Source organism: Helianthus annuus, chromosome 13 (genome assembly GCF_002127325.2).
Source record: "Helianthus annuus cultivar XRQ/B chromosome 13, HanXRQr2.0-SUNRISE, whole genome shotgun sequence".
NCBI lineage: Eukaryota > Viridiplantae > Streptophyta > Magnoliopsida > Asterales > Asteraceae > Helianthus > Helianthus annuus.
The window spans coordinates 139,603,894-139,748,072 of NC_035445.2; the positions used below are offsets into that span (position 1 = coordinate 139,603,894).

A 144,179-nucleotide genomic window follows, 5' to 3' on the forward strand; every position below is an offset into this window, starting at 1 on the left:
TGCACTCCTTCTCACCATCGGCAGTTGCAGCAACCTCCAGATTATCTTCATCTGCGTCCACATCTCCTTCATATGAAGATTTGAGATTTCATTTTATGAAAACCCTAATATGAAGGAGAAGAAATGCAGTACAGTGAGTTATTTGAAAAAGATGATAATAATTTGACTTTATAAATAATAATAATAATAATAATAATAATAATAAATATAGAGTAAGATTACCAAAATACCCTGCCTATAATAGTCAAATAACTGTTGACTGACGGCAGGGGGTAAGGTTGCAACATAACAGCAAACAGTGGGGGGTAAAATTGCAATTATTTCCTTAAGGGGGTAGACATGCCAACGACCACTAACCTCAGGGGGTAAAATTGCAGTTTACTCTAATTTTTAATTTGATAAAAGAGTAAATAAAACAAATACCTAAAATCTCATACATGCTTCTTCGTCGAAAATCCAGCCGGGTGAACATCATCGTTTCCAGGTCTATATTTTTCTACGAAACTTATAACAAGACGCGATAAGCGAGCTTTATTAGGAAAGCTAAACACAAAAGTTCATGGGTAGATGACCAAATCCAGATGTGTTTGGAACTTATATGTGTAGGGCTTTGGTGTGTGTCTATTTTTGTATGTGGTATAAAAGGAACGGAGATAGTTAGCATTGTTACTAACATGGGATGATAAGATGTATGAACATTGATAGAAACATTATTGTTTGAAGTATTATGTATAAATGCGGGCAAACGCTCCGCTTGCGGTATGCGCATATAATGTATATGTGTGGGTCATCCGGGGGGGGGGGGGGCAAAAGTGAAAGTGCACCTATTTTAACGTTATTTTACTAATTTCGTGAAAAAAACGTTAAAAGCTGAGGACGGTTAATCATGCATCATGTGGTGGGGTTGATAGCTGAAAGACAAAAGGGTACATGCACTAATCGGTCTTTTTCCCGATTGTTGAGTGTTATGTGCCTTAAGTCCAAGGCTTGATGCAAAACTACTATCGAGCCAGGGGTCTCACTGGAAGCAGCCTCTCTATTCCTACGGGGTAGAATCAGACCCTACCTTTGCTTTGCTATTGATAGAATTTACTGAGTATGATGATGATGTATAAATGCGGACACGTTCTCTGGGACCACCATAAATGTATGAGCATTGGTGATTTGTAATGTTTGTTAATACATATATGAATTCGACAAGGATGGAACTCTGGGAGAACACTATATGGGTTTTCATTGCCTATAGTACGAGAACAGTCTATAGGAATATGACATGAATGACACTAGTTTGCTGAACAACAAACAAATTCATTATTTCTTGTAAATAATAACCTTTAAAAGTACATTTAAAAACAATGTTACCTAGTAAGATAACCTAGTGCCCCTATTATAGTATACAACAATTTATTTATATTTGAAGTTAAAGAGTAGCATGTGTTTTGTGTTTATAAGACAAAAGAAGCATATGTACAACACCTCATTATGTAATTATCATGGCCTTCCGCTAATAAGGACTGGTTTCACCTTCTCATACTTTGATTCAATTTCGTATCAGAATATTATTATTAAGAATATAAATCTCTAGAGAGTATAAGAAAAAGAAAATAGTAACAATTTACGCAACTAAATGTGTTTTTGTTCAAAACAAAAACTGCAGGCAGTTATGGAAAACTGTAAATACGCTCTCTCAAACGTTTTTCCAAACCCTAGACAAATTTACAGTTTGTCAGAATCCCTCAAAATTCTCTCAACCAAATTCTCATACAGAAATCTAGAATCAAATATGATTTTATCCGATTAAAGATTGGTAGCCATTCCAATTGTTTGATCTGAAAGTGAAAGTGATTACACGACTTCAGATTTATCCAAGCAATTTCGAATTTTTCCAACACTTCGTAGTTAAGTTTAGTATGATAAAAGAGATCGATGTTCACGATTTTGAGACTTGAAGCACAAATCACACATAAAGTAGCTAATTACTTCCTAAATAAATAATTGGATATAGTTTGTTAGGATTTTAATTATTGAATTATCCTATTGTATAGCAATCCTAATTGTATGCTAACGTGTCTAGGTTGCTAGTCTATATAAACCGTGCTAGGGTTAACGTTTGTAATCAAATTTTAGTGTCAGATTTCTTGGCATCAATAAACGTTTTTGGGTGTTAGCCAATTAACGCGTTTTATCAATTTATAGCTTGATACGCCAGTATAGATTTATTAATACACAACGTATACTCATGGAACATATGTTTTTGTACTATCATAGAATATAAACGATTATATGCAAGTAAAAGTTGATATGCGGTTGTGTTGTTACTATAGATGTGAAATAGTTCTTACAATAACGTATATGGCATAAGACATCCAGAAAAATAGATAATTATGTGATTTACTCTTTGGTTTATTTGCTTTAAAGATTACTATTACCCGATATCTTCTAGTAATAATTTTTCGTTTCAAATAAACAAGAAATATATTAAATTTTATCCGATCCTTTTCAAGTTTTTGAGGATACATTTATCAACCTGACACCTGCATATATGAGTACCAGTACATACCTCCATTTATTCACGGTTCTAGCGTGGATGAAACAATCAAAAAGAGAGGGGCTTATGTTTAAAGTAGACATACATAAAGCGTATGATTCCCTTAGCTGGAATTTCCTTGAATCAATTTTAGTGCAAATGGGATTCCCCGTTAAATGGTGTGAATGGGTCATGGCAATTATTAGATCGGCCCGAGCGTCGGTGTTGGTTAATGGGTCTCCGACAATGGAGTTTGAATGCACAAGGGGGCTTCGTCAAGGCGATCCTCTATCTCCGTTCTTGTTTCTTATAGCTATGGAAGCTCTTTCGGGCATGATGAAGAAGGCCTCGGAAGTTGGTTTATTTCGCGGTATCCGTATTAACGATAATGGGATTAAGCTCTCTCATTTTTTGTATGCGGATGATGCGATTTTTTTGGGTGAATGGTCAAATTCTAATATATTTAATTTACATCGGATTCTCAGATGTTTTCATTTGGCCTCTGGTCTTAAGGTAAACCTCTCCAAATGTAGTCTGTATGGTATAGGTGTGGCGGATGATGAGGTTGGTAGAATGGCGAATATCCTAAACTGTAAAGTCGGTTCCTTTCCGTTCAAATACCTTGGGTTGTACGTGGGAGCAAATATGAATTTAGTGCGGAACTGGAAGCCTATTATAGACCTATTTAAAAGTAGGCTGTCTATATGGAAGGCTAAGACACTATCGTATGGAGGGAGGATTACCTTAATAAAGTCGGTATTGTCCGCTTTACCGACTTATTTTTTCTCCATTTATAGAGCTCCGTCACAGGTTTTGAAGCAACTTGAAAGTCTTCGTAGAGTATTTTTCTGGGGTGGGACCGAGGAGGTATCTAAGATGTCTTGGATGGCGTGGGAAAACGTAGTTGCTCCGATTGAATATGGGGGGTTGGGCTTCGGGTCTTTAAGGGACACAAACTTGGCAATGCTAGCGAAGTGGTGGTGGAGATTTAAGACTGAAAAAGACTGCTTATGGAGGAAAGTAATTTGGGCCATCCACTTTAATTCTAGATCATGGAATCCAATTCCGGCTAAACTATCAATTTCGGGTCCTTGGAAACAAATAGCTTCTATTTCATCTAGATTGTCACCGATGGGGATTGATTTGACGAGTGCTATAAAAGGTTCACTTCGAGGAGGGAAGGAGATAGCTTTCTGGCTGGACGTTTGGGCAGTGCCGCAAACATTTCAGGTGATGTTTCCAACTATTTTTTTGCTAGAAAAGAACAAACGGTCAAATGTTGCTGATAGAATACGGATTGATACTACTGGTGCTAACTGGGTATGGTCTTGGAAACGGGAGTTGTCGAGCGTGTCCGAAGTCAGCGAATTTTCTCAGCTGAACAATATTCTGCAGTCCGTCTCGGTCTCTGACGGGAAGGATTTGTGGTCTTGGAGCTTGGATCCTACCGGTCAGTTTAATATTAGCAGTATTCGGAAATTATTGGCTTCTTCCAATCGTATTCAGCCTGATTATGTGGTCGAGTGGAATAGCTGGTTACCTAAAAAGATTGGGTTGGTAGCATGGAGAGCTTATAAAGAACGGCTGCCGACCAGAGAGGCCCTATATGCGAGAGGTATTTCGGTTCAAAACTTGGAATGCGTCTTGTGTCGAGAATATACTGAAACGTCGGACCATCTGCTTGTCTCGTGCGGCTTCGCTCAAACAGTTTGGCAAGTGGTATTTCAGTGGTGTAAATTGCAGCCGGTGATCGCTTTTAGCATACAGGATATACTCGATGCGCATAAGTTTTTTGGAGGTTCGGTAAAAAAGAAGAAAGCCTTTCATGCGGTGTGCTTAGTCACACTATGGGCCATTTGGACGCATAGAAACGGACTAATGTTTGAAGGAAAAGCAAAGTCTATCTCTAATTTAGTTGAAGAAATTAAGGTGAAAAGTTACGCGTGGGTGAAGCATCGATCGAAGGAACTGGCGATGTCATGGGAGCAATGGAGGGGGTTTGATGTCTTTTGAAGGTCTGTTTCTTTATGTTTGTTTGCGTAGATTCGGTTAATTAGGTATCTCGGTGTATGTAAACTTTGGTGTTAGCTGCTGGCTAAATATTAATAAAGGTTTTTTGTTGGCCGTTCAAAAAAAAAAAAGTTTAATATTTAGTAAAGTTAAAATCATCGTAAATTTTGATATTTATTGTGAGTAGTTTAATATTTAGTAAAGTTAAAATCATCATAAATTTTTGTGAAAGAACATGTTGAATGGTCCCAAGAGAGCAAAGACCTTTTTCTTTGTAGTTGTTCTATTTATTTATTTAAAAAATCAACTGAAGAATGAAATTAAATAAAAAACATAGAAAAATGGTCATGGAGTCATAATGTTACATGAAGAAAGAGTTTTTGCCGTTTGAAAAATTATTTACCAAAATAGTATTCCTTGTTTATTTTTTATTTATCTTCTCCTTTTAATCAACATATCAAACTTTTTTTATATTTCTTTTATTTGTTAATTCTTTATATTTTTCAATCAATCTAATATTTTAAATTTCTAGGTGGTCAAAAAGAATAAAACGACGTAAATTAAAAATGAGTTACAAATGTGTGACTTTAAATCACTTGTAGTTTTTGTGCAACATTCAACCAGATTTTTAAGTCGTGATGGTTTTATTAAAACCCCTAAATAATATTGGTGTAACATATATGAAGTAAAGAATGATGTGTAAACAGCATTTATATTTTCTTGAAGATACACATAAATACAGTTCATATTCACTAGATAGTATATTTATAAAATAAATGATGAAATTTTACTGTCTTGATGTAACGTGAACAGCGTCCAAACCGTGCTCCACAACTGCTAACCGAACAATCACAAGCTCTAGCCATTCTCCCACTCGCGAAAATAAAGAAGATACCTATCGGATGCCATGCTTCTTACCTTAATCATAGAAGTATACTTCTTATAGAAGTTGCAAGGTGGAGCCTAACATGCATATACTTAAAAGATAAACATAACAATTAAGGACATAAATCATTTTATTTTGAAGAGGATTCTGTTCCATAATCAATAACTTTAATAACTTTACAACATTTGTAATCATTAAAGAATAAAAAAATTGGGTTGCTTGAAAAAATATAAATAATTAAAGAATAAAAAATAGATGCTTGATCAATTTAATGGAAATATAAAAAAAAAGGTTAATATGTTGTTTGAAAAAGAAAAGACAAATACAAAATAAATAAGGAACACTACTTTGGTAAATAGTTTTCAAGAAACACTATTTTGGTAAATAGTTTTTCCACCAACAATAGTTTGAATAAAAATTCCAGAAAGAATTAGGGTAAAGTTCTTGTACAAATAATCTTAACATACTAAACATACAAATTGAAGGAAAACTCAAAAAGACAAGGAGGCATTTTTGTAATTATCAATAACTATCAAAGTTACTCTACAAATATACCTAAAAAAACCTAACCACTCCCCCCACCCCCAAAAAAAACCTAAACCCCCCACCTCCCAAAAACCTAAAAAAACCTAACACCCCCCCCCCCCAAAAAAAAACCTAAAAAAAAACCTAACCCCCCCCCCCAACCCCCAAAAACCTAAAAAAACCTAACCCCCCCCCCCCACACCCCCCAAAAAACTAAAAAAAACCTAACCCCCCCCCCCACCCCACCCCCAAAAACCTAAAAAAAAACCTAACCCCCCACCCCCCCCCCCACCCACCCAAGCTAAAATGCTAAAAACTAAACCCCCCCAAAAAACCTAAAAAAATCTAAAAAAATAAAAAAAAAAAAACACACAAATTATTTTATTTTATTTTTTTAACATTTTTTATTAAAAAATCGCTACTTTTAGTAGCAACCAAAAAAGATTTTTTTTTTTTTTCTAGGTGGTCAAAAAGAATAAAACGACGTAAATTAAAAATGAGTTACAAATGTGTGACTTTAAATCACTTGTAGTTTTTGTGCAACATTCAACCAGATTTTTAAGTCGTGATGGTTTTATTAAAACCCCTAAATAATATTGGTGTAACATATATGAAGTAAAGAATGATGTGTAAACAGCATTTATATTTTCTTGAAGATACACATAAATACAGTTCATATTCACTAGATAGTATATTTATAAAATAAATGATGAAATTTTACTGTCTTGATGTAACGTGAACAGCGTCCAAACCGTGCTCCACAACTGCTAACCGAACAATCACAAGCTCTAGCCATTCTCCCACTCGCGAAAATAAAGAAGATACCTATCGGATGCCATGCTTCTTACCTTAATCATAGAAGTATACTTCTTATAGAAGTTGCAAGGTGGAGCCTAACATGCATATACATAAAAGATAAACATAACAATTAAGGACATAAATCATTTTATTTTGAAGAGGATTCTGTTCCATAATCAATAACTTTAATAACTTTACAACATTTGTAATCATTAAAGAATAAAAAAAATTGGGTTGCTTGAAAAAATATAAATAATTAAAGAATAAAAAATAGATGCTTGATCAATTTAATGGAAATATAAAAAAAAAGGTTAATATGTTGTTTGAAAAAGAAAAGACAAATACAAAATAAATAAGGAACACTACTTTGGTAAATAGTTTTCAAGAAACACTATTTTGGTAAATAGTTTTTCCACCAACAATAGTTTGAATAAAAATTCCAGAAAGAATTAGGGTAAAGTTCTTGTACAAATAATCTTAACATACTAAACATACAAATTGAAGGAAAACTCAAAAAGACAAGGAGGCATTTTTGTAATTATCAATAACTATCAAAGTTACTCTACAAATATACCTAAAAAAACCTAACCACTCCCCCCACCCCCAAAAAAAAACCTAAAAAAAAACCTAACCCCCCCCCCCACACCCCCAAAAAACTAAAAAAAACCTAACCCCCCCCCCCACCCCACCCCCAAAAACCTAAAAAAAAACCTAACCCCCCACCCCCCCCCCCCACCCACCCAAGCTAAAATGCTAAAAACTAAACCCCCCCAAAAAACCTAAAAAAATCTAAAAAAATAAAAAAAAAACACACAAATTATTTTATTTTATTTTTTTAACATTTTTTATTAAAAAATCGCTACTTTTAGTAGCAACCAAAAAAGATTTTTTTTTTTTTTTTTTTTTTTTTTTGCTAACGAAATGTAACGATTTTTTAATAAAAATGTTAAAAAAAAAAGTTTGTGTTTTTTTAGGTATTTTTGGTTGTAACTTTGATAGTTGGTGGTAATTACAAAAATGCCACCTTGTCTTTTTGGGTTTTCCTTCAATTTGTATGTTTAGTATGTTAAAATTATTTGTATTTGATCTTTTGCCGAAAGAATTAAAGGCGTAACTCCTTACTTCCAACAAAAATAATCAATATGTTTAATTTAATCACTCTAAAAATACTTCTGAAATGGATATTAATACGCATGATAAATAAGTACAAAATTACTTAAACATTTATCAATGATCGAGTATTAAACGTGTGCATTTGTGTTAGTCTTTTTTTAATTAAAAAAGAAGTTTTATTTACAACTTCTGTGATAAACTTTAGATGTCTTTCCCAATCAGAATATCATTAGAGGTACATTTAAATCTATTTTTTATGATGTGAGATTTTTTGTTTGGTTATCTTTTAGTCTATCACCACAAAGTTTTCAGAACCGGGCCAATCAGACAGAGAATTGCATACACCAGAGGCGGTTCTGAGGATTTACGTGTCTCGGCCGAGCCAAAAAAAAATATGTCCGTTACCCTAAGGCCTTAACAAATTAAATAATTTAAACTAAATTTTTTAAATGACCATTAAAGTTATAGCAATAAATATAGAAATTTGCAAAATCATGGTATTAGAATGAGTGTATGATATATTGTAATAGGCTAATAGGTAACCGAGAATCAACCTATAATATATATCATTGTAAATCAAGAATCAACTTATCATATTTTTATATTTCTTTTTCACTTTGAACACGTTAGATACCAAAGAAAATCATCTAAGTTTTACCAAACGATATTTCGCATCTATATATAACAAGGAATTTTTAAAATTTTTGTGCCCCTTAAAGAAAACGTGCCCCGGCCGAGCGCCCACATTGCCCCTCCTTAGAGCCTCCCCTGGCATACACGATTGTCCGGTTTAGTGCTCACTCTTAAGCCGCTTACATTTGGGTCGATCATACTAATTAGTGAATCGACAAACCGAATCGACTGTTGAGCTAAAGTTCCAAAAGAAAAAGGGATGCTTTGTCAGCCTTTAAAATCTCATTTGATAATTCATTTACTGCTTCAAATTACGTATTTTATTAACATTCTAAATCTACATAAAAATATAAACTGTTTCATATTTTGTTTCAAAGTATCTTTCATGTCATCTGCGGCTATTAAAACAAGTCCAACCATCTTTCTCAATCAAAATATCATTAAAGGTACATTTAAATCCCTAATTTATGAAATGAGATTTTTTGTTTGGTTATCATTTTATTCTATCAACAAAAGAAAAAAGTTGGGTTATATAAGATCTGATGACGATGATGAAAGTCAAAACCCAATAGAAACATCTTCCCTATTTGATGGAATAAGTTGAAGTGTTTTAGAAGTTCCCCCCGGGCTTCCAAACAACTGCCAAAACTACTGGTACATGAACCGCTGTCTTAAAGAATGAAGACAAAGTACAAAGTGCTGGGTCAACCAATCAACAAAGTCAAAGTTGAAGACCAGAAGGCCAAGTCAATAGGTCAAACAAGACCAGAAGTACTAAATTCCAAAAGTGCTAGAATCTTTCCAGCAGTTTTTAGAATCCAGCTATTTTGTCCTTTGTTAGCAATTGTTTCAATGTAACAGTACCTGTTAACTGCTGGCAATTACACTATTAAATGAGTTGTTATGAATCGCTTTATGGTGTCATCACCAACAGTTCTCTCCTCCTATGTATAGTTCTTATATGATATTGTGAAAATGAACACTTAGAGCCAAAAGACATAAGAACTAAGTGAGAGAATACGCACTAGGGAGAATATTTATATACTTTTGATTATATCGTAAACATTATGAGTTCAATGAAATCATTATGCAATCATTCTCAAATCCATCTGTGTTGATGATGATGTATTTATTCTAACTAATTGATTGAAATCTTATTTAATATTTCATATACCTCTTCAAATTTCATATTTTATTAACACTGAAAATCTTTTGTCATCTAGTCATTAAAACACGTCCGACCAGTACGCTAGTAACACATTTAATTCAATAACTGATCCGGCTATAGAAACATTGCTCAAAACCCTCATGTTGTAGAGCAACTTTGAACTCTTTACCAATTTAGATCTTCTGCCCAACAACTTTGAACTAGTTGTGACCAAACATGGTAACATTTCTAACGATTAAAGATGAGCAAAATGTGTAAGAATCTTGTTTTGCTAAAAAGTAAACAAAGAGTACCTATATAAACAGTCCACTATCAATTATTACTGCTGCATTCATCACATCATTGAATACTGACCCTCAAAACTGACCCCCATAGGTCACAATGACTATGCACCGTTAAATAAAAAGGGTCAAAAATCCTTTTTAGTCCCATTATCAGAAGTTCATGTACTATTTAATACATTAAAGGACTCATTCTGGACCTCTGGCTTCACAGCTTGTAAATTAACATACTTTTGGGAAAGATACAACTGCGGTAAGTCACATGCGGTCAACGGTCAATAATCAATGGTGAACTAGGCTTTTCATGTTAAGTTTTATTTTATTTTTTACTAATTTTATTTACATATCAAAACGGCCAAAGATCACCCCAAAGCGATCTTCGGGCTTGATGATGGAGTGTCGGGTTTTTGCTTTTAGTAACAATGACCCTCTCGAAACGGCCCTCGGTTCCGTCTTGATTTGTTGCCCGACAAACGTCCATTTCGACACGTTTGCCTCTTTTTATTGGAGAGAATATGATTCTTCCCCAACCACTTCCGAGATCTGCACGCGTGGTCTCTTGTGATGTTTCTTCCTCGGAATCAGTTTCTGACGTGGCGTATGGTTCGTCGATATCGGATTCATACTTGACCAACTTTTTCTCTTCGACGTTATCCTCGGGTTCTGAATCAGTTTGGTCATCTGTCACACAGATCATAATTAAAGATAGAAAAATGAACCGTAAGGATCAAAACTATAGAATAATTTCGATATCATATATTATGTGCGTCTAATATAACAAATTGTATGGTTTTGTTCTCTAAGGTCTACATATCTAAATTCGAATAATAATTATATAACTGAATTATTGATATCCATATTCCCCACACCTCTAAAGGTTACTTAAGTGGGGTTTCATACTTTCATATAACCAATGATCTCAACTGAATGTATCGAAGTGAATGGGCCAGGTTACACGTTAAAATGAGTTCGGATTATAACCAGACAGTTTTTCAATTTGGGCCAAAAAAGGTTCGGGCCTTGGAAACACTTCTTTTATGGTATCTTTTAACTTCATAATGATTAATGTATTAACTACAGTTACATAACAATGATAATAACTTCACTATCGGCCCCGTTTGATTTGTTTCCTTTACCTAGTGATTTTTTTTACTCGTTCGCCTATAAATGGGTCAAATTTAGTTATATGTTATCTCTAATGAAAAAAATAAGTAAAAGAAATAAGTCAAAAGACAATATCATTCCACACGAAAAAGGGCAATTACAAAGCAATGGCAGGTAGTCGGGCAACAAGTTGCGCCGCCACCCCCTTTTCAAATAAGCCAAAAGTTTGTGTAGTTATAATAGACTTAAAAATATAAACTAAAAAAAGCTTCCAGTACCGGTGCGTTTTGGCCCGAACCACAGTTGTTAATAGCGAATAGCGAACAATAACGACAAGCTACCTATACGTTATGTGGCGATAGCGATGAAATAGCAGGCGCTATTTTATGTTTAGCGATACCCTAGAAGATAATTTTAGAAATATTTTATGTGTATTTTATCGAAATATGCTGTTTTCATATGTATATTTAAAGAAACGAAAATTCTACTATTTTACAGGCATATATTATCGTTATTTATATTAAAAAACAAAAAAAAAAACCTATAATCCCGCTATTTCCACGCTATGGAGGCGCCAAAATCAGACTACGACCTATAACCGCATCGCCACGCTAAATGCTACACTCGCTATTAACAACACTGCCCGAACTAAAAAAAAATATTGCTGGTTATGACCCGAACCCATTTAACCAGTCATTTTACCACCAATAGTTGAGATCATTGGTTAAAAAGAAACCCAACTAAAGTAACCTTAAACGTTGAAGTGCGTGGGGAGGACCGGAAGGGAGGGATGTAAAGGGTATTCAGCTCAATTATAAACTCTTTCTATCATGTTGTTTCTGCCCCCTAGCATGATTGTTCACTTTTTTCTTTTCTTTACTGTAGTACAATAATTTATCTGAATAATAATAAAAAATAACGGCCACGAGGTACGCACCATAGTCACTCTCAAAATCCTCTGGTGTCATTTTAGCCCGTTGCTCTTTAAGCGTATCAAATTTCATACCATCTAGGGGCCACGTTTCACTGTACACATAAAACAATCATACACCAAAAAGGTTAAAGTGTCATGAAATAAAAGATATGAAGATCTGTTATGGTGAGTTTGTGACCCCCCCCCCCCAAACCCAAGTGAAAAAGATTTTCTAGTACGACTTGCATGTGAGACTACATTTTGTTGTATAAAAAAGCACAACATGTACCAATTTATGCACTCAACCACATACCAAAAGTCTCAATCAGTCACTCAAAACTATAAACAGTTTTCCGGTCATGTTTACGGTTTACTTGTTTGCCATGTCATATCATAAACCATGTCTAAGCAGTTAATGCGGTAGAATATCGGAAATCGGTCAAGGACCGGTATTTGAGATATCGGTTATCGCGGTGGGATATCGGTAATTTTAACATCATGCAGAATATTTATATATAGCAATTTAAGACTTAAAAACACCAACATTTAACACTAACAATTAAGACTTAAAACCAGTGTTGTAAAAATCGCGATTAATCGCTAGTCGACCAGTAACTGAGTAATTTATCGTTAATCAGTTCATTAATCGCTAGTCGGCTAGTCGGGCCTAGTCGGCCAGCCAAAAATCGGCGATTCTGGCCAGATTCCGGCAAAAAACATGTATATTCCAGCCAAAACCTCTAAATTCCGGCCAGTTTCTAACCAAACCATGTGAATTCCAACAATTAATCTTGTATACTCAAAAAAAATGAGTAGAATAGTAGTTAAAACCTAGCTACTTAAAATATTTACCTATAAAAATGTGTATATGTATACATAAAACTGAAAATTACATATAAAAAACCCGATCCAATTAATCCCGAGTAGTCGCTAGTCCCCACCTCACCGGCCGACTAGCGACTAGCGAGTTCTCCAACCTTGCTTAAAGCAATAATAGCAGCAATAAGAAGAAAGACAAATGGTAGAACTATGAAGAAAGGTAAGGTACTGGTATCGGAAATATCGGTGATATATCAGCTATGCAGTCAACAGCGGTGCTATAGCGGTTAGCGGACCTCAGGGTGTGTAGCGGTTCCGCTATTAGCGGCGCTAAATACCGCTATTTGGCCGCTATTTGTAAACCTATATAGCAGTTAAAGCATCGATTTTAGCGGTATGTTCATCATCAGCCCAATAATAAGGAAAAGCCCACATAAATCATACTTTTGTTAAATAAACCCATAACAGTAAAGGCCCAAATGCAAAATAAAACCTAAATCTATTATGTACGACCAATTAAAACCTAAATTTATTATGTACGACCAATGTCGCTCGACGCACACTGCTTCTTCTGAATTCGCTGGAAGCTGTTCATCATCTGGAAGACATTACTACTAATATTGGGAATGATATTACTATGAATTTTGATATTACTATTAATATTTTTCAAAGATATATTTATATATATATAAAAATACATAAATTATGCATGGTATAAAAATTACTGCTATAACCTATATATCATATAGCGGACCTTGACCGCTATTCGATTTTGGACCGCTATAACTGCATAGTATATCAGTCAAATATGGGTCTAATATCGGAAATATCGGTCAAATATCGCCGATAATATAGGTATCAATATTCTGACCGATAGCTGACACCGATATTCTACATGGGGACCAATAACCGATACATCACCAATATTAACTGCATAGAACTATGTATCTAATTAAATATGCAATTTTCAAGGAACGAGTTTGCACTTTGAACAATTATGATATGCGTTTTAGAATGTTTAATACTAGTTAAAGAAACATAGCAAGTGCTTGCCTGGGTCGAGGGCCTCGTCTGAACACAACATAAGAAAATTTCTCATCTTCAAAGCCACGTAGTGGTATACCATTGGATTGCTAGAGAAAAAAAAAACATGCAACCATAATAAATAGTAATTGTATTTTCTTAACAACGTAAAAGAAATTGTATATAATTAAGAAAAATAACTAGTATTATAGTTAATTCCTTGAAGCAAATTGGGCTACTTCAACTGCTAAAGGGTTATAAAATAATAACAAACTTAAGGTAAAATATGTTCATCAATGGCTTTTCATTTTTCTTAAGACTGACATTTTTGTCCAACTATGCCAGTCCAGGCCGATTTTCAAATTTGTACCATTTCCGTCCCTGACGTTCTTGAAATGTGTCAGCTCCGTCCAAAAAGTTAACGGTTGTTAACTTTGACGGTTAAATGAGGGAACTTTGACGGTTAAATGAGGGACCCCTCATTTAACCGTCAAAGTTAACGACCGTTAACTTTTTGGACGGAGCAGACACATTTCAAGAATGTCAGGGACGGAAATGGTACAAATTTGAAATTCGGTCTGGACAGGCATAATTGGACAAATCACAGGGATGAAAATGGCAGTTAACTCTTTTTCTTATGAATAGCAACAATGAAATTAGTCTAATATACAAACTTAAGTGTTTGTATGCTATGCATAATTATATATAACAGAAAATAACTATACGTCTATATCTGATGAACACGATTTTGAAATAAACCTTGTATGCAAGCTGTGATGTAGTCCTCTGCAATCTCTGAACAAAATGACAATATTTACCACTATTGTCCAATGGACAGGCTCCATCATGAGGACACTAAAACAACAAACGATCGCAAAATTAAATAAAAATTAATCACAATACAAACAGAAAAATAAATAATAAATATTTAAATAGTGTTGGCTTCTAACTCACTGGCGCTACTATATGTGCACCACATTTTTGCGTCATCAAATCCTTCGAGGTTTGATCAGATGCCTTTTCTAATTTGCGGCTTTTCTGTAAAGTCAAAAACAAAATTAAGTATACAAATCAGCAAAAAAAGAAAACAAGAAGAAAAAAGCTTATGCAGAATACGGCAATATGTCCACTTAAGTTTAAAAAGTAAACTCACGTACTCTTTTCTCCATCCATAGAATGTGAGACCGTACTTGAGATATGATATCTGATCCATGTGGCGTTCCAGGTTCCATTAAAATCTGTTGTACGTTAAAAGTAATTGCGTAAAACCCAAATTGAACTTGTACCATGTATTGTGTTTAATTCATATAGAAATAATAACACATAAGTTGGAAAGTACAGCAAGACTATTAATTGCAGTCATGATGGAGATAAATAAAGATTTCATATACGAATATATGTACGCGATGTGATAAATTATAGACTATAATCAACCTGACTCGTTTCCGATCTAAATTCACGATGAAACGTAGAGTAATCCGAATTCATACCATTGAATGAAAATGTATTATATTTGACCCGACTTGTTTCCAAACAAAATTTATGTCGAAACATAGACAAACTCAAAACGTACATAAAATAAACACATGCACAGTGGCGTCGTACGCGGCGTGATAAATATAGACTACAATCAACCCAACCCAACCCAACCCGACTCGTTTCCGAACTAAATTTATGTCGAAAAAACGTATAGTAAGTAGTAACTCAAATTTATACCGTCGACTGAAAACGTATTATCTTTAACCCGATTTGTTCGGAACAAAATTTATGTCAAAACGTACATAAAAATAAAACATTTTATAATTGACCCGACTCGTTTTCAAACAGAAATTACATTAAAGCGTAGACGAACTCGAATTTATACGAACGCATACATAAAAATAAAAACGGAAGAAATTAGTTTTAGGGTAAACTCGAAACTTTAGAAACTTAAGGGGGTCAAAGTGACATTTACAAAGTTAGAGGGTTACTTTTGACATTATACATAGTTAAAGAGTTACTTTAGAAACTTGGGGTGGAATTTACCAAAACATCTTGTGTAAGATCCCACAGCTGACGGACAATGGTTATTCGGTCCTTGAATGATGGTATTTCTCCAAGTACATAAGACTACAATAGAGTTGATCAAAGTAAATCAATTTACAAATACCGGAAATCACATTAATTAGAGATATTATATTGGCCATATATAAATAATATAGAAATTAAGTACGGTGGAACTAAAAGATGCTTACGGCGATGACAAGGTCATGCTTTCTAGCGTCCTTTCTATCAGGCTTGCTAAAAGTTTGATTTAGTGCCTGAAGGCTACCGTAACTCTGTATGTGTGGCAAATTCTTCAAATCTAAAACACAGAAAAAAAGTAATTCAGCCAAACACCACCTTAAAATAAGAAAATTGTTGCTTTCCTAGTCTTAGATTATGTGTATATGTCTGATCAGTGTACCTAACGAATTTAGTATTATAACCGTAGTTTTAAAAAACAGCTGAGGCGTGCGCCTCAAGGGGCGCCTCGAGGCGAAACGCCCAAAAAATGATTCTGAGGCGCGCCTCAGGGGGTTTATGTTGTACATGCGCCTCAGAGGGGCTAAGGCGCTAAAAAGGCTGCGCCTCAGGTGCGCCTCAGGGGTTTTTGATACTTGTTTTTGATGTTTTTGAATTTTTGTGTCAATTTCAAGCAATTTATGTCTTTTTTATGTGTGTTTTTGATCATTTTGATGAATTTAGTTGGTATTATTATTTTTATAAGATATATAATTTTTATATTTATTTTTTAATTCCGCCTCGGTTCGCCTCGAGGCTTATGCCTCGTGAGGCGAAGGGAAAACGCCTCAAAACTCGTTTCCGTTCTTTTAAACCTTTTATAACTAAAGTAACTCGAACTTATACCGTCAAATATCTAACCAAACTCGTTTTCGAACAAAATTTACGTCAAAACGTATACCAACTGAAAATGCACATGAAAATAAGCACGAAAACGTATTATATTTGACCTGACTCATTACCGAGAAAATTTACGTCGACACATAAACCAACTTGGATTTATAACGAAACGTACTTAAAAATAAGCATGTAAGAAAAAAGTGTTTTTTTACGTTAAAGAATGGTACCACGCGTTGCGTATAGTAACTCGAATTTATACCGCCTAGTGAAAACATATTATATTTAACCCGACTCGTTTCCGAACAAAACGTACATAAAAATAAGCACGAAAAGTATTATATTTGACCCACGTACATAAAAATAAGCACGTAAAAGTATTATATTTGACCCATGTGCGTAAAACTCGAGGGGGTAAAAATGACATTTTACAAAGTTTTAGAAAGCTAAGGGGTGTGAGTGGCAATGTTAAAAGTTGACGGGTTGAATAGACAAAAAGAAAAAAACTATGGGTAGGATACTTGGATGGCATTGTTGTAAATTTGGCAAACAAAAACAATTAAAAATAGAGGTTGTGTCTTAGGTACTATTCCTAAGACACCCTCTTTTGTTACATTAATTAATAATAATTAATAATTAACTAGTGGGATTCCCCGCGCTTCGCGGCGGGCTTTCGATCAGCATCGGTTCAATTAATTGCAGCACCAACATGATACCGAGTTACCGACACGCAGTATAGCAATCGACATGTGTGTTACATCTACTGAAAACCATAAAAATAAATATCTATACCGGTACCGGTGTTGTTCGGTTGGTATTAATTCGGTTCGTTACACTACCGGTATGGTACCTCCACTCGATATATAGATTACGATACCAAAAAGATATTTTATTGCAAATACAACTTTGTGTTCAACGAATTTTATACTGTCACGTCGAGAAAAACTATAAAAACGAATACGGTACTGGTACCAATGTTGACCACCACATTGCGAACATGAGGGTCGTAAAACCGTGCTAAGTAGTAAGCAAATGACGACCAAAACCAGGAAAATGGTACAAAAACGTAAATTTATACCACCATCTAACGTAAAACGTAGACAAAAGCACATGAAAACTTTTACCGCAAGCTGGCTTAAAACGAATTTAAACTCACTACATGACACAAAAGAACGAAAGACAAAAAACACTATTAGACAAAACCATAAAAGAAAAAAAACACTATTCATAAGACTCTAAACTCTTCAAGATTTGTTGTATATATAAATATAAATAATATATTAATATGTTGATTAGCGTGTAAAAACGTTTGGCGATGAATCCAAATCCATACCTTTTATAAGGCTTTGACCTGCACGTTGCATGGACTGGGATGGCTCGATCAAATTAACTACTTTCACAGAATTTGGCCATACTTCACGCAAAGCCCTGAATGATATCATCATGCAAACAACCAAACGACCATTAGTGTCCTGTTTCAAATGATCATATGCAAATATATTGTTCAAAAAAATTATACTTCTTAAGTTACTTCTATATAGATAATAAAGATGAAATGAAGTTTTTAAAACACCTTTGTATAACAGGTCAATTAAAGATAAACATAAATGATCATAAAGCGAATTCATACCAAAAGGCAGAGCCAGTACCAGCCCCAAAATCCAACACTTTAGTTGGTGTAAACTCAGGTAGCCTTCTTTTGACCTAAAATAAGGTTCAATAAGAGAGGGCGTTCAGAGTCTTTGATGATTTAATCATTAACATGAAAAACATTAAGTGTGCTATATGATATATCACATGCGATAACACAAGAGGAAAAATACTACTAGAAATTAATTTTATTTACTTCCATTCTATGTATGTGTTTACTGGAATCTTGAAAACAAGTGTCAGGTCATGATAAGTTGGGGTGTGAATTTCTAACACGGCCCGAAAACACGACACAATCCTAACACAAAATTCGCAGGTTTGAGTTTAGTCTAAACGGGTTCCGGTCAACCGTTGAACCCGCAAACCCGTTTAGCTAAACGGGTTGGGTTCGGATCAATCCAGTCAGATTGGGGGGTTGACCTGTTTAACCCATTTATATTATATTATATTATACTTTTTTACAAAATGTTTTATGTCGTAGATTAAATTGGGTGTGTAATTTATGCCATAATTAACTTTAAAAGAGAAATTGACATAAGATATTATGATTTAAATGTAATTGTATAATATACATTTGTGTTTTTTAGCAAATTTCAATTTTAATATACTAATTTGCAGAAAAAAATTTGGGCTAAACGGGTCATGTTCAGGTCAAACCCACGAACATTCAGGTCGTGTTCAGGTTCATGTGTATGACACAATTTTCGGGTCCGGGTTCGTCCAAAATTTTCGGGTTTGGGTTGAACCCGCCAACCCGCGAAGACGACCCATTTAGCACGCGTAATGATAAGTAGATAACCAGAACGGCAGAACCTACTATAAAACAAACTTCATGCAAATAACAAAAATACCACCTTAACATACGAAAAAACACACCATCCACGAGTATTTCTTTAAACAAAAATACCAATAATTTGATATAACAAAACAATAGCATAGATAAACTTAACAAGGAACTAAAAATGTAGGACTGTGTGCAGAATGAAAATGGATATACCTCAGTGAGGACTCTATGGCAAGCAGAGAAAACCGCAGGCATCCGAGAAGCAACATAAGCAATTGTTTGGTCATCTCTGTACTTAAAACCAATGTCACCATAATTGCTCGTAATTTTCCATCTTTTCGAGGACCCAACATATTTAAGAGGATCTTCAATTAGCTCTCTGGCAGTAGATGCTGTTAACTGCAAATTAACGTCTTTAATAGCATTGAAAGATTCTGATAATCTCGACACTTTCCTCTTCATGTGCTGGTCTTCTTGGTCTGCAATAACATCCAACTCAAATTAGAAGTATGTCACATGTCAGCAACGCCTACTATAATTAATGGTATAATGCTAATGTCAGTCAATATGAGCATACTAACAACAATCGCAACATAACATGATTAACGTAAGGTGAAGTAACTAGAGAGAAAATCAATATATTCAGCATTCTAATGAACTCAACAATGCAGAAGGATGTTATGCATGCTCCATAACCTTGATCATTTCAGTTCTTTTAACTTCCTACAGGTTTCATTACGAGTCCTTCACAACTTATTAAACTAAAAAGGCATATTCATCTACCCTTCCAATCTTCACTTTCCACACATCAATTCTTACCAGTTCCACTTCCTACAATCAATTCTTAAATCCGAGAACGTTTCTCATGTGTGTCAGAAATTTTTGGTGATCCGTTGTCTATCACTATATTTTAGAATTCCGGTTCCAGTTGGGTCATATAATAAAAAGATAAACCCAAATCAATCATCTAATGCATTATAAAAGTACATAAATAAAAACTTAACATGAAAGACTAAAGGATGAGTAATCAAGATATTCATCCAGTTACTAAATAACTAACACTCGAAAATCTCAAACGATTAAATAAAACTAAACTGCAATTTGCCAGTTCCTACTTCCTACAATCAATTGTTTTGCTCTAGTTAGCAGTTAGGATCTCTTTTGTCAAGGCTCGCCCAGGTGAGCGCTTAGGCCCACTTTGCAAGCCCAACCTTCCAGGCCCTCAAGCGCATTTTTCAGGCCAAGTTCCAACGAATTTCCGGTCAAAAATCATCTGAACATGTCTGAAACTTATCCAGTTAATATCAGTGATATATCGGTTATCGGTCCCCCATGTAAAATATCGGTCGGAATATCGGTATATTATCGGCGATATCGACCGATATAACCAATAAATCACCGATATTTGACCAATATATCACTGAATTGTTAGTGTAAATTACTATATATATATAAATTCTGCATGATATTAAAATTACCAATATCTCACCGAGATAACCTATATCTCAAATGTCGGTCCTTGACCGATATCCAATATTTACCACATTAACTGCATAGTCTGAAACAATAATACCAGCCCTAAAAAAGTCTGGAATCAACCTAAAATAACCTAAACTAGCCCTGAAGAAGCCGGCCTAAAAAAGCCCCCGCGTTTTAAGCACCTTGCACCGAGGCCCAAGGCTCAACATTTTTTCCTTGAATGCGCCCTGTGCCTTCGACAACTATGGTTAGGATTTGACTAAACAGTAAACAAATAACCCAATAATCAGAATATTCAACCAATCACTAAATAACTAACACTTAACCTCATTCTAATCATTTCGCATATCAAATTAATAATCATTTCAATCAAATCATCTAGATAGATTCATATGCCGTTCAATTGACCAAAACCGGAGCCCTAAATCAGTTCAAATTGCATCCGTTGCTATAAACCTTCAACTAGCCCTAAATTAGGTTCAATTTTAATGAAATTTGTATCTCAATTATCGGTTTTGTAAGGATTTCAGTTGTGTAGGTAAAAGAGATGAATAAAATGACCTCTGATATACTTTTTGATGGCTCGTCGGAGACGAAGAGGAACGACATAGCATCCTTCGGATTGCTTGCTTGCTGCTTTCAGCGTTTCTGCGGTGAATCTCTGAACCGTTTCGGTTATGGCGTTCGCCATTGTTATCTCCCTGCAGGACTGACTGTGTGAGAAACTAGGGTTTATGGGGTTAGAATCCAGGAAAATCACCCATAATAAATATATAGTTAAACCATTTTTTAAAAAAGTGTTTGGCTTAGCATATTGATGTAAAACGACTAAAAGGGACATTCTTTTATAAGTCAAAGTTTTTTTTTAAAAAAAGTGTTTGTCTTAGATTATGAGGGCTCGGATTAAACAGTGAACAAAATGTCATGGCTGCAAATACAAATTACATGCAGTGAAAACCAATTAACAAATTAAAACGAGGCTCAGATTACATGCAGTGAAAACAAATGAACAAATTAAACAGTGAACATACCTGCTCGGGAGCCGGAACTGGAAGCCGGAAATGGGAAACGATGGTCGGAACTGAAAGCAGCGGCCGGAACTGGTTGCCGGCGGCCGGAACTGGAAGCAGCGGTGGAGAATGGAAGCTTTTCTTTAACTGTCGCTGTGTGATGTTGGCGGCTGTGATGACGCTGTGTAATGTGTAGGGCAAAGTTCCAAGTTCCACAGGGGTAATCTGGTAATTTCCTTTTAAAAAAAAAAAAGTTACAAGCTACTCAAAAAGTCACTCTTAAAAATGACTTTTTCTCCTATACAAAAAGTCATTTTGAAAACTCATTTTAGGTTTGTCAAACATCAATTCTCCTTATTAGTATTTTAAAAAAGTCAATAAGTTATAAGTTGGGTGAAAAAGTCTAGCTAAACATGATCTAAATGGGTCTGTTAGGTATGGGGTAATAGAATGTACAAGATAATGGAATGGAAAAAATCATTTTGGTAGACATGAAAAGACGAAGGAATAAAAATCAGTCGGGAGTGGTGGTGGTCGATGGCGGTGATAGTGGGTGGTGATAGGTGACGGCGGTGGACGTCAGTGGTAGGTGGTGGTGGCGGCGATGGGAGGTGGTGGCGGTGACAGACGTGAGTGGTGGTGGGTGGCGATGGCGACGGTGGACGATGGTGGCGACGATAGTGGGTTGTGGTCAGTGGCGGACTCATAAATTTTTTTATGGGATGCGGAATTTTTATAAAGGTCATTTGTCTATAGTTAAATATTTAAAAACTTTTAATCCGTGTCATGTTGGATCGGGTCAAGTCTAGGATGTGGGGGGAGTGTATGGCTGATTTATATAAAACCGGTAAAAGCTTTGGGGGAGGCTAGGCTGACAAACATAAAAGAAAGGTATTGAAGAGAAAAGACTCAAGGGTTTAGACTCAGAAGGACTGGACTCAGATGAACTAAGAAGGACTCAAGACTCTGAACAAGACTCGATATTAAAAGTGAGAAGAGATAGAGAGAATTATAGAAGAAGATTTTATTTCTTTCCAAGGATGATTTACAACTGAGGGGGAGCCTTCCTTTTATAGACCAAGGAGAGGCTTGATTACATCATCCATGACATCACACATACATCACACCTAATAATACATAGAGAAATCTAGAAAACATGACATAAGCGCTTACGGCACTTTAAGAGTGACTAAAGCTTTTCCTAAGCACACCGTTATCACTTTAAGAGTGATAAACTTTATTTAGTCCTAAGCACACCATTAACACACTAAAAGCATCCATAACCCGTTTAATTTGGTCTTGCTGAGTCGCGAATCTCAATAGTAAACGGGAGCGTATCTTTGTTGTACGGTTTGTTGTCTTCGGCAGAATTTGGCACTGGGTCAGTTGGTTGAACGATCATGGGAGGGTGCGTAAATGCACGAATATTATTGAAATACTATGACTGTTTTTTCCCATTCAATCGTCTGAGGGTCTTCTTCTTTCCACGGGTATTCTCCATTCAGTATTTCTGGTGGCAGATCTTCAGTCTTTATCTGGTTCGTCTTTGCAAGATTGATGCGGGTTTCCATCCAAGCATCCTGGTAGTTGATCTTGTAGTAATATCCTGCAGGATTTATATCATACCACCCTGCAGGATTCATATCCCACTTGAACCTGGGAGGTTCTGCAGGGTTTAGACCATAACTCTTCTTTTTGAAATGGCTCGGTTTGTGGAACAGAATCATGCAATGTTTTTTGGGAGAGTCCCTCATGAGTTGGTCCCATACATGGATTGGGAGGAACCATTCAAGGAACTTGGCAAAGTTCTCATTTTCTCCTGATAAGCAGCCCAACTGATAGTCTAAAAGATAGGCTAACAGTTTGTTGGAGTTAAAGGCCATGGCTATGGCGAATGACTCCGCTAGGTACCACAGGAAGGCAAGGCCTTCTTTTGATAACCTGTGCAAGTTTTTGAGCCTGAAAACATTCAGGAAGGGATAGTCTGGGAAGAACTTATCTCCATCCATTAATGGGCCTTGTGTTTTAAAGGTGAGAGTGAGGAGGTTTTTGTAGTTCAGGAGGGATTCATTGGTGATGGCGTGTTTATTGACCACCTCGATGATTTCTTCAGGGACCTCTTCCTTTTGGAGCTTTTGGATGAGTGGATCCATGACTGCTTCTTTTGGGATGGAGGTGTTTGGGTTGTGGGAGTTATCATTCTTGCTTGCCATTAAATAGGCAACATCATCTGGGGGAGGATCTCTAAGGATCTTTTCTTTATTTTCTTGAACTGTTATGCAGGATTCTTGAAGACTGGGTATCCCCTATAATGATGATCTTCTGGGTTGCTTCTTCTGTTTACTCCCTGTTGCTGGCTTCGTGTGATTGGTTTCACACCTTTCACGCCCTGATAGTTTTCCTGTTTCCTTTTTGACCCATATGACCTCTTTTGTCTTTTTGCCTTTCTTCCTTAGTAAGCTTCCTTTGTGACCACTCATTATTTCTTCATGTGGGCCTGACTCTTCATCTTTCCCTTTCTGACTGATTCCTTTGTCTGCGACAGGAATCTGCTTTTGCTTTTGCCTTGCGACCTCTTTTGCTTTTTTGGGCTGAGCTGGAAGATTCCATTTGGGTGATAGGGTACACTTTTCTTTGAACTGTTCGGACAGAGAATCTTCCACGTGATCCTTCAGGCTGGGGTACTGTTTGTTGTTTTGTGATTTTTGGATTTTCTGAAACATTGCCGCCGTTAGTGACTGGTCGCAGGGGTCACCGTAATCATCTTGAGGACCTTCTTCCATCATGTAGATCTGTAGTGGCTCTTTTTCAGATTCAGATGTTTCACTTGTTTCTGATTCTTCACAGGAGCTATAGGAAATGGTGCATATCATCCTTTTCCCGGGCTCGTCATCTAAAGAGTATAAGGATTCGATATCAGAAACATCTGCCGGTTCTACTTTGTTGATGGCTTCAAGAAGGGCTTGGGTCTTTCTTGTGTTTTTGCAGTCCTTTGCAAAGTGACCTTCTTTGTTACAGACATAGCACCGATTTGTGTTCCGACCTCTTTTTGATTTTTTGTTGAGGAACTTCCATCTTCATTGAGAGTTGTGTTTGCCTGACCTTGAGTAGTAATCACCGAACTTCTTGAAATGGACAATCCTGGATTTCCTGTGAGGCTTCGAACAACTGCATGATGAATCATCTTTGCATTTTATCTTTAAGTGTTTATCATTGCACGCGGACCCGAGTCTTCTTCCAGTTTTTTTAAATTCAACCAAAAACTGTTTCTGGTTGCATAACTTTGTCAGAGCATTCTTGATGAGTTGGTAAAGGCCACCAAGGGAGGCTTGAGCAACCGTCATGCTCTTGGCTTCTAAGGCTCTGTAAGCTTCATTTGCGAGAGGCTCTGGGAAGGAATTTAGAAACACTTGTTTAAGATTTACATCATCAATGCCTTGGAGACAGTAAAATCTCTTAGACATTCTGTTGTAATGTTTTTCGAGATCTTTTGGACGGAAGGAACAACATTTCATTTTTAAGAACTCTTCTCAGGCTCGAATTGTATGATCTACAGGATTTCCAATGAATTCATAATAGATCGTGTTTATGAATTCTTCTGGAGTTTTGCTGTTTAGAATATTCGTCTGTCTGTGTTCACCAAGACTTACATACCAATCCCGAAATCGTCCTTGACATCTTGCCAAGAACCGTTTGATGACCATGTCGATGCTATAATACTGGAGCTCTGCTGTGCACCAGGTCGGCATCTCAATGCTTCGGTCTCGCCATTTTGCTGGGAGAACGTCATCAAAGGTGAACTGTTGCTTTGAGTCTGTGTTTGGAGGAGCTCTTTCGGTTGTCTGAGGCGACGTTTGGGAGGCTTCATCATCAATGTCAGAAACATAGACCCTTTTAGTGTTGTCCTCATTCATGAACAGATGCTCAAATTCATCTGTTGGAGGTACCTCTTCATAGGATCGGGAGGTGGAGCTTTCTTCAGAGGCTGATGATGCATCATCATGTGTTAGAGGAGCTATCACCGGAGCTACCATCGATATGCTTTCTTTGCTTGTCTTGGTCAAGGCTTGCAAGAACGAGGAGATGCCATTTTCTCTGTTAGGCAATTTCTCCGGAGCTTTTGTGGAGGTCATCATCATGACATTATCACTCATGTCATGTTTGCTTCTTGATGGCTCTTTTCCTCTGCCTGAGGATGCTGCTTTGCTAGTACTTTCAGAGGATGTGCTTCTTGTTGACGAAGCTTTTCTAGCCTTGATCTTTGCTTGTTCCTTTGCCCAGAGGTTTAAGGATGGGGAGCTATGCAGGAATGAGGATGTTGGCAGTGGTTGAGGGTCAAAGGATGCTTGCACAAATGGCGTTGTTGGCAGTCTCCATGGATCATCAGCATAGGTGGAAACCCTTTGCTGCTTGTGTTGTCTTTCAAGATCTGCAAGTTGAGCCTTGAGGAATTTCATTTCGGCTTCTTTTTGCTGGAGACCTTGTGGAAGTTATGGTCCTGAGGAGTTGTGAACTAGCTGGAGGAGTTCATGATGTAGCTCAAGTATTTTGGCTTTGACCTCATAGATGATACCTTCTAGCTCTTGAACTCTGCTTGTTAGATTTTCATGAGCCTTTGTGATATTGTTTTGTTGAGCTAAGATGGCGTTGAGAGCCTTGTTTTGGCTTTGAACTCTGCTTGTTAGATTTTCACGTGGAAGATTCTCATTACAGGGGATACCCAGTCTTCACGTGATCCTTCAGGCTGGGGTACTGTTTGTTGTTTTGTGATTTTTGGATTTTCTGAAACATTGTCGCCGTTAGTGACTGGTCGCAGGGGTCACCGTAATCATCTTGAGGACCTTCTTCCATCATGTAGATCTGTAGTGGCTCTTCTTCAGATTCAGATGTTTCACTTGTTTCTGATTCTTCACAGGAGCTATAGGAAATGGTGCATACCATCCTTTTCCCCGGCTCGTCATCTAAAGAGTATAAGGATTCGATATCAGAAACATCTACCGGTTCTACTTTGTTGATGGCTTCAAGAAGGGCTTGGGTCTTTCTTGTGTTTTTGCAGTCCTTTGCAAAGTGACCTTCTTTGTTACAGACATAGCACCGTTTTGTGTTCCGACCTCTTTTTGATTTTTTGTTGAGGAACTTCCATCTTCTTTGAGAGTTGTGTTTGCCTGACCTTGAGTAGTAATCACCGGACTTCTTGAAATGGACAGTCCTGGATTTCCAATGAGGCTTCGAACAACTGCATGATGAATCATCTTTGCATTTTATCTTTAAGTGTTTATCATTGCACGCGGACCCGAGTCTTCTTCCAGTTTTTTCAAATTCGACCAAAAACTGTTTCTGGTTGCATAACTTTGTCAGAGCATTCTTGATGAGTTGGTAAAGGCCACCAAGGGAGGCTTGAGCAACCGTCATGCTCTTGGCTTCTAAGGCTCTGTAAACTTCATTTGCGAGAGGCTCTGGGAAGGAATTTAGAAACACTTGTGTCACACCCCAACCGATGGCGGAAACATCGGAGTGAGACGAAGAAAGATTGCTCATCACACATAACGCTATTTGTGACAGTATTTAATAAATCGATTTCATTTCATAAAGTAGATTGTCAGCATTACAAAAAAAATTCAAATACAACAAGTTCAAAGAAGTATATAACAACATAAGCAAAATTGATAGAACGATTAAACCTAAACGTCTATATGTGTATCTAGGCATCAACGCTACTTCATTTCATAGCATCATCATCCTCAGCCTGTAACATGTTTAAAATAAAGTTCAATGCAAAAGCAAAGGCGAGTATACAAGTTTAAGCATAAGTATAAGTATAAGTATAAAAGTTTAAAACGAATCCACATGGCAACTTAGTCTATACGAGATCAACCTAGCGTGACATGCAATATTTCTAGCCAACCTCTGTTTACGCAAGAAAGTTTAATTAATTCAACATGACCCAAGTTTAAGGGGGGCGGTGCGTTACTCCTATAGCGCTATACATGTCGAAGGGAGGCTCGTGAGAGCTAATGACTAAAACATATCACATAAGTATGGTCCACGTAAGCATCAAGTATCATAACATAGTATTCATGTATAAGGATTGTTTTGTGCATTGCATAAAGAATAAGTTTAAGTGTAGTTTAATAATAAAACATGTTACACCCCAAAAAGTGGTAAACATAAAAAGGGGGTTGCGAGTTTGAAAGATTGCATCGTATAAAATTATGAATTATGAATTTAGGAGGTTCTTGTGAAAACTAGGATCCTTAGAAGAGAAATTTAGCAAAAGGACTTAGTGATTAAAAAAATTAACAAATGATTTGTTGATGTTGAAAAGGGTATTTGGTAAAACAATCATATAACTTCTATAAGATCTTATAAGTATTTGAGAAAGGTTGGTTGGATTTTGATTAAAAGTAGAAGGTGAGCATGTTTTAGTGATTAAGTCGAATATGAAGTTCATGGGCAAGAGTTTCATTGAGCCGATTAAATTGATAGGTAGCATTTCGTAAGGTTTTGAAGTTCGAGCACTAAAACGTTTTAAGACATGATTATGAATTTCGCGTATATGAGTTGAGTGAAAATAGATTGTAGAATAAGAAGTACGTTTGATAAAACAATGCATTTTGAAATCGGTATGAGTGGGTATTTTGAATAATGATAAACAATTTGGGTATAAAATATGATCGAGTTTGCATAATAAGATATTTTGAAGAGACGTTTTGGTAACGATCACCTAGGTAAGGGAATCACCCCTAACTCGTTGGTGATGTCGTTTTTTTTTTAAGAAAAAGGGGAGTGGAGTTAGTCGTCAAGGTAAGGAAATCACTCCAATCTTAATGATATGTCTCCACTCGTCGTTACAAGGAATATGAAATTATATTATATGAAATCATACATATATATAAATGTATGGAAAAGGTTCAATATGTTGTGTGCATGAAAAGAGAATATTGAAAGTATACTCGAGTTTGAAAGATTGCATCGTATAAAATAAATATTAGGAACACATGTTGATCAAAATTTGGATGGTTCCAAAACGGAACTTTGACTAACCAAAGTGGTCGAAAAGTCTTTTGAATTTGAGGAGCATGCTTTGGCCTAAAAGGTAAAATACTCTCGCCGACAAGTCGGTTAACGGTATTTACCCTTCCGGTTACTACATGTCCCAAATCAATCGAAATTTCGAGACATGGCGGGATTTATAAAAAAAAATACCAAGGAGTGGAACTAGTCGACAAGGTGCGGGTTTCACCCCTAACTTGACGATTTCGTATCCTAAGTGTGGTTGGTACTCGTCGGGTCAAAATTTAATTTCGACATGTTGACGAGGGTCCACTAGAATTTGAAATTTGAGTTTTACCATTAAGATGTGGATTTCACTCCTAGCTTAATGGCGATATCTCGTGTAAAAAAGAATATGTAGATTGAGAGTCGTTCACCAAATTGTGGGTTTCACGCCTATTTTGGTGAATTCGTCTCGAGTGTTTACGGATTTAGAATAGTCGAGTAAAATGCATGAGGGAAAGAGTATGTTAAAGGAATAAACAACAAATATAAACTCACAATGAAGCATATTAAGAATAGCACATAATGAGTGGGACAATAAAACATGTATTAGCACATAATAAAGCAAGTATAGCATGTCAAGTGTTAACACATAAGCGACATATATGCTTAAAAGATCAAAAGAGAATAAATAAGAGCAAATAAGGTAGCATGCAAGTAGTTTCAAGTAAAACATAAGAATAAGGCTCTAAAACTATAGACTAGGCTAAAGCATTCCTACTTTTCCTAATTCCCTATAGTTATGGCTCTGATACCAATCTGTCACACCCCAACCGATGGCGGAAACATCGGAGTGAGACGAAGAAAGATTGCTCATCACACATAACGCTATTTGTGACAGTATTTAATAAATCGATTTCATTTCATAAAGTAGATTGTCAACATTACAAAAAAAAATTCAAATACAACAAGTTCAAAGAAGTATATAACAACATAAGCAAAATTGATAGAACGATTAAACCTAAACGTCTATATGTGTATCTAGGCATCAACGCTACTTCATTTCATAGCATCATCATCCTCAGCCTGTAACATGTTTAAAATAAAGTTCAATGCAAAAGCAAAGGCGAGTATACAAGTTTAAGCATAAGTATAAGTATAAGTATAAAAGTTTAAAACGAATCCACATGGCAACTTAGTCTATACGAGACCAACCTAGCGTGGCATGCAATATTTCTAGCCAACCTCTGTTTACGCAAGAAAGTTTAATTAATTCAACATGACCCAAGTTTAAGGGGGGCGGTGCGTTACTCCTATAGCGCTATACATGTCGAAGGGAGGCTCGTGAGAGCTAATGACTAAAACATATCACATAAGTATGGTCCACGTAAGCATCAAGTATCATAACATAGTATTCATGTATAAGGATTGTTTTGTGCATTGCATAAAGAATAAGTTTAAGTGTAGTTTAATAATAAAACATGTTACACCCCAAAAAGTGGTAAACATAAAAAGGGGGTTGCGAGTATACTCACAAAATTTGTATAAGCTTTCCGATTATCCAATGTGACGAAGTTGACGAGGTTAGAAGGTTGAATATGTCCGTTTAGGGATTTAGGAAGTTAAAACACAAGAATATATGTATTCAAAAGTAATCGTCCTTTAACACCAAGTACTTGTTCTTGACACTATGAAACCTCAAGGGTTAATGTTTTCATGAGTAGTATACTCATTAGAATCGTAACAAGTCTTATGTCTTGGATGATGTATTCTACTATTTCGATGAATGAACACAAGTCCACCATCAAGGGTTCGAATAGTAAACATATGTATAAGTATTATATGTATTATTTAGTCCAATAATCAAGCATGAGGTAGAAGATAAATCTTCATTTAGGTACCTCTATTGTGTCATAGAATTCATGTAGGAGGTAGGAAGAACAAGCTTCCATTTAGGTACCTCTTATGGTTCACCACTACACTTGATGTAAAAAAAACAATCAAGGAGGGTCATGAACATACAATAAAGAATAAGAAATATACACACTAACTAAGAGAAATCATCAAATCATGTGAGGATTGTATGTTTGGACAACCCAAGTTGTTCCATAATCACTCATGTATCAAAGACAAAGTTTGACATGACTTGTGGGTTAAAAACCCTAAACAAAACACCAAGTTTATGAGGTTTAATCCTCTTATTTTTAAGTTTCTCAACCTTGTTTTTAAGCTTAACCAACCATGGGATAAGTTGTAAGCATTAGGACATAGGTATGAGATGTGTTGAACACAAGTTACATAGGTATAAACAAGTTTTTGATGAACATAAAAACAAACAGAAAGTTTATGGAGGATTTCGGGGCATTTCCAGGTCTGATTTCTCCAAGGAGAAGTCTAGGAATCGAACCCCATGATTATCCAAGTAAGTAGGAAAAAGAATCAAGTGATTTCGTTAAGAAATGAGTGAGTTATGCTCATTTTCGTGAAGGGGTGTCAATCTGCTCGAACCCTTGCTTTCAGCTACGGTTTGGAGGATGTTTTGAGAGTTTTTGGTGTTGCAAAAGTGGTAGGGAGGCTGGTTATAAGTGGTATTTATAGGGGGAAGGATTAGGGTTTCAATGGGTTTGGGCTTTGTAAGTGTTTAGAAGGGGTTACACCTTGAAACTAGCCCACAAAACCCAACTATATGGGGCTGAATTTTGCTGAATTGGGGCTGCCATATTTCTTTATTTTTTTATTTTTTTAAAACATTATAATGAGTAATTTTGTTAATTAAGTTGTGTAATAATATGCAACAATGTTTCCCCTAACTTGTAACAAGGTGAAATATGAAATAAAACATGATTTAACTAGGTAAAAAGTGTAATGTACAAGTATGTAACATGTTTGTAAGTGACAAGTATATGTCACATATTAGATGATTAACCGTTGTATAAATAAGCATATTATTAGGGGTTTTTAGGTATCAACAATTTAAGGACGAGCATGGACATGCATCGTGAATAAGTATCGTATAAGTATGAATTACAAATAAGGATTCGATGTACAATGAATTCGAACGTATGAACATGTATGAATATGTAGATGGTGAATTTAGAGAAATACGAATTTTATTTATGATCCAACTCTCGGATTTTACAACGAAAAGAAGACTACAATAATACAAGATTTCCAAAAATAGCATTACAAGGCGAGCTTTCTAATTATGGAAGGTATGAAAAAGCATGGCGTTACAACTTGTTTAAGATTTACATCATCAATGCCTCGGAGACAGTGAAATCTCTCAGACATTCTGTTGTAATGTTTTTCGAGATCTTTTGGACGGAAGGAACAACATTTCATTTTTAAGAACTCTTCTCGGGCTCGAATTGTATGATCTACAGGATTTCCAGTGAATTCATAATAGATCGTGTTTATGAATTCTTCTAGAGTTTTGCTGTTTAGAATATTCGTCTGTCTGTATTCACCAAGACTTACATACCAATCCCGAAGTCGTCCTTGACATCTTGCCAAGAACCGTTTGATGACCATGTCGATGCTATAATACTGGAGCTCTGTTGTGCACCAGGTCAGCATCTCAATGCTTCGGTCTCGCCATTTTGCTGGGAGAACGTCATCAAAGGTGAACTGTTGCTTTGAGTCTGTGTTTGGAGGAGCTCGTTCGGTTGTCTGAGGCGACGTTTGGGAGGCTTCATCGTCAATGTCAGAAACATAGACCCTTTCCGTGTTGTCCTCATTCATGAACAGATGCTCAAATTCATCTGTTGGAGGTACCTCTTCATAGGATCGGGAGGTGGAGCTTTCCTCAGAGGCTGATGATGCATCATCACGTGTTAGAGGAGCTATCACCGGAGCTACCATCGGTATGCTTTCTTTGCTTGTCTTGGTCAAGGCTTGCAAGAACGAGGAGATGCCATTTTCTCTGTTAGGCAATTTCTCCGGAGCTTTTGTGGAGGTCATCATCATGACATTATCACTCATGTCATGTTTGCTTCCTGATGGCTCTTTTCCTCTGCCTGAGGATGCTGCTTTGCTAGTACTTTCAGAGGATGTGCTTCTTGTTGGCGAAGCTTTTCTAGCCTTGATCTTTGCTTGTTCCTTTGCCCAGAGGTTTAAGGATGGGGAGCTATGCAGGAATGAGGATGTTGGCAGTGGTTGAGGGTCAAAGGATGCTCGCACAAATGGCGTTGTTGGCAGTCTCCATGGATCATCAGCATAGGTGGAAACCCTTTGCTGCTTGTGTTGTCTTTCAAGATCTGCAAGTTGAGCCTTGAGGAATTTCATTTCGGCTTCTTTTTGCTGAAGACCTTGTGGAAGTTGTGGTCCTGAGGAGTTGTGAACTAGCTGGAGGAGTTCATGATGTAGCTCAAGTATTTTGGCTTTGACCTCATAGATGATACCTTCTAACTCTTGAACTCTGCTTGTTAGATTTTCATGAGCCTTTGTGATATTGTTTTGTTGAGCTAAGATGGCGTTGAGAGCCTTGTTTTGGGCAACATCATTTTCACTTTGCCAATTCAGAGTGGCTTCAGCAGCTGTTATTGATTCAGGAACACCGGTTACACCAACGGTTGTTGGGTTCTTGATTTTCCAGCTATGTTTGGTTTTTTGTTGGGTGTTCTCGAAAGAGGTTAAGGGTGGAAACTCAACTTGGTACTCAGGGGAGGAAGGGAATGGAGGTGTTGTACCGAGCATACAGCATTCATCTACCTGGGTAGGTGGATATCTCGGTCTGGAGGGTTGTGTCTGTTTGGGTTTTGGTTTTGAATCACCATACAGGACATAGTAGTCGAAATTTCCTGATGGTTCTCCAAGCAGACCAACATTTGGATCTCCGGCCTTGTATCTTTTCTTCACTGCATTTTGGGATCCCTTTTTCTTTCTGGTTTTGATTTCCTCCTTGTACTCAAGTTCATATGCTTCGTCCAGGCAATCCTGGCAGTCACATACATTGAACGGGAAGTGTGGTTCCTCTGCCGGTTGCAACATGCTTATCGTAGAGAAAATTTCTCTTCGATCTTGTCTTGCAAATCTGACCTCAACTTGTCCGTCCTGGTGGCGGACAAAGTCAGGGGTTGTGGTTGTCTGAACCGGTGCTTGGTGGATCTGTTCGTAATTAGTTATCCATTTTTCTGGTAAGAGCTTTGTAAGTTCTTCTCTGGATAACTGCTTTGGAACATATGTGCAGGTTGGAGTCAATGTCTATGAGTAGAGCTGCTTAACCTCTTTCGAGAATACCCAACAAAAAACCAAACATAGCTGGAAAATCAAGAACCCAACAACCGTTGGTGCAACCGGTGTTCCTGAGTCAATAACAGCTGCTGAAGCCACCCTAAATTGGCAAAGTGAAAATGTTGTTGCCCAAAACAAGGCTCTCAACGCCATCTTAGCTCAATAGAACAATATCACAAAGGCTCATAAAAATCTAACAAGCAGAGTTCAAGAGCTAGAAGGTATCATCTACGAGATCAAAGCCAAAATTCTTGAGCTACATCATGAACTCCTCCAGCTAGTACACAACTCCCCAGGGCCACAACTTCCACAAGGTCTCCAGCAAAAAGAAGCTGAAATGAAATTCCTCAAGGCTCAACTTGCAGATCTTGAGAGACAACACAAACAGCAAAGGGTTTCCACATATGCTGATGATCCATGGAGACTGCCAACAACGCCATTTGTGCGAGCATCCTTTGATCCTCAACCACTGCCAACATCGCCATTTGTTCAAACCTCCCCATCCTTAAGCCTCTGGTCAAAAGAGCAAGCAGAGATAAAAGCCATAAAGATTTTGAAAAGCACAACTTTTGATGGTGTGAAGAAAACACCCTGCCCAAAGAAGGAAGCAAAAAAGAACCTTGATGATAGCCCCATCATGGCCTCATCAAAGGCTCCAGACGTTCTTCCACTCATAGAAGAAAATCATACATCTTCCTTTCTAAAATTTTTGGGCCAAGAAGAAGACAAAGATAAAACAAATGGAGGGAAAATGGATAGCCTGCCAAATCCAGAATCGAATCAGAAGACAAATCCAGACAAAGAGACAATTCTAGGAAAAAGAAAATGGTGTGAACCAGATCAAGAAACAGACCCAGATACAGTTCTGAAGAAAAGGAGACGGTGTGACGCGGAAAAAACACAAAACAAAAGGGTTCGGCACATAAAGATCTCGAGAAGAAAAATAAAGGTGCCTAGTCTGCGTACCAAGGCCAAGCAAAACTGCAAGACCAAGCAAATCTGTATGGTCAAAGACTCCTCCTGCCAAAAAAGACACAGGAGAGCTCCGGCACCTCTCGCAAAAGTTCATCTCCTTACAAGCACATATGCAAAGCCCATCCCGGTAATTGCATTTTTTGATACAGGATCATCAGCCTCCCTTTTGAATCCCGCTATTCTCCCAGAAGAATACTGGAGGCCCCATAACCAGACATTTTACACAGTCAATGGAGAACCCTTCATAATAGATAAGATAAGTATCCCAGTATACTTAAGGCTGTTCCCGTCATGCACAGTCAAACACAGATTCTTAGGGACAGACTCTCACAGAAAAGACCTGCTACTTGGTTTTGATATACTATATCGACTAAGAGACCTAAGATATGGAGAAGAAGGTCTTAGATACAAGAAATTCACAAACCCGTGGGTTTCTTTCCCAAGCCTCTACATGGTCTCTCCCACTTCTCTTGACACCATAAAAGCACAAATAATCAAGTCATCATGTGCCTCTAGCCATACAGAATTTCTCACAAAACACAAATCACCATTATGGCTAAACCCATCATTCTTTGTCTCTCTACCTTTCAAGCAGAATGAAGACATAAACCCGACCAAAGCCAGTCATCCAGGAATGAATCCTGACCATACCCAGCTCGCCATACAAGAATGCCAAGAACTACTAAAACAAGACTTAATTGAGCCGACAACGTCTCAATGGGCTTGTGAAGCATTTTATGTGAACAAAAGAAGTGAGCAAGTCCGGGGAAAGCTTCGACTGGTGATAAATTACCAACCGCTAAATCATTTCTTAGCTGATGATAAATTTCCCCTACCTCAAAAGAAGTCCCTTTTCCAATCGCTAGTAAATGCAAGGGTCTTATCAAAATTCGACCTAAAGGCAGGGTTTTGGCAATTGGGAATCAAGCCAGAAGACAGGCCAAAGACAACTTTCTGCATCCCGAACCACCATTATCAATGGAAGGTAATGCCTTTTGGTTTAAAAAATGCTCCATCCGTTTTCCAAAAGGCAATGGTGCGAATCTTTGCACCAATCCTCGATAATGCCCTTATATACATCGATGATATTCTCCTATTTTCCGAAGATGAAGACTCACATGTCGTGTTACTTGAAAAATTTCATGACATTGTGAAACACTATGGAATCATGCTTTCAGAAAAGAAAATGGAGATAGGAGTCACGACCATTGATTTTCTTGGCATGAAAATCACCGATGGGATGTACCAGCCACAACCACACATCGCCCAGGAACTCCATCGTTTCCCCGACAAGCTGACGTCACAAAAAGAGGTGCAACAGTTCCTTGGATTGGTCAATTATATGGCAGATTTTCTGCCAAGGTTGTCTAATCATACAGAACACTTGTTCCCCATGTTAAAAAAGAATCCACCAGCATGGTCAGAAAAGCAAACGCAAGCTGTAAAGGGAATAAAGCTACTTGCTGATGTGATGCCTCCTTTAAAGATTCCTGCAACAACCGACAAAAGAATCTTACAGACAGATGCTAGTGATGAGCATTGGGCAGCGGTTCTAATTACAGAAGATGAGGAAGGTGTCAGGAAGATAAGTGGATACAAGAGTGGCACGTTCAAAGAGCCAGAAAAGCATTATCACTCCACGTACAAAGAAATCTTAGCTGTGAAGAAAGGAATCGAGAAATTTCAATTCCATCTAGTCAGCTACAGTTTCTTAATTGAAATGGACATGTCCTCTTTTCCAAAAATGCTTGAATTTAAAAGAAAGATGCTTCCAGAACCACAACTATTACGATGGGCAAATTGGTTTTCCCAATGGAAGTTTACTGTTAAGCATATCAAGGGCAAGGACAATGTTCTTGCAGATTTTTTGTCCAGACCAAAGACCTATAAATACATGGGTTCAAACATGGTCCAGCATCACCACTCCCGCCACAAAGACATTTTACCAGCAATTTTCATGATGGAAGCCGCAAACTCCTGCACCCCAGAAGGAACCATTCCACTTGACCAGGAATTCAGAGAAAGGGAGATTCCAGAAGAAATTATTGAGGTAATAGCAGATCAAGCCCTGAAAGACCGGTCAGTCTTAAACTACAAGACTTTCCTCACTATCACTCTGAAACACCATGGCCTGTTCATGAAAGGTTTAGTCTTCCATCCAAATTATCCTTTCATGAATGTCTTCCACATTCGGGACTTGTACAAGCTACCAAAAGAGGCACTATGTTTCTTCTGGTACTTATTTGAAGCCTTTACTATTGCCATGTCCTTCAACACTGCCAAACTTCTACAGTACCTAATTGACTGCCAATTTGGCCAATTATCAAAGGAGCAAAAACATACTCTCACCCTCCTGCAATGGTTTCTCCCGGCCCATCAATGGACGGGACAGATGGCTGCAGCTGCAGGAAGCAAAAAGTATTGCATCATTGTTCAGAAGGCCCAGGTGTTATCTCACACCTACATCAATTCCCCAAGATGGAAAAGCGGCCATTTACCATTCCCCTTTGTCTTTCATCTATGCATGGATCAAGCATAAACCTGCAACCTTCTCATTCAAGCTCTTTCATGAACAAGAATGGATGAGCATCCGGAAATGCTTAGCTGCCGCAAATGGTTTCAAAATGGAAGAGATGCCCAAAGAAGTTGTTGAAGGAGTAAATGCATGGGAAAACGAAGACCCACACTCGAAAATATGGAATGATGCTCACAAAGAATATATCCGAACGCATATTACCAAGGGGATCACCATGCTCATAAGTGATGAATTGGCTGTGTGGGACTATGACAAGGAATCAAACCTAAATCCAGCAGAAGATCCAGATGAAGAAGAAGATTAATTAAACTTTATTAATAATGTGCTTAGGACTAAATAAAGTTTATCACTCTTAAAGTGATAACGGTGTGTTTAGGAAAAGCTTTAGTCACTCTTAAAGTGACGTAAGCACTTATGTCATGTTTTTCTAGATTTCTCTATGTATTATTAGGTGTGATGTATGTGTGATGTCATGGATGATGTAATCAAGCCTCTCCTTGGTCTATAAAAGGAAGACTCCCCCTCAGTTGTAAATCATCCTTGGAAAGAAATAAAATCTTCTTCTATAATTCTCTCTATCTCTTCTCACTTTTAATATCAAATCTTGTTCAGAGTCTTGAGTCCTTCTTAGTTCATCTGAGTCCAGTCCTTCTGAGTCTAAACCCTTGAGTCTTTTATCTTCAATACCTTTCTTTTATGTTTATCAGCCTAGCCTCCCCCAAAGCTTTTAGTGGTTTTATATAAATCAGCCATACACTCCCCCCATATCTGGTAGTTGAGACGGGTCACATATTAAAGATATAAGACACAAATGAATTGTTGAAGTTAGGGATGAGCTCGGTACCGGTTCGGTACCGATACGGTACCGGTATTTGAGGGTAAAAACCGATAAATATCGGTACCGAACCGGTACCGTACCGGACCGGTACCGAAAATGTCAAAAGTCGGTACCGAATCGGTACCGAAAAAGTACCCGGTTCGGTGAATTCGGTACCGATACCGGTTCGGTACTGGCACCTGGTCTGATTTACTCATCCCTAGTTGAAGTTATTCTGGCGTAAAAATCTATACATAAAATAAAGTTATGTATAAAAAATTCTAAAATATAACATAAAACCCTATGTATAAATTTTAAAAATATAAGTTGTCTAATTTCTACAAGTTATTGATCAAAATCACTAAGAAACGAATGAAAGTTTATATAGTTCAATTAAAAAAAGACACAGATATATTTTTTACTGTGATTGGCAGTTGGCACACAAACATATGAGAAAGTGTACGATTTTGTTTTTTTATATATTAAAAGAAACCTACATCCTCACACCATCCAATGAAAAGTCAAAGTCATATCATCTTCTTCATTCTTCCATGGAAGTTTAAAAGAACCATAAAACGTAGAAGTGTGTTCTCCGGCTAACCGGAATTTTTTTATGATGTAATATTTAGAGGGGATGGGGTGCAATAAAGGGGCTTAATCGAAGTTTCAAGGGGTATCATCGAGATTTTTGTCTAAATTTACACTAATATTTTTTTTCCAAGGGGTGCGCCCGCCCACCCACCAGATAGTGTAGGTCCGCCCCTGGTTGTGGTGTTATCAATGAATGATGAAAAGAGGGAATGGAATGATGATTAGATTTTGAAGGAATTAATGCTTTGTATAACAGGCGATTTCATTCTATTGATAAACCAAACACCATTTTCTTCATTCTCTCCCAATGGTTCATTTCATTCTGCTTCTCATTCCTATATACCAAACACTACGTAAGTATTTAACCTAGTAAATATATATTCACTTTTTAACCCAGTCACAACTCACAAATAAATATCTCCAAAACCAATAAATCAATAACTATAAATTTTGGTTCACAATATGTTTTCTGTGTTCTGTCTATCATCGAAGCATTGGTACAAGATATTATATACAAGAAGCACTGTTATCTATCTAGGGAAACTGAATAAGAAAAAAAGATAATGTAAATCACGTAAATGGTGTAGATCACATAAATGGTGGAGTGAAAATAGTTTCCTCCAATATTCCCCCTCAAGTTGGAGTGTGAAGAGCACAAACACCCAACTTGCCAAGAAGATGTTGCAACTGCTTCGATCCTAACGCCTTTGTGAACAGGTCAGCAATTTGTAGTTTCGTGTCGATGTGAAGTGGCTCTATCTCTTTAGACTCGACACGTTCACGAACGAAATAACAATCCATTTCCACGTGTTTTGTTCGTTCGTGAAAGACCAGATTATTGGCAATATGTTTACCGGCCAAGTTGTCGCAGAAAAGAGTTGTTGGCCCGTCTTGATAAACACCCAAATCACAAAGAAGCCATCGCATCCACAGAACCTCGCTAACAGTGGTGGCCATAGCTCGGTATTCGGCTTCTGCAGAAGATCTTGACACCACTGATTGCTTCTTAGATTTCCATGAGACTGGTGCACCTTCGACCAATAGTAGATAACCGGTCCTAGACCTCCGAGTACCGGGCAACCTAACCAATCCGAGTCCGTATAAGCAACCATATTTGTTCCTCCCATCTTTGGCAATAAAATGCCTTGGCCCAGCGTTGCCTTTAGGTATCTAAGTACCCTCGTGGCAGCGTCCATTTGGTTTTGTCGTGGGTCTGCCACAAATTGGCTGAGAACATTTACTGAGTATGTGATGTCGGTTCTGGTGGCCTGAAGATAAAGGAGTCTGCCTATTAGTCGGCGATAATGACTAGCATCCACACGTTCTTCTTCTTCTCCCTTTCCAAGCTTTAGATTTTGTTCCACAGGAAATGCGCTGGGACCACAACCAAGCATACCACTATCTTCGAGTATGTCAATAACGTATTTCCTTTGACTTAATACCATACCCTCATGAGTTCTTGTCACTTCAATTCCCAAGAAGTATTTTAGTGGCCCAAGGTCTTTTATACTAAACTTATCATTCAGAAAAGCCTTTGTTTCGTTGATCTTGACAATATCATTCCCCACTATTCTGATGTCGTCGACATAGATGAGTGTCGTAATGAAAAAATCTTTATCCTTTGAGATATATAAAGAATGGTCAGCCTTAGATTGTCTAAAACCGATCTCGAGTAGAGCCGAGGTGAACTTTTGGTATTAATTTCTTGAGGCTTGTTTCAGCCCATATAGAGATTTTCTAAGTCGACAAACTTTGTTTCCATTTTCTCTTTCAAAGCCTTGAGGAATCTTCACGTAAATTTCTTCGTCTAAGTCTCCATGTAGGAAAGCATTATTGACATCTAATTGTTGGACCGTCCAGTTTCTCTTTACGACAATGGCTAACAAAGCTCTAACAGTCACTAATTTAGCAACCGGTGCAAAGGTATCATGGAAGTCAACGCCTTCCATTTGTGTGAAACCTTTCGCCACCAATCTAGCCTTGTACCTCTCGATGTCTCCGTTCGGCTTGTACTTCACCTTGTATACCCATTTTGAGTCTATGGCGCGTTTTCCTTGAGGTAAGTCCTCAAGAGTCCATGTCCTGTTTGATTCAAGTGCTTCTATTTCTCGTTTCATAGCGTCCCTCCAGTTCTTATCCTGCACAGCTTGGTTAAAGGTTTTGGGCTCATCGTTGGAACAAATGGCCATTAAGAAGGCTTTATGTGAATTTGAGAACTTATTATACAAGACATAATTAGTCATAGGGTGTACCGTCGAAGAGTTTTGATCGGAGTTGGGCGGGGCATGATCGATGGATGGTGGGAGTTGAACTTCATATCCGTCAAGCCGTTTGGACCGAATCCTTTCTCTTTTATTTCGGACTGTTTCTTCTGTTTCTATAGTGGCTTCGGTTTGTGACGTGGTACCTCTTGCCTTGTGTTTTCTATTTCCTCTCCTTGCATGGCACTTGTTTCAAGGTGTGTGTAATCCTCTTGCTCAAGCATGTGAATGGTCTCACTATGCACGTCACCTTCTCCATAGGGAACATCATTTTCATGTTGTTTAATTTTGTCAGATGTGACTTCTTGGTTTTCAACATTTTCATAATACCGAGGTGGGAAACTAAAAATCTCTTGTTCTTCGTTGGCTTTAGGACCTCCCTTTAATTCATAAGGAAAGACATTTTCAAAGAACTTCACGTCCCTTGATATTATAACCTTGTTCTTTTGGGTATCGAAAATCTTGAAGCCTTTTGTCCCGAATGGATAACCCAAGAACACGCCCGGTTTCCCCCTTTCCTCGAGCTTATCTCCATCTGTTTCAGTGCTTCGGTAGTACGCTAGACATCCAAAAATTCTCATGTCTTCATAGTTTGGTTTTTTATTGTAAATTATTTCAAAAGGGGTCTTATTTCCAATAACCTTCGAGGGTAACCGATTAATAATGTGCGCAGCGGTTAATACACATTCTCCCCAAAACCTCGAAGGTAATGTGGCTTGAAATTTAAGTGCTCTAGCGGTTTCGAGTAGATGTCGGTGTTTTCGTTCCACCACACCATTTTGTTGTGGTGTGTGTGGGCATGTGGTTTCTAGTAGAATCCCATGCTCGGTGTAGAAATTTGCCATGCGATTTGAAGTGAACTCTCCACCGTTGTCGCTTCGAATTCGGGTTTTGTTGAATTGAGTTTTCACAAACTGATAAAATGCGATTAAACAATCACTCGCTACATGTTTGTGCTTTAAAAGAAAAACCCAAACCATACGACTATAATCATCGACAATGGTCAAAAAATAACGAGCTTGGGTGAGAGATGGGGTTCGATATTTACCCCATATGTCATAATGTAAAAGCTCAAAACAATTAGTAGTTTTAGTGAAACTAAGAGGAAAAGGTAGCCTGGTGTGTTTCGCTCTAGCACAAGAATAACAAATAAAATCACTTGTCTTTAAAAAACTGTTATTAATAAAATCAAAACGCGAGAGCTTATCACAAGAGGCATGCCCCAACCGCTTGTGCCAGACATCAAAACTAGTTATCGCCATTGCCCTTCTTTGAGTTCCCACCATATCCAATCAACCTCTTCGAGTCCAATGTCTGCATGGTAAAAAATGTGGGGAAAAATGTTACAGCACATTGCAACTCCTTTGATAATTGGCTATCAAAAAGTAAGTTGCATGTAAATTTAGGAACATGTAAAACATCCTTGATCTTCATCCCATTAGGTAAGGTATATGTACCCTTACCCATAACAGGTATATAAGAACCATTTGGAATTGCAAGTGGCAACTCATTTGGTACATTTTTATGATTATCTAGCCAGTCCTTTCTACGAGTTATGTGGACAGACGCCCCTGAGTCAACGATCCGTTTATTATTTGGTTCGAAAATACCTGCCATATTAGCGACCTGGGCCTCCCTCCTCCTTATTAGAAGTGTTTTGGTTTGCAAACATGTTCAAGAATTGTTGATATTGTTTGCCACTCAAACCCGGAATAGGACTTCCTTCTTCTCCCACGACAAAGGCTGCCTTGGTCTTTGTTTTTTCGCCTTTCACTTTTCCTAGCCACCAATCCGGGTACCCGATCTGTTTAAAACACCCTTCCCGAATATGACCGTCTTTATTACAAAAGTCACAACGTTCGACACGTTCAGTTCCGACTCGCTTTCCCGCTTTCACCGCTGACTTGCCTTAGGTGTTCAAGCTTGTTTCTCTCTTCATGTTTGTTTGAAAGGCAGCAACCTCCATCCCCATTTTTCTTCATGTTGTGATAGCCTTTTGTTGCTCATCTTGCGCCACAAGGTGATAGGCTGTTCCTAAAGTGGGGTTTGGTTTCATGGCCAGGATTTGGGTCTTTATGACGAAGGAGCTATCGTCCAGACCCATGAGAAATTCATATAACCTCTCATTTTCTTTTGTTTCCTCAATCCTCTTCCCGAGGTCACAAGTGCAACCATTACATGTGCACCGCGGTGTTGGAAAGACAGACTGAATCTCATCCCAGAGTGAACGAAGCCTGGTATAATACGCAGAAACGGACGTACCATCTTGTTTGGTATTTGCGAGTGCTTGCTTCAATTCATATGCATGGGGTGCACTCTCCTTACCAAACCTCTCCTTAAGATCCGACCAAATCTCGTTTGCCGTCGCAGCATACTTAACGCTCCCACGAATATCTCTTTCCGTTGCGGTAATAAGCCACCCCTTTATCATGGCGTCACATCTCATCCACGCCAAGTATTCCGGTGACTCCTTCGCCGGCTTCTTGATTGTACCGTCTACGAACCCGATCTTATTTTTGGCAAAAAGAAAGTTTTCCATCTCTTGTGCCCAGTCAACATAGTTGTTGTCGGACAGCGCGTTGTTAACCTGCATTTGCCGGGGATAGTCGGATGGGTGTAAGTAGTACGGGGAATTGGTATCAACGGTGACACCGTCGAGTTTGGCTGGTTGTTTGTCTCCCATGTCGCTGGTGACAAAAGGATTTTTTTTTGTGTTTATGGTCTTTGATTGATCGAGCGGCTGTGAACCCGCTCTGATACCATATAAATTTTGGTTGACGATATGTTTTCTGTCTATCATGGAAGCATTGGTACAAGATATTATATACAAGAAGCATTGTTATCTATCTAGGGAAACTGAATAAGAAAAAAGATAATGTAAATCACGTAAATGATGTAGATCACGTAAATGGTGGAGTGAAAATAGTTTCCTCCAATAATAACCGACACATAAGTTAAGCCCGTAAAAATTTAGTCGGAACAAAAACCCTTGAAAAATATTACGGTGTATGAAAGCAGTTTATGAAAACTATACACGTGTATTTTAGCAGGCACACTATTTTACTCTGGCTAAATTTTAGCCGGATTAAAGTAAACACATGCTGGAATTTAACAGACGCTTTCTAATTCGGCTAAATTTTATTAGAAGATCTTTATATGTGTACTATTTTTATTGGGCAGGTTCCACTACTCTTAGGATATTGTGCTTATGTTACATGTTTTGATAATTATTTTGGAAGTGTTTATTTGTGAGAGTGGGGTAAAATTGAGTGTTTATTTTGGGGAAACAGTAAAGTCAAAATGTTTATATTGATGATTTTCCATTTAGTTTACAACCACAGGTATGATTTCTAACATAATAGATTACTTTTAGTTCTTAAAAAAATACGCATATGATCATACTTTTGGCTTTCTTATGTCATCCGAACATGATTTGGGTAGCCTGGATCGAACCCGGTGGCACAAATAAAGTTATAGACGCTTTAAACTTAACAACTAAACACAACTTATATATTAAATCAGTGTGTTGTCTCATTTTTTTTGGCGTCAATATATAATGTTTAAATTTAGATAGATGTTTATTTATATGATTAGGAATGTTTACTAAAGACACTTGTTAATAATGGATGGACACCAAGTTTGAGTTATAATAACACCATCCTAATACATGAGGGACTATAAGTATTAAAAGGGTGAAACTGAACTAAAACTTGATGGAAGGAAAGATAAAACTGCATGTGATGATTGTGCTTCTAATAATGATAATAAATTTACTTCTCACTGTCAAAGTGCACTATCGTTAGTTGTATAAATTTCAAATATATCTACATCAAATAATATCCCAAAATTATACTAACTAAACAAGATATCAAAACAATCCATCTTCTTCCATAGAGTTCATCATGTTCATCATTGTAGTCTTCCGCCACACCACCCGGGGCCCCACCCGACCTCTGATAAACAGCCGTTATGATCGGATTACAAACGGCTTTTACTTCTTCCAGCTTCTCATAATACTCATCTCTCTCAGCTAACTGATTATTAACAAGCCATTCAAGTGCTTCTTTTATAGCGCTTTCGATTCTCTCTTTTTCATCCTACTCGAGCTTATCGGATAACTTATCTTTATCATTAACTTGTTTTTTCATGTCATTAACATAAGTTTCAAGAGCCTTAAGCGCATCGCAACAGGTACCGCATAGATCGTCAGTTTCACTTTCACCACCAACCTCTCCACTCAAAATGCCTCCTTGAACAGCAGCACCAAAAGCAACTGCTTCATCAGGGTTCACACCCTTGTTTGGTTCCTTTCCATCAAAATAATCCTTTAAGAGTTGTTGAACCTTTGGAATCCTGGTACCTTCGCCAACAAGAACGATCTCGTCGATCTGGTGTTTTTCCAAACCCGCATCCTCCATGGCCTTCTTCACATGTCCCATGGTCTTTTCGAACAAGTCGTTGTTCAGCTCCTCAAATTGAGCTCGAGTCAATGGCTCGGAGAAATCTACATTGTCAAAGAGTGACTCGATCTGGACATGGACCTGGTCCTGGCTGCTCAAGGCTCGCTTGGCACGCTCCGCTTCTCGTCTTAGCTTTTCAAGCGCTTTGTTGTCCTTGCTGATGTCTTTACCATGTTTATTCTTGATCAATTTGATGAAGTATTCCATTATCTTTTGATCAAAGTCCTCACCTTAATTGAAAGTAGAATCAATAGTATTAATAAGGCCGGGCATCCATAATAAACAGACTTAAAAACACCTAAAAATGTGTCTAGTTAGTTGTCACATGTCTAGTAAACTGTCACATCATAAAAACATTCATTATTCAAAAACACCTAATAAGAAAACCAAAAACACCAAAAATTAACAATGTCACCATATATTTCTTTTAAATCATCCATCACTCTTTACATATATAGATTTTATACTATAAAAGAACATGGATCCACCCCTATACATTTTTTTTTCTAGCTCTTGGCCAAGAATACTCTTAAAAAAGAAGTGCCAAAAACAACACCCACAAAGGAAAAAATGGATGATGTGGCGTTTTTTAGCTAAAACGCCCAAAATCCACTCATTGTGGGTCCCCTACCAATAATAAACTACCAATAACAAGCAGAGGTTTGACTTTGTCTCACCTTCTCCGAACCCTACTATGAGTGAGATCTTACTGGGTATGACTTTTTGTTTGTATTCAATAAATAAAACAACTAATAACAATCCTTACCTCCAAGATGGGCGTCTTCATTTGTGGCAATAACCTCAAAAAAACCATTGTCGACTGTCATGATGCTAACATCAAACGATCCACCACCAAGGTCAAAAACAAGAATGTTCCTCTCACCACCTTTGTCTAGATCGTATGCGATGGCAGCAGCCATAGGTTCGCTACTGATTCTTGCCACATTCAAACCAGCAATTGCAGCAGCATCCTTGGTAGCCTGCTTTTGGGCATCATTGAAGTATGCTGCAAAGAGAATCAACAATATTTAAACCGTCAACAAACATCATTCAAGGATACATTACTAACTACTTATGTTGAAAAGTTGTCGTTAAACCGATCATGTTCGCGTGTTGAACCTAACATGAACCTAAAATTTTTACACGAACTCAAGAAATGTGTCCCCACATGAACCAAACACGACGCATACTTTGCGACTTGCGATGGTGACACATATTAGAAGAAACGATTAAACTTAATTTATGATATGTATATGTACTTATATTCGTATTAGCTAGAACTCGGATCATAATGATAAGTTATGGTGGGTATAATAAGCGGGTATATTCGAAACTGCCTATGACAGTTTTCCCGCATCAATTAACCGCCAAATTTGTCAAGTATATAAATGTAAGGACCGGCAACATTAACCGGTACCAAGACATTCAATCCTCTTCGATAATTGTCTGTCCATTCATTCGTTATTGTTTGTTCAAGTATGTCAAGTATGTCCGCTGCCAACAGACGTTTACATCATCAGAATGATGATGATGATCTGATTAAACAAAGATCAACCCCAACATGTGGTATCAGAGCCACGGCGACAACCCTTCCATGCCAACACTGTCAAGATGAAGAAACCAGACTGCAAAAGAGAAATCATCGGACAAAATTGTGTTATTACTGTCATCGTCCTGGCCATTTCATATACGACTGCAAATCAAAAGAAAATGATGAAAACACACAACTTGTCTCTCAAGCGGTAAATGCAGGGATACGAAAACAAAGGGAATATGTAGAAGAAAGGAACGAAATGATTGTGACAGGATCAGAGGGCGGTACATGGGGAGACATATGGTATGTTAGTCTTTCATTTACACAACACTATGCCGGTAATCTAAATGTTTTCAAGCGTATAAAACATTTAGTGGGGGTTGAAACCAACTCGGGGGAAAACGATTTCCTGTTTATGCGGGGCATAGGGGTTGTAGAAGTCAAGTCCAATAATGAAAGGTTGTTGATTCAGGGTGTCTTATACACACCGGAATTAGATAGAAATGTACTAAGTCTAAATCAGTTAACAATGCAAGGATTTACGGTTAAAAAGGATGGGGATACTTGCAAAATATTTCCTATGTTCTCATCTCCTATTAATAACACTGTAAATGAAATAACGGGGCTGTCGAAGGAAGATGAATTAGGCCTAAAAGAAAAACAAAAGGTGATTAGGTTGAATGATGTAAATGAAAAATACAAAGAGGAATACCTTAATTCCTACTTTGAAGATTTACACGTTTCCTCCGATGAAACGGATTGGAGTGTAATGATTATAAGGGCTGTGGAATTCAATGATTTCAAAGATTGTGTAAATCTGTTAAATATGTTAGAGGATGGCAAGTTTGTGTTCCATTACAAGTATGAACTAGAAAAGAAGTTCGATGAAATGGTGTCTTGGTTTGTTATAACTTTCCTGGGCATAACCACAAGGCCAATGCCTCCGGTGATGACCGAGAACAGAAAAGTTGATTTGCTGAGTCTGTACATGATTGTGGAACGGGATGGTGGTTACAACAGTGTAACCGAAGATAATCTCTGGCCGATTATCGCTAAAGACATGGGCTTTGAATACAAGGATGGTGAATACATGCGGACCGTTTATGCCATGTATTTAGACATCCTAGTGTATTATTACAAGTTTAAAGACGTGCACACAAGAGCCAACAAATCAGAAAGAATGAAGGAAAGGGAAGATGTACCTGAATGCAGTCTCGGAAGGAGCACAAGGGGCTGAAGAAATCAAGGAGGCAACTGGAATGAAATCGTATGCGCTGTATGCTGAAAACAGTTGGGAAGGAGCATGGAATGCACACAAGAAAAGAAGAAAATTCAACTTTGATCATGCAAGAAAAGCTGTTGAAGAAGCAAATGCAAGTGTTCTTAAGGGTGTTACTAAACGTAATTAAGTTTAGGGGGAAGTATTAGAAGAAACGATTAAACTTAATTTATGATATGTATATGTACTTATATTCGTATTAGCTAGAACTCGGATCATAATGATAAGTTATGGTGGGTATAATAAGCGGGTATATTCGAAACTGCCTATGACAGTTTTCCCGCCTCAATTAACCGCCAAATTTGTCAAGTATATAAATGTAAGGACCGGCAACATTAACCGGTACCAAGACATTCAATCCTCTTCGATAATTGTCTGTCCATTCATTCGTTATTGTTTGTTCAAGTATGTCAAGTATGTCCGCTGCCAACAGACGTTTACATCATCAGAATGATGATGATGATCTGATTAAACAAAGATCAACCCCAACATGTGGTATCAGAGCCATGGTGGGAAATCGATGAAGATCGATCGATATTATACGATTCCGGGCACAACCGTATGAAGAACAAAAACAGAGTATACGGAGACGGAGACGAATTCAACCCCGATCGCACAACTCCGCGATCACGAATGTTCGCAAGAATGAAGCGAGAGATTCTAATGAAATTAGAAATCGAAATCGCGTTACTGGAACAAGAGAAAGAAGAAAGACGAGAACAAACAACGGAAATGGGAGATTTCAATTCTCATGGTGATGTAAACAAGGAAGATCACCAAAATAAAGATATGAAAGAAAAGGAGATGTTCGATGATCAGAACATAGAAATGGAACGATCAGAATTACGATCAGAATTAAGCGATCCCGGTTATATGAGTCCCCGATTACATGTGAGAGAGAAAGAGAACCGAGATATCGAGAGAGGGACGAAGGATGAAGATATGAAAGGAATGGAAATAGAGGATCATCAAAATAGAGGAACATCAGACGTTAAAATGAAGAAGAGAAGGATGCAGAAAAGGTGGGAACAAAAAGGAAAGAAAGGCTACCCAGATTTAGATTTAGCGACGGCAGTTAGTGACAAGAGAAGAAAGATAGCGACAGGAGACAGATTAGTGACAGAACGATTATTAGCGACAGAAGAACAAGAAAACAATCGGAGGCAATGGCATGATGGTCTGTTTTCTAAAGAAGTTTATACAAAAATTACTTCTGCAAATAAATCTGAAAAGATGACACAGAGAAGAAAGGATAATCTAGTGAAGACTTTAGCGACAGAAGAAGAATTTTTAACGACAGATCAAAGACTTTCAGCGACAAAATGGGTAATGAACAACAATATTACCGTACTCGGCATCACGAAACAAATCAAGGTGGATCTATGGACGAATCATGACAAGTTTAAAGAAAAAAAATGCGTTTATCATCAAAGCCGACGTGACGAGCCATTACCGATGCTAAGTTTAGGGGATGGTGTTAGAATATAAACTTAGCATATATTATTTATTAGTGTTATTTAGTTAGGATAACTAGATCATAAGTTAGCATTAGGAATTATATATTATTAAACGATTATGAAAGGGTGTGTCGGTTAACAACCGTCACCTCTACCCTATATATAGAATGTATTCTCAACATTTGTAATTCACCAAGATATTTTACATTATAATATCCTTATCTGTATGTTTATATGTTCTCTGCACAACACACGTTCATATCAAACACACACATGAATACGATGACGATGATGATGCTTACGATGATAGAAGTATCACCGACTTCCGCTACACGGCCCATTTAACCCCACCATTTTTTTGTTCTTTTTTTAACATATTGATACTTTAAATTCTGGATTACATACTATTTTATATTTATAAATTTTAAATTTTGGTATAAATATACCCAATAGTTTAAATTATTATGTAAAAAAATACGAAAAATAACTAAATGGTTTAAACAGCTCTACCCATGTCTTATTTGGCTAAGTGTTTGCAGCCCAAACCTCTTTTGATTTTTTTAACTATTTTTTACATTTAAATACCATCAAGCCTTACACTTGCAAGGTTTTGAACACACACCATTTTCGCGTAGGGCGAAGCATCATACCACTAGACTAAACCCAAATCCACAATTTTACTTACTAGGAACTATGACAACCGCGTCTTTAACTTTCTTTCCAAGGAATGCTTCGGCCGTCTCTTTCATTTTGGTAAGAATCATCGCGCTAATCTCTTCGGGGCTGAAAACCTTTGTCTCCCCATCCTTGATTTTAACTTGGATATATGGCTTCCCATCTTGGTTCACAATTTTGTACGGAACCAGTTTCATATATCTTTGAACTTCTTCGTACTCAAACCTGCCAAACAAATATAAAGCGCTCAACAATATAAAACAACATGATCTCAATACCTACACATGACAAATAGATTGCAAGTTCATACTTTCTCCCAATAAGTCTCTTGACATCAAAGACGGTCCTTTCGGCGTTTACAGCCGCCTGATTCTTGGCCGCCTCACCGATCAACCTCTCAGAGTCTGTGAAAGCCACCCACGACGGAGTGATACGGTTTCCTTGATCATTGGCTATGATTTCAACGTGGTCGTTCTTATAAACGCCAACACACGAATATCTAGTCCCGAGATCAATCCCTATAACAGTTTCTAACTTGTTGGATCGTTTTTTCGCGACTGAAGTTGCAAATACGCAACCTGTAACACAATGAAGTTAGTACATAACCAAATTCAACTATCAAATTCCCTTAGGGGCGGATATATATAGAACTAAGGGGTAGCCTCCGCTACCGCTTGGTCGGAAAATTTTTGACGTTTTTAGTGTAAATTTTGGAAAGTTTGACGTTTTTTCGATTTCGTTACCGCCTATTTATAAAACGTTCCCGCTTGGTCGGAATCCTAGATCCGCCACTGCATTCCCTAGTAGTTGAGGAAGAAGTATACATTGCTAAATGCTAATATATCCCCTTATCAACATTAAACAGTCACATATAACAATTTGTCTACTCCATATCAGTGACATAAATTAACACCAACTAATGCAAACACCAACATCCATTTCATACATTCAAAACAAAAACCCATGTAACCCTAACAAAAAAGTACTATACACTGCGTTATTCTTTGTGTTTTTTTTTTCTTTTCTTTTCTACGGCCCGTTGCAATTCACATCCATACAAAAAAAAAAAAAAAAGAAGAACAAATATCCAGAAAACGTTACCGATTAAGACGATTGCTAGAACAATGCCGGAGCGACCCATGCTTCACAATTCACACGAATAGGTGATTATCCGGGGTGTGTATAAGGGGTTTAAGTTTAAACTCGAATTTATACGAGAGGGAAGTTGAATGCATGAGAAGGGGCGTGTTGTATTGTATATTTAGGATAGGAGTGTAGTGTTCACGGTAATGTCATATATGATGACGTGGACCAATAAAACTCCAGGTATGACTTGTGCATTGTAAACAAATTCAAACCCTAGAATTATATTGTGAAACACTGAAACCAAAGATGCTACTAATGGATTTAAAAAATAATTTTTGATAAACCACAGAAAAACATAATTAACTCCATTATTTATTTAATTATTTTTGTAGGTATCATCATTTATTTAATTTATTTCATTTTAACTACCGTTTGTAATTCTAATTATTTTATTTTATTTTATTTTATTTTATTTTGACTTATTTACTTGAGCAATATTCGATCTCAGCCCTTTGGCTAAATGCCAAAGAGAAAAAAACATGTCTTTGCCAATTGCAAATATTTAATCTCTAAAGTCAGTCAACTATGAAGACATAATAACCACCTCTAATATTTTAAGACTATAACAGCTAATAGTTTAATGTGTAATTATATTTCTAATTTCTAATTTCTCACCTATCTAGTTCTATATAAAGTCATTGCTTTCATTACACTTATCCCATCAAATTAATCTTGTGTCTCGTTCATTCTTAGCAATCATTCAATTCCCTGTTTTAATTACAAACATTTTGTGCACTTTAAATTTCATCAGTAATATTTGGTCCATAATTATGGATGCATTCTTGCAGAAGTTTCAACATCTTAAAATCCAACTGGAAGATATAAAAGAAGCCACCAACGACTTCAACAATGAGAAGAACCGTATCGGATGTGGTGGTTTTGGGAATGTTTATAAAGGAGAATTGTCACACTCTGAGGGGCGAAGCATGGTCGCTATTAAGCGTCTAAATCTGGATCCTAGAAATCTACAAGGAACACCTGAGTTCCTGAAAGAGATCACGACGCTTTCCCAGTACAAGCATGAAAATCTTATCTCTCTCCTGGGATTTTGTCGTGAAGGGGGTGAATTGATCTTGGTGTATGAGCATGCATCTCATGGAAGCCTCGACCGCTATATAAATTCCCCTCTTCTCACATGGTCACAACGTATCAAGATATGCCTTGATGCCGCGAAGGGATTAAGCTACCTTCATGATCCAAGGGAGACGCACCAAAGACTCATCCACTGTGATGTAAAAAGTGCCAACATCCTTCTCGATGACAACTGGAATGGTAAAGTCTCTGACTTTGGATTATCAATAATGGGTCCCGCTAATGAGAAGCAATCGGTTATTGTCACCGTTGCAGCAGGGACCCAGGGGTACATTGATCCACTATATTGGATGACAAACACTCTAACGAAAGAGTCGGACGTATACTCTCTAGGTGTGGTCTTATTAGAAGTTTTATGTGGGAGATTATGTTGTACTTTTAGCAATGGTCGTGTTCTGCAAGATTTGGTGCGCACGTGGATTGAAAGCTATGAGGAGAAGAAGTTATATGATATCATCTTCAAATATCCGACCATTGAACCATTGGAGCAGGGCGCTTTCGAAACTTTTTCTGACATTGCATATCGATGTTTGAAGGAATCTCGTGAAGATCGGCCAAGGATGGCTGAAGTTGTGACAGAACTTGCGACTGCACTTGGATATCAGAAGGTACATTATGTTTGTAGGATGTTAGCTTATTTGGGAATTTCACTAGACTTATATAGAATGAAGATACATATTTTTATAAGGGGAGCTTCTTTAAAAGGCATAGCAAGAATGTTATTTTTCTCCTTCTAAGTGTTTTTTTGTTTCCTTTCTGTTCATGTGAAAGAGTTCAGTTGATTCACTTTACACACTAAAGAAATAGGATTACAGAATGAAATGAAATAAAATTGAAATACACCAACGAATTGATATGAAAATGTTTGCATATGATAACATCTTGTGTCAAGCTGTGCATTTGCAATTGCTTTCCCACCCTTGGTTTCTATTTAGTAACTATTATCTGATCCCCAAATATGTTGGTATTCTGGCAGCAATTCCAAGATCTTAAAATCCCGTTGGAAGAGATAACATCAGCCACTAACGACTTCAACGTTGAGAAGAACTATATTGGAGGTGGTGCTTTTGGGAAGGTTTATAGAGGAGAAGTGTCTCACTGTAAAGGCCGAAGCATGACTGCTATTAAGCGTATTGATCCGAAGTATGGACAAGGAGTCCCTAAGTTCTTGAAAGAGATCAGGACTCTTTCCTGTTACAGGCATGAAAATATTGTCTCTCTTCTGGGATTTTGTTACCAAGGGGATGAGATGATCCTTGTGTACGAGCATGTGTCTCGTGGAAGCCTTGACCGCTATTTGGACTCCCCTCATCTCACGTGGTCACAACGTCTCAAGATATGTTTGGATGCCGCAAAGGGGCTAAGGTACCTTCATGATCAAAGGGAGGAGAGACACCAAAGACTTATCCACTGTGATGTAAAAAGCGCCAACATCCTACTTGATGACCAATGGAATGCTAAAGTTTCTGACGTTGGATTATCAATAATGGGCCCCGCTAATGAGCAGAACTCTGTTATTGTCACAGTTGCAGAAAGTACACCTGGGTACTGTGATCCACAGTATGCGATGTCGCACACCCTAACGAAAGAGTCCGACGTATACTCTTTCGGTGTGGTCTTATTGGAAATTTTCTGTGGGATGTTATGTAGTAGACTTGATTGCAAGGGTCATGTTGAGAATATTTTAGTGCCCACGTGGAAAGAATGCTATGAACAGAAGAAGTTAAATGATATTATCTTTAAAAGTCCTACCATTCAACCAATGGATCAAAGTGCTTTAAAAATATTTTCAGACATTGCATATCGATGTTTGAAGGAATCTCGTGAAGATCGGCCAAAGATGGCTGAGGTTGTGGCAGAACTTGAGAGAAGTTTAGATTTACTCAATTGTCAAGAGTTTATAGGTGAATGGAACAAACAACGTCCTCTGAACTACAGATCTGACGTTGAACCGATGAAGTTTCAGTCCAAAGGGATCCTCCTTAACCACGGCAAAACGGTAATTAGCTTCTGTGTCTGTGTTATAGAATATCACATGCCATTTACCGTCCCATTATTAAGTGACACTACTCCTCCTAGTGCTACCATCACATGTAACTTTTAACATGCACGATCTAACCTGAACTTGTTTAATGGACGTACAGTGGTTTTCATTGAATAAGAAGGGAGAACACTGTGAGATGATATCTATTGGAGAATGTTTGGGTTCAGATGTCGAGAGGTTCAGATTCTCATCTGAATATAATTCAAGGTGAGTTTTCTTGTTTCTTGCTTTTGAGAGTATTCTACAAGTACTTGCCACCTACAATGTATCATTCTTTATTGCTATTCACGCAGATTTGCTGTGGGCACCTACAAATGGTATATATATAATGAGGAATTGAAAGCAGATGTAAAAACTCAGTTCTTGTCACCAGGAATCACATACGCGGTGAACTTTGTGTTCCGGTTTGCGGACAAAAAGGAGAGATCTGAATCTATATCCCTGAAATACAGATTACAAGGGGAGACAGAGAATTCAATTTCACATCTTGCGTATGAGAGAGAAGATGAATGGTGGATGTGTGAATTGTATCAGTTTTCTTGTGACCACAGAATTGTTGACCTTCAGATTATGTTTGAGGGCTACGATAATTTTTCCTACATATATGTAGAAGGCATTGAATTTCAGCCCTTGGAGAACGTAAGTTTACCAATTAAAATTTGATTTGATTATTCATGTACATCATTAATTAATTAATTTATATCTTTTAGTTTTCTTTTACTGTCCAGCTGCCACAATCACATTAGTTATTTTCAATGTAAGAAAACCCATATTAGTGACTAATTCAAAGTCTGATATGGTTATGTTGTTCTACAGGAGGAACATATAGATGACAAGCAACCCATATCAGATTTAGATTCAGATTCAGATGCAAATTGGGAAGAAAAACTGCCAGCTGATTATGAAGACTTAATGAAGTTATCTAAAAAAGGGATTTTTGATTATTTTCCATGGACATCGAAGAAGAAGAAGGAGAAGAAGAAGAAGAAAGCGTACTCAATTCTTTGCAAAGGGTTCTTAACCAATGATGGCAGCAAGGTAACGTTGATTTCAACAATTTCATGCTTCCATTACTTAATTGCAAATCCATTTATCTTTTTCCATATGTAGTTGTTGTGGAGCCTATGAACATTGTTCCCTCTCAGGGGAGAATTATATAATGGATTGCTAAACATATCTATATACTCTTGCTTGTTTGATAGTGGTTTTCTTTTGACAAAAACGGGAAGAAATGTCATATGCTATCAGCGGCTCTCATATGGCGTTGGGAAAGAAAAGTGTTATTACCTGAATCAAGGTTCTTTAATATCCCTTGTCAGATTTCTTATATAAATTACTATTTTTTGCAAATCTTTTACATGTAAGATGTTTTTCGAACATCTCTCAGATTTGGAAAAGCCATTCAGTTGGGGGATAACAGCTATATTTTTATCGAAACTAATGTCCAATCCCAACTAGTATCATCTGAAACAACATATGCATGTTACCTTGTTTACAAATTACCAGAAGACCAATCCAGATTTGAGGGTCCTATGAAAGTGAGTGACCAGCAATGCGATTCAGGAGATAAAATTAGCTATAGCTATTTAACAAGTACTCAAACCCCTGTTATTAGACCAAAGGCTGGTCAAAACACCCACAACCCACTCAATTGGCCAAAATTTAAAGGCCTTCCACGCCAAAGGAAGGATGGATGGATTGAAGTGAAAATTTGGGAATTCTTAGCTGGCACTACAGTCAACATGAATCTCGCTTTGTGCCTTAGTAACTATAAGAAGTTAAGTGGGCTTATTATAGAAGGTATTGAGTTTAGACCCATATAGATTTTTTTTTATAATGGATAAAAATAAATTGTAAACACAAAATTTGTTTTCTTTTTTCTATATGAGTGGAAGTACATTTGCATTTCTATTTCCTTGAAATAAGTCTTTAATGATGTTGTGCCATACAAAACAAAAGAAAGTGTAGACAATCACAAAAAATAAATAAGTAATACAATTTTAATAATAAAACAACCGAGAGGGCTATAAATACATTATAATGCCTTCTGGAGTTCTATTATGATTTCTAATAACAAAATGTCTTTGTAATTGGTCAGTCTTTTAATTTAATAAAATGTTGTTAACTAGATCTCGACATTTTACCACATAAGTTACTCCATAAATCCCTAAAAGACTATATATATATATATATATATAGATCATGCGAGAACCACCTCGTATGGAATGTAAAAACTGGGCACAGACTTTGTCAGTTTTTTTTTATTCTATACGGGCCGTATAACAGTATACGACCCGTATACACCATGTGTAAATGAGTTTTCCCATGTGTTAATATTAGGACCCTAAATAAATAAAGGAATGAAGTTTATGACAACTATGATGGTGTGTTAAACTTGAGGGACCCAAATTGCCAAAATGAAAATTGAAGTTTATTAAAAAGAAAAAAATAAAAACCACACACGCTCTGTGCGTGTGTGTGGTCGATCGCACAAGCAGGGGGAAAGGGGTAAACCCTAAATTTCAAGAAATCTCCAAATCAAAAAGGGAATTGAAGGTTTTTAGGATGCATGTATCAAGATTATCGATCTCCTAAGTGTTCTTCACTATCAAGTAAGTTAAATTTTATGATTTAGTGATGTTGGGTGAATTGAGTGTTGATGAACTCGTGAATCTAAGTGAAGTTAGGATGGATATGTGATAGAAACGCCTTATGAAACTTGAATTATGCTTAGATTTCTGATTGTTATGTATATTTATGAAAAACCCATTTGTAGTGGTTCTTATGTAGGATGATGATGATGTATTTTATGTTAATTTGATGATGCTTGAGGTGTATGACAATGGATGTTATAGATTATTGATTTTGAATCTGAATTAAAATGAAAGTTATGTGAAGAATTAGTAAGAATCGTGCTTTAAAAGCTTGTACATAATATTTCATAAATGCGAAACCCACCAAGTGTTCGATGAAATGCCTAAGAGAACAAATATGTGAAATTGTATGCAAGTTGTAAGTTTATAGGAATAGAAAGTGATTATGATGTAATTGTTAGCAAACTAACACGTGAAGTGTGTTTTAGATAAAATTCATGTGGAAATCTAATTGTTAGTAATATATGGTAGAAGCCTGTATTAGGAGCTTTTGATCTATGTTTGAACATATGATTCATCTTATGCGTTAGTTGATGTTGTGGTAAGAATCATGTCGGGTTCAAGGATAGTGTCAAATTAGGCAATCTTGAATGATAATGTTGCTAGTTATGAAGTTATGAAGATCCTAGTATGAACGGAATGGAATGTGTGTGTATATAATCAAATGATCTTGTGAGTTTACATATCATACATTATGAGTGTGAAATGCGAATGATGTTCATACTATAGCCTACTATTTAGACGAATTCATAATCTTAATTCGAATGAAATTATTAAGCTGGACATTTGACTTTTTGAAAGTCAGTTACGTATAAATGCCATGAATGAGCTTGTGGACATTAGTTGAATGGGTTTACGTGTGCTAATCATGTTATGAATGTGACTACTTATATGGATAGGAGCCATGTCATCATGAACACAAGCACGGAAGGACAACGGGTCAAGGGCAATCACGGAAGCTATGTATAAATTCGGATGCACGAGGTAAGTAAACTCCCCGACACCCTCCTTAGTATTAAAAGAGGTTATTCATATGATAAATATTAGAGATTATGTGAAATGCCTTTTTATGACATTGGTAGCAAGTAAGGAGCATTAACGAAGTGATTCCCGAATCACTTCCTAGACCAATTAGGAAGGCTATATGCGAGTCACTTAAGTATGGTAATTTAAGTCTATTTAGGATTCGGTTATTATAGGTGATGTTGTTTGCTAAGATGACCAAACGGGTCAAAATAAGAGTATGTTTTACTATGTAACGTTAGTACACGTAATGACGATGGATATATATATATATATATATATATATATGGTTAATGTAAAAGTGTCACAGTATTAACATTATGCTAGTTTTAAGTGCAAACGCGTGAGATGTTTGATAAAGTCTTGAATGGGTCGAATAATTGTGTAAGTAACGCATTGTTAAGGAAATTCGGGTAGATTAAGGTCTTGGGGCAGGGGCTTTTAGTTAGTTATGTAAGGAATAATTTTACGGATAATTAGAAACAAGTTTCAACTTTTTCGGATGTAAATTGGTCAAGATATGCTAGTTTAAATAATTAAAATGGAAGTTGAGTTGGGCACTACCGTAGCTTACGGTGATAGGTTCTGAAGTCTTCATGGCCACCGTAAGGCAGTAGTATCTCACCGTAAAGATTTTATGGCCACCGTAAGCTACGGTAGCCACCGTAGCTTACGGTGGAGCTGTCGCGCCCCGCGAAGTAGTAAGCCAAGGCTTACGCAGCCCGCGAGGGACCGTGCTGCTGGCATTTTGTCGGATTTTTGATGTTCTGAGCATGGGACTTGTCTAAAAGGGTTATCCAAGGTCTCATAACTTACGTTAAGGTTGGTTTCGAATAATAGTGATGAAAAAGGTCGTCGACTAGTGAAAGAATGGTTTTGCTTATGTGTTAGTATAGGAAATTCTATAAGTAAATATGATTAGGAATCTAGCAGGCACATAAGTCGATTTCTATATCGCCTATATTATGTATGTTGTGAACATGCCATATTTGGCATTAGCGTACGAGTATGAAGTGGTAAGCATGAGTTCGTGTGTATATATATTTATGAATGATTGTTTGTACGTAGACGTAGGCATGCATGCATGAAGGTACGTTTGTCCATAAGTATATTTGATAATAGGTGTGTAAGAATGAATGTATGTGTGTATGAATGTACGATGCTCGAGATATACGTACGAATGTTATCAAGGCATCCGAGTGTTTACGATTACTAATGATGTGTTATGAGTTTGGAATGTAATACAGGTATGAGATTGTCGAGTGCATGAAGAATTGAAACCAGAATTGGAATAAAAGTATTTAAGGAAGCGCTTGGGCGACTCCACGTTTACTTCATAGAATGCTTTACGAATTTCTATTAAATTGTTTAATGTTTTGTGATGTGTTAATGACTAATGGTTAAGTTGTACATGGTGTCCACAGGTATCGTTCGGGTTTCCTCTACCACTAGCGAAGTGAAGCGGACATAGATCGAGTCCAGAGCAAGGGTTGTACGGGAAGGATTCGGTCACATAGTTTGACAAATATAGGTCTTGAAGCATTAATATAATGGAACGTGGTAAATCCTTTTTAATGAATGTATGAAATTTTGTATTGAACCTTCATGTAAGTATTAGGTTTAATAAAGAACGAAATTCTGTGCTCATATTTTCTGCTGTGTCGTATTTAAGTTCTTACAATTTAGTCTTACAGGGAATTGTTCATAATATGAACAGGTCATGCCCGAATTTTGTTAAATGATAGTATGATATATTACTTTTTCGGAATAGGAAATTTGGGCGTTACAGGTGGAAAAGCTTAGCCAAACATGATCTAAATGGGTCTGTTAAGTATGTGGTAATAGAATGTACAAGATAATGGAATGGAAAAAATCATTTTGGTAGACAAGAAAAGACGAAGGAATAAAAATCAGTCGGGAGTGGTGGTGGTCGATGGCAGTGACAATGCGTGATGATTGGTGATGGTTGGTGATGGTGGTGGACGTCAGTGGTAGGTGGTGGTGGCGGCGGCGATGGGAGATGGTGGTGGTGACAGACGTGAGTGGTGGCGGCGGGCGGTGGTGGGTGGCGATGGTGGCGAAATTAGACGGGCGGTGGTGGGTGGCGATGGTGGCGAAATTAGACTGCAACGTAAAACATAGAAAATAACAATTAAGTCGATTTAGGACTTGCGCGTTATAACGAACCTGTCAAACGGGAAAACAAAATAGACGACGTAAAAACGTTGAACCACACACGTACGTTGAGGCATGTTAACTCGCAAAATCTAGTACGAAGCGTAAAACGAAATGTAAAAACATTGAACCACACACGCACGTTACGCCGTGTTACCTCGCAAAATTTAAAACGAAACGTAAAACGAAAAAAATCTGCGAAATATGAAAAGTATGGGGACCAAAGTTGAAACTAAAAAAGTTGCGAGGTTAAATCACAAAAGATGAAAACTTTTGTGTCAAAAGTAAAAAGTCAAATAGATTTGGGTGAAAAGTGTAATATCAAGTTTTTTTTTTTTTTAAAAAAAAAAACTCTCAAAGCATTTGAGTACAACACTTGTATGCATAAGTATGTTGTTAATTTATAGTTTGTTACGCATATGATCATATTGTTATGTCATCCGAACATGATTTGGGTAGCCTAGGTCAAACCAGGTGGCCCAATTAAAGTTATAGATGCTTTAAACTTAACAACTAAACTAAACATGACTTGTATATTCGGTGTGACATCTCATTTATTGGCATCAATGATATATTGTTTAAATTAGATAATGTTTACTAAAGACACACTTGGTAATAGTGGATGGACACCAAGTTTGAGTTATAATAACATCATCCTAATACATGAGGGACTATAAGTATTAAAAGGGTGAAACTGAACTAAAACTTGATGGAAGGAAAGATAAAACTGCATGTGATGATTGTGCTTCTAATAATGATAATAAATTTACTTCTCATTGTCAAAGTGCACCATCGTTAGTTGTATAAATTCAAATGTTTTTTTTTTTCTGGATTGTGGTTATTTAGAATCTGATTAGAGTGCTGCTTTCAATATATTTCTTTGTGTCCTAGGATTATAAACAAAATATTTGTTTGCTTTAATGGAGCATTAAAAATGTAGGTACAAATTTCAAATATATCTACTTCATCAAATAATATCCCAAAATTATACTAACTAAACAAGATATCAAAACAATCCATCTTCTTCCATAGAGTTCATCATGTTTATCACTGTAGTCTTCCGCCGCACCACCCGGGGCCCCACCCGACCTCTGATAAACAGCCGTTATGATCGGATTACAAACGGCTTTTACTTCTTCCAGCTTCTCATAATACTCATCTCTCTCAGCTAACTGATTATTAACGAGCCATTCAAGTGCTTCTTTCATAGCGCTTTCGATTGTCTCTTTTTCATCCGGCTCGAGCTTATCGGCTAACTTATCTTTATCATTAACTTGTTTTTTCATGTCGTTAACATAAGTTTCAAGAGCCTTAAACGCATCGCAACGGGTGCCGCATAGATCGTCATGAGTTTCACCACCACCAACCTCTCCACTCAAAATGCCTCCTTGAACAGCAGCACCAAAAGCAACTACCTCATCAGGGTTCACACCCTTGTTTGGTTCCTTTCCATCAAAATAATCCTTTAGGAGTTGTTGAACCTTTGGAATCATGGTACCTTCGCCTACAAGAACAATCTCATCAATCTCTTGTTTCTCCAATCCCGCATCGTCCATGGCCTTCTTCACATGTCCTATGGTCTTTTCGAACAAGTCGTTGTTCAGCTCCTCGAAATGAGCTCGAGTCAATGGCACAGAGAAATCTACATTGTCAAAAAGTGACTCGATCTGGATATGGACCTGGTCCTGGCTGCTCAAGGCTCGCTTGGCACGCTCCGCTTGTCGTCTTAGCTTTCCAAGAGCTTTGTTGTCCTTGCTAATGTCTTTACCATGTTTATTCTTGATCAATTTGGTGAAGTATTCCATTATCTTTTGATCAAAGTCATCACCTTAATTGAAAGTAGAATCAATAGTATTAATAAGGCCGGGCATCCATAATAAACACTTAAAAACACCTAAAAACGTGTCTAGTTGTCACATGTCAAGTAAATTGTCACATCATAAAAACCTTCAAAAACACCTAATAAGAAAACCAAAAATTAACAAAAACAACATTCATATATATATATATATATATATATATATATATATATATATATATATATATATATATAGGATTAGGTTCAAACGTGAACATTTTCTCCAGCGTGAACTGCGTGAACTTATCTGGGCCCTTGATTTTGTAGATGATAGATCTTAGATCAATGGCAGAATTGTAATTAAATGTTTAATAAACTTAATTTTAATTTTAATCAAAAGGGTAGAATAGGGAACTTTTATATTAAAGATATGGAAACTAATTAAATTGCAATCCCCTAAAATCCCTATATCAGTTTCAATATATTCAACCCTAGATCTAGAATCATCAACTGCCGTCCACCAAACATCCTGTTCTTCATCTTCTCCCCGTAAACCAGCAACCATAACCGCCGGCCACCTACCATCCCATTCTTCATCTTCTCCCCGTAAACCAGCAACCATCACGATCGGTGTGTGCATTCAGTACCCGATTCACTAATAATTGAAACTACATCGTCGTTTGGTTGGAATCATTTTCACCGTCACCGGTTAACTTACCGCCGATTAGAGTAAACGCCGATGGCCATCAGAAGGTGATCGGAGGAGTAGAGAAACAGTTTTCTCAAATGAGAGGACTTTCTAAGTGGCGTTCACGTTATTAAGGTTTCGGTTTGGACGAGACTTTAATAAGTCATGCAACAGAGAAATCGGGAATGTTGCTCATTCAAGTTCAATGCTTTATGAGGGTTTTATCCTCTTCTGTTCAACAGGTGATTATTTCAATTAAAAACATTTTTTACAATTGGAGCAATGATGATAAAAGTTAAAACGACTAAGTTCGATTTTTTTCTTTTGCAGTTTTCAAATTTCTTCAATTGGCTTCACAAATGTGTGAAAATATTAATGTCGGATCCAAGTGACCAGCACCAATTTTTGGCTTTTAATAGGTTTGTTGTTGATTTAAGTTAGATTATATCTCTAACCGATCAAAGAATCGAAGTTTAAAGACTTATTTAAAGTCGAAGTTTAAAGACTTATTTTGCTTGTTTTTAAGTCGCTGTGCACATGTGTATTCTGATTTTTGCTCTGGTTTTAAGGCGATGTAGACATGTGTATTCTGATTTTGCTCTGTTTTTAAGCCGCTGTACACATGTGTATTTCTGGTTTTACTATGTTTTTAATGCAATGTACACATGTGTATAGCGTCTGTTTTGTGATATCTCATATTTGTTTTGTGTATTGAATTTGTGAAGTTGTTGATGTACACTTGTGACTTATGCAAAGTACTAATTGCTGAGTTTTTTGTGTTATTATAGGAGACGTCGTAAACGAGGAAAGTGGAGATGGAAGGTCGATAAGGATGATTCACGTATAAGGTCGATAAAGATGATTCACGTATGTTCATTTGCTTGGTCGATAAGGATGATTCAGCATACAACGCGGTGAATAGTTGTAAAAGACTATGTCTTTTTTATTTTTCCGATTATGTTGCGTTTATTGTTTTCACGAAAATGAAACTTGTAATTGTATGTTTTTTTTTTTGTTTGGCAAACATTATGGAAATTGTTATTTGCTTAATATAAAAGAGTTGTACAGGTTTTGTTTATATGTATGTATTATGTAGCTACTTACACATATGTACCATGCTGAGTACACATGTGTACTGTTCAATTCATATCCAGGTACACATGTGTATACCGTTGAAATATGAAGGTTACGCGGATCTTAAAAATCATAATCCGAATTCTGGTGGTAAAATCTGAAAATATAAATGAAATAAAAGATATTGTGGATAATGATTTTAAAATAGGAAAGATGTAACTTAATTCAATTACTAAAATAATGATTTAAATCTAATTTTTATATAATTACAATCATACCCTTAACAACTAAGAAGGAAATCAATGGTCCAGATTAGTTCACGCAGTTCACGCATGGGATTAGGTTCACGCTGGAACCCTACCCTATATATATATATATATATATATATATATATATATAGTGTGGGGTTCATTGGGGAACACCAAAAAAGTGGGGAACAGGGGAACACCCTTGGATTAACTTAATCAAGGGCTGAGATTAAGTTAATTAAACAATGGCTACTTTTACACGGAGGGGTAACTTAGGTATTAAAAAAAGAAGATTAGAAAAGAACAGGGGAACATCCAATCCAAATGTCTCCCACAGTCACCACTGCCACCAGCGAAACCCTAGCGGAGGTCTTCCGCAAATCTGGTCGCCGGAGACAGCAGGGAAGCCTTATCCATGTTCGATTTTATCTCAATCGGATAGTTATTTATCAGAGATTGATACGATAGTTTCAGTTTTCAAATAGATGTATGTATTCCTCAATCTTATGCACAACTGATTCATTAATCAATCATGTAATTTGCTTTTTTATTCTAAAACCTATATTACGCATGATTGGTTATAGCAGAATGTTGCTGAAACATTTCTACTGATTCATACATACATATTGATAAATTTTTGTTTGATTTGAAGTTTCGATGTAGATTTTAGCATCAAAAGAACGCAAACGGATCAAATTATTGATATTTTTACATGTAAAACTGATCGGGTAAATGTTTCGCATAATTATACGTGTTAAATGCTTCTCTGAAAATCATGTTGTTGTAAGCATCAATTTTTTTTAAATTGTATATATTTGTTACTGGTAGATTCGTCAAAAGTATTAATATGATTTCGGGATAAAGAAGAATTTAGGGCTCGTTGTTCGTTTCCCCCAGTTGGATCACAACCACACTGGTTGTCTGATTTATTAGATCTTGTTCTGTTAATTTAGCATCTTGTGGCTCTCATTCGAATGCTGATGTTGATGATCGGAAACCTAAATCTGGATCTGGTGTTGTTGCAAATCAGCAAGTGAAAATTTTCATTGATGTTTCATAAATTAGGATCATAATTCATCAATGTTTCAAAAGTATGATTATCAAACACCTAAATTCGGTTAATTCGGACTCAACACCGATGACCACAGACAGTAGTAAATGGAGAAAAGTATGCTCGTAGAGTTAAGGACTCTTCCGCCAGAAGATTAATCTCGTATGTCGATGATGATCGACCAACTCCAAATTCAAAATAGGTTAGTTTCTCACTCTTTTTTTTTTGTAGATTTCTTCATGCTAAATATCTCGTGCAGTTTATACAATTTGATTTTTACACCAAATAATTTGCCTTCAACTCTGTAAATATTTGTCAAATAAGTATTGTTTTTCTCAGAATCGTGGCAATGAAATAGTGAATGAATTGTATTTGTGTGCTTACTATGCTTCTCATCTTTGCAAAGTAGTACCAAATTCGTTTCAAATTTCAATGATATTGCATTCCTTTTACATCTTTATTTTGATGACAATTTAGATGTGGATGAATGATATGAGTATTACCTATATTGATTTTGAATATGCTATTACATTTTCCAATAACTTTGATATGTTGATTCTCTTTTCATCCTTGCAATTTAGTACTAAATTCATTAAAATAATGTTGTAATTTTTCTACCTTTTGATTTAGATGTGGTTCCACATGAATTTTAGATGTTATAGAACTCACTTAAAAAAACTTAACATGTAAAACTAATAAGTTTAAAATGTAAAGTTATGTTACAGTGATTAGAGTGATGTCAAATAATAGATGATAATAAGGTTAACATGTAAAACTAATAAGTTTAACATGTTAAAGTTTATTGTCTAAAACTTATTTTAATATATTTGGTCAAATAAAGTCAAATCAAGTTTAGTTGATCAACTCAAATATTTTTTTAACATGTTAAATTAATTTATTTTAGTATTTTGAGCCCGCATAGATTACACACAAAACTTTATTTAAGTATTTTGAACTCTAAGCTGAAATTCAATATATAATTTGGTTAAATAAAGTTGAATCGCACCTAGTTGATCAACGCAAACTCTCATTTAACATGTTAAAGTTTATCGTACAAAAATTATTTTAACATGTTTAGTCAAATAAATTCCAATCGAGTTTAGTTGATCAATGTAAACGGCCATTTAACATGTTAAATTTATTTATTTTAATATTTTAAGCCCGCATAAACTCCACACAAAACTTTATTTTAGTATTTTATGCTCTAATCCAAAATTTAATATATAATTTGGTCAAATAAAGTTAAATCGAACCTAGTAAGTCAAGGCAAACTCTCATTTAACATGATAAAGTTTATCATACAAAACTTATTTTAACATGTTTGATCAAATAAAGTCGAATCAAGTTTAGTTGATAAATGCAAACTTTTCTTTAACGTGTTAAATTAATTTATTTTAATACTTTGAGCCCGTATAAACTACACACAAAACTTTATTTTAATATTTTGGACTCTACGCCGAAATTCAATATATAGTTTGGTTAAATAAAGTTGAATCACACCTAGTTGATCAAATAAAGTTTCTCTACACAAAACTTTATTTTAGTATTTTAAACTCTAATCCAAATTTTAATTTATAATTTGGTTAAATAAAGTTAAATTGAACCTTGTAGATAAAGGCAAACTCTCATTTAACGTGTTAAAGTTTATTGTACAAAACTTATTTTAACATGTTTGGTTAAATAAAGTTTAATCGAGTTTTGTTGATCAATGCAAAGTTTTCTTTAACATGTTAAATTAATTTATTTTAATATTTTGAGCCCGCATAAACTCCATACAAAACTTTATTTTAGTATTTTAAACTCCTATCCAGAATTTAATATATAATTTGGTCAAATAAATTTAAATGGAATCAAGTAGAACAAGTCAACCTTTCATCATGTTAAAATTTATTGTACAAAACTTATGTTAATATGTTTGTTCAAATAAATTCAAATCAAGTTTAGCTGATCAATGCAAACGTTTTTTTTTTACATGTTAAATTAATTTATTTATTATTTTGAGCCGCATAAACTACACACAAAACTTTATTTAAGTATTTTGAACTTTAGGCAGAAATTCAATATATAATTTGGTTAAATAAAGTTGAATCGCACCTAGTTGATCAACGTAAACTCTCATATAACATTTCAAAGTTTATCAAACAAAACTTATCTTAACATGTTTGGTCAAATAAATTCGAATCGAGTTTAGTTGATCAATGTAAACGCTCATTTAACAAGTTAGATTTATTTTATTTTAATATTTTTAGCTAGCATAAACTCTACACAAAACTTTATTTTAGTATTTTAAACTCTAATCCAAAATTTAATTTATAATTTGGTCAAATAAAGTTAAATCGAACCTTGTAGATCAACGAAACTCTCATTTAACGTGTTAAAGTTTAATGTACAAAACTTATTTTAACATGTTTGGTTAAATAAAGTTGAATCAAGTTTAGTTGATCAAAGCAAACTTTTCTTTAACATGTTAAATTAATTTATTTTAATATTTTGAGCCCGCATAAACTACACACAAAACTTTATTTTAATATTTTGGACTCTAGGCCGAATTCAATATAAAATTTGGTTAAATAAAGTTGAATCACACCTAATTGATCAATGCAAACTATTATTTAACATTTTAAAGTTTATCGTACAAAACTTATCTTAACATGTTTAGAAAAATAAATTCGAATCGAGTTTAGTTGATCAATGTAAACGCTCATTTAACATGTTAGATTTATTTATTTTAATATTTTTAGCTAGCATAAACTCTACACAACTTCATTTTAGTATTTTAAACTCTAATCCAAAATTTTATTTATAATTTGGTCAAATAAAGTAAAATCGAACCTTGTAATCAAGGCAAACTCTCATTTAACGTGTTAAAGTTTTTTGTACAAAACTTATTTTAACATGTTTGGTCAAATAAAGTCGAATCAAGTTTAGTTGATCAATGCAAATTTTTTTTAACATGTTAAATTAATTTATTTTAATATTTTGAGCCGCATAAACTACATACAAAACTTTATTTTAGTGTTTTAAATTCTTATCCAGAATTTAATATATAATCTGGTCAAATAAATTTAAATCAAACCTAGTAGAACAAGTCAACCTTTCATCATGTTAAAGTTTATTGTACAAAACTTATTTTAATATATTTGGTCAAATAAAGTCAAATCAAGTTTAGTTGATTAATGCAACGTTTTTTTAACATGTTAAATTAATTTATTTTAGTATTTTGAGACCGCATAGACCACACATAAAACTTTATTTAAGTATTTTGAACCCTAGGCTGAAATTCAATATAAAATTTGGTTAAATAAAGTTGAATCGCACTTAGTTGATCAACGCAAACTCTCATTTAACATGTCAACGTTTATCGTACAAAATTATTTTAACATGTTTGGTCAAATAAATTTCAATCGAGTTTAGTTGATCAATGTAAACGCTCATTTAACATGTTAAATTTATTTATTTTAATATTTTAAGCCCGCATAAACTCCACACAAAACTTTATTTTAGTATTTTATACTCTAATCTAAAATTTAATATATAATTTGGTCAAATAAAGTTAAATCGAATCTAGTAGATCAAGGCAAACTCTCATTTGACATGATAACGTTTATTATACAAAACTTATTTTAACATGTTTGGTCAAATAAAGTCGAATCAAGTTTAGTTGATCAATGCAAACTTTTCTTTAACATGTTAAATTAATTTATTTTAATATTTTGAGCCCGTATAAACTACACACAAAACTTTATTTTAATATTTTGGACTCTACGCCGGAATTCAATATATAATTTGTTTAAATAAAGTTGAATCGCACCTAGTTGATCAATTTAAACTCTCATTTAACATGTTAATGTTTATCGTACAAAATTTATCTTAAAATATTTGGTCAAATAAATTCGAATCGAGTTTAGTTGATCAATGTAAACGCTTATTTAACATGTTAGATTTATTTATTTTAATATTTTTAGCTAGCATAAACTCTACACAAAACTGTATTTTAGTATTTTAAACTCTAATCCAAAGTTTAATTTATAATTTGGTCAAATAAAGTTAAATTGAACCTTGTAGATCAAGGAAAACTCTCATTTAACGTGTTAAAGTTTATTGTACAAAACTTACTTTAACATGTTTGGTCAAATAAAGTCGAATCAAGTTTAGTTGATCAATGGAAACTTTTCTTTAACATGTTAAATTAAATTATTTTAATATTTTGAGCCCGCATAAACTTCATACAAAACTTTATTTTAGTATTTTAACTCTTATCCAGAATTTAATATATAACTTGGTTAAATAAATTTAAATCGAACCTAGTAGAACAAGTCAACCTTTCATCATGTTAATGTTTATTGTACAAGACTTATTTTAATATGTTCAAACAAAGTCAAACCAAGTTTAGTTGGTCAATGCAAACATTTTTTTAACATGTTAAATTAATTTAATTTATTATTTAGGGCCCGCATAAACTACACACAAAATTTTATTTAAGTATTTTGAACTCTAGGCCAAAATTCAATATATAATTTGGTTAAATAAAGTTGAATCGCACCTAGTTGATCAACGCAAACTCTCATTTAACATGTTAAAGTTTATCGTACCAAAATTATTTTAACATTTTGATCAAAACATACACCCATCAGAACAGAGTTATCTGCCAATTTACATCACATGAGCCAAACTAGACCAAAGAACAAAAAACAAAACAAAACCTCGCAGCCTCCATCATCCAGCATCAAACACATTAAATGTTTTCCATCGAGCCCACGTAATTGAATGCTTCTTAGATCTGTTTCTCACCCCTCTGAAGCCCATGGCCTTTACCTCTTCAACAACCTTCTTTATTGAAACCTCCCCAGCCTTGCTTGAAAACAATATCGTTTCTCAATTGGCAAACACACCATATTCCTGTTAATATAACAGCATAGAATGCTTTCTTTTTTTTTCTTTGTGCCTTGGATAAATTCGTGCAGCCGCAATAGATCTCGAAAACGAAATGCATAGATGGATTGAACCTTTGCACCACTGAGAGATGATTTGCCACAAACTTTGCACGAAGGAGCACGACACAAATATGTGTTCACACGATTCTATTGCATCCCCACATAAGACACATAAATCCTAAATCACGAAAATATTCCATTTTGCGAGTTCTTCCAGTGTAGGTAACCTGCCCTTTCTACCTTCCTCCTAGTGACTTTTGAGACTTTTTTAGGACCCAATACTGAACGCATAATCTGGAGGTCTGTATTTCAGTGACTACAACCTGTTTTTGAGACTGCACACCGAAAACAACCAAATATCCTGCAGCCCCCACACCCATCCATCCGTGTTATCAGAAAGAAGAACCAAGTGACACATAGAGGCAAGCTAAGATAGTTTCGTTAGCTCCTCTGAACACTTTTCCTGTGTGTTCAACTTTTGGAGAACACGAGCTACCTCTATGAACACCCTTTCTTTTCCTGATTTTCAATTTTAGCTTAAATAAGACAGTAAATAATGACGATATCATATTAATGGAAATGAAAGATATGCAGGTTGGATAAAGGGCTAAAATTACTTCAGTCTTTGATTCATTATTCAACTCTCTCCCCTTCCCCTCTTCTTCCCCTTTGCGGTAAACACTCACCGCTTCTTTCCTCAATCACCGGGGTGGTGAGGGTCGGCAGCAGTGTTACCACGCGGCAAACCTGTTCACCGATGCCTTCCCTGCACCCACCCCATTGACCCTTACAATCCTTTGCTCTAGCTTGCCAAAATTGTAAATTCTTCTCATCACTATGCAAATTGAAGAAAATATGCTCCAATATGTCTCCTAGAACCTCAAATGCTCTAGATACATCAGGTGTCAGCCTGGATCAAGGAGCATCTGCAAATTACAAAATTATCATGTTATAATACATCTTCAACTGTTCAGGTATAGTTCAACTTCAAATTATTAGAAGAATGTGAAGCAATAACCAGGTATAAGACAACCCTAATTTACCAACCGAATAAAATATGCTCCAATATTTCCTCCTAGAACCTCATACACTCAATATGCATCAGATATCAGTTTCGATCATGGAGCATATGCTAGATTCAACAATATTGTTCAAATACAAAGGCCAATTAACCAAAAACCAATCAGTTTAGAGACTAACAAAAAAAGCTACAAAACAGAAACATAAATCTACATAACAGAAACAATGAAAAGAATCAGGTTAAATTAAATAAAACAATTAAAAATTATTAACATGTTAAAACAATTTTTTTTTTCTAAAAAAGCTACAAAACAAAAACATAAATTTACATATAATCATAATTTCATATAAACATGTTAAATTAAATAAAACTTAATTGATAATCGCAAATAAATGATACCTTAAACTGCAAAGAATCAATGAAAAGAATGAAACGCACATAGAATGTTATATATAACACATCTCTATATAAATCAAATTTAATTAAAAATTATTAACATGTTAAAACAATTTTTTTTCTAAAAAAGCTATAAAACAGAAACATAAATCGACATAATCATAATTTCATATAATCAGGTTAAGTTAAATAAAACTTAATTGATAATCACATATAAATGATACCTTAAACTGAGATATAAGATTTGAAACCCTAGAAACTAATACTACAGTTATCTCAGTCAAAATCGGCACCAACTAAAGTTTTGTAATAGTTTTCCGCAAGCAGATCTGAATAATATGTAGATTTTTAATGTAGATTCGAAAAATCTCAGCCGAAATCTGAAAAATCGTACACGGATGGTGCTAGACCTTCTATTAAATCGCAGTGGTTCGCTGATGCTGGTGGCGTATTATGGTGGTGTTGGTGTATGGTGGTGATGGTGGCGGCGTATAACGGTGACTCAGAGAGAAGCTAGGGTTTCAAAGTGTGGATGGATTTTGTTTGTAAAGCTGGAAGTAATTAGATATTATTTTTGGACAAAAATGCCCTTGTTCCCTTGTTCCCCACTTTTTTAGTGTTCCCCAATGAACCCTTCCCTATATATATATATATATATATATATATATATATATATATATATATATATATATATATATATATATATATATATAGGGTATGGTTCCAGCGTGAACAACCTCCCAAGAGTGAACTGCGTGAACAGATATGGACCCTTGATTTTCTTTTTAGTTGTTAAGGGTAGGATTGTAATTATATAAAAAATTAGATTTAAATCATTATTTTAATAACTGAATTAAGTTACATCTTTCCTAAATTAAATTCATTATCCGCATTATGTTTATTTATTAATAAGATAATTATCAAAACAAACAACAAATCACGAGATTTCAATTTTAATTTTTATTTCAGATTTCATCACCAGAATTCAAATTTTGATTTTTAAGATCCACGTAACCTTCATATTTCAATGGTATACACATGTGTGCTTGGATATAAATAGAACAGTACACATGTGTACTCAGCATCGTACATATGTGTACAGTAATTCACAGGTGTACATCAACATTCAATACAAAAAAATTCTTTGATATCACAAAAACAGACGATATACACATGTGTACATCGCATTAAAAAGAGGGCAAAATCAAAATACACATGTGTACATCGCATTTAAACAAATAATTATTTTAATAATTGAATTAAGTTACATCTTTCCTAATCCTTGATTTGATTTGTGAGAGATATATGCAATAAATTTAAGAAGATAATTGATTACTTGATTTGTGAGATATTTATGCAATCAATTTAAGATTGAAATTACGTATATACCCTTTTTGTATCTAATTAAATGAAAAAAATTAACCAAATAATTACCATCATACGACTCACTTTAATCTGAAGATCATAAAAAAAATCAAGGGCCCAGATCAGTTCACGCAGTTCACTCTTGGGATTTTGTTCACGTTTGAACCTAATCCTATATATGTATATATTTTATACTAGAAAAGAACATGGATCCGCCCTTATCCATTTTTTTCTAGCTCTTGGCCAAGAACTACTTTTCGAAAAGAAGTTGCCAAAAACAACATCCATAGAGGAAAAAACGGATGATGTGACGTTTTTTAGCTAAAACGCCCAAAATCCACTCATTGTGGGTCCCCTAATAATAATAAACCACCAACGACAAGCAGAGGTTTCACTGTGTCTCACCTTCTCCGAACCCTTGAGTGAGATCTTACTAGGTATGACTTTTTGTTTGTATTCAATAAATAAAATAATTGATAACAATCCTTACCTCCAAGATGGGCGTCTTCATTTGTGGCAATAACCTCATAAAAACCATTGTCGACTGTCATGATGCTAACATCAAACGTTCCACCACCAAGGTCAAAAACAAGAATGTTCCTCTCACCACCTTTGTCTAGATCGTATGCGATGGCAGCAGCCATAGGTTCGCTAGTGATTCTTGCCACATCCAAACCAGCAATTGCAGTAGCATCCTTGGTAGCCTGCTTTTGGGCATCATTGAAGTATGCTGCAAAGAGAATCAACAATATTTAAACCGTCAACAAACATCATTCAAGGATACATTACTAACTACTTATGTTGAAAAGTTGTTGTTAAACCGACCATGTTCGTGTGTTGAACCTGACATGAACCTAAAATTTTTACACGAACTCAAGAAATGTGTCCCCACATGAACCACACATGACACATACTTTGCGAATTGTGATGGTGACAAAAACACGGCCATTTAACCCCACAATTTTTTTTATAATTGATACTTTAAATTCTGGATTACATACTATTTTATATTTATTAAAACAATTTATGTTTAAAATACGAGATTTTTTCTATGAATTTTAGATTTTGGTATAAATATCCCCAATAGTTTAGATTATTATATAAAAAAACTACGAAAAATAACTAAATGGTTTAAAGAGCTCAACCCATGTCTTATTTGGCTAAGTGTTTGCAGCCCAAACCTCTTTTGATTTTTTAAAACTATTTTCTACATCTAAATACCATCAAGCCTTACACTTGCAAGGTGTTGAACACGCACCATTTTCGCGTAGGGGGAAGCATCATACCACTAGACTAAACCCAAATCCACCATTTTACTTACCAGGAACCGTGACAACCGCGTCCTTAATTTTCTTTCCAAGGAATGCTTCGGCCGTCTCTTTCATTTTGGTAAGAATCATCGCGCTAATCTCTTCGGGGCTGAAAACCTTGGTCTCCCCATCCTTGACTTTAACTTGGATATATGGCTTCCCATCTTGGTTCACAATTTTGTACGAACCAGTTTCATATATCTTTGAACTTCTTCGTCCTCAAACCTGCCAAACAACATGATCTCAATACCTATACATGACAAATAGATTGCAAGTTCATACTTTCTGCCAATAAGTCTCTTAACATCAAAGATGGTCCTTTCAGCATTTACAGCCGCCTGATTCTTCGCAGCCTCACCGATTAACCTCTCAGAGTCTGTGAAAGCCACCCACGACGGAGTGATACGGTTTCCTTGATCATTGGCTATGATTTCAACATGGTCGTTCTTATAAACGCCAACCAACACACGAATATCTAGTCCCGAGATCAATCCCTATGACAGTTTCTAACTTGTTGGACCTTTTTTTCGCGATTGAAGTTGCAAATACGCAACTTGTAACACAATGAAGTTAGTACATAACCAAATTCAACTATCAAATTCCCTAGTAGTTGAGGAAGTATACATTGCCAAAGTCTCTACTCTATATCAGTAACATAAACTAACACCAACTAATGCAAACACCAACATCCATTTCATACATTCAAAACAAAAACCCATGTAACCCTAATAACAAAAGTACTATACACTGCGTTATTCTTTGTGTTTTTTTTTCTTTTTTACCGGTTGCAATTCACATCCACACAAAAAAAAAAACAAATATCCAGAAAGCGTTACTGACTAAGACGATTGCTACAACAATGCCGAAGCGACCCATGCTTCACAATTCACACGAATAAGTGATTATCCGGCGTGTGTATAAGGGGTGGGTTTAAGTTTAAACTCGAATTTGTACGAGAGGGAAATTGAATGCATGAGAAGGGGCGTGTTGTATTATATATATAGGATATATAGGAGTGTTCACGGTAATGTCATATATGATGACGTGGACCAATAAAACTCCAGGTATGAGTTGTCTTTTGACTATTGTAAACAAATTCAAACCCTAGCTAGAAATGTATTGAATACGTTTATGAGGCCTAAAGTTTCATCATCATCATCATACTCAGTAAATCCCATCAATAGCAAAGTAAAGGTAGGGTCTGAGGAGGGTAAGATGTAGACGACCTTACCTCTACCCCGTAGGAATAGAGAGACTGCTTCCAGTGAGACCCCCGGCTCAATATACCCGAGGTTTTTGAAGCATATACCCGAGGTTTTTTTAAAAAAGTGTATCGGTGGAAGATGTATTTACTAAAATTGATTATTTTAATTTATAAAAATATTAACTAAAATGATGTTTGTTTCCTTGTTTTCTATTATAACTTGTTTTTCTGTCCAAATTTCATCGGATAAACTTGGTAATAGTACTAACCAGGTATAACTATATTATAACTATAGTTATAATTATAATTACAATTACAAGTAACATAAAAAAACAACTCATTTTTTACGGTTGTGCGCCAATTTAGTTGCAAGATTTTTAAAAATAGCCACAAGTGATTAAGTATTTTTTGTATAGGATTTTTTGCATTATGCAATTATTAATGGGAATGTTACGGTCCATTCGGAGAATCAAGAAAAACCTACTCCCTTGTTGTGTAACACACACACGAGTGCGGAATCCAAGTATGTATGCAAACCAAGCCAAAGAACACACAAACACAAGAAAGATTTAAAGTTTAAGCTTAAGTGTATATTCCAGCAAAATTTTGTTATAAAGATAATACAAGAAAACGTTCTCAAACTTTACTGTTGTGCTCTCTCTGCAAATGAGATCTACAAGTTCTGTTTATATAGCCAACAACCAGCAATCACTATGAAAGATATATTGGGCCATTAAACAAGACCCAGGCCCACGAAAAATGATCAAGTCCCACGAAATATTATGGGTTCTTCCTGAACCTTTCAACGAACAACAAAGTTCACGGGGGATTGTATTTGTTAAAAGAATAGAATTAATACTCTCATTCATATGTTTGTTTATTGGACTGATCCGTGTTGGGCACGTGTTGGGCTGATTGTATAGCCTGGTTTGTTTTGGTTACAGTCGTTAACCAACATGTTGTTTTTAGTAGTGTGGCCATTTTCATATAGTTCAAGGGGCAATGTGTAAAATCAAAGGGACTCCGATCATCTCATGTTATTCTTTTGGACTGATATGTAACTTTTGTGTCTAGAGGTATAAGTGCCTATTGGTTTGGCGCAGAGATCATTATTCCCCAAATTCTCTCTAAGTTATTATCATCTCACAATTATTGTTGATCTTTCTCTAGTTCTTGGTTCTGTACAAGCGATTAGAGTGACGATTAGGGTTTCACTAGTTCGTCTTTGTTGTTGTAATCAGCCGTTGTCTGAGTGATCGTTGTTGTTGTCTTCAGATGCAACGATTTCATCATCAGTCTTGAATCTATGCTCTCTGGTGCAGTGTTTTCGTATATCAGTTAATCTGTGTATTTTTCGATCTCCTTCAAGATCAGTTGATGCTGCTGTCTGTTGTACACCGGTGTTTCTTCAAGATCTTTAGCAGATTAAATGTTTTCTTCCTTGTTCTTCGTTTGTATCCTTAGTATTGTAGTGTTAGTTGTTAGATCTTTGATAGATCTAGTGGTTGTGTGTGAGCATTGTTTCAGATCTTCTGATTGTTTATATCAGTTGATCATTATTCTGTATTCATTATCAGATCTTACTATTTGTAAGATCTAGGGTTTGGGGGAGTTTTTGGTTTGGGTTAAATAATAAAGTTTTACGTCATGTTTTGTCGCTATCTTTTGTGTCTACTGTGTTTGTATTGATATATTTGCTGCAATCGATCAGTATACCAGTGTTTTTGACATGGTATCAGAGCCTTCATGCTCCTGTTGATGATCGATTGTGTGTCTTCCGCTGTGTAGTTGAGTGTCGGTTGACTGATTTTTTGGCTTTGTTGTTGTTTCCAGGGTTTCTGTTCTTGGAATTCGTTGTTGACAGCAGATCTGTGTACTTCCAGTTAAAGGGAATTGAAACCCTATCTCAGGGCTTCAAGTGTTGTCTTAGTGTGCTCGGTAATTTTTGGTTGGTGACAGATCTGCTTAGATCTGTGGTTTCTTGGTGATATTCAGTTTGGTACTGAATGGAACCCTAAGTTAGGGTTTCTAACTTCTGGTCTTCTCTTCGATTTATCATATGTGTTAGTCTCTGCAACCCTCGGATGTTCAGGGCAAACTAACCAGAAGAGTTGTGGTGGTTCTTTTCTGTCTGCATCAGGTCTTGTAGTTCTTGAAAACCACAGATCTGATATTATTTGGTGTTGCTTGCACCCGCTGTAAGATCGTTCCTCTCCTTTATTTTTATTTTTTGTTTTTGCATCATTCTATTGTTGTGTCTAGGCATTCTGTTTACCGGACTAGTCGGGCCGGCACTTGATCGAGTCTCTTGTTATCTGTTGCATTGTTTGGTTCTTGCTTGTGTGATTTGTTTCAGTTTTGTGTTTGTTACTGTTTATTATTTGTTTTTTTTATGTGGTTGGTTTAGGAGTGGCTCTTGAGTAATGGCTTGTCCAGGCACCATAGAGTGATAAACCTAGATTCTGGACCCTGACTCAGCTTCGCCCTAGGTTTTTCATCTTCTGATTGGCTCATATATTGTGTTATCTGTTGATTACTTCTCTGGTCTATTGTCTGATTGTTGTTGTTCTGTTATGTGTTCTTGATTGTTCTTTTGTGTCTTATTTTTTTGTTCTTTGGTTTTGGCTGATTTATTATTTGATACTGTGTGTCTATGTAGATTGTGGTATCAAGATTGTTTAAAATCTGTCACTTTGTGTCACGGCCCTAGCCCCAGTTTGACCCGGTCCAGAGCCGTGGGACAGGAATCCCGTGGTATTTAATTTAGGCGACAGCGGAAGTATTTAATTCAGGATCTTTTAAAACGTAATTGCCCGATTATTTTATTTCATAATTCGGGATAAACCCCGTAATTTACAATATAGTGATTTCACTGGGAAATCTTTATTTTACAAAACATGTTTCTTTATTTATTTATATTGAGCCACTTCCTTAAGCTGGTAGGGCTTTGCGGCACTTTTCTTGGATTACATTAGATCACCTGAAACATGTTTGAAAAAGGTTTTGTCAGCGGGGAAATACTGAGTGAATCATTCTTTTTATTTCAACAAATTCTTAGTTATAATCTACAGTATTAAGAGCAATTACAATGTTTCTATGTCAACCAATTACCCACAGTATTTGTCACTCAACTCGTTTCGGTGACTGTGGTCATATCACTGTTAGGTCCGTTCACCCACACGTGACGTAAATCACTTATTTAGGTCCGTTCACCTAAAAGTGTATCATGGTTTAGGTACGCCCACCTAAACTGATAAAAATACTAGTAATGTGCACAATACCCCACATACCGGCTGTAATTGAAGACTACAAAGACTTAATCCCTGTAATTATAACTTTGGAAAATAATTTGGAGTATTGTAAAACATTTGATAAAAAGAGAATGACTCACATTGCAGATTTTATGCGGGCAGAGTTTAATCTACTGATTAGCTTGTTTAGCTAAATTAAATAACAATGCACACGAACTGGGTTAGTAACTAATACAGCATTTACGACAATTCACGAGATTAAACCCTCACAACGATTGACAAGGTGTGATACTTAAATATTCAGCGGATTCATAATGAATGACAGAGTATAGCCCGAGTTTGGGCAGCACTCAAACATCTTGTCGAAATCACGATGAATAACAAAGTATAAACCCAATTTGAGCAGCACTCAAACAATCGTTGGATAGTTTCAATCGATCAGACGTTGAATCGTAATAGCGATCGAGTTATTACCCTATTTTGCGGCAGCGATTCGTGCTATGTGTGTGTTTAGGACTGTTTCTGCTATATCTCAGCGTCTATTTTGAGTTTTAACATCGTTCAGGTGGCAAAATTCGATTGCCAAACCCCTCTATTTATACACAAAATTTGACCCCCCTCGTGTGACGCGAGGGGTACCCCTATGGGTGTCGCGTGACGCGAGGGGTCACCCTACTCCATAGGGTAGCCACGCCCCTAACTAGTTTATCTGAGTTGACAGTTTCGACAAATTCTAATTCTGCAGCGAGTTATTTAGATAATCGTCAGCTAGGGTTTACCCCCCCCCCCCCGAGTTTTAGGGGCCCTTATCCTGATTCTGATTGTTCTGAAAATTTTAGGGTTTATGTAGAATTACTTGGGTTTCTCAATTAGGGTTTCCTTATTAGATAATTAACATAATAAGTAATGTTTTTAGTGAGAGTTATTACACTTTGTGTCTATTAAAATTGTTGAATAATTTTCTTAAATCAAATAGAAGGTTTATACAAGGTGTTTGGTCTTCACTTGTTTTTTTTAAGTTGTTCAAATATTGTGTTTTGTTCTGGTGTGTATTAGTCTTAGCTTGTTGTTGGCATGTTCTTAGATCCATTTTTGTGTTGATTCAGGGTGTATATGAGATCCTTGTTGTTTATGTTATTGTTATCTGTTTGGCTCTCATCTTTGTTCGCTTTAAAGGGTTAGGTTTTGTAAGTCATGACAGTTTGAGTATATTTTGGTTTTGTTATGTCTCTTGAATTTTGGATGATAATTGAATGATCATGTTTTTTTATTCATAACTTATTGTGGTTTTCATTGCATGATCTTGTTGTTTCATTCATGATTGGATGTTTTGTTGCTAAAATGTTGTTTGTTTGCAGTCTTTGTGTATGCCTGTTTTTGATCTTGGCTGTATGGTTAGTTGAGATGTGAGGTTCATGTTTAACCAGTGGTATTGTCAAGATTGTTTGTATTTGTGACAACCTTGTATGTTATCTCTGTTGAGATGTTTGTTTCTGGTTGCAAATTGTGATGCTTGTGCTTAATCAGAATTAGATTGGTTGTGTCTTATTGTCATGTGTATGTCTCATTATTCTTAGCCTTGTGTGTGAGATGTTATATCATGTGTTTTGTATAGGATGGTTTTCTTGCCTAGTATAGAAGTGTGTACTTCTTGTGTATCAGTGTTGATATGTATCTTGTGGTTCTGTATTACTTGGAGAATTGTAAAAGTTTTCCTAATCAGTCAAATTAGTCTTTGAGTTCTTCACAAGTATAGTCTTTCGGTCTTGGTATCAAATTCTTAAAAATCGTGTGATTTTTGTTTAAATGATATAACTGTGATGTTGTTGATGGACTATGTGGTTCATTGTTCAAATTAGAATATGTTTTCTAATTGTTTGTTATCTCACTTGTTTTGTATATGTATGAATCGTGTGATTCGTTGTCTTTTCAGACTTTGTTCTGAGTTATGTTGGTCTTTGGTGAATCTCTAGCTTATCAAAATGGTTGGTCTTTCATTGTACTCTAAGAGCTATATTTTTCATATGAGGTTGATTGTTTGAAAATCTTATTGTAGCATCTTTTGATTGTCAATAATTTCATGTATGTGGTATTCCAGTTGAGTTGATCAGAAGTTGTATCACTGCAAGTAAAAGGTATTGTTGTCTTGTTAGCATCTTTGTGTAGAAGGTTGATCTTGTTTATTGTGGCTGCCTAGTTTGCTCCTTTGTGAGAAGTTTGTTGTTCTAGTTGCAAAATAATAGGATCTATAGCTTTAATTAGGTGGTTATTTGATTGTAATTTATTGTCTGGTTTTGAGTTGTATTGTTCTCTCTTTATCAGATTCGTGTTGAATCTCGTGATTCAGTTTTGTGGTTCATGTCTCGTGTAGTTGTAAACGGTTTTGGTAAAAAAAAACAAATGAGTCTTTATAGTTTCTTGACCAGGTTTTTTTTTTCAGATGTGGGTCTTTAATTTTTTAGACATGTGACTTTATGTGTTGTGCAAGTAGTTGATTCTTTTGAATATAGATTGAAAGTCTATTGTTCAATTAGAATTTATATGTTGATATAAATATTCTCATATGTGAATCTTTGTTATATCGGTTTATTTACTGTTAAAGATTCTTGCTATTCTAGTAATATTGGACCTGATTGGGAATTGTGAAGGTTATTCTATACGGTTCTGTTTTTTGTTTATGTTTTTTTTGTTTGTCAGAATTGCTTCTTGTGTTATCTGAATCTTTATTTGATCAGGTTTTGATTATGATAAGTGATTGTCAAATCTGGTAATTCTTGTCTTGACGAAATTCTTATGAATTATGTGATAATTTTGTTTGCCTTCATCACTATTAAACGTTGGTACGTGTGATCGATATGTCATGTTGTATGATTTGTCATATCTCATGGTTTGTATAGGTCTAATGTGGTCTGTTTTCAAGATTGTTTCTTAAATGTATGTAATGATAGCCTCCTTGTATTTTCCTCTTGTGTAAGAGGTGTTTTTTTTTTTCTGGCTATACAAGTATGTGGTTATGCATTTTGGCAGAGTGTGTGTAGGATTTCATTGTTGTCTGTGATCTTGTCATAACTGCTCGTCTAAGTTGGAATATTGTTTCTATGAATCTTGTTTTCTATGAGAGGTCTTCTCACTTTGAAATAAATCTGCATTATTTTTAGAAAGGGGCTTTGTGCTAGTATTATTGAATCTGAAAAGGTTCATACAGATGTTCAGGTTGCATATATTTTTTTGCGGAGGATTTGAGTGTTAATCAATGTCAATCTCTTTGTAAAGAACTTGGTAATTTAGATATGTTTGCCACCTGAATGAAGGGGGCGTGTTAAAAGTGGCCTTTTAGGCTGTCATTCAAGTTATAAACATGTTCAAACATATGAATGAAGGGGGATGTTAAAAGAAGAGAATTAATACTCTCATTCATATGTTTGTTTATTGGACTGATCCGTGTTGGGCTGATTGTATAGCCTGGTTTGTTTTGGTTACAGTCATTAACCAACATGTTATTTTTAGTAGTGTGGCCGTTTTCATATAGTTCAAGGGGGCAATGTGTAAAATCAGAGGGACTCCGATCATCTCATGGTATTCTTTTGGACTGATATGTAACTTTTGTGTCTAGAAGTATAAGTGCCTGTTGGTTTGGCGCAGAGATCATTATTCCCCAAATTATCTCTAAGTTATTATCCTCTCACAATTATTGTTCATCTTTCTCTGGTTCTTGGTTCTGTACAAGCGATTAGAGTGACGATTAGGGTTTCACTAGTTCGTTTTTGTTGCTGTAATCAGCCGTTGTCTGAGTGATCGTTGTTGTTGTCTTCAGATGCAACGATTTCATCATCAGTATTGCATCTATGCTCTCTGGTGCAGTGTTTTCGTATATCAGTTAATCTGTGTATTTTTCGGTCTCCTTCAAGATCAGTTGATGCTGCTTTCTGCTGTACACCGATGTTTCTACAAGATCTTCAGCAGATTAAGTGTTTTCTTCCTTGTTCTTCGTTTTGTATCCTTAGTATTGTAGTGTTAGTTGTTAGATCTTTGATAGATCTAGCGGTTGTGTGTGAGCACTGTTTCAGATCTTCTGATTGTTTATATCAGTTGATCATTATTCTGTATTCATTATCAGATCTTACTATATGTAAGATCTAGGGTTTGGGGGAGTTTTTTGGTTTGGGTTAAATAATAAAGTTTTACGTCATGCTTTGTCGCTATCTTTTGTGTCTACTGTGTTTGTATTGATATATTTGCTGCAATCGAACAGTATACCAGTGTTTTTGACAGTATTCTTTGTGAGTTCCAAGCATGCACAAATGATTCTTCGTGAAATGTCAGGTCCAATAAACATGCTAGGCCCAATAACCATTTGAATCTTTGAGACTTTCCATAATTGCGTGCAATTCCATTGTGAAACACCAATGACTTTCGTGACTTTCCTGCTTGCATGTGGTTCATGCATGTTGGAACTTGTAACTCATAAATAGCACATGTCACGGATCTCTTGCGGGTCTTTGTTCTTCGTGTGTCGTTCTCTGTGTCGCACGGCGGAGGAATGTCACGACGTCGGTCTTGAACAGAACCGAACCGAGCCATTATCTTTACATTCAAGATTCTGAAGCAAAGACTAACTAATGCACCAATACTTGATTTGCCAGAAGGAACCGAAGATTTCATAGTATACTGTGATGCATCAAAATTAGGATTTGGATGCGTCTTGATGCAACGTTAGAAAGTGATTGCTTATGCCTCTAGACAACTAAAGAAGCATGAAGAAAACTACACAACGCATGCATGATCTGGAGTTAGGAGCGATATTTTTTGCCCTCAAGATTTGGAGACATTATCTTTACGAAAGTAACACTACAAGAAAAAACCCCTATAGGGACGACACCTATAGGGACAACACAGGTCATCTCTATAGATCACCCTATAGAGACGACATGTCGTTTCTATAAGGTTTTCGTGTTTTTTAAGATAGGTTACCTTATAGTGACGACATATCCTCTCTATAAGGTGAAAATACATTTTTTTTGCTTTTTTTATTCTCTAGTTTGTTGAATTGGAAACTTGAAAAAAACGTTTTAACTTATAGAGAGGACATGTTGTCTCTAAAACTTGAAATATTTTTCTTTTTAGTTTGTTGAATTAGAAACTTGAAAAAACGTTTTAACTTATAGAGAGGACATGTTGTCTCTAAAACTTGAAATATTTTTCTTTTAATTTAATTTTATTAATGATCAATATGCATGAAATTAAAATAAAATTAAAAAAATAAAGTTTAACTTATAGAGACGACATGTCGTCTCTAAAAAGTTTGAATTTTAATTTAGGTGGCAAAATTTCCCGACATTCCAAATTTGTTCTATAAAAAAAGTCTAACATATAGAGACGATATGTCGTCTCTATAGGGAAATATAATTTTGTTTTATTTTTTAGTTTTGGTTAATAAATAATTAAAAATACAAAAAAGTTATTTGCATATAGAGACGACATGTCGTCCCTATAAACCCAATTAAGTTTATTTATTCTTATTTTTTAACTAAAAAATATATATTTAAACCTATAGAGACGACATATCGTCTCTAAAATTTTTGAAATAAAAATTTCAAAAAATAAATAAACTAACCTATAGAAAGGACATATCATCTCTAAAATGTTTAAAATAAAAATTTTTAAAAATAAATAAATTAACCTATAGAAAGGACATGTCGTCTCTATAGGGAAACATAATTTTGTTTTGTTTCTTAGTTTTGCTTAATAAATAACTAAAAATACAAAAAGGTGTTATTCTCATATAGAGACGTAAGGTCGTCCCTATAAACCCAATTAAGTTTATTAATTTATTCTTGTTTTTTAACTAAAAAAATATATTTACACCTATGGAGACGAAATCTCGTTTCTAAAATGTTTGAAATAAAAAATAAAAATAAATAAATAAACTAATCTATAGAAAGGACATATCGTCTCTAAAATGTCTGAATTAAAATTTTTCTAAAAACAAATAAACTAATCAATATAAAGGACATATTGTCTCTAAAAGGTTTGAAATTAAAAAAAAAATCATTTAGGAGGTAAAATTTCCCACCAATCCATGAAAATTTGAAAAAAAAAATTAACTAACCTATAGAAAGGACATATCCTCATTATAAGTAAAAATATTTTGTTGTTATTTTATTTTTTATTAATGAATAATTTAATTTAAAAAATATATAGGGGAAAATCTTTTTTTTTTTAATTTTTTTATAAATAAAGACGTATAGAAAGGACAAGTCGTCTCTATAGGACTTAAATGTTTTTTTTTTAATTTTTTTAAAGATACCTATAGAGACGACATATCCTTTCTATTGGGTTTTAAAAATATTAGGGTTTCACTAGTTCATTTTTGTTGCTGTAATCAGCCGTTGTCTGAGTGATCGTTGTTGTTGTCTTCAGATGCAACGATTTCATCATCAGTATTGCATCTATGCTCTCTGGTGCAGTGTTTTCGTATATTAGTTAATCTGTGTATTTTTCGGTCTCCTTCAAGATCAGTTGATGCTGCTTTCTGCTGTACACCGGTGTTTCTACAAGATCTTCAGCAGATTAAGTGTTTTCTTCCTTGTTCTTCGTTTTGTATCCTTAGTATTGTAGTGTTAGTTGTTAGATCTTTGGTAGATCTAACGGTTGTGTGTGAGCACTGTTTCAGATCTTCTGATTGTTTATATCAGTTGATCATTATTCTGTATTCATTATCAGATCTTACTATTTGTAAGATCTAGGGTTTGGGGGAGTTTTTTGGTTTGGGTTAAATAATAAAGTTTTGCGTCATGTTTTGTCGCTATCTTTTGTGTCTACTGTGTTTGTATTGATATATTTGCTGCAATCGATTAGTATACCAGTGTTTTTGACAGTATTCTTTGTGAGTTCCAAGCATGCACAAATGATTCTTCGTGAAATGTCAGGTCCAATAAACATGCTAGGCCCAATAACCATTTGAATCTTTGAGACTTTCCATAATTGCGTGCAATTCCATTGTGAAACACCAATGACTTTCGTGACTTTCCTGCTTGCATGTGGTTCATGCATGTTGGAACTTGTAACTCATAAATAGCACATGTCACGGATCTCTTGCGGGTCTTTGTTCTTCGTGTGTCGTTCTCTGTGTCGCACGGCGGAGGAATGTCACGACGTCGGTCTTGAACAAAACCGAACCGAGCCATTATCTTTACATTCAAGATTCTGAAGCAAAGACTAAGTAATGCACCAATACTTGATTTACCAGAAGGAACCGAAGATTTCATAGTATACTGTGATGCATCAAAATTAGGATTTGGATGCGTCTTGATGCAACGTTAGAAAGTGATTGCTTATGCCTCTATACAACTAAAGAAGCATGAAGAAAACTACACAACGCATGATCTGGAGTTAGGAGCGATATTTTTTGCCCTCAAGATTTGCAGACATTATCTTTACGAAAGTAACACTACAAGAAAAAACCCCTATAGGGACGACACCTATAGGGACAACACAGGTCATCTCTATAGATCACCCTATAGAGACGACATGTCGTTTCTATAAGGTTTTCGTGTTTTTTAAGATAGGTTACCTTATAGTGACGACATATCCTCTCTATAAGGTGAAAATACATTTTTTTTTGCTTTTTTTATTCTCTAGTTTGTTGAATTGGAAACTTGAAAAAAACGTTTTAACTTATAGAGAGGACATGTTGTCTCTAAAACTTGAAATATTTTTCTTTTTAGTTTGTTGAATTGGAAACTTGAAAAAACGTTTTAACTTATAGAGAGGACATGTTGTCTCTAAAACTTGAAATATTTTTCTTTTAATTTAATTTTATTAATGATAAATATGCCTGAAATTAAAATAAAATTAAAAAAATAAAGTTTCACTTATAGAGACGACTCGTCTCTAAAAAGTTTGAATTTTAATTTAGGTGGCAAAATTTCCCGACATTCCAAATTTGTTCTATAAAAAAAGTCTAACATATAGAGACGATATGTCGTCTCTATAGGGAAATATAATTTTGTTTTATTTTTTAGTTTTGGTTAATAAATAATTAAAAATACAAAAAAAGTTATTTGCATATAGAGAGGACATGTCGTCCCTATAAACCCAATTAAGTTTATTTATTCTTATTTTTTAACTAAAAAATATATATTTAAACCTATAGAGACGACATATCGTCTCTAAAATTTTTGAAATAAAAATTTCAAAAAATAAATAAACTAACCTATAGAAAGGACATATCGTCTCTAAAATGTTTAAAATAAAAATTTTAAAAAATAAATAAATTAACCTATAGAAAGAACATGTCGTCTCTATAGGGAAACATAATTTTGTTTTGTTTCTTAGTTTTGCTTAATAAATAACTAAAAATACAAAAAGGTGTTATTCTCATATAGAGACGTAATGTCGTCCCTATAAACCCAATTAAGTTTATTAATTTATTCTTGTTTTTTATCTAAAAAATATATTTACACCTATGGAGACGAAATCTCGTTTCTAAAATGTTTGAAATAAAAAATAAAAATAAATAAATAAACTAATCTATAGAAAGGACATATCGTCTCTAAAATGTCTGAATTAAATTTTTTTAAAAACAAATAAACTAATCTATAGAAAGGACATATTGTCTCTAAAAGGTTTGAAAGTAAAAAAAAAATAAAATCATTTAGGAGGTAAAATTTCCCACCAATCCATGAAAATTTGAAAAAAAAAAAAAAATTAACTAACCTATAGAATGGACATGTCCTCATTATAAGTAAAAATATTTTGTTGTTATTTTATTTTTTATTAATGAATAATTTTATTTAAAAAAAAGATAGGGGAAAATCTTTTTTTTTTATTTTTTTATAAATAAAGACGTATAGAAAGGACAAGTCGTCTCTATAGGGTTTTAAAAATATTAGAATAAACATTTCTTTTATTTAGTAAATATTAAGTTTTATTTTTAATTTTTTTTGCACAAACTTGTAGGGACAACATGTCTTCTCTACAAACTCTTCTATAGCAACGACACCTATATGGACGACTTTTGTGACCTATAGGGACGAGGCTGTAGAGACAAATTTTTTAGAGACGATATGTCGTCTCTATATGTGAAAAAGGCCTATAGAGACAACATGTCATCTCTATAAGCTGAAAAAATGTTGTCCCTATAACATATTTTTCTTGTAGTGTAAGTTTACTATCTTCACCGATCATAAAAGTTTAAGAAATATTTTCGGGCAAAAAGAATTGAACATAAGACAAAGACGTTGGATGGAGATCCTTAGTGACTATGTCACACCCCGATTTCCACGTGTTTCACCGGTGGGCCCGGTGGGGGATTACCGTGACGATGTTGGCAACAATATAGTCAAACCACACAATTATATGAATGCACAGCGGAAGCTTAAAGATAAATATATAAACTTCAACCTCTGGTTGTAATATCAAATGTATTACAGAAGTCGAATATATCCACAGCGGATCATAATAATAAAATATTGTTCATTCAGACACAGCATCGAGTTTGCGAGACTATTCATGATGCTTAGGAAGCCAATACCAGCCAAATTTCGTATAGTACCTGCACTTAATCTTTTTGGGGAAAATACGTCAGTTTACACTGGTAAATACGTTCAACTGACACATTTGAAAATGTTTATTAAAATTGATTTGAATGCACAAGGCACAAACTCTTTTATAACTTGGGAAAATCATAATAATCTTGTGAACGTATTACATGTTCTTTTATGCGTTCAGTAGCCCGGGTCGTGCCGGGTTAAAGATTAATAGACACACCACATTGCGTAAAACCGTAGTATAGAAACCAACAGCTACGTCTTTTAATTAAATGTCGACAATATATACCGGGTGTACGCCTACATCGGGATGTCGATGGTCGTGGCCATTTCGTAAAATGATGCCAAGGATATCCGGGACAACGGTCATTAACCCCCCAAAGGCTTTTAAGAAACAAAACTGTTTAAATGAGCCGATCATATTATTCAATTAACCACCTAAGCGATGGAAAATATAATGCTCAATCAAGCGGTATTAACATACCGTAACCCAAGCCCGTATAGGGGAAATAAGTTAAAGTATTTACCTTTGCAAGTATATTCCTTAATTTGATTAAATCACCGATAGCTTTTACTGGGGCTCCTAATCTGGAACGAAGGTTTTAATTAACCTCTTAGAATCCTAACGGGTCTTTATATTAGCCGTAGCCTAGACCGGTTGGTTCCGATATATAGATATGGTTTAATCGCGTGAAAGGCGAAAACCGAGAATGGAATGTGATTCTGTCCCAAACAAGTTCAGAGACTTGTTTTATATGGGTCCAATGTTCACACTCTGTATTTTGGGGTTCAAATAATATAATTTGACCCGTTTCGGCTAATTTATGAAAACTAGTTTCATAAGCCGAACCGTGCGCGCAATAGGCGAAACGGTTAACCATGAGAGTCTTACGCTTATTTCCTAAGTCAATATGCCTTAAAGAGGTTGTGGTATTAGGATACCTTCCGTGATGCCCGTAACGAGTTTTAGTTAGTATATCGCCCCGTAGGGGTTTTTCGGTCATTTTAAAGATTTTTAAAGAGCTTTTCGAGTTCTACAGGAAATCTGAGTTTCCCGAACAGTTTGTAAAGTCTAAAATACTTTATTTATTATTTAAGATCAGTAGCAACTGGAATCGGGTCAAAAGACCTTGTAGAACTCAAGTTTTGGCCGAAAAGGGCATATTCGGTATTTACCGAACCGTAGCCATAACCGCAGGTTATGAGCAAGGTAAAAATTATTAAAAATCTTTAAAATTCCAAAAATATTATTTTATAACAGTGGTTAAAAGTTTTGGTGACGAAATCTTGGTTTAGATAGGCGTTATGCTAATTGCGCCGTTTATTACAAAAGTTTCTTATAAATGCGCTATTTAGCATAACTCTCATTCTAGATCTCGGATCGACGTGAAACTTTGAGGACATGCTTATAATTTAATAAGCAAGATTCTGGTCCGTTCACGTGTCCGAAATACTCGTTTTATTTTAAAAAGGCCGTTACGGTCAACTTTTAGGCGATTAACGGAAATGCGTAAAAGACTCGGACAAATCATGAACCGATCACAGAGGTTTATACCATCATGTAACCTGGTCCTAAGAGAGTCCTAAGGCATCTCTATACCTCACTAAAACGGGTCAGAACTGAAGTCAAAGCAAAAGTCAAACTTTTGCGACATTCGGCTCCGAACCGGTTCAATATAGCAAATGGTCGATTCAAACGAGCGCAAACAAGTTTATATACTTAATATCATGTTTTATGAGTGTCTAAACAGGTTCCATAGCATATACATTACAGATTATGCATAAATCGCAAAAATAGCTTTCTGTTGACTTTTTAACCGATCGTTTGACTCGACATTTGAGCTAGTTAGAGTGGTGATCGGAGGGAACCCTTTTAGAGGTTTATTACCCACATTAATACCAACTCATAACTACCTTTGATTCGTCATAAGACTGAACCATCTCGGATTTATTTTAAAGTCAAACCGTATTTACGACGGTTTGGTTTCTAGTGATTTACTAAGCATAATTTGAACTACAAAGGATCTAAGCAACTTACAGAAGTTAAGACTTGCTTAGAGAACAATGAAGAAGACTTGAGAGCTCTTGAAATGACCAGATGAGTGAGTTTGAGTTGTGATGAACTTATGAACACAAGCTTGCTATTTATAGCCAAAGACATGGTCCAAGATCATCACACAATGGTCTACAAGTGCTCATGGATGATGGGCAGGTGTCCCTAAGTGTTATGGGTCGAGTAGGGGGCGCCCATACGTCTGAGTGTTTTGCCGCTTTAAACAGCCAACAGCCAAAAATCTGTCGCTGGGCATCGCTTACGGACCGTATGGCTTCGGCCTTGCGGTCCGTAAGCCATAGGCGGATCAAATACAATCATTCACTTCCTTACGGTCCGTAAGGGGTTAAAAATAAATCTTTTTCAAATGATTACAAAATCTTGTAATTAATAACGAATCTTTGATAATTAATATCCTGACCTTTCGGGTTTGAAGGGGTAACTTTGCGATATGGTCCTCGATTAATTACAATTAAGGACCTCGCTCCATTTACCAGTATCGTTAAGCCCCTGGTTAATTTATTTATTATTCAGAAGGCCTTAATTTATATTATTGACGCTTTTAACCCTTCTCATATGAATTCGATCGTAACTTTCTCGTTTTACAACGGAACTTCGCGAAATATATATATTACATTCTAGTGAGTGTATAATACCGTTACAAAGCCTTGGGAACGTTAAAGGGTCACTCAGAGGTATAATTTAAACATGTTGACACAGTTAACCCCTGTAGCTTGTAATCTCTCACTTTCTTTCGCGTTTCGCTTCCGTACGATCTATGATTTATTCGTTTGAAGGTACAAGCATTATTTTAGGGTTACTATACAGTATATTTACCCTTGTTGACATTTATAACCTTCGAATTTACATACTTTCAAGGTTTGTCAAATTTAGTCCTTTATTTATTATAGATGCCACGTGTGACCAAACGACACGTGTTAACACATCATTGGACACAAAAATTCGAGTTGTTACATCCTCACCCCCTTAAAATAAATCTCGACCCGAGATTTACTCAAATAAAGAGGGGTACTTTTCTTTCATTATGGCTTCGACTTCCCACGTATATTCGGGACCTCTACGAGCATCCCATTTAACCTTTACAATCGGTACGTGTTTTCTTCGAAGCTTTTTGTAACACTCCGTGTTTTCCAAAAGTCAAAGTCAAAGTCAAGTGTGACTGTGATTGGAATTAAAGATAATCTAATAAGTATTTTATTTAGTTTCATTTTGATTTTCATATTATGTGGAGTAAGTGTTGTATAATCTAAACTAATCGATCAATAAATCTAACCACAAATCAACGACCGACTATGAATAGTAGGAAGTAACAATGCAATAAAGTTAATCAATCAGCAATCAAGTTAATCAAATCAATCATCGAGCTCAAGTGTGGGTGTTTTAGTACTTTATACGTGTGTGTGCCTTACGTGTTACTTGTGCATGTTTATTTATGTTATTGAGTGTGGTGAATCAATCAAATCAATCGAAACTCGAAGGATAATCAAACTCAATCGAAATCGAATGTGAAAATTAGGTTGTAAGGATGCTTGTATGTAGATATAGTAGTTGGGACTAAAAGTAATTTGAATAGAAACTCTATCCTACTCTATTCCTCATCCATCGAAATCGAAATATCAAAAATCGTCGCGAAACGCTCAAAACAGGACATCCTGATCGAACAGGGCATCCTGATCGAGCAGGCTAGCCGATCGAACAGGCTGTTCGATCGAGCAGCCCACTCGGCCAGGAATGCTGCTCGATCGGATGGGCCTTTCCTCTTTTGGAAGCCTATAAATAGGGCTGTCTTCGTCAAACTTTCCACTTTTGGAAAAGCTCTGACCGACCAGCCTCTTCTTCTCGCTAAATCTCAGATTTCTCTCAATCCGGTAAGTGTTTCACTCAAATTCTTGTACGTTTTTGTTCATCTATCGATTCTACACATTTCTATCTTTCAAAACTTGGATTTCAACCGTGAAATCACCAAGATCTAGGTGTTCTTGGGTGATGTCATCATGGTGTTCTTCAAGAACACTAAGTTTTGGCATCATTCCACTATGAATAGCTTAGATCTAACCGATTTCCACATAAATAACCTAAAATCTACCAAAGATCTTAACATTTCACGGTGGAAAAGGATTTGAAAGATGGGTTTCCATCTATCTTTCAACTCTTTTACACTCAAACCGGTGAAGACGGGACTTGAGTCGATTTACAATCAATCTAAACAAACACATGGTTCAAGATCCGGATTCTACCACGAGATTTACCGATTTCGGGTTAACGATTAAACTTAAGTTCCAAACCGTCTCTGACCGAGCTTGGGTGATTCCTGCTCAAGTCAGTGAACTAAGTAAGGACTTCCGTTTTATGGTTCAACTCGTAATCAAACTATCTTCAAATCACGACAAATAATGGGAATAACCAAGTGTTAGGAGATAGGCTAACCAGGTCAGAATGCTGGCCGAACGGTTAGGCTGTCCGATCGGACAGCCCAACCGAACTGGCTACACCAGCCGATCGACCGGGCCACCCGTTCGACTAACACCTGGGCCCACAAACTCACAAAAGTGTAGTATTGACGAGGTGTTGTTCGATCGACTACGCCACTCGATTGAGCATTACTACTCGAATCATGAGATACTATACTTCAACACTTAACCTTTTCGAAACATTGGAATGTCACCCGATCGAGCATGCCACCCGATCGAGTGACATGTTACCCTTTAATTACACCAAGGTGTCTAACCGATCGGTTGGGCTAACCGATCGAACGACCCGTTCGATCGACCGACTTGAAAGGTATGAACACTTTGATGTTCTCAAATGCTGAAACTAAAACTTCAAAAGTTCAAACCATCATACACAAACACATCCTTCTCATTAAAGGAAGAAACAATCCACTTGAAAGGACCAACCGATTGAGCCAGTCGGCCGATCGAATGGGAATGTTCAAACGGACTTTCAAACCAGTTGAACAACCCGTCCGATCGAACCAGCCGTCCGATCGAATGGCCTACTCGATCCAATATCCATTGCTTATTTTTCCGCGTTACTCATCATCGTTGTACTATCGAACTATTCAAGCTAAACAATTCTCAGTGCTCCCTTCAATCCACATCAAACCACTGTGAGTATACTCGATCCCTTTTTTTTGCTTTCAGCACTTTTGGGTGTTACAGACGTAAACTATCAAAATCACAAATCAACACAAACTGTTTGAACGCTAACCTATTTGCATGTGCTACTTGACTAAATGATTGCTGTTAATTATGTTTACACGTGGAGTGCTATCTACCTGCTTTAGCAACATAGTACTATAGTTTGGACTCAGCACCCGTTCACACGGGGGTTGCTAAGGACAATTACTTGCATGGATTACGGTGGTAATCATGTATTGCGAACTGTCTCGGACAGTCAACCCGCAGTCGTTGGTATCGATGGTCCCATGTCGGTAATTTACATGCATCGTTTTCCCTTGTGTACGTGCCTGGTTATGCGTAAATTATTCGAACTCTATATGCTATATCAAACTTGTGTACTCACCTTTACATTATATGTATTGACTTTTATTTTAACGTATGTGACAGGTGTTTAATGTGTTAGCTTGCTAGGGAAGCGAGGCGATAATAAGCTTCTAGGAACCCGGAACCTATGGTCACTGCCCACGTACCTGTTCCAGGGCCATAGTTCTCAGTAGATCTTGCCACTGGCACCTGTAGCCAGAGGGGTCCACAAATAGGGGTCTTAGAAACATCAAACAATATTTAATTGGTCTGTAATAATTAGAATCTGAGTTGTTGGAACAGTGCTACTTGTTTGGTTGCTTTCTGTAATAATTAATTTGAATATTTGGGATACGGTATGGGACGTATCTATAACTGAATATTATAAATAGTTGTTGTGGAAACTTCTGAACAATCTATTTCGCTCAGTGCCGCGCCCCGATGATTCCGCCATCAGTTGGGGTGTGACAGATTGGTATCAGAGCCATAACTATAGGGAATTAGGTTAGACACGACCTAGTCCGGGTCGCTGTCTTAGAGACCTAGACTATAGCTAAGAACCAAGAGACCAAGTTTATGTGCTTATTCATGATATTCATTCTATTCTATCACTGCACTCAAATTCCAAGCCAAAACCCGCAGTTTGGTCAGGACTAGGTGTGAAAGCCGTAAATTCCTGCCTAAATTGCCGGATTTCGCTGATTATTTATGTGTGAATTTCAATCAACAAACGGGGGAAAATTATACCAAATCAGGGTTGAAACCCACAATTTGATGCAAATTTTCCTCTGAGATTTCTTAAAAACAAGGAAGAAATGTTGTTCCGACTTTATTTCATCACGCCAAGACAATTAACGGACTCCAACGACCTGAACTCACAAGTATGTCCTAGGAAACGCGTGCGTAATGCCCGAGAATTGAGGCAGAAACACGACCCCTAGAGTCGAAAGTGACGACAAGTCTACTGTGAATAGTTAAATTGTTTTGGTCAGTCAATGTCTAGTAGCCGCAGACAATCTACCTTTCGATTTTACGTTTTGTTTCGCTGATGTTATATGTTTTGCCTGTTTACGTGTTTTATAATTTCGCTGGTTACTCGATTTTTGCTATCAATCTGCACGACTTGTATTGCTATCCTACCTCGATTTAATTCCCAGTTGACGTGAGCTAGACGATAATAACATGCCATACTACGCTAAACAATCAAGTTAGACGATATGACGTGATGCTACTCGATATACCATACGAACGAAGCTCGACTTGTGGTTATAGGTTTCTGTTTTCTGACTGCCTCTGTGATAAAATGTGTACGTGTTTAGGAAATGATGTACCCTAATTGCTTGTTTGCTTATGTGCCCTACCTGTTTATGTGCTTATGTGTTTCTGTGATTACATGGATTCTGTGTATTCTGTGCTTTTGTGTCTATATGTGCTACGTGATGTGAGATACGGCGTGATTCTAGGCTTTAGTAATTTAAGACGTGTGGGATAAGAATCGAATTCGTTGTGTTGAGCTCTGTGGCGATGTCTATTGCAGACCATGTCGTCATCATCAAGGTCTCGCCAACGTCTTACCCGTCAGGAAAAGAGGGACAAACGCCTTGCTGCAATCATCGCGAAGCAAGTGGCTAAGGCTGTAAGTGACGTGTATGAGAACGCTAGCAAATCTTCGGAGGAGTCCAGAATCGACGCTCCTAAAGACGCCAACAAAGCTACCTTTAGCTTCAAACAATTCAAGGCATGTGGACCAAAGGAGTTCACCGGTGAGAATGGCCCTACGGCTCTGTTCCATTGGTTTGACTCGGTAGAAGTCACCCTTCGACAAAGCGGATGCCCAGATCACCTCCGTACTCTCAATGCCACCGGTGTCTTCCAGTCACGAGCCTTGGACTGGTGGACCGCCGAAAGGAACAAGCGCGGGAACGACGCTGCATACGAGCTAACGTGGGAGGAACTGAAAGCGATCATGTTGGACGAGTTCTGTCCTCCCCACGAGCGCCAAAAGTTGGAGGATGAGTTCTGGTGTATCAAGCAAAAAGAGGGAGACAATGCTGGTCTCACTGCCCGTTTCAAGCAGTTAAGCATCATATGTCCCGACCAGGTCAAGACTCCTGACATGACCATCAAGAAATACATCCGTGCTCTCCCAGACTGTGTCGCGGATTTCGTTCACGCCTCCAAGCCCACAACGATCGAAGAAACCTACCTGCTCGCTGCTGAGATTAACGACAAGCGAGTGAAAGCTGGTTTCTGGGATAAGCAAGCCAAGTCTCTGCACCAAGTCACCACCGCATCAAACGACAACACCACTACTCAAGCCTCCAAGTCTACAAGAAGGAGGAAGAAGAACAAGAGTTGCGCTGCCGCAACCACTGCTGCTCCCATTCAGTCTGTACCAGCACAGCAGCAGCAACCACAGCGCACCGCTCCAGTGATCAATGCGCCGCCAGCTAAGCGTGCGTACACCGGACCCCACCCACTCTGCCCAACGTGTTCTTATCATCATCCGGTGGGTGTGGCCTGCCGATTCTGCGCACACTGCAACGTCTACGGGCACTTCACTGCGAGTTGTCGCTATGGTCCCCGTCAAGCTCAAGCTCAAGCCGCAGTAAATCAAGCTCTACTCCCTGCTCCTCAAGCTCAACAAGCCGCTCAGGCCCCAGCAACGAATGTTCGGACCTGTTTTGCATGTGGTGACCCCAACCACTTTGCGAATCGGTGCCCGAACAGGGTGGTAAAACAAGAAGCCCAACAACCCCAGCAACCACAGCAACAGCAGCCTCAACAGCAGCTCACGCCAGAACCTTCAACATCAATGCACGTCAGGCTCAAGCTGACAACAACGTGGTCAATGGTACGTTCCTTGTGAATGGTATATATGCATCATGTTTGTTTGATACTGGAGCCGATAACTGCTTTGTGTCATTTGAATTCGAGAAGCTTCTTAGTCGTAAGCGCTCTTATCTCTCGTCGTCATTCGAAGTTGAAGTCGCTACCGGAAGAACCATCGCTGTAAATTCAGTGCTCCGTGATTGTACTCTTAAGCTCAACGATCATATCTTCCCTATCAACCTTATTCCGATGCAGCTCGGAAGTTTCGATATCATAGTAGGCATGGACTTTCTTCGCGAAAACCATGCTGAAGTTGTGTGCTTCGATAAAATGATTCGATTTGTGTTAGCTAGTGGTGATATTCTATGTGTGTATGGTGAAACTACTGCGAAAGGTCTCAAGCTCATGTCATGCCTCCAAGCTAGCAAATATCTCCGCAAGGAATATCGAGCCTTCTTGGCCAACATTGTTGTAGCGGAGGAGGACAAGAAAAGGAAAGTTGAAGTCAAAGATGTCCCAGTTGTCCGAGAATTTCCTCAGGTGTTCCCTGATGATCTTCCTGGATTACCTCCAAGTCGTGATATCGACTTTCGAATCGACCTTATTCCTGGAGCCAATCCTGTTGCCAAAGCTCCTTACCGACTCGCTCCCTCCGGAATGCGCGAACTTTCGAACCAACTCCAGGAACTACTCGAAAAAGGCTTTATTCGCCCGAGCACTTCTCCTTGGGGCGCACCAGTCCTTTTCGTTAAAAAGAAGGATGGGTCGTTCCGGATGTGCATCGACTATCGGGAATTGAACAAGCTGACCATCAAAAACCGGTACCCCTTACCCAGGATCGACGATTTGTTTGACCAGTTGCAAGGTGCTCAGTGTTTCTCCAAGATCGATCTACGTTCAGGCTACCACCAGTTGCGGATTCAAGAGGAAGACATACCCAAAACCGCTTTTCGAACCCGATATGGCCATTACGAATTCGTTGTTATGCCTTTTGGTTTGACAAACGCACCCGCGGTCTTCATGGACCTGATGAATCGCGTATGTAAGCCATTCCTAGACCGTTTCGTCATTGTGTTCATCGACGATGTCTTGATCTATTCCAGATCGAGGGCCGAACATGCGCAGCATCTGCGGTTGGTTCTCGAGTTACTTCAGGGGAATCAACTCTACGCCAAGTTCTCCAAGTGTGAATTCTGGCTAGAGGAGGTTCAATTTCTGGGTCACATTGTGAATAGTCAGGGTATACACGTTGATCCCGCGAAGATCGAGGCAGTTAAAGGTTGGATTACGCCTAAGAATCCGTCAGAAGTTCGTTCTTTTCTCGGATTAGCAGGTTACTACCGACGGTTCATCGAAGGGTTCTCGAAGATTGCTGTGCCGCTTACCTCTCTTACTCATAAAGACAAGCCTTTCGTGTGGGGAACCGCACAAGAGACTGCCTTTCAAACCCTCAAACACATGCTATGCCATGCACCGATTCTTACACTGCCCGACGGAAGCGATGATTTCGTTGTCTATTGTGATGCTTCAAACCTTGGTCTTGGCTGTGTCCTCATGCAACGAGACAAGGTTATAGCTTACGCTTCTCGACAGCTCAAGATCCACGAGAAGAACTACACAACCCATGACCTCGAGCTAGGCGCAGTTGTCTTTGCGTTAAAGATTTGGCGACACTACCTATACGGTACAAAGTGTACGATCTTCACCGATCACAAGAGCCTACAGCATATCTTTAATCAAAGAGAACTCAATATGCGTCAACGCCGATGCGTAGAACTCCTCAACGATTACGACTGTGAGATCCGTTATCACCCAGGCAAGGCGAACGTAGTTGCTGACGCGCTTAGCAGGAAGAATTATGTGATAGGTGTTCGGAACATCCAAGCACAGTATAACCTCGAAGCTCTCATCCGTGAAGCACAACATGCCTGCTTCAACGAGCGCACGTTGAAGAGGGAAAGAATCTATCACGATGGAGCTCATCTCATCAGCAAAGCCAATGAGATATTCTATTATCTGGACCGAATCTGGGTTCCGAGGAGGACAGATTTGCGAAAGATCATCATGAACGAAGCCCACAAATCCCGATACTCCATTCATCCCGGTGCAGACAAGATGTACCAGGACCTACGCTACAAGTACTGGTGGCCTGGGATGAAGCGAGATATCGCTCTATATGTTGGTAGCTGCCTAACTTGTGCAAGAGTCAAGGCTGAACATCAAAGACCTTCCGGCTTACTCGAACAACCGCCGATACCCGTATGGAAGTGGGAGAGCATAGCTATGGATTTCATAACTAAGCTTCCGACCACGCCATCAGGTCACGATAGCATTTGGGTTATAGTCGACCGTCTAACCAAATCAGCCCACTTTCTGCCAATACGAGAAGACTATAAGGTGGCCAAGCTAGCCCAAATCTACACCGACGAGATCATTAAGAATCATGGTACGCCTCGAGACATCATCTCTGATCGTGACGCTCGGTTTACTTCGAGATTGTGGGAAACATTTCAAGCGGCTCTAGGTACGACGCTGAATTTAAGTACCGCATTCCACCCGTAAACCGACGGACAGACTGAAAGAACGATCCGTACTATTGAAGACATGCTCCGTGCGTGTGTTATCGATTTTGGTGGTAGTTGGAGCAAACACCTGCCATTGGTCGAATTCTCGTACAATAATAGCTACCATTCCAACATCGAGATGACACCTTTCGAAGCCTTGTATGGTAGGAGATGTCGTTCTGTTGGAACCCGAAGGTTTATTCATGTAGGTTAGCTTAGTTTAAGGGTTGATTATGGATTTGTTTAGTTTTATGTTTTGGGTCGATATGTAAGGATTGGGCTTGTTTAGTTGTGTCGCATGGGCTTAGGTTAGTGGCCCAGTTTGTTTTGTATTTAAGCACACCTCTACCTCATTGTTTAAGGTTGTTGATTTGGTGAAGTAGGAGTGGCGACACAAAGGGGAAAGGAACCGAGTTCCTGTTGATTTCTTGTATCAGTCATTGCTAGCCTTTGAATGCAAGATTTCGGTTTGTGTTTTTGTTCATTGTTTTCATCTTGGTTATTATATATATTCTTGAATCACCTATTGATTGGATTCCGCACAATCAATAGGTTGTTTGATATCATTGAGAGATCCTCACGGGTTTTACAATTGGTATCAGAGCCATTGAAGCCATTCAAGGGCTCGGTTTTGATATCATTCGGATTCAAGAATTGTTTGTGCTACTGATCTATTTTGTTGCGTGTTTTGCAGTGAAATATTTAATCTGTTCCTGACCGATTAATCAAAATTTTACTGATTTTGGTTTGTTGATTTATGAAAAAGGTGTTTGCTGATTTTACGGGAAGTTGGTGGTCAACAAATTCAAAGATTACAATATCTTTGAATTTTGGAAGTGCTGAAAAATCGGGATTGCGAGTAAACAGATCTTATCGTTTATTCTTTTGCAGGTTTCGACTCGCAACCATCACTGTTGCGGTTCATCACGTTCTGGTTTCGACTCGCAACCATCACTGTTGCGGTTCATCACGTTCTGGTTTCGACTCGCAACCATCACTGTTGCGGTTCATCACGTTTTGGTTTCGACTCGCATTCATCACGGTTTCGGTTCATCCTGTTTCAGTTGCGACTCGCAACCATTAGTCAGTCTCCACTCGCAACCAAAGCTGTTTCGACTCGCAACCTCAGTTTCGGCTCATTCTGTTTTAGTTACGACTCGCAACCACAGCAGTTACGACTCGCAACCCCAGCTGTTACGACTCGCAACGACACTGATTTACGGACATTTGAACTGTTGACTTTTGGACTTAAAACAAAAATCAATTAATTAATTAACTGATTAATTAAACATGTCGTCAAACAACAGTGAATTGACTGCCCTTAATCAACAACAAGAATTGGATTCAAAGCTTGGAACCACAACACGCATTCCTAGGTTAACTGATGCTAATGATTTTCCCGAGTGGAAGTGGCGCTTTGAACAGCATCTGAAAGTTAAGGATTATAAGCTGTGGCGAAGCATTTTGAGAGGTCCTAGGGAAATCATGATGGAAAGCTCAACTGAACCAGGTCTTAAGGTAAAGAAACCTAGGGATCAGTACACTGAAGATGATTTGCTCATTGTTGAAGAAGATGATCGAGCTCTTTCCTACTTAACCATGGGTTTGGGTCCTGATATTGCTATTGGTTTTCGCACCTGCAAATCTGCCAAAGAATTGTGGGATTCTCTGATCGAAGTATATGAAGGAAACGAAGATATGAAAGAGAGCCGAAGAAATCTGCTGCAACAAAACTTCAACAATTTCAACCATATTTATGGTGAAACGATAGACAATCAGATTCAGAGATTTGTGAAGCTGATCACTCAAATGCAAATGGAAGAAATTCATATAACAAATGCATCCACAAACCGACAACTTCTTAATGCACTACCAAAGAGTTGGGATCATCATGTTGCTATGATCAAGAAGACAAAAGACCTAGCTAGATGCACTCTGTCAGAGATGATCTCTCACATTAAGGCATGCGAACTAGATGATAAGCAAAGAGAAACAAATTACAAGAACAGTATGCTAGCTGCTGGTTTCTCCATTGCTCCCGCTTCCTCCAACAACAGCAACACAGCCTTATTGTCTCAAGGAGGTTTTCAGATGTTTCGCAATACTTCATCCGCTACTCCAACTTCAGCAAAGGTGCACTCATCTGGATCCTCAAATCAAGTCGTTTCTCCAGCTTCTCCTGCTTCAATTCAAAATGCTGGGAATGTCTCTACTGTTGCTCCTACTTCTGCCCCCGCTGCAAACAACGAAATGATGGCCTTCTTCGCAAATCAATCAAAGGAAAAACTGGATATAGCAGCTTCAGTGATCAACTGTTTGAATGCTTTTATTGCAGGAAAGCTTGATCCACCAAAGTGGAGTCCTGATGATCTGACACAGGTTCATCCAGATGATGTTGAAGAAATGGACATCACCTGGCAGATGGCAATGGCAGCTTTCAGAGCCCAAAAGTTTGTGAAAAGAACAGGTAAAAACAGGTGGGGAAATGCATGGAATGGAGCAGCTAAAGTGCCCTTTAATCTTCGTTGTTTCAACTGTCATGAGGAAGGACACTATGCTCGAAACTGCCCGAAGCCACTTATAAACAGAGATCAAACTCCTGCAACTCCTGCTCAACCTGCAACTCCTAATCGAGAAAGAGCTCTTGTGACCACTACAAGTATAGCAGATGCTGCTGCTTCTGGAAGTCCACAGCCGCAAGGATTAGCACAAGAACTGGTGGTTCAGCCCAACCTCAACTTTGATTGGACTTCAGAAATTGAGCGTCTGAACATATCAGCTCCAGAGAATCAAACTGCTACATCCAACATTGCTTTCATGACTTCAAGCGAACATAGCCTAAAGCCAGAGGAAGAGACTGCAGCTGATGATTTTGCATTCATGACTCAAATCCTTTCAGCTCCTGTTAAAGGTCTCACCAAAGAAGAGGTAATTTCTGTTTTCTGTACTCCTGAGTGTAGGGAAAGGGTTGAGGCTTACAGAATACACAACGCTGAGCTCATTCGAGATTATAATGACATAAAAAATAAGAATTTTACTTTGTCTAAAAATGAGAAGCTTTATAAAGAAAAGATTGAAGCTCAGCGAAAAGACATCATCAAACTAAAGGATGATGTGAGTGTAAAAACAGCCCATTTCCTAGAAGCTCAAGAGAAGGTATGCATTTTAACTAAGGAACTGGAAGATATTCGAAACAGATATCAAATTAATGAACTAAATATCAAGAAGTTTAATTCTTCCAGTAAACTAGTTAAAAATTTATGTGATCAACAACTTGCATACAAGGAAAAGAAAGGGCGTGGTTTGGGTTATACTCAGACTCCTCCTCCATATAATGATAATTACACTTGTTTACCAATGACTGAGGAGGAGATGCTGAACGAGAGTAAAATGACTTATGGTTCAAACAACAACAAATCGTCTGTTCATGACATACATGTTGAGCCACAGAAGTCCACTCCATTGAATTTTGTTCCTAAGGCACAATTGATCCTAATGTTTCATCGTCATGTGCAGATGATAGCTCTGAAGTAAAGTGTGGTGATGTTCATGGGAGTGAACCGGTCGTTATTTCAAATGTTTCTGAACCATATTTTGAACATTATTCTGAACCAACTGAGTCTGACATTGCTTTTACTAGTTCTTTGTTTGCGTCGTTTTCAGCTTATGTTTCGTCTTGTGAGCCTGTTGTTTTGGGCAAAACTAATAATGTTTGTGTGGATGATTTGAACAATAAGTGTGGTGATGATTGTTTTTCAGCTAATGTTTGTGATCCTAACAACTCTAATGTTTCAGCTTGTGAAAATGTTACAGGTGAGGTCCCTCAGGATGCATTCAGTGAAACCACTGAAATGACTTCTCAAGAAAATCAAGAGTATCCTGATTCTTCTTCTGAATCTGTCTCAGTGGGTGTCCCTAATGTTGAATCTAGTGGGACCCCATTGGAAACTATGTTAAACAATGAACCTGAATCTGTGTCACATGATCAATGCTCTGAGGAAATGCACATTGATGAAACTTCTTCAAGCTCAGAAAAGGAACCTGAATCAGTTTCACATGACAAATGCATTGAGGAAGAGCATATTGTTGAGACTTCTTCTTGTTCGGGAAGTGAACCTGAATCAGTTTCAGATGATAAATGCCTTGATAAATCGCATTTGGATGAAGCTCGTACATGTTCAAATTCGGAATCAAGATTAAGTAACAATGAAAAGGATGCTGATCTAAGAGAGAAATCATTAGAAGAAAATTTATCTAAAGAAAAACCACAAGTCAAACATGTTCAGAAAACTAAAACATCAAATCACACGAAATCAAGCAGATAGAGTCAAAATGTCAAGAATATTCAAAATGTGAAACGTCAAACATGTTTTAACTGTGGCATTGCTGGTCACATTGCCAGAAATTGTGGTAAACTCCCAAGGACACCGAACAAGAAAACATCAGGGCGAAATCAGAAGGTCACGTCTAACCGATATCACTGTTCGGAGTCCATGATGTCTGCAAGGACTAAGACAATGAAGAACAACTATCATAGGACTAGACCTTCTGATCTGGATTGGAATGCAGCCAAACGCTATAATCAATATCAGAATAGACAAACAAATTTTCAGCATAATCAAAGTAATTCTTTTGGTAACGCTTTTGAAAGTTTCAATTCTAACTGGTCAAGACAGTTTTGGAAACCTAAAGCTAATGGTATGCAATCCAATTCAATGAAATCATGTCATCAAAATGTCGCCAAAAGGGATGTTTCAAAATTTCTGAATAAAGATAATTTAGTGTGGCAGAGAGTGACATATATTGATGCACAAGGAAAACCCAGATCCACTATGGGCTGGGTTCCTAAATCTAACTAATCCCGCTAATCGTGCAGGAACAGCTGTGGAGGACTACCGTGCGCCTCTGGTACATGGATAGTGGCTGTTCCAGGCACATGACAGGAGACTTATCCCAACTGGTAAATGTCAAAGAGTTTAATGGTGGATATGTCTCATTTGCGGGAGGAGAGTCAGGTAGAATCACGTTAAAAGGAACTGTTCGAAACGGCGTCTTAAGCTTTGAAAATGTTAATTATGTTCCAGAACTGAAACACAATCTGTTAAGTATTTCGCAGATTTGTGATCGAGGGAATTCAGTTCATTTCACGAAGAAAGGGTGTCATGTTCTTAAGCCTGGGATTGTTATTCCAGAAGACTGGTTCTTAATGACAGCTGAAAGAAAGGGAAATGCTTACGTCATTGATATGAACAAGAAACCGTGTGAAGAGATCACTTGTCTATTTTCAAAGATTTCGGAGCATGATGGTCTGCTGTGGCATCGTCGACTTGGGCATGTGAATATGAAAAACCTGAACCGTCTAGCTAAAGGTTAACTGGTACGTGATCTTCCAATCAAGGACTTCATGTTGGTGGAGAAATGTGTTGCTTGTGCGAAAGGGAAAGCTCATCGAAAACCTCATAAGACTAAACCAGCACCTTCGACAAAAGCTGTACTCGAGCTACTTCACATGGATCTTTTTGGCCCAGTGAATGTGCTGAGCATTGGGAAGAAAGCTTATTGTCTGGTAATCGTCGATGATTACTCTCGCTACACTTGGGTGTATTTTCTCAGCCACAAAAATGAAACTGCTGTCTTGGTAAAACAATTCATCACTTTGGCTGAAAATCAAGTGAGTGCTAAGGTGAAGGTTATTCGATCAGACAATGGGACAGAATTCAAGAACGTTACTTTGGATACTTTCTGCATTGATAAGGGAATCGATCGTCAGTTCAGTGCGCCTCGAACTCCACAACAAAATGGAGTAGCTGAAAGAAGGAATCGTACTCTCATTGAGGCTGCGCGTACTATGCTGGCTGATTCAAAGCTTCCTAGCTTCTTTTGGGCCGAGGCTGTTAGCACGGCTTGTTATATCCAGAATCATGCTTTAGTAAACAAACGTCACATGAAAACCCCTTATGAGATTCTGGAAGGACGTAAACCTTCGGTTTCACACTTTCGTATCTTTGGTTGTCCATGTGTATTATTACTTATGGACTCCAACGGAAAGTTTGAAGTCAAAGGTGACGAATGTTACTTTGTTGGATATGCTAAAGGCTCTGCTTATAGGGTATACAACAAAGTAACTAAAAATGTCGTCGAGTCATGCAGCATTGAATGGCTTGAAGAGAATGCTACGGACGCTAGAGTTGGTCCAGATTGGTTATACGATTATTCTGCACTGTTTAAATCATTTAACATTTTGTCAAGTGACGTTTCAGTTACAGGTGTGTCTATTCCCAAACAACCATTGTCGTTTGAAGATACGGAAGACGAAGCACAAATGCAAGACAACGGGAGGCATCATACCATTGATCCACCGGGAATGGTGTTTACGCAGCATCCTACACCAACTCCGACGGTCAATCGATCCCCTGAGGGTGCATCAACTAGTGACTCTGCATTATTTCCTCAACCAATTCCTGAGGATTGTGTTGTCACTTCTCCTGTAGTTCATACTACTACAGCACCTAATGAGGGGGAGTCTAGCAACACCACCACTGAAGAGGAGATTGTACCTGACTTGGCCATACCTACGAGCGTTCAACGCAATCACCCAATCGAGAATGTGATTGGTCCTGTAAATGCAGGAATTTTGACAAGGAGTCAATCAGGAACCATTAACACTTGCTTATATTCTTGTTATCTTTCTCAAATCGAACCTAAAACCATTGATATAGCTTTGCAGGAACCTGGCTGGGTAGATGCTATGCACGAAGAGCTGAACCAGTTTGAAAAACTTGGAGTATGGAAACTCGTCAAGTTGCCAACAGGAAAACGTAAGCTTGGAACTAGATGGGTATTTCGAAACAAGCAGGATTCTGCAAGAGTCATCGTTCGAAACAAAGCAAGGCTGGTGGTTCAGGGATTTAGACAAATTGAAGGACAAGATTATGATGAAGTATATGCTCCGGTTGCACGACTTGAAGCCATCCGGATCTTTTTAGCTTACGCGTCATACATGGGATTCACTGTTTATCAGATGGATGTCAAGACCGCGTTTCTCTATGGAGATGTGAAGGAAGAAATTTATGTCGAGCAGCCACCAGGGTTTGTGCATCCAGACCATCCTGAATACACTTACAAGCTAGACAAGGCACTGTACGGGTTACACCAGGCCCCTCAAGCTTGGTATGCCACCTTAACAGAGCATCTTTTGGCTCATGGGTATACGCGTGGCACCATAGACCAGACTCTGTTTATCAAGAAGGTGGGAAGTGATCAAATCTTGGTTCAAATCTATGTTGATGATATCATTTTCGGTTCTACAAGTGAGGATCTTTGCAAGGAGTTCGAGAGAGTTATGAAGAAGAAGTTTGAAATGAGTGCTCTGGGGGAAATGACACTGTTTTTGGGTCTACAAGTCAAGCAGAGTTCGCAAGGAATTCTTATTCATCAAGGGAAGTATGTGGATGATGTGCTGGCAAAATTCAAATTCACGGACGCAAAGCCTGCTGAAACACCTATGGCAGAGAGACCACTATTGACTGAAGATGAAGAAGGAGAGTCTGTCAATCAACGTCAATATAGGTCCATGATCGGGTCATTGATGTATCTCACAGCTAGCCGTCCGGACATCATGTTTGTTGTTTGCAACTGTGCACGCTATCAGGCTAATCCTAAAACTTCTCATCTTATTGCTGTTAAAAGGATCTTTCGGTATCTTAAAGGCCGACCTCGGTTTGGCCTGTGGTATCCGAGGGATTCCAATTTTGACTTGTTTGCTTTCTCTGACAGCAACTTTGGAGGTACTGACAGTGACAGGAAATCTACATCTGCGGGATGCCAATTTTTGGGTGATCGGCTCATTTCTTGGCAATGCAAGAAACAACAAACAGTGGCGATATCTACAGCTGAAGCCGAGTATGTTGCTGCTTCTGCTTCTTGCTCTCAAGTGGTGTGGATGCAACATCAATTGCAGGATTACGGTTTGACTTATCTTAACACTACTATTTACTGCGATAATGATGCTGCAATACAAATTGTTCGAAATCCTGTCTTTCACTCCAAAACCAAGCACATTGATATTAAAGTTCATTTTATCCGAGACTGTTTTGACAGAGGTCTTATTACTCTTGAACAAATCGACACAGATGCAAATGCTGCCGATTTGTTCACCAAACCTGTCAGCAGCTCGAAATTCAGAGTGCTTGTGGATTTTCTAAAAATGATCCGCTTTACCGATTGAGCATGTTTTTTGTTTTTTCGTAGGTAAATTTGTTCATAAAGTTTTCTATTCTTAGGTAGTTTTTTATTTATGCTCAAATTTAGGGGGAGAAAAATCGAAAAATACAAAAACATTAAAAAATCGAAAAATACAAAAAGAAGTGTGGCTGGACTGGGAAATGAAATGATTTTCACATTATGGTCGAGGGTTGACTCATGTAAGACCAGTATCGAAATAGTTTGACTCTAGTATGATGTGTTGGTAGGCTCTATCCTTAAGATTGGAAACATTAGCTGTTTCTGTTCAGAACTAAACTAGTACATGACCTCAGAAAAGAAAATCACTTGGAATTAGCTCATGTCTATTTGAATGTCTGTATGTTGTCCCGATACACACAATTTTGATCTGATTCTGAAATCTTCTCTGAAAAAGTCGTGTACCTCCTCTGCTGCATCCAGATACATGCTGACCTGGAGGTGCTAGGCAACGACAGCTTCTGCTGCATCCAGATACATGCTGACCTAGCTGTACGTTGTCGCGCTGTAGATCTAAACACCCGAAAGAGGCCCTCTAGTGCCCAAAAGAAACCCAAATAAACCTATATCAAATTGAGAAAAACTCATTTGATCTGTATATTATATCATCCCTGCAAAAGATCTATTCTGTTCTCTTCTCAACCTATTCCCAGTTAAGATTTCAGAAATCTGGATTGGACTTGTGAAATATGTGGTAGGGAAGATACTTGCATGATAGAGTGTGCTGTTTATATTTCCGGGATTTGATTAGTATTTGTTTGGGTGTTCATGGTTAAAATATCAAAACATGATAAAATGAGGCACATGCAGTTATATGGAAAAGGTCTAGGGAGATGAGTTTAAGAGGACAAATATACTGGCAGTTGTCTAGATCATCCTGTAGTAGATCAGTGTTGATAAGTGAAGTCAAGCCCGAAACCTTGTGATTTGATCCCTGAGTATCTATGCAAATTTCCTGATTTATTTTTGTAAATAATATTTTATTATTTAATTTTGTTTTTTAGGTTTTTATTTTGCAAACATTGCTCAAAAGGTTTAATGGATAATTTTCAGATTTTGAAATGGGGTTAAAAATTGCTTGATAAATCTGTTTGAGCCCAAGTCATTAAGGCCCAAGCCCATAAGACATGGGCCCATGATAAAAGTTGAATATAAAAGGGAGGTTACGAGTCATAACCCTTGTACACTCGCAATCAAATCTCTCTTTTTCTCTCAAGATTCCGGTGATCATCAAGATTCCGACTTATCTCCGGTTGCGACTCGCAATCTGCATCATTGATAATCAAGGTATTGTGACGTCATCATTCAAGTTTTGCAGGAAATAATAAGTAATTGTTGAAGATTCCGATGAAGATTTGAAGATTCCGATGAGGATTTGAAGATTCCGATGAAGTTTCCGATGAAGTTTTGAAGATGTTGACTCGCAATCAAGAACACTTAGGACTCGAAACCAGTGGTCACGAGTCGCAATATCAAGATTGCGACTCGAAAACTCATGGTTGCGACTCAAAGTTTGTTAGTTGCGACTCATGATTGCAACTCGAAATTTGTTGGTTGCGACTCATGGTTGCGACTCGCAGACAACTGGTCTCGAGTGAACAGTAACAGTGTTTGTTTTGGTTTTTTTATCACTGTTATAATCAATATTGGAAACTTAGTTGATTTGTGTTGTGTGCAGAAAAATGGATTTGAAGTTTATATCTTCTCATAATGAAGTCGGATACTTAGCAGCTCCACCAGTGAAGCACAAGCAGCTGTATACGTCGTTGATGAAAGGCCTAAATACATGCCGGATTGTTCATGCTCTTCGTGAGAATCCAGTTGTTTATGAAAGCCTTATTCGAGACTTTTGGAAGACTGCTAAAGTTGAAATCGTTGAAGGAAAGGGAGCTATAGTTGCTGAGATTCAAGAGACGAAAGTTATAGTGACTGAGCAGATGATTAGAGATGTGTTAAAGTTTAATGATCAGGAAACAGATCCTATAGAACTTCCTGCTGGAACAGTGGAAGCAATTCTACCTCGTTTAAGCTATGAAGGAAAGTTTCCTCCCCTGGTAAAGAAGTTTGTGCATCCTTACTGGCGTCTATTACTGCACATGTTCCTTTTGTGCATGACAGAAAATAGAGGGGGAATTGATTAGTTGAATATCACTCAGTCTGCTGCTTTGATATGTGTGATTACAAATGAGCCGTTCAATTATTCAAGATATATTTTGGAAGCAATGAAGAGAAATGCAATTGGGTTTCGAAAGGATAAGTTTCTTATGTATCCAAGATTTGTGCAGATGATTTTGAATGAGCGTTATCCGGAATTGAAGAGACCTGGTAATACGTTGGAATTAAAGCCTATGGGTCCTTCATGTTTTGGTGCTCTCACTACAAAGAAAGGAACTGAGAAAAAGTTTGAAGGTTTGATTGAATTGGAGAAATTTGGTCAGTTCGCAGAGACGAAAGATGTTGGTGAGAATCCAGTAATGGCACGATCTGTTCCAGAGCATAGTGTATCTGCACGTGCTATTGTTGCTGAAGAACATGATATTCCGAGGGGAGTTGAAGGTGAGCCTGAGCCAGAGCGTATTACAATTAACTCTGACGATGAAGGTGTTGAGATAATGTGTGACTCTGATGATGACATAGAACTTCCTCCTGAAGTTGATGCTGATGCTGTTTCTACGGTTGAGCCAGTGATTACTGCTGAAAGTTTGGCTATGCTAATAAAGTCTGTAACTGACAAGATGGGAAATCCTCCTTCCAATCTGTCAGTATCAACTGAAGAGCCTGTTGAAAGTCCAATGGATTCTGATTCCATTCCATTAAAAAGGAAAAGGAGGGATCCTAGACCTGGAATGTTTGTTGAACAAGGAAAAGATCAATCCGTGAACGTTGCTGATGATGACGAAGGTTTGTATGACTTCGATTTTGAAAAGAATGTTAGCGATACTACCACCACTGTAGAGAATATCTTTGAGTTTGATGTTGGTACTCAAAGAGATGATGTAGCTACGATGAATGTTGAAGTTCACAATGAAGCTGGGCCCTCTGGAATAGTTGATGCTGGACCTTCTGGAATTGTTCATGAAGAACCTGGCAGTTCTAGTGGTAAAAGACCTGAAGAACCACTAAGAATGCCGTTTGATAGTGACTCAAGTGATGAAGATGAATTTATCAGCATGAGAGATATGAAGAAACGAATGGTTGTGCTTGAGCAAGATTCGATTCATAAAGATGCAAAGATTATCCAACTTGAAGACACTATTGTAAAGAAAGATCAACAGATTGAGCAACTTCAAGGAGATGTTAGCTTGTTGTTCAACATTGTTTATGATTTACGAGGAAAGTTGGAGAAGAAGTTTGGGCAAGAATTTTCTGATCCAACTGATGTTGAAAACAGAAGAAAAGCTATTGCTAAAGATGATGCTGAAAGAAGTGCTGCTATGGAAAAATATTTCACAAGAGTTACAGATCCAGTTGCAGACAGAGAGAAGGCAGAGAGGATGAAAAAGAAAAGAGAGTTAGTGATCTTGAAGAACAAAAATGTGAATCCAGATGATGAAGATGCTCATGCAACTCATCATTTAATGGATGTTGGTGAAACTCTCTATGATAAAGTTGGAAATCGTTCTGGTGTAGTTAGCTGGGGATATGACCATGATCGTAAGAGATGGTGGATAAAGAGAAAAGTTGGACCTGTCGAGTGGTACAAACGTTCAGGACAGTTTCAGTCTTTCACTAAGGTGGATTTGACAGATTTGTCTAATGCACCTTATGTGGATGATAAGCCTGGAGGTCCTGGATATGCATTTTTTGAGAGGTTGAAGAGGGAGGTTGCTAGAGGTTTTCCCTCAATGCGTACGGCAGATTCCATTGTTAAACCAGCAAAAGGGATTAGAGATCCTTACACAAACAAACGTATGAAGATTGTGCATTGGCCAGCTACAGATAAAGAGAAGACGATTCCGTTAGTGAGAAAGATTCCCAAAGGTGCACTGAAAACATTACACTTTTGGGCATATGATGAACGTCTTGGGCAAGCGGTGATTGTTTGTGATGGAGATGCAAGTTATTGTTTGGTAGATCAGATTGACTTGTTGAATCTTGCAGTTGAGGATCTAGAAGTATTGGCAAGCAATCAAATCAGAGCTACAGAGAAACATGAAGAAATTGCTAAGGGTTGGACGTCTGCTGTAGCGTCTGTTCTGCATATTCATAAGAAGGGTTTTGGTGGCTATAAAGACAGTGCAAGTGGTGGTGATCAAGGCAATTGAAGTCAGAAGAACCTTCATGCATAAACCTAGGGGGAGATTGTTGGAACCCGAAGGTTTATTCATGTAGGTTAGCTTAGTTTAAGGGTTGATTATGGATTTTTTAGTTTTATGTTTTGGGTCGATATGTAAGGATTGGGCTTGTCTAGTTGTGTCGCGTGGGCTTAGGTTAGTGGCCCAGTTTGTTTTGTATTTAAGCACACCTCTACCTCATTGTTTAAGGTTGTTGATTTGGTGAAGTAGGAGTGGCGACACAAACAGGAAAGGAACCGAGTTCCTGTTGATTTCTTGTATCAGTCATTGCTAGCCTTTGAATGCAAGATTTCGGTTTGTGTTTTTGTTCATTGTTTTCATCTTGGTTATTATATATATTCTTGAATCACCTATTGATTGGATTCCGCACAATCAATAGGTTGTTTGATATCATTGAGAGATCCTCACGGGATTTACACGTTCGCCTATTGTATGGCACGAGGTCGGTCATTCGCAATTGACCGGGCCCGAGATTCTACAAGAAACGACCGACAAGATCCACCAGATCAGGGAGAACTTGGTAAAGGCCCGGGATAGACAAAAGATGTACGCCGATAAACGACGCAAGCCCCGCGAATTTGAAGTTGGTGACTACGTACTTTTAAAGGTATCCCCTTGGAAGGGTGTAGTCCGATTCGGCAAAAGAGGGAAACTTGCGCCTCGATTTGTTGGACCTTTTAAGATTCTGGAACGAATCGGAAAGTCGCCTACAGACGCTCTCGCATCCCGATCGTGAAGGTCCGATGTGTCAAACCTTCGGAAGTGTGTAGCCGATCCCGACACGGTCATACCACTTGACGATCTTCAGGTCAACAACACGCTACACTTCGTGGAAAAGCCTGTCGAAATCATGGACCGACAGACCAAGCAACTCAAACGCTCTCGCATCCCGATCGTGAAGGTCCGATGGGAAGGCAAACGAGGCGCGGAGTTCACTTGGGAACTCGAAAGTGACATGAAGGCCAAGTACCCGCAGTTGTTCAGTTAGATCTGAAGCATCAAATTGGTAAAATCACAGGCGATGTACGGCTCTCAGCCTAATTTTGGGACGAAATTCCCTAAAGGAGGGGAGGCTGTAACACCCCGTGTTTTCCAAAAGTCAAAGTCAAAGTCAAGTGTGACTGTGATTGGAATTAAAGATAATCTAATAAGTATTTTATTTAGTTTCATTTTGATTTTCATATTATGTGGAGTAAGTGTTGTATAATCTAAACTAATCGATCAATAAATCTAACCACAAATCAACGACCGACTATGAATAGTAGGAAGTAACAATGCAATAAAGTTAATCAATCAGCAATCAAGTTAATCAAATCAATCATCGAGCTCAAGTGTGGGTGTTTTAGTACTTTATACGTGTGTGTGTGCCTTACGTGTTACTTGTGCATGTTTATTTATGTTATTGAGTGTGGTGAATCAATCAAATCAATCTAAACTCGAAGGATAATCAAACTCAATCGAAATCGAATGTGAAAATTAGGTTGTAAGGATGCTTGTATGTAGATATAGTAGTTGGGACTAAAAGTAATTTGAATAGAAACTCTATCCTACTCTATTCCTCATCCATCGAAATCGAGATATAAAAAATCGTCGCGAAACGCTCAAAACAGGACATCCTGATCGAGCAGGCTAGCCGATCGAACAGGCTGTTCGATCGAGCAGCCCACTCGGCCAGGAATGCTGCTCGATCGGATGGGCCTTTCCTCTTTTGGAAGCCTATAAATAGGGCTGTCTTTGTCAAACTTTCCACTTTTGGAAAAGCTCTGACCGACCAGCCTCTTCTTCTCGCTAAATCTCAGATTTCCCTCAATCCGGTAAGTGTTTCACTCAAATTCTTGTACGTTTTTGTTCATCTATCGATTCTACACATTTCTATCTTTCAAAACTTGGATTTCAACCGTGAAATCACCAAGATCTAGGTGTTCTTGGGTGATGTCATCATGGTGTTCTTCAAGAACACTAAGTTTTAGCATCATTCCACTATGAATAGCTTAGATCTAACCGATTTCCACATAAATAACCTAAAATCTACCAAAGATCTTAACATTTCACGGTGGAAAATGTAGGTCCCCTTGAGTCTTATGGATCGTCACAGAATCGTCTTTCCAATCAAGAGTGCGGAATCCTCTTGATCAGAATTAGTAGAAAACGTGTAGGAAACAGAAACTGCAATTCACTTTCAAACCGGATCTTTATTGATTATCTATCAACCAAGAATTACAATCAATCAAGATCCCTAACCCTAATTTTCGTCCAAGCTGTAGTGCTCTCACGAAAATCCTCACAAACTCTGTTTTGGCTGATTAACCTCAACCCTAATGTCTAACCTTGTTTATATAACACAAGGTTCACAACTGGGCTAGGTTAAAGACTCTTGGGCTGCGAATTGGACAGGCCCAATTCGCCCCCCATCACCCAATTCATTGGGTTTAGTTAGCCCAAACATTACAACTAACTATTACAAAGCTAAACCCGCTAACTGTTTATCGTTTAACTAATTACAAGATATCCAAAGACCAAATCTAAGCTGTTGTCACAAACATGCACCAACAAACTCCCCCTTGACAATAGCTTCATAAAAACTTTGTCTTGAGTCAAAACTTTGTCTTCGGTCGTCTTGCAATCTTCAAGTAATCTTGCACTGTCTTTGGTCTTTGGATAGCTTCAGCTTCAATAGCTTCTGTCAGCAACAGACTCCCCCTAAGCTGATGCATCCAATCACCAAAGCTTCAACACGTTAGCGTTTGAGTAAACTCCAGTTCAGCATTTGCACAGCAATCTTCAACTCTTCAATCTTGTCTGCAATATAGAAAGGAGGTTCTACCATGCATCCAATCAAACTCTCATCTTCACACTTCACTGCAACTTCTCAGCAACAAACTGCTTCAATCTGTATACTATAAAACAAACATCTCGAGAACCCATAAGAATTTTTCAACATAAGTTAAATAAATTATTATTTTTCAAGAGATTAGTTAAACTGTATAACAGATTAAGCTTTTTCAAAATCATCAACACGCAAAACTTTTTGTTCAACACATAAGAACAACCTGTCTGATTTAAAATTTTGAACTCACTTACTAACACCGCCTCCCCCTATCGATAACAATTCCTCCATGAATAACAGTTTTCCGTACATTAAGAATTTTAAACAGAAAAAGACACTATTTTTGGATTTTTTATATTTTTCTGAAAGCAAGTAAATACAAAAGCAATAAACACTCTATTTTTGCGAGAATCACTGGTAAGAAGATCATATCAGCACAAGTAAACTGTTTCACACAATTAGATAATTCTTTAATTAATTGTTTTAGTGAAAAACAGTTCAAGACGATTACCAGTATGTTCGTCCACTTAAACAAAATGCATGAACTTTTCAAGTACCATTACCATATGATACGTTAAGGTAATTTTAATTATACTGAAATACTAGTGTGTCCCACTTCAGGATATACCCCTGCGATCAAGGTATGCACAAAGATTCATCGTAGTAGGTGAGTATACTGAATTCATACAATAAGATATCATGACGGTGTCTAGATCTGCATATAATATGTGTTATCATGTTTTAATTTCTTAACAATGAACACCCAAATAAAGACTAATCAAATCCTGGAAATATGCACAGCACACTCTATCATGCAAGTATCTTCCCTACCACATATTTCACAAGTCCAATCCAGAGTTCTGAAATCTTAACTGGGAATAGGTTGAGAAGAGAAAAGAATAGATCTTTAGCAGAGATGGTATAATATACAAATCAAATGAGATTTTCTCAGTTTGATATAGGTTTATTAGGTTTCTTTTGGGCACTTGAGGGCCTCTTTCGGGTGTATTAGATCTATAGCGCGACAACGTACAACTAGGTCAGCATGTATCTGGATGCAGCAGAAGCTGTCGTTGCCTAGCACCTCCAGGTCAGCATATATCTGGATGCAGCAGAGGAGGTACACGACTTTTTTCAGAGAAGATTTCAGAATCAGATCAAAATTGTGTGTATCGGGAAACATACAGACATTCAAATAGAATTGAGCTAATTAAAGTGACTTTCTTTCCTGAGGTCATGTACAATTTTAGTTCTAACAGACAGACAGCCAAGATATCCCTAGATGAAATAACAGTATAAAGACCCAAAACTTCAGATTTTGGCAATCTATCAACGCAAGAATTAAGGTCATTAAACCATACACCACTGATGCGTTCCCCACTCATATTCAGTTCATTTAGGTTTATATCACATTGGTAAGTTGATTATTTCATGCTTTTGCCTACTGGTACATCATATGATGAAGCTGCTATCACACTTAAGCAATTTAGGTTCAAGTTCAGTGTGACAGTCAAACTTGCTGATGTACTATCATCTATTCTTTTCACACAGTGATAACTCATTTTTGATTTTCTATTTTTTTATGTTTTTGATTTAAAATTTTTTTTTTATGTTTTTGATGTTTCAAAATTTTTTTTTTTTTGATTTTTAAGAAAAAAACAGTAAACTATTTACAAAAATTCTTATGAAAAAACAGTTATTCAGGATTCCTCATCCCGTTGAGTTCGACTAAGTGTTCAAAGCGAGCCCTGTCAAATGCTTTAGTATAAAGATCTGCCAGGTTATCTTCTGTGTCGAAGCAGCACTTTGAACTTCAATTTAAATCATTTAATAAAAATATATATCAACAATCTCACACCCCCTTCATGTGCCTGAAGCAGCCAATATCAACATAAGTTGATACTCCTCCTTAGCAGCTCCTGCACACACTAACTTAAGAAATTAGTTAGATTGGGGGACCCAAGCCTTAATGGTCTTGGGTCGTCCAAATTCACCAACCACCGGAACATCCATCCAATATCCATTACTCCTAACTGGAGTCTTGGATCGTAGACCTGTTGATGAAATTTGATTTTGATTTCCACTAGGCCTTTGGTCCTGAGGGTTCCTATATACATTCGGACAATTTGACCTTTGGAAATTCTGATTTTGAAACATTGAATTTCGATTCCAAGAAGCATTATTGTTATAATTTCTAAAGCCATTGTTATAAAAAGTTCGACCACCATTATTTTGATATCGATTTTGATATTGACATTGACTTCTGAAATTATTAGAATTAAAGTTGTTCATTCTAGGTGAACTGCTTCTAGGTCTCTGATATCTGCCTGGTGGAGATCTAGGCTGAAATCTTTGTTGATTTCTTTGAAAACGTGGAACTTGTGGAGTTCCTGTTCCAGCCTTATCTACACCAACAGCAACATTCTGTGGTTGCTTAGGAGCGGATTTCTTTGGAGAATTTGAACCTTTCTCCTCACTATCATCACTATTCACTGGTAATTTCCCTCTCTGTTTGTCACTCATTTGTGCTTCACTATTTTTGCTAGGACAGCAGCTAGCTACATGTCCCTTTATGTGACACCGGAAGCACGATCTCCTTTTCAAAGACTTCTTAGCAGGAGTCTCTGAGGTAGATCCTTTATCAGAAGGTGATGATCCCTTGGAAGAATTTTGTTCAGTTTGCTTAATTTCAGATTTTTCTATGCTCTTATTTTTAGCAAACTCTACATTTGATTCTTTTTCAATAACAGCGGTTTCATTTTTCATATCACCACCTTGAACAAAATTAATCTTTTTAACAAAAGGTTGATTTTTGCCCTTTGGAGGTGAATTTTTCTTTTTCAAAGATTCCCTGTTATTGTTCTTCCTAGCATCACCACTCTCAGACCCCTCACCTTGACTTGATGTAGATCCGAAACTACTTGGTGGAGTTGATATATAGGCTGCTAGCTCATCTTCACCAGGCAGGAAAGAATAGTCATAACTAAGAGGAGGTGGGACTTCATTAAAGCCCTGGAAGCCCACAGTGGTCTTGTCATTACTCTTCTTTAACCCACCCATCATGTGTTTCATATCAAAAGACGAATCTCTGAATTGACTTAATTTTTGTTCAAGTTCAATAATTTTGAGTTGTGCATCTGACAACTCTTTGCATTTTTCAGAAATCTCTTTTGTTTTCTCAGCCATCATTTCGTGAGCTAAGTCTATTACTTGAAGTTTTTCATTTAACTTGCATGTTAAGGCTTCAATTTCACTTTCATAGCCCTTTATCTTCTTCAAGTATAAAGATTCGTTTCTTTTTGCAAAAAAGTTTGACTCTTTTATGCTAGACATCTCACTCACAAGACTTTGGTTTTGTGTAGACAACCTGTCAACTTCACCCTGTAGTTCACGACACCTCAAACACACAGAATTAGATTGTACCTCTTTCTCATGAACTTCTGTGGTTTCATCAGCAACAACCTTTTCAGCTTCACTCTCTTTCTCTACTTTAGCCTCCACTTTAGCTTCATTACTTCTCACTTCTGATTCAGCATCACTCACAGTAGTTTCAGCCTCATCAACTGGCACTATCTCTGCCATGAATGCCTGAGTGGCACTCTCATTTCCCTGATATCTCTTTTGTAATGCATCCCACATATCCTTTGAATTTGTGTACTTTGTGAAGGTATGCTTGATGCTATCAGGTAAGGATGACTTTATTGCAGCTAAAGCTCTCTTTTCAGCTTCATACACTTTCTTATCAGCCTCATTCATGTTCACGTAGTCTGTTCTACGTCGTCTGCCCTCAAAATCATGTACTGGGTTTATGTACCCATCTTCAATACATATCCACATACGTGCATCCTGAGATTTGATAAAGGATTTGAAGCTGTTCTTCCAAGTAAGATAGTTCTCCACCTTCATCATCTTAGGAGCATTCAAGTTGGTCATGTTCGACATTTTAAACGAAACAGACTGAGAAAACCGTACAAAATTTTTCCGAGAACAGTGGTTACCAAATTACACATTTAGAATCGTCTCGAAAAGACGAATCCAATGATATATAATGTTAAAAACCGATTTCTCGAAAAGCAATTTTTTTTTTGTCCTAAAAATCAACCGAGTCCAACGGTGCAAACGATTTCGTCAAACGAGCTATGGATCACTTTCTATTCACGAAAACGTTAATTCCTCTATGCGTATCTAGTTCCTCCACTCCACCTTTTAATTTTGCTGGCAAACCAACTTAGTTTCACCGTGTCACGCTAATTATGCTGGCAAACCAACTTAATTTCACCGTGTCACGCTAATTTTGCTGGCAAACCAAGTTAATTTCGCTGGTAGAGGAATTATAATTATGCTAGATTTTTAAATTCGCTGGAATAAATATGCTAGCTGATCAAATTAATTTTGCTGGTTAATTTCTCTAGATAACTTCGCTGGCAAGTCAATTTCGCTGGCACGATGGTTAATTTCACCGATCACCGTAACAATTTCGCTGAGGAAAATTATACGGTTACCAAAGTCGCCTTTGGATTTAATTTCGCCGGTCACCAAAGTTAAATTTGCTGGATCAGATGATTGGGAAATTTAATTTCACCGGTCACCGAGGTTAAATTTGCTGGTCTGTCAGAGTATTTATCCGAATCCAGCAAATTTGCTAGAACCAAATCTTTCCAAAGTTTGAAAAGATTTTATTCTGATTTCCTAACAATTTCCTGCAAAATCAAAATAGCAAACTATTAGTAATTTTCAAGAAAAAACGAAGAACTGTATGAAGAACGCGAAGAACACGAAGAACACGAAGAACAAATCTTCGAATCTTCAAGTTTTTCAGCCAAAATCCTTCAAACAATCAACCAACCTGCAACCAAAAACACTTAAACAACAAAATTAAATACGCAAATAGATCAAACAAACCAAAAAAAAAAAATTTCGAAAATCCCAAGAACACCAAAAATTTCGAAATTTTTTTTTCAACCACAATTTAAAACCCTAGTTTTCTGCAGCAGCCAATTCTGAACCGAGCCTTCAAGAGCCTAATGCTCTGATACCAATTGTAGGTCCCCTTGAGTCTTATGGATCGTCACAGAATCGTCTTTCCAATCAAGAGTGCGGAATCCTCTTGATCAGAATTAGCAGAAAACGTGTAGGAAACAGAAACTGCAATTCACTTTCAAACCGGATCTTTATTGATTATCTATCAACCAAGAATTACAATCAATCAAGATCCCTAACCCTAATTTTCGTCCAAGCTGTAGTGCTCTCACGAAAATCCTCACAAACTCTGTTTTGGCTGATTAACCTCAACCCTAATGTCTAATCTTGTTTATATAACACAAGGTTCACAACTGGGCTAGGTTAAAGACTCTTGGGCTGCGAATTGGACAGGCCCAATTCGCCCCCCATCACCCAATTCATTGGGTTTAGTTAGCCCAAACATTACAACTAACTATTACAAAGCTAAACCCGCTAACTGTTTATCGTTTAACTAATTACAAGATATCCAAAGACCAAATCTAAGCTGTTGTCACAAACATGCACCAACAGAAAAGGATTTGAAAGATGGGTTTCCATCTATCTTTCAACTCTTTTACACTCAAACCGGTGAAGACGGGACTTGAATCGATTTACAATCAATCTAAACAAACACATGGTTCAAGATCCGGATTCTACCACGAGATTTACCGATTTCGGGTTAACGATTAAACTTAAGTTCCAAACCGTCTCTGACCGAGCTTGGGTGATTCCTGCTCAAGTCAGTGAACTAAGTAAGGAGTTCCGTTTTGTGGTTCAACTCGTAATCAAACTATCTTCAAATCACGACAAATAACGGGAATAACCAAGTGTTAGGAGATAGGCTAACCAGGTCAGAATGCTGGCCGAACGGTTAGGCTGTCCGATCGGACAGCCCAACCGAACGGGCTACACCAGCCGATCGACCGAGCCACCCGATCGACTAACACCTGGGCCCACAAACTCACAAAAGTGTAGTATTGACGAGGTGCTGTTCGATCGACTACGCCACTCGATTGAGCATTACTACTCGAATCATGAGATACTATACTTCAACACTTAACCTTTTCGAAACATTGGAATGTCACCCGATCGAGCATGCCACCCGATCGAGTGACATGTTACCCTTTAATTACACCAAGGTGTCTAACTGATCGGTTGGGCTAACCGATCGAACGACTCGTTCGATCGACCGACTTGAAAGGTAAGAACACTTTGATGTTCTCAAATGCTGAAACTAAAACTTCAAAAGTTCAAACCATCATACACAAACACATCCTTCTCATTAAAGGAAGAAACAATCCACTTGAAAGGACCAGCCGATCGAGCCAGCCGGCCGATCGAATGGGAATGTTCAAACGGACTTTCAAACCAGTTGAACAACCCGTCCGATCGAACCAGCCGTCCGATTGAATGGCCTACTCGATCCAATATCCATTGCTTATTTTTCCGCGTTACTCATCATCGTTGTACTATCGAACTATTCAGGCTAAACAATTCTCAGTGCTCCCTTCAATCCACATCAAACCACTGTGAGTATACTCGATCCCTTTTTTTTGCTTTCAGCACTTTTGGGTGTTACATACGTAAACTATCAAAATCACAAATCAACACAAACTGTTTGAACGCTAACCTATTTGCATGTGCTACTTGACTAAATGATTGCTGTTTATTATGTTTACACGTGGAGTGCTATCTACCTGCTTTAGCAACATAGTACTATAGTTTGGACTCAGCACCCGTTCACACGGGGGTTGCTAAGGACAATTACTTGCATGGATTACGGTGGTAATCATGTATTGCGAACTGTCTCGGACAGTCAACCCGCAGTCGTTGGTATCGATGGTCCCATGTCGGTAATTTACATGCATCGTTTTCCCTTGTGTACGTGCCTGGTTATGCGTAAATTATTCGAACTCTATATGCTATATCAAACTTGTGTACTCACCTTTACATTATATGTATTGACTTTTATTTTAACGTATGTGACAGGTGTTTAATGTGTTAGCTTGCTAGGGAAGCGAGGCGATAATAAGCTTCTAGGAACCCGGAACCTATGGTCACTGCCCACGTACCTGTTCCAGGGCCATAGTTCTCAGTAGATCTTGCCACTGGCACCTGTAGCCAGAGGGGTCCACAAATAGGGGTCTTAGAAACATCAAACAATATTTAATTGGTCTGTAATAATTAGAATCTGAGTTGTCGGAACAGTGCTACTTGTTTGGTTGCTTTCTGTAATAATTAATTTGAATATTTGGGATACGGTATGGGACGTATCTATAACTGAATATTATAAATAGTTGTTGTGGAAACTTCTGAACAATCTGTTTCGCTCAGTGCCGCGCCCCGATGATTCCGCCATCGGTTGGGGTGTGACACTTTTTCACCTGTCGATCTTCAATCGACAAAGGCTTTTCTACAAACTTTAAGCTCTCATCTATATGCACATCTGTGTGTGGAATCACCAATGATTCATCGGCGAAGCACTTCTTGAGATTGCAGATGTGGAACACGTTGTGAATTCCATTGAGCTCTTCAGGCAAGTTCAATTTATAGGCAACTGACCGACACGTTCAATGACCTCAAAAGGTCCTATGTACCTCGGACTCAGTTTACCTTTCTTGCCGAAACGCATCACCCCCTTCCAGGGTGATACCTTAAGCAACACCTTTTCACCTACATCAAAGTGAAGATCCTTACGCTTTGGATTGGCGTAGCTTTTCTGCCTATCGCGGGCAGCCTTGAGACGTTCCCGGATCTGGACAATCTTGTCCGTCGTCTGGAAAACTATCTCTGGTCCCGATAATTGGACCTCTCCTACCTCCGCCCAACAAACAGGCAATCTACATTTTCTACCGTATAATGCCTCGAAAGGCGCAGCCTTTATGCTGGTATGGTAGCTATTATTGTAGGAGAATTCGATTAGGGGTAGGTTCTTATCCCAGTTACCACCTAAATCGATCGCACATGCGCGAAGCATGTCTTCTAATGTTTGGATAGTACGCTCACTTTGACCGTCCGTCTGTGGATGGTAAGCCGTACTGAAGTTTAAACGCGTGCCCAAAGATTGTTGGAAGCTCTTCCAGAAATGAGACGTGTACCTGGTATCCCTGTCGGAGATAATAGTCACAGGTATGCCGTGTAAGGCTACAATCTTATCAACATAAAGTTGGGCTAACATATCGGAGCTATACGTCTCCTTGATGGGTAAGAAATGAGCTGATTTAGTCAGCCTATCAACTATGACCCATATTGTATCGTTCCCTTTCCTGGTTTTTGGTAACTTGGTAATAAAATCCATAGTTACACATTCCCATTTCCACTCGGGAAGTTCAGGCTGTTGTAGCAAGCCAGACGGCTTTTGGTGCTCGGCTTTGACTTGAGCACAAGTCAAGCACTTTGCTATGTGGGCGGCTACAGACTTTTTCAAGCCTATCCACCAATAGTTTGCCTTTAAGTCTTGATACATTTTGTCTGCACCAGGATGGACTGAGTATTTGGAACTATGGGCTTCCTGGAGGATAACATCTCGTAGTCCTCCATAAATCGGAACCCATATACGTCCGTTCAGTCTAAGGATTCCATCCTTGCTAAGAGTCAACTGCTCCTCAGTTACTCCTAACTTTTCATTAGGATAATTAGCTTCCAACACAGCCTCTCGCTGCGCAGCTAATATCCTTTCTATCAAATTGTTCTTGACCTCAATGCTCTTGGCATTGATTCGAATAGGTTTTACCCTTTCTTTTCTGCTCAGGGCATCAGCGACTACATTCGCCTTACCGGGATGGTACCTGATCTCACAATCATAGTCATTCAAGGTTTCCATCCAACGGCGTTGCCTCATGTTCAACTCCTTCTGGTTGAACAGGTGCTGGAGGCTTTTGTGATCGGAATAAATCACAAATTTAATACCATAAAGGTAATGCCTCCACATTTTCAGTGCAAATACAACGGCACCCAACTCCAAGTCATGGGTGGTGTAATTCTCTTCGTTCACCTTTAATTGCCTTGAAGCATAGGCAATCGCCTTGCCTTTTTGCATAAGCACACACCCCATGCCGGTGTGTGATGCATCGCAGTAAACTACGAATTCATCTGTACCTTCAGGTAATGTCAACACAGGTGCGTTGCTTAGCTTCTGCTTCAGGATTTCGAAGGACTCTTGCTGCTTTGGGCCCCAGATGAACTTTTCTTTCTTCTTGGTTAAGGACGTCAAGGGCGCAGCAATCCTCGAAAAATTCTCAATAAACCTCCTGTAGTATCCTGCCAACCCCAGGAAACTACGAATTTCGGTAGGCGTCTTTGGCTCTTGCCAGTTCATGACTGCCTCTACCTTAGCGGGATCCACCCGGATACCACGCTCACTTACAACGTGACCCAAAAACTGAACCTCTCGTAGCCAGAATTCGCATTTCGAGAATTTGGCGTAGAGTTTCTCACGCTGTAGTAATTCGAGAATGCAACGGAGGTGCTTCTCGTGGTCAGCTTGGTTTTTGGAATATATAAGGATATCGTCGATGAAGACGATGACAAATTTGTCCAAGTACGGCTTGCATACGCGATTCATGAGATCCATGAACGCAGCCGGTGCATTTGTGAGCCCAAAAGGCATCACTAGGAACTCGTAATGACCATAGCGAGTCCTAAATGCTGTCTTATGTACATCTTCATCTCTGACCCTTAGCTGATGATAGCCCGACCTTAAGTCGATCTTTGAGAAATAGCTTGCTCCTTGCAGCTGGTCGAATAGATCGTCTATCCTTGGCAAAGGATATCTAATCTTTATAGTAACCTTGTTTAGCTCACGATAATCGATACACAACCGCATCGATCCGTCCTTCTTCTTCACAAACAGGACAGGTGCTCCCCAGGGAGACGGGAGACGAACTAGGTCTGATAAAACCTTTTGCCAATAGTTCATCCAACTGGGTCCTCAATTCCTTCATTTCCGTCGGAGCTAGTCTGTAAGGCGCTCTTGCTATAGGAGCTGCTCCAGGAATGATATCTATTCTGAACTCCACTTGCCTATCTGGTGGCAAACCAGGTAGTTCTTCAGGAAAAACCTCGGGATATTCAGAAATAACAGGAAGATCCTCCATCTTTGGCTTAGGTTCTTCAATTATCACCTGAGCCATGTATATGACACAGCCCCTGTTCAAACACCTTGAAGCTTTGAGCATAGATACGTCCTCGGGCAATCCGTACTGCGTATCTCCTCGAATGGTAAGCGATTCACCACTCGGAGTCTTTAGCACTATATGCCTTTTGCCGCAAATGATTTGGGCCTGATTACGGGATAACCTGTCCATGCCTAGAACAATGTCGAAACCCGCTAGTTTGAAGGGAAGTAGAGATAGAGGAAAAGAATGGTTCTTAATGGACATTTCACATCCTTCTAGAACAGTGGAGACGGTTTCTATCGTGCCGTCTGCTAACTCTACCTCGTATTTCACATCTAGGGTTTTGACAGGCATATTCAATAATTTGCAAAATTTTTGGTCTACAAAGGATTTATCGGCGCCCGAATCGAAAAGTACTCTTGCAAATATATTATTTACGAGAAAAGTACCTGTAAGCACATTGTCGTTCAGCACAGCCTCCTTCGCATCCATGCGGAAGACTCTAGCATTAGTCTTCTTTGTCTCCTCCGCCTTCCTGGCATTTTTAGGGCAGTTACTCTTGATATGCCCCTTTTCATTGCAACCGTAGTAGGTTGCATCCTTGATCTTCTTGCAATCCACAGTCTTATGATCCTTGGACTTGCATAGTCCACAGGAAAAAGTCTTAGGCTGAGACTGTGAATTCGACCCAAATCTACATTTCCCAGAGTGGGGTTTCTTGCAGATTTTGCAGTTGGGCCTTTCACCAGTTTGCCCATCCTTCTTTGCTTCAGCCCCTCTCTTGCTGTCACCGTTTCCACGGTGCTTCTTTCCTGACCTTCGTGAGGTATCATCCTCACGTTTCCTCTTCTCAGCCTCCTTGCTCCTTAGCGTCCTCAGACGGACCGCATCTAATGTGAGAGACAAGGAGAGGTCAGTAACTGACCTGAAGGTCGTCGGCCGAGAGGCCTTCACGCTAGCCTTTATCGCAGGCTCTAATCCCCCAATGAAACAGGCGATTCTTCTGGACTCCGGTGTCACAAGGTACGGCACCAGACGAGACATCGTATTGAAGCTCGTCAGATAGGCCTGGCAGTCCAGGTTCGTCATCACCAGTGACACAAAGTCAGACTCGATCTTCTCAACCTCATGCTGAGGGCAGTAGTTTTCCTTAATGAGAGCAATAAATTCCTCCCATGTCATCTTGTATAAAGCAGACTTACCTGATGCCTGCACCAACGCTCTCCACCATGCCAGGGCCTCGCCCTTAAATGACTGGGACACATACTTCACCACATCCCTCTCTGCACACCCGCTGATGTCCACAATAGTGTCCATCTTATCCAGCCAGGTGATACAATCAACAACACCTTTTTCCCCTGTGAATTCACGGGGCTTACAAGACACGAAGTACTTGTAAGTGCAACCCTTAGCATTGGATGCATCAGTATATTCCCTATCGCGATGAACGCTGTTCTCAGTGGACGAGTGATTGTCGTCATCTTTCTTGGGCTGTGAGGGTGGTTTGGAGTGTGTCTTTGGCTTGGAGAGTGGTTTTGTTACAGATTTGCTATGAGACTCGGTGTATTGACGATCAAGGGCTGCCTGAACAGCATTGTCAATTAGAGCCTTTAGCTGTGCGCCGGTCAGATGCACCTGCGCATTATCGTAATCATCTTCGCTTGTGTGGTTGTTTACTCCGTTGGGATCCGCCATTGTAACTTGAATCTGTTACAGAAGATAACAAAATTTTATTTAGAAGCTTATTATGGAAATGTCTTTTATGACAATCCGTTAACCATGGTAACAGAGACCATATTTGGTTAACTTATTACTTACTTAGTTTTAGGATTTGAATATATCCTATTTTTAGCTATAACAATAATATTGACGGCATAAAGCCTAATCACGAGGATGTTTTATAATATTAGCCGAGATTTCAGAGAATCAAAGGCATAGAGGTTTGAACCGTAGTTCTCTTACCCCTTTCTGGCAGGGAGTCATAGACCACCACTGTCTTTTGTCTTTATAAGACGATTATTACGGCCCATAGGCACTACACCACTAATGGATGTTTCAATAAGATTGGCCCGTAGGCACTACATCACTAGTGGATGTTTTAATAAGGTTGGCCCGTAGGCACTACATCACTAATGGATGTTTTAATATGGTTGGCCCGTAGGCACTACATCACTAATGGATGTTTTAATAAGATTGGCCCGTAGGCACTTCATCACTAATGGATGTTTTAATAAGGTTGGCCCGTAGGCACTACATCACAAATGGATGTTTTAATAGGGTCGGCCCGTAGGCGCTACATCACTAATGGACGTTTTAATATTCTGATCACCTTCATTGGTGACTTAGCCCATGATTTACAAAGATCATTTAGTTGGGTCTTTAGAATCCTTTAAAGGATTATTATATAAGAATGACGTGTGTGATTTTAACGAATCACATCTGCCATGATCGTCAACATGCTTGCAGAGGTTAACAGGGAATCTGAATCCTTTAATTAGGTCGTACCATCTTGACCGGATCTTAAAAGACACCAGGCTAGGTTTCACCTTTAAGATTCTTTATTTAGGCAGATCAATTAAAAGGAATGGTTTTGATTATTTCATATATCAAAAATAAAAAAAACTCACAACATACATTCCAAAAATTTCAAATGCTATCACATATTGCCCTAAACGGGTCTTTAAACAGTACATACCTTTATAAAGGTTTAAAAACAAAAGATAAGTCCATACAGGGACTAGTACACGACATATGTCCTTGTAGGATTTAACGGATAAGTCCATGTAACGACTAAAATAAGATAGGTGTCCACGCAGGGACTTATTTTAAAGTAAGAAATTACATTAATATAACCATAAGGGCTAATGGTCACGTTTCTTCTTTTTGCCTTTTAGTAGGTTTGCTAAGCCTTTGAGAAATCCTCGGTGGCTCTTTTTCTCTTCCTCAAACTCTCTCTCCACACGATCTAGTCGTTGGAGTATCTCTTCCTGCTTAGGAGGAGAGAAACGTGGTTGTGGTTGAGGAACTGGAGGTCTTGGTGGTGCTGGATACCCATGAGCTGAGTAATCCGGTATTCCTCTATTTCCGTCTGGATAGCGGGCGTTATATCTCGCCGCTACCACTTATGGGTCGCGCTCATAATTGTAGTTGTAGTGAGCTTGCGACGTTGGCTCAAACGGGTTATAGTTCGTTGCGTACGGAGGTAATGGGCGGTCGTCCCCATATGGTGGCGAGGATGGCGCAACTGGTGAGGAGTTCGCCTCTTGAACTGGGTTTGAAGGCCCTTCCTCCGGTACGGATGGATAGTGGCTACCACTTGAGTGTCGAGGGGTGCTAAAGTGGAATTCCCCTCCTCGGGTAGACATCCTTGCGCCTGATCTTCTACGCCTTGGCGGATCGGGCATTACTGGCTGAGTAGCTGGGGGAGGCGGTGGCGTCACTGCCTCGAAGTGGGGATCCTCGGAAGGATCTCGCGGATGTTGCTGCTGCTGCTGCTGCGATGCTTGTTGAGATGGTGTATAATACCACTCATGTTGATCAAACAAGGCCATGAAGCTGTCTGGGCCTTGGTACTGCGGACCATGATATGAAGATCCATCGGAGATCTCAATCGGGTGCGTGGGCGTACCACGAGCTGGTTTGGTAGGATCCGTATCTTCATCCATGTGATCTTCCGAAAAGTGATCTTGTGGCCCTAGCGGAACAAATCCAGCAGGTTCCTGTATGTAGTCAGCCGGATTAAACTGACCTCGGAAGTATGGGGTAGGATCACCAAAAGCACGGTGAGACACCGAGCGCTGTAGAGGTATGTAGGATGGCTGGGGGTTGTTCGGATCATTCTCGGAATCTGGTCCGAAGGAGTGTCGATAAGATGGCGTCGAATTATGAGAGGTCGAATGCCTTGCTGGTTCATAAAGGTCTCTTCGTCGTTGCGGTTCTTCGCTCCTTGTCATCGAATGAGGTCTTGTACCTGACGGTCCAGCTTCGTGATCGTTATGAGTAACGATATCTCCTCGGCCTCGTCTTCCCCTTCCTCGTCCTCAGAAGATAACAGGTGGCATTTTCCTGCTTCAAAACTTATTTAAAATTCATAATGAAAATGAAGACAAAAAGGAATATAAATCCGAATTTGTCCTAAGTTATTGTCTAGACTCAAGTATGTGCAATTGTGTCATTGAGATTAAACACATTAGGATAGTGTTTAATTCACTCAATGTTGGCTCTGATACCAACATGTCACACCCCGATTTCCACGTGTTTCACCGGTGGGCCCGGTGGGGGATTACCGTGACGATGTTGGCAACAATATAGTCAAACCACATAATTATATGAATGCACAGCGGAAGCTTAAAGATAAATATATAAACTTCAACCTCTGGTTGTAATATCAAATGTATTACAGAAGTCGAATATATCCACAGCGGATCATAATAATAAAATATTGTTCATTCAGACACAGCATCGAGTTTGCGAGACTATTCATGATGCTTAGGAAGCCAATACCAGCCAAATTTCGTATAGTACTTGCACTTAATCTTTTTAGGGAAAATACGTCAGTTTACACTGGTAAATACGTTCAACTGACACATTTGAAAATGTTTATTAAAATTGATTTGAATGCACAAGGCACAAACTCTTTTATAACTTGGGAAAATCATAATAATCTTGTGAACGTATTACATGTTCTTTTATGCGTTCAGTAGCCCGGGTCGTGCCGGGTTAAAGATTAATAGACACACCACATTGCGTAAAACCGTAGTATAGAAACCAACAGCTACGTCTTTTAATTAAATGTCGACAATATATACCGGGTGTACGCCTACATCGGGATGTCGATGGTCGTGGCCATTTCGTAAAATGATGCCAAGGATATCCGGGACAACGGTCATTAACCCCCCAAAGGCTTTTAAGAAACAAAACTGTTTAAATGAGCCGATCATATTATTCAATTAACCACCTAAGCGATGGAAAATATAATGCTCAATCAAGCGGTATTAACATACCGTAACCCAAGCCCGTATAGGGGAAATAAGTTAAAGTATTTACCTTTGCAAGTATATTCCTTAATTTGATTAAATCACCGATAGCTTTTACTGGGGCTCCTAATCTGGAACGAAGGTTTTAATTAACCTCTTAGAATCCTAACGGGTCTTTATATTAGCCGTAGCCTAGACCGGTTGGTTCCGATATATAGATATGGTTTAATCGCGTGAAAGGCGAAAACCGAGAATGGAATGTGATTCTGTCCCAAACAAGTTCAGAGACTTGTTTTATATGGGTCCAATGTTCACACTCTGTATTTTGGGGTTCAAATAATATAATTTGACCCGTTTCGGCTAATTTATGAAAACTAGTTTCATAAGCCGAACCGTGCGCGCAATAGGCGAAACGGTTAACCATGAGAGTCTTACGCTTATTTCCTAAGTCAATATGCCTTAAAGAGGTTGTGGTATTAGGCTACCTTCCGTGATGCCCGTAACGAGTTTTAGTTAGTATATCGCCCCGTAGGGGTTTTTCGGTCATTTTAAAGATTTTTAAAGAGCTTTTCGAGTTCTACAGGAAATCTGAGTTTCCCGAACAGTTTGTAAAGTCTAAAATACTTTATTTATTATTTAAGATCAGTAGCAACTGGAATCGGGTCAAAAGACCTTGTAGAACTCAAGTTTTGGCCGAAAAGGGCATATTCGGTATTTACCGAACCGTAGCCATAACCGCAGGTTATGAGCAAGGTAAAAATTATTAAAAATCTTTAAAATTCCAAAAATATTATTTTATAATAGTGGTTAAAAGTTTTGGTGACGAAATCTTGGTTTAGATAGGCGTTATGCTAATTGCGCCGTTTATTACAAAAGTTTCTTATAAATGCGCTATTTAGCATAACTCTCATTCTAGACCTCGGATCGACGTGAAACTTTGAGGACATGCTTATAATTTAATAAGCAAGGTTCTGGTCCGTTCACGTGTCCGAAATACTCGTTTTATTTTAAAAAGGCCGTTACGGTCAACTTTTAGGCGATTAACGGAAATGCGTAAAAGACTCGGACAAATCATGAACCGATCACAGAGGTTTATACCATCATGTAACCTGGTCCAAAGAGAGTCCTAAGGCATCTCTATACCTCACTAAAACGGGTCAGAACTGAAGTCAAAGCAATAGTCAAACTTTTGCGACATTCGGCTCCGAACCGGTTCAATATAGCAAATGGTCGATTCAAACGAGCGCAAACAAGTTTATATACTTAATATCATGTTTTATGAGTGTCTAAACAGGTTCCATAGCATATACATTACAGATTATGCATAAATCGCAAAAATAGCTTTCTGTTGACTTTTTAACCGATCGTTTGACTCGACATTTGAGCTAGTTAGAGTGGTGATCGGAGGGAACCCTTTTAGAGGTTTATTACCCACATTAATACCAACTCATAACTACCTTTGATTCGTCATAAGACTGAACCATCTCGGATTTATTTTAAAGTCAAACCGTATTTACGACGGTTTGGTTTCTAGTGATTTACTAAGCATAATTTGAACTACAAAGGATCTAAGCAACTTACAGAAGTTAAGACTTGCTTAGAGAACAATGAAGAAGACTTGAGAGCTCTTGAAATGACCAGATGAGTGAGTTTGAGTTGTGATGAACTTATGAACACAAGCTTGCTATTTATAGCCAAAGACATGGTCCAAGATCATCACACAATGGTCTACAAGTGCTCATGGATGATGGGCAGGTGTCCCTAAGTGTTATGGGTCGAGTAGGGGGTGCCCATACGTCTGGAAGACCCATCATTGAGTGTTTTGCCGCTTTAAACAGCCAACAGCCAAAAATCTGTCGATGGGCATCGCTTACGGACCGTATGGCTTCGGCCTTGCGGTCCGTAAGCCATAGGCGGATCAAATACAATCATTCACTTCCTTACGGTCCGTAAGGCATACCCCTTACGGTCCGTAAGGGGTTAAAAATAAATCTTTTTCAAATGATTACAAAATCTTGTAATTAATAACGAATCTTTGATAATTAATATCTTGACCTTTCGGGTTTGAAGGGGTAACTTTGCGATATGGTCCTCGATTAATTACAATTAAGGACCTTGCTCCATTTACCCGTATCGTTAAGCCCCTGGTTAATTTATTTATTATTCAGAAGGCCTTAATTTATATTATTGACGCTTTTAACCCTTCTCATATGAATTCGATCGTAACTTTCTCGTTTTACAACGGAACTTCGCGAAATATATATATTACATTCTAGTGAGTGTATAATACCGTTACAAAGCCTTGGGAACGTTAAAGGGTCACTCAGAGGTATAATTTAAACATGTTGACACAGTTAACCCCTGTAGCTTGTAATCTCTCACTTTCTTTCGCGTTTCGCTTCCGTACGATCTATGATTTATTCGTTTGAAGGTACAAGCATTATTTTAGGGTTACTATACAGTATATTTACCCTTGTTGACATTTATAACCCTCGAATTTACATACTTTCAAGGTTTGTCAAATTTAGTCCTTTATTTATTATAGATGCCACGTGTGACCAAACGACACGTGTTAACACATCATTGGACACAAAAATTCGAGGTGTTACAGACTACGATTGTGATATCCAATATCACGCAAGAAAAGCTAACGTAGTAGCTGATGCTTTTAGTCAAAAGCATCATGAGAAGCCAAAAAGGGTACATGCTCTCAAATTAAACCTACAGATAGACCTAATAGAACTGATGTACTGAAAAGTACATATGTTTATAGTGTATATTTTGGTCAGTTTTCAGTCGTTTTGAGTCTGTTTTAGGTTAGAACTATGATACTGCTGACGTTAAGCTTTTATTTCAGGTCCCGTAGCTTAAAGTGTTGAAAAACGAGCAGTTCGGAAGAAAAACGGGATTCGTACGCGCGTCGAAGAAGCTAGGAACCAGAAAATAATAAAAAAAATCAAAGAATTCAAGTCTTGAAGCGCCGCATGACGCCACACCACCCTTGCGTCACGCGAGGGTCCTAATTTTGACCGGATTTGACTTTCGAATTAGGGTTTGACTTTTAATTACCAAGAAACTGAACAGAAACCCTAGTTACGAATTAGAGAGACTTTGAAGCATTCGGAGAGCATTCTTTGGAGAAAATTGGAGATTCGAAGGCAAGGGAATCATTGGTACGAGTCGAGATTGAAGAATCGAAGAATCAATCGGGTTTCCTAATCCCTTGTTTTATCGATTACTTTCTTTGAACTTTGTTACAATAAATTCTGTTTCAGACATCTTTGTTTTGTTTTCATTTACTAAGATGCTTGGCTAACTTCATAAACCACCTAGACTATGATGATTGGATTGATATAAAGATTTTACCTTTTTCGTTATTTGCACGATGTTTATGGATTGATTGTGTCTTGTAAAAGGTTTGATTTAATGATTTGATGTGTATGCGTGCTTTGATTCGGTTTATTATTGTTATTTGCTTCGTATGATTCTTAGTGACGGTCTATATCACAACATAGAGTCATGCTAGGGTTTAGATCTTGGTGAGTGTCTATATCACATAATAGATCTTAATTCTTTAGGGAGAATCGCGCGATAACCTCTAGAAGTAACTAATAATAATTTGCTAGGTCTTAATGTTCTACTAGTCCTAATAACTGGGAAGTGAGGGGCTATTGGTAGGTCTTACCCGGCGAATTGCTTTAGATAGGCCTTGGGAAAGGTTATGTCTTGGTTTACCTGTCGGTCTTATTAGTCTATCAAGTCAAATCTATTACTTCAAACTACCCTAGATCTAGGATTAGGAAAGAATAGGTCAACATTAGGGTACTTACACAATAATTAGATAACTGGGAAGAAGTCTAATAACCGGTAGGATTAACGGCCTAGGTAGTGTCACAGGTTTCTCCTTGAGAAGGGTCAAGGGGCCTCGTTGATTCTTAATAGGTTTAGTATCATATGATCCCGGTTCCATAACTCGTGCATTTAATTTAATCGGTAATCTCTTAAAAACAATCCAGGATTCTTGTCTAGGTGGTCCAGTTCTCATATAAGTAAAGTTCACAGTCTTCGTTCGTCTCTAGTCCAGTTCTAGTTACTTTAGTAGTCTAATATAGATTTCCATAGTTTTCAGTAACCCCCCCCCCCCAAACAATTAAAACAAGTTAAGTCGTGTCTGTCAGTGTCTGTTAGAGTCTAATTTGCGTGATACATAGAGTCCTGTGGTTCGATATCCGGACTTCCTAGGTTATACTACATTGATCGGTACACTTGCCGATTGTGTGGTTTAGGTCGAGTCTAGAATTTAAAGCTTTGTCGTGTCTAGTTTAGAGAGTCTAATTTAGTTAATTTTTATAGTCTGTTAGCACACATCAAGTTTTTGGCGCCGTTGCCGGGGACTCTTGGCAATCGCGTTCATTAGCTTTGATAGATTTCAGTGACAAATACGTGCTACGTGTTTTATTTTGTTTTGTGTCTTTTGTTTTCATCTTGAGTCGTAGTAACTTCTATCTGCTTTTCTTGTGTTCAGGTTTTTGCTTGTAGTGGATGCCACATCTGCGCTCGCACGGGCCACCACCACCAGTCAAGCAGTCATCATCTCAGTTGGGCCAAGGCCCTCAGGTTGCTTCTTCATCCTCTTCTCGTTTTCCAAATTTCGATTTCACCCCGTTACCCACCCCACCTCCTACGCCACCAAACCGTTCGCCTAAGGATTCCCCACCCGAAAGCCCTACTTCTAGTACCTCTAGTAACCCAGTGATAGTAGAACCAATGGCAAACCCTAGGCAAACCGTCCATCAGCAGGCCACTCAGGATTTTACAGGCCTTGCTTCACCCATCACCGTCCCACCCATAGTCAATGACAACTCATGGCAGATTCCATCTTATGCCATGCAAGCCATCACCAATACCATCCAATTCCATGGCCGGGACGATGAGGACGCCCCGGCTCACATAAACCGTTTCTCTCGTATGCTTGCTACCTTTAACCTTCACGGTGCACCCAACGATGCCACCTACCTACAGCTTTTCCCATTCTCATTAGCCGGCCGTGCGGCTACTTGGTTGGACTCTCAACCAACCGGTACCTTTACCACATGGGCAGAGCTTCATCAAGCCTTTTTGAACAAGTATTTCCCGCCCGCTAAAGCCGCACGTCTTAGGGACCAAATCCACTCTTTTCGCATGGAGCCCGACGAGCCTTACTACCATGCTTGGGAGCGTTTCCAAAACCTTTGTGCTCGTTGCTCCCAGCATGGTCTTTCTGATTGGGCTTTGTGTGAGAAATTTTACAACGGTCTCACCCAAGAGACTCGTGATAGGTTCGACACTAATGCGGGGGGCATATGATGGGTATTCTTACAGTAGCTGAGTGTAGAGAGCGTTTTGAGGCATTTGCTCAGTCTCAATCCCAAGCACGATCCGATCAGAGGTATCAAAGTGGTAATTCCCACACCACTACTAGTACACCCGCCCGAGGGGGGAACCATGTCACAATGGATCCTAGTTTAGCCTCGGTGTTGGAAAACATGTCTAGGGTACTCAAAGAAATTAAGGCTAAGGTAGACAAATGTGAGTATTGTCGAGGGGGTCACGACACAAATGCGTGTCCATTACTTGTTGGTGAGGAGCAGGTCGACTACGTAGGAGGAGGGTTCGGTAGAGGTCAACCTAGCGGTTTTGGTAATAATAATAATAATTTTGGGTCGGGTTGGCGTAATAATAATAATAATAACTTTAATAATAATAACACTTTTCGCTCAAATGGACCCCCTGGCTTTCAAATGGCTCAAAACCCAAATAGGGGCCAAAATTCACTCTTTGGTGGGGGTTCAGGTGGGCAGTTCAACAAAGGGTTCAATGGGCAGGTCAAAGATGGGGGGTCAAATAACTAAGGTCAAACAGGTCAAAGTTCAAGTTATGATCTAGGGGGTAGTTTAGAGAGAATGGAGTCCATGATGAGTCAACTAGTTGTTAGGGACCAAACTACCCAAAAGACCCTTAGTGAACACGACCTCATGCTTAAGAACCACCAAGCCTCATTCCAAGACCTTCAACGAGTCGTAGGGGATATGTCTAGAAAATTAGAAGAGAGGTTACCCGGTCAATTTGCGGGTAATACCCAACCCAACCCCAATGCCCATGCTAAAGCCATTACCACTCGTAGTGGCAAGACCGTAGGAAACCCTAGAGTCGAGGAGAGAGTAGTTGATGAGGAAGGAGATGTGATAGATGAGGAGATTGAAATGGAGGCTCCCGGCAAAGTGCAAAACAGGCTAAGCCCAGCAAGTACCGCACAGCCCGGTGAGTCCCAAGGTGAGAAGAAAGTCGAAAAAACACCGATAGATGTGAGACCTTCACCCTTAGTGAACCATGCGTATGTCCCGTTTCCCTCCCGCCTTAGGAACCAAAAATACTCTAGGGAATACAGGCAGTTTTTGGAGATCTTCAAGCAATTGAAGATTAACCTCCCCTTTATTGAGGCACTCCAATCAATGCCCAAATACGCTAAGTTTTTGAAGGATCTCCTTAGGAATAAAGAAAAATTAGGAGAGTTGTCCAACGTCCCGTTGAATGGGGGATGTTCCGCCGTCGTGCTAAATAAGCTTCCCGAGAAGCTTACCGATCCGGGTATTTTCACCATCCCTTGTCTATTCGGTAGTAACACCAACACTCATGCCTTAGCCAACTTAGGAGCTAGTATCAACTTGATGCCCTTTTCTCTTTATGAGAAACTAGACCTAGGAGAGCTTGCACCTACCCGAATGACATTGTCTTTAGCCGATCGGTCCGTTAAGTACCCTAGGGGTATAGTTGAGAACTTGTTAGTTAAGGTAGACAAATTCGTGTTTCCGGCCGATTTCGTAATTCTAGATATGGAAGCGGATGAGAGAGTGCCCATTATCTTAGGTCGTCCTTTCTTACGTACCGCCAAAGCTCTCATAGATGTCTACGATGGTAAGATCACCCTTAGGGTCGGTGAGGAGAGAGTCACCTTTGAGATAGACCGTTCCATGAACCACCCGAGTGGTTCGGATGACTATAGTGGTCCTTTCCATTCCGTCTACTTTTTGAACTCCTTTATCTCGTGTGTCGACCATTGTTTAGAGTACATTAGTGGAGCGGACCTAGTGGTAGGAGAGAAGGAAGAAGAGGAGTTAAAGAGTGTAGGTGAAGTCGAAGAGGAGGGGATTCCTTTAATCCCCGATGTGTTAGCGGTTAGTGATGACACCACTCAACCCCCACCCCTAGAGCTTAAAGTACTTCCATCTCATTTAGAGTATGCTTTCTTAGGGGAGGATTCCAAATTACCCGTTATTATTTCATCCAAATTAGGGGAGAGTGAGAAAGTGAGGTTGTTAGAAGTGTTGAAGGCCAACAAAGAGGCCATTGCATGGAGATTGTCCGACATTAAGGGCATAAGTCCTTCCTATTGCACCCACCGGATACTCATGGAGGATGACTATAAACCGGTGGTGCAACCCCAAAGGAGGCTTAATCCCAACATGTAAGATGTAGTGAAAAAAGAGGTTCTTAAACTCCTAGATGTCGGGATGATATATCCCATTTTCGATTCACCTTGGGTTAGTCCCACACAGGTTGTCCCCAAGAAGGGGGGAATGACCGTTGTCATGAACGAAAAGAACGAGCTTATCCCTTCACGCACGGTCACGGGTTGGCGCGTGTGCATTGACTACCGAAAGTTGAATGATGCCACCCGTAAAGACCACTTCCCACTGCCTTTCATAGATCAAATGTTGGAGCGTTTAGCCGGTCAACAATTCTATTGTTTCTTAGACGGCTTTTCCGGCTACTTCCAGATCCCCATTGCACCGGAGGCTCAGGATAAAACCACTTTCACATGCCCTTACGGCACCTATGCGTACCGACACATGCCATTCGGGTTATGTAACGCTCCGGCTACCTTTCAGCGTTGTATGGTCGCCATATTTCAGGATATGTTAGAGACTTCCATGGAGGTGTTCATGGATGATTTTTCGGTTTATGGTGAGTCTTTTGAGGTGTGTTTGAAGAATTTGGAGAGAATGTTGAAGCGATGTGTAGAGACGAAGTGATGTGTGAAAATGTGTATATTAAATTCAAACAAGTTTTAAAAGGGAATCACAACCTAAACCACACACAATCGGCAAGTGCACCGGTCGCAGTGTAGTGTAGATGGCAAGACCGGATATCAATCCGTGGACACTATATGCAAACCCTAGATAATAAACCTCTGTCGAATAGATAGTCCATTTTAAGTTCGATTTTGAGATGGTTTTTAATAATTAATTAATAACTAAAAGCAAACACAAGACACGACACAGGCAGACAAAACAAGCACGCGAGCGAATGGTGATCAAATATATATGAGATAAAGGCTACCTAGGCAAAGAATCCCTAGAATCATGCAATGCTAGTGTGACAGTGACAACGGTTAAATATCTATTTCCCTCAATTGACCCCCCGCTAGAGATGTCCCAAGTGAGAAAGCAGGACTAAGTGTGAAGTGCTAGAACGGACCGGCTCGAGCTATCGATACCAAATCCTACGAAATTAGAACCCTTTGACCTCGGAAACAGTGATGTTGAGAGAGGATTCCAAAATCGCAAAGCAGACCTAACTTAGATCATTGAAATCCTAGGAAACCCTAAACGCGATGAAATAAACGAGCCCGAGCTATCGGTCACCCAATCTACCCAACAACGATTAGCTAATAACCTAGCTCACCTTTATCGTCTTTCGAGTCAAAAGATGAGGATGCAAGTTTTAGTAAATCAATTTTAATTATTAGTTGAATTGGTCAATTTCTCAACACAATACCCAAACCGAAAACCCTAAGATTAACGATTCAAATTAAACTCTAAGTCTAGGGGGAATTTCTTCGTGCCTAAACCGCTGAATTCATCAACCAAAAATCAATTAACATACACCAACATGCAATACCAAGATCAAAATCAAAGTCAAATCATGTAAATCACACCAATTAACCGAAATCAAGTCACAACCGCATTACAATCAACTAGTTCATCAAAACCTAGGTAGTTGTGAAGTTTAGCTACTCATAATATTCGATAAAACAACTGAACAAAGTCTGAAAACAACTGGAAACATAGTTCAAAGCGAAAAGAACCGAAAAACCAATGTTAAACGAACCCAATACGCTCCAAACTCGAACCGAAAGCTTCAAACACCTTTGCACAGCTCCAATATGCTCCAAAATCGCCCCAATGTGCTCCAATGCCGTCTGGTATGCGAATGATCTCAACCCTAATCGGCTGCAATGGTTTTATAACAATTTTGAAAAATACGATCCCCTTACGGACCATATGGCTGACCTCTTGCGGTCCGTAAGGGATTAGGGTAAACTGGGCGCGCGCTTCCTCCTTGCGGACCGTAAAGACCAGGTCTTACGGTCCGTAAAGGGTCCTGTACAGCCATTTTTTGTCTTTTTCCTTGCATTTCCGACACGTCTTTCCGTGTTACTTTCGCTGTACCATAATCCTTCCGTTTTCACCGTGAAATCAGCAGGTTCGTCAGTAATTCCTGCAAATCCATAATTCGAACGATTAAGTACCCAAATCGCGAGAAAACCACATTCAAAATCATCAAAACGTAGGGAATTCGACACGTAAAATATGTATAATTATGAACATATCAAACATCCCCACACTTAACCTTTTGCTTGTCCCTAAGCAAAATCCTAAGCAGCATGTCTAACTCAAACACTTTAACAAAAACGCAAATCTCGAACAAGTTTAAATGTGAACTACTAATCGTCAAGCACAACAGTTTCGCAAGACTTACAACGTTCAAAAGGTTGACGAATCATAACATTTATATAAAAACGGGCCTACCTAATCAAGATTTTCTTACCTTCAAGCAACCAATCATGCAATGTCAACACCCCTCACAATTTCACTCGACACTCGGCTGGTATTTGTGATAATTCAAGTGAACTCTCAAAACCGAACTATGAAGCATACTATTATAAGCTTGTACGCCAATCAGAATTCCACCTAATTGTCAAGATTCAACATGGATCAAGAGGGCTTTATTGGGTAGGTAAGGGCTACGGGTAGGTTATTTTATTCGAACACAATAGGCTAACACAAATGGAAATACGATAAACCGGATAATCACGAAACAAACACTAACAAATTGGTCGCTTTGACCCACAAGTTTAACACAAATACTTTTTCTTCCCTTTTTCTTTTTTTTTTCTTTTTCATTTATTTTCTCATTTTTTTTCCAAATATAATAATCACATATCACGATCCGGCTATCCAATCACAAACGGGTAACAAACGAATGGCTAAGCTCAAAGTGGTGTATCTAGGGGTAATGATGAAACTGGTTAAACACAAAGGTAACACAAACAAGGTGATCCTAACGCCTCTATCATATCCATGCTAAACCCTAACCGAAGGTTTCAAACTGAATCAAAACGCACAAGTTCTAAAGTAATGCAACAAAGTCAGTAAACACACATGAAACGAAAATAGTGAACATATAAATATGAACATGTAAAGACTCAAATCTCACTATTATGTGGAAAATAAGGGCTACCGATATCGACAATGCACAATCAATCACTCTCCGGCTCAATCCACTATCCTAGGCATCCCGAACCCTTTTATTTCCCAAAAACCGATTCAACCAACCTACGATCCCGCAACTTAAAGAAACAAGTGCCCTCCGACTCGTAGATTCTACAATTAAACCGCTTTTGACCGACGTTTTGAAAAGGTTTTTCGTTTTCTATGCGCTAAAGATCGGGACTCGCAAAACCAACTCTTTTTTTTTTTCATTTTGTGGTTTTTTTTTAAGTAGTATTTACAGACTCATTTTACAAAATTCCCCCATCCCCACACTTGAAAGACACATTGTCCCCAATGTGAACGAAAAGGAAATAAACAAAAATATACAACAACAATCAGGAAGAGTGAAACTGAAACTCCCCTGATATGCGTGAGATACTGCTCGTGGATAATCAAACCGCTCAGCTATGTGATTCACCAATCATAATATAACCTGTATAATAAACTGCACGGCTAGAAGCAATATATCAAACACAACCATAATATACAATATATATATACAAAATACAAAGTACAACAAAAGTCCCAACCGGTTACCCTTACAATTCCCCCGAATACATATATCAAATACAGACCATGATCACAAAAACAAAAATAAAGGGAAAAGTACAAAGGTAACCCAAAATCCCTGCAGATGCTGACTACTGCTGTCCTGGTGGAGGCGGCTGGCCCTGTGGAGGAATTTGAAAATAATCAATGACGCGCTGAGCATCGTCTTGATCTCTACCTGTGCATCTCTCAACTCCTCTACAGACTGCTCTATACCATCCAACCTCTCCTCAACTGTCCTCGCTGCTCTAGGGGCCCCAGCACCCCTAACCCGAGCTCTCTCCCTATCGCCATGCCTGAAACGAGGTGGTACCACCGGGATCTCCTCATGTGCCTCGCCTCCGGCCCCAATAACCAACTGCACGGCCCTCGGCTCAAGAAATCTAGGCGGATCGCCCGGTGCCAACAACTCTATCATCTGCCTCATGTCACCCAACCGAAACAGTGACCCGGCAGGCTCCTCATGCAACCATCCTGGTGGGAAATCATGATGCACACCCAAGCTCTCAGCAAGTACACTGATATATGAATCCATGCAGATCCTGGAGTCTGTACCGCGTCCTCGAGCTCTGTCAAAGGAGTGAAGTAGGAATACTGCTAAATTGGCCTCCTGGCCCTCCACCATACAATACAACGCAAACAGATCATGATATGTAACCTTCTCGAGACTCATGTAACGAGAAAGTACGGTGCAAGCTAAGATCCGATGTATAAAGCGAATAACCGGATCTCTGATCTGTGTGGCTGGAATCCCTGATGACCACACACCATCTCCTATGGTGGACCAAAATGCCGTCAGTTGTGTCGTGGTGACACACTGAGGTAAATCTGCGTCTGTCCATCCCATCAAACTCTCAGTGAAGATAGGCTGCGTGGTCTCCTCCAACGTATACAACCCTGTGTGGACGGCGAACTGAGCAAGAGACAAAATGTGTGTCCGTCGTCCAAGGGCGAAGCTGACAGCAGCAGGCTCAGCAATGCGAACATGATGGAGCCTGAAAGTGGCATGAAACTCCAGTACAAGCTCATGATGATACGCCCGCCTCTCGTCTAATAACCTCCTCCAGCGAGGTGTGATCAACCCCTCAAACCTATCCCGAGCGCCCATGCGCTCCAGCAATGCCCAATCCAGTACCCTAGCTCGGTGATAGCGTAAACCGAGATACCTCCGTAAAGCTGTAAACTCATCTGAAACTGGGTCAAACTGCAGCAGTGTGTGAGTCTCCTCCGGTGGGAGATCCGCTGGTGGTGGTGGCACTGCAAAAAGATCAGGCCTATGTGGATCCTCAGAGTATCGGATCACTCTCGCAGGACGCTCAGGCGGCTGTGGCACTGGAGTGTGTGAAGAACGTCCTCGCTTGTGGGACGGCTGTGCTGAAGACGACGAGGCCATACCTGCACTCATTTACAACAGTGAGAAATACAAGACAAATAATACAAGACACCGCCCCCAGCACGTTTTACGATGCAATTTTATTTATTTATTTAATTTTTCTATTTTTTTCAAAAATTAATTTTATCTAACTAAAGTAAACAAAAGCAACGGAACGTGACGAAACATATTTTTGGTGTGCTGGGGGTGGCAGTTGCGGCCGTATAGCATTTCGTTCGCGGCCGCAACAAATTTATACAACAAAAATTACAAATTTCGGCATGCCCCCGACGTATTTACAATAAACGCAATAGTACTAGACATATATCAATTCAAGGCTCAATATCATCGTGCGATGGGCATCCGAAATAATGGTACAACAACGACAAAATATGCCTATTCTAACGACATGACACGACGAAACGGAAATAAGCATAACAACAATGAAGGCGGCGCGACGCAACCTCCTTGACTTACACAAGACTCGACTTTAACCTAGATTACCTACGACGGCTCGACGCTACGACGCACCTTAGACTCTCGACACACAATTATAACAATACAATTTACCACATTAATTAAAACGACTACACCTAGACCCGAAACAAGACAACTACTCTCAGATAAAACGGATTACCAAAGATGCCTACTGCGACTGACACGAAACTCAACTGAAACCAATTAACTAATGTGACCTGACACTAGACTCGACCCAACTGAAACCGACACAAGTACAGCCTGATCAACAATTTACAGACTCAATTTCTACAAACTGATCCAACAAAAATATACAAGCTACATACCTGATTGTCGTCGAGACGCGGAATCCTAGCCTGAACAGTGGTGTTGGTCTCTGAGGAATGGAAGGCAGGTGGTGGTCTTCGGCGGTAACAGGGCAGCGGTTATGGTGGTCGGGTGAAGGATGTGGTGAATGGTTCGGGAGGTGGTATGGGCGGTGGAGATGGTGGCAGCGGGTGGTGAAGGTGGTTGCAGGCGGCCGGGTGGATGGTGAATGGTTGCAGCGATTTGGTGGCGGATGGTGGCGATTCGGTGGCGGTGATGGTGGTTGAACGGAGTGGTGGAGAGGTGGTGGGTCGGTGGTCTCGGACGGAGGTTTTACAGGTGGGTGATGGTGGAGTGGTGATGGGGTGGAGTGGTGGAAATGGTGGCGATGGTTGTTGAAATGGGGAAAGATGGTCTGATTTAGGGCTTTTTATTTTTTTTTTCCGCTGCTGAAAGGCTTACGGACCGTATTGGTGAAGCCTTGCGGTCCGTAAAGAATTCAATTTTCTTTTTAAACCGCCTAGAGCTTACGGACCGTATAGATATGTCATTGCGGTCCGTAAGGGATGTCAGAACAACAATTTTTTTCTTCTTTTATTTTTATTGTTATTATTATTATTTTTATTATATATATATACATATTATTATTATTAGAATTATTATTATTATTATTATTATATTCTAAACCCTAAATTTACCTCGTTTCCAATGTTACCCTCGTACGTCTCGGCTCGGTTTTCTACCTGTGAACTGCACACTCGACAAACATATCAGTACGCTCACGACAATAACAGACTCAATATACAAATAATACAATACACAAAAATAAAGGATACACAATTAAATGGTACAAACTATACAACTCGGGAAATCCCGAGTGTGCGAAACAAACTCTCACGTGCTTAAAACCGGGAGGTCAATCACCTCCTCCTCTCGATCCTCGGTCGGTCCCTCGACAAAATGCTTCAATCGATGCCCATTGACCTTGAATCTCTGACCGTCTTCACTCTCAACCTCTATTGTCCCG

At 38.0% G+C, this 144,179-nt stretch overlaps 4 protein-coding genes and 1 pseudogene across 5 annotated transcripts; 2 read left to right on the forward strand and 3 right to left on the reverse strand.

The window, feature by feature from the left end:
• Window positions 1–9,911: 9,911 nt before the first annotated feature.
• Window positions 9,912–21,806, reverse strand: LOC110899487 (methyltransferase-like protein 17, mitochondrial). 2 transcript variants are annotated; one of them, XM_022146378.2, is made up of 13 exons: window positions 21,625–21,806; window positions 21,155–21,294; window positions 19,328–19,593; window positions 18,311–18,384; window positions 18,014–18,108; window positions 16,035–16,144; window positions 15,826–15,909; window positions 14,958–15,038; window positions 14,755–14,838; window positions 14,560–14,655; window positions 13,831–13,910; window positions 11,983–12,071; window positions 9,912–10,622 (listed from the first exon to the last, which is right to left on the reverse strand). In XM_022146378.2, the coding sequence occupies exons 2-13, from the start codon at window positions 21,282–21,284 to the stop codon at window positions 10,288–10,290; spliced, it is 1,524 nt and encodes a 507-aa protein (XP_022002070.1). In that variant the 5' UTR covers window positions 21,285–21,294; window positions 21,625–21,806; the 3' UTR covers window positions 9,912–10,287. The 2 variants fall into 2 exon arrangements, with proteins under 2 accessions (XP_022002070.1, XP_022002069.1); XM_022146377.2 differs by having other exon boundaries at window positions 21,155–21,318; window positions 21,625–21,787.
• Window positions 21,807–44,915: 23,109 nt separating this feature from the next.
• On the reverse strand, window positions 44,916–51,557 carry LOC110901815 (luminal-binding protein 5). Its single transcript, XM_022148590.2, has 5 exons — window positions 51,518–51,557; window positions 50,727–50,994; window positions 50,427–50,641; window positions 46,238–46,477; window positions 44,916–45,701 (listed from the first exon to the last, which is right to left on the reverse strand). Exons 1-5 carry the CDS (start codon window positions 51,555–51,557, stop codon window positions 45,109–45,111), a joined length of 1,356 nt encoding a protein of 451 aa, XP_022004282.1. The 3' UTR covers window positions 44,916–45,108.
• A 689-nt stretch (window positions 51,558–52,246) lies between these two features.
• Window positions 52,247–56,620, forward strand: LOC110899486. Its single transcript, XM_022146376.2, has 7 exons — window positions 52,247–53,262; window positions 53,631–54,653; window positions 54,799–54,905; window positions 54,992–55,337; window positions 55,515–55,736; window positions 55,901–55,995; window positions 56,086–56,620. The coding sequence occupies exons 1-7, from the start codon at window positions 52,333–52,335 to the stop codon at window positions 56,519–56,521; spliced, it is 3,159 nt and encodes a 1,052-aa protein (XP_022002068.1). The 5' UTR covers window positions 52,247–52,332; the 3' UTR covers window positions 56,522–56,620.
• A 3,740-nt stretch (window positions 56,621–60,360) lies between these two features.
• On the reverse strand, window positions 60,361–83,471 carry LOC110901814 (annotated as a pseudogene).
• Window positions 83,472–135,795: 52,324 nt separating this feature from the next.
• Window positions 135,796–137,361, forward strand: LOC110901813. Its single transcript, XM_022148589.1, has one exon. It carries the CDS (start codon window positions 135,796–135,798, stop codon window positions 137,359–137,361), a length of 1,566 nt encoding a protein of 521 aa, XP_022004281.1.
• Window positions 137,362–144,179: the final 6,818 nt, after the last annotated feature.

What these genes read in the sequence shown, in the direction of transcription:
- LOC110899487 (XM_022146378.2), bottom strand. Translation starts at nt 21,284, where the DNA reads ATGGCGAACGCCATAACCGAAACGGTTCAGAGATTCACCGCAGAAACG. An exon ending in GCCATAGAGTCCTCACTGAG is followed by an intron (nt 18,385 to 19,327) that starts GTATATCCATTT and finishes ACCTTATTTTAG; the next exon opens with GTCAAAAGAAGGCTACCTGA. An exon ending in AGCATGACCTTGTCATCGCC is followed by an intron (nt 15,910 to 16,034) that starts GTAAGCATCTTT and finishes ACTCTATTGTAG; the next exon opens with TCTTATGTACTTGGAGAAAT.
- LOC110901815 (XM_022148590.2), bottom strand. Translation starts at nt 51,557, where the DNA reads ATGGGTCGCTCCGGCATTGTTCTAGCAATCGTCTTAATCG. An exon ending in AAGAGACTTATTGGGAGAAA is followed by an intron (nt 50,642 to 50,726) that starts GTATGAACTTGC and finishes TTTGTTTGGCAG; the next exon opens with GTTTGAGTACGAAGAAGTTC. An exon ending in CGCGGTTGTCATAGTTCCTA is followed by an intron (nt 46,478 to 50,426) that starts GTAAGTAAAATT and finishes TTCTCTTTGCAG; the next exon opens with CATACTTCAATGATGCCCAA.
- LOC110899486 (XM_022146376.2), top strand. Translation starts at nt 52,333, where the DNA reads ATGGATGCATTCTTGCAGAAGTTTCAACATCTTAAAATCCAACTGGAA. An exon ending in CTGCACTTGGATATCAGAAG is followed by an intron (nt 53,263 to 53,630) that starts GTACATTATGTT and finishes GTATTCTGGCAG; the next exon opens with CAATTCCAAGATCTTAAAAT. An exon ending in TAACCAATGATGGCAGCAAG is followed by an intron (nt 55,737 to 55,900) that starts GTAACGTTGATT and finishes CTTGTTTGATAG; the next exon opens with TGGTTTTCTTTTGACAAAAA.
- LOC110901813 (XM_022148589.1), top strand. Translation starts at nt 135,796, where the DNA reads ATGGAGTCCATGATGAGTCAACTAGTTGTTAGGGACCAAACTACCCAA.